The 121,896-nt window shown below is 42.6% G+C and overlaps 4 protein-coding genes across 11 annotated transcripts; 3 read left to right on the forward strand and 1 right to left on the reverse strand.

The window, feature by feature from the left end:
- Window positions 1–25,848: 25,848 nt before the first annotated feature.
- On the reverse strand, window positions 25,849–68,026 carry LOC116952868 (thialysine N-epsilon-acetyltransferase-like). 7 transcript variants are annotated; one of them, XM_076073437.1, is made up of 4 exons: window positions 55,432–55,601; window positions 29,130–29,274; window positions 27,261–28,288; window positions 25,849–26,096 (listed from the first exon to the last, which is right to left on the reverse strand). In XM_076073437.1, the coding sequence occupies exons 3-4, from the start codon at window positions 27,823–27,825 to the stop codon at window positions 26,071–26,073; spliced, it is 591 nt and encodes a 196-aa protein (XP_075929552.1). In that variant the 5' UTR covers window positions 27,826–28,288; window positions 29,130–29,274; window positions 55,432–55,601; the 3' UTR covers window positions 25,849–26,070. The 7 variants fall into 7 exon arrangements, with proteins under 7 accessions (XP_075929552.1, XP_032828448.1, XP_032828437.1 ...); XM_032972557.2 differs by having other exon boundaries at window positions 29,114–29,274; XM_032972546.2 differs by lacking the exons at window positions 29,130–29,274; window positions 55,432–55,601 and adding an exon at window positions 67,897–68,026.
- Window positions 31,669–86,920, forward strand: LOC116952842 (centrosomal protein of 112 kDa-like). Of its 2 annotated transcripts, XM_032972533.2 has the most exons (27): window positions 31,669–31,806; window positions 35,769–35,866; window positions 36,659–36,849; window positions 38,336–38,484; window positions 38,842–38,926; window positions 40,853–40,927; window positions 41,137–41,184; window positions 43,148–43,228; window positions 43,599–43,685; window positions 45,835–45,934; window positions 46,590–46,708; window positions 47,310–47,453; window positions 53,912–54,066; window positions 57,796–57,925; window positions 60,797–60,889; window positions 64,089–64,148; window positions 64,961–65,040; window positions 65,148–65,283; window positions 67,215–67,322; window positions 67,918–68,100; window positions 69,613–69,843; window positions 71,977–72,039; window positions 75,345–75,494; window positions 76,474–76,563; window positions 79,795–79,896; window positions 80,474–80,539; window positions 81,030–86,920. In XM_032972533.2, exons 2-26 carry the CDS (start codon window positions 35,770–35,772, stop codon window positions 80,537–80,539), a joined length of 2,823 nt encoding a protein of 940 aa, XP_032828424.2. In that variant the 5' UTR covers window positions 31,669–31,806; window position 35,769; the 3' UTR covers window positions 81,030–86,920. The 2 variants fall into 2 exon arrangements, with proteins under 2 accessions (XP_032828424.2, XP_075929543.1); XM_076073428.1 differs by lacking the exon at window positions 40,853–40,927.
- A 988-nt stretch (window positions 86,921–87,908) lies between these two features.
- Window positions 87,909–117,155, forward strand: LOC116952891 (axin-1-like). The gene is made up of 10 exons (XM_076073459.1): window positions 87,909–89,759; window positions 90,183–90,337; window positions 94,557–95,454; window positions 100,833–101,051; window positions 102,224–102,320; window positions 104,057–104,182; window positions 104,898–105,514; window positions 106,908–107,126; window positions 108,733–108,894; window positions 112,008–117,155. Exons 3-10 carry the CDS (start codon window positions 94,577–94,579, stop codon window positions 112,132–112,134), a joined length of 2,445 nt encoding a protein of 814 aa, XP_075929574.1. The 5' UTR covers window positions 87,909–89,759; window positions 90,183–90,337; window positions 94,557–94,576; the 3' UTR covers window positions 112,135–117,155.
- Window positions 117,156–117,979: 824 nt separating this feature from the next.
- On the forward strand, window positions 117,980–121,465 carry LOC116958575 (myeloid-associated differentiation marker homolog). Its single transcript, XM_032981290.2, has one exon. It carries the CDS (start codon window positions 119,837–119,839, stop codon window positions 120,710–120,712), a length of 876 nt encoding a protein of 291 aa, XP_032837181.1. The 5' UTR covers window positions 117,980–119,836; the 3' UTR covers window positions 120,713–121,465.
- The last annotated feature ends 431 nt before the right edge of the window (window positions 121,466–121,896 follow it).

Here is a 121,896-nt window from a genome sequence, read left to right on the forward strand (position 1 = left end):
GCATGGGGCGGCCTTCATCCAGCCAGTGAAATGCCAAGTGACTGATTATTATTCGTAATTATAATCAAGTAAAGTGAGACTTGATTTGGAGCTTTCGTGACTGCAGTAATTACTCTTTGGTTCTTGGTAAAGTTACGTGACTTTACTGAAAGAACCAAAGAGTAAAGTAAAGTTATTCATATTCTTGGTTCTTTCTTTAAATCGAAAAGTAAAGTGAGTTAGCGGGTTGTATTTGTCTGTCTGAGTGCGACGTGGTTCTCGCACCACCGTGTTGACGATCGTTGACGCGCTTTCGCTGTCGTAAGATTTATTGCAAAATCCTCGGTCGTAAACTTTGACGCGTCTCTGCGGCGGCCCTCAAACCCAGGTTCAGTGTCAACACATGGAGAGGGAGAGGTCAATCACTGGCCCCTGTCTGCTCCACACCTCCACTCTAATCCCACCCAAAGTCTCCGGCAACGGCGCTGGCGTAAGGGCCGCCGTGAATTGGTGACACGTGTGTGTGTGTGCACGTGTGTGTGTGTGAGTGCACGTGTGTGTGTGTGCACGTGTGTGTGTGTACGTGTGTGTGCACGTGTGTGTGCACGTGTGAGTGAGCGTGTGTGTGAGTGCACGTGTGAGTGAGCGTGTGTGCACGTGTGTGTTTGGGGAGCGGTTGTGGAGCGGTAGTGTAGTGGTTAGCGCGCTGCGCTACGGAGCCGAGTTCGATTCCCGCTCACGGCCAACACCAGTGACGATTATTTGAACCGTTCATTGGGCCTCCCCTAGGTAGACTCAGCCTCAAATGAGTACCTGGTGCGGTGTGTAAAAACATCGTCACTAGGGAGACAACGACGAACCGAGTTCGATTCCCGCTCACGGCCAACACCAGTTACGATTATTTGAACCTATCCTAGACCTCCCATAAGTTGACTCAGCCTCAAATGAGTATCTGGTGCGGTGTGTAGTAAACGTCGCCACTAGGGAGACAACGGTGGTCGGGCGTGGTGCTGGCTACCCACCCCCTTATGTGCCGTGCCAGCCTTCATAGGTGCTCGCTAACAGCAATTACCCCAACCGTCTGTTGAAGGCTATATGGGGGATCTTTGTGTTTAATTTTTGTGTAGCTACCATCATTAAGTAGGTCCTAAATGTTGTTATTGTACACTTTTTTGTCCATGATGACCGTGGCATTGCCCTTGTCAGCTGAGATGATATCATCAACCTTAGAGGGATGGTATTGTCATCCTCTCAGATCCCACCAACAGCCTCGTTACACAAACGAACAGCATCATCACTGATTCAACATCATGAATTGAACAGACCAAACCGTTTTCCTTAGTATCTTCTGCTGCTATACCATCCAGATTATATGGCTTCCCAAAAATCCACAAAGAAGGTACATCCCTTCGTCCCATCATCTCCACCATTGGCTCACCCACCTACAAACTGGCCTGATATCTGTCTGAGACCTTGCAGCCATTCACTGATAAGACCACCTCTTCTGGAATTAGCTCAGCTCACCTGGTATCGTCAATTAAAGACATCTCACTGTCCCCAGGTGATTTTCTCGTTAGTTTCGATGTAGTTTCTTTGTTCACCAAAGTTCCTGCGCCCGATACCATTGAAATCATTGACGATATGGTCCAACAAGGATTGAATGCTGATGTACCAGCCCTGGCGAGACACTGCCTCACCAATACATACTTCACCTGGAATGGAATATTCTACAAACTGAAGGCCCCCAATGGGTTCTCCCTTATCTCCGGTTGTAGCCAATATTTTCATGGAAAATTTTGAGATGGATGCCATCCAGGCATCCACTCTATGCCCGTCCTTGTGGAAGAGGTTACGTGGATGACACGTTTGTCATCTGGCCACATGGCCGACCGGCTCTGAACCAATTCCTCAACCACATCAATTCCATACACCCAGCCATCAAATGCACCATGGAGGTAGAAAAGGATGGCATGCTACCTTTCTTGGATGTCCTAATCAAAAAGAGACCAGATGGCTCAATGAACCATTCTGTCTACAGGAAAGTAACCCATACTGACGCCTACCTAAAACCTGATTCCCACCACCATCAATCCCAGAAGAATTCTCTCATCAAAAGGCTACACCATAGAGCTCAATAATTTGAACACCTAACCAGTGAACTTAAACACGAACACCAAGCTCTCAAGGCGAATGGATATTCTGACTCCACAATCCGCAAAGCCATCACCCCAACCGTGAGGAGGGAGGCATCTGAGGATCCAATAAAAAACATCACCTTGCCATATATAGCAGGGGTAACCAAAAATATTTCCCAAATCATGAACAAACACAAGATCCATGTCCGATTTAACACAGTACATAAAATGTGTGATCTGATCCCATCTGTGATGGACAAGATTCCTGGCATGCAATATCATGGCGTCTACAAACTAAGCTGTGTCTGCGGCAGTAGTTACATTGGGGAAACTAAGTGACATGTCTCGGACCGTGTTCGTGAGCATAAGGCAGATCTGAAACACGGTAGGACCAATACTTCTGCCGTAGCTGATCGTTATTTTAATGCGGCTGGTTCAGACGAAATGTATTTCTCTAAGACGATGGTACTTTGCAAGCCTACTGGCTATCAACAAAGATTCGTTCATGAAGCCATCCATATATACAGACACAGCCACAATTTCAACCGAGAGGATGGTTATAAACTCAGCAATCATTGGAAAGATGTCATCAACCACTTTGGGTCATGACTTCATTTGTGTCAGCCTCCACCGTCAGCAGTGTGGGTGTGTGGAGCGAGGTGCAAATGACTGCTTGGCGGCCCTTTGATTGGTGTAGACTCACTGCGTTGGCATTGCTTTCTCCTACATTAACATTAGCTGCCCTGCCGATGCTGCGGACACACTTGGGCTACGCCCATCTCTAAACCTTTATAAACAGTTTGCCTTTAGAGGCTAACCCCCCCTTTTCCTGATGACAACAGCTTGTGTTGCGATCGGAAGGTCGTGGGCTTTTTATTTATATTTTTATTAAATTGTTCTTATATTTAAATTACTAAAAGCACCAACAATAAGTCTACATTATAGACTGCCAGAACATTCACTCAGGTTAAGAACCAGGCTACAGTCTACATTATAGACTGCCAGTACGCTCAGTCATTTTAATAACCATTGCTACGGTCTACATCAAAGACTGCCAATACGCTCACCAGCTTCAAAACCAGGCTACAGTCTACATTATAGACTGCCAGTACGCTCACCAAACTTAATAACCAGGCTACAGTCTACATTATAGACTGCCAGTACGCTCACCGAGGTTAAGAACCAGGCTACAGTCTACATTATAGACTGCCAGTACACTCACTCAGCTTAAGAACCAGGCTACAGTCTACATTATAGACTGCCAGTACACTCACTCTGATTAAGAACCAGGCTACAGTCTACATTAGTGTTTTTGGTTTTTATATTTTATTTGTATTCACTTTATTTTATTTTATTTATTTTTCTATCCACGTGACTTTCCCGAAAGAACCAAAGAGTATTAATTCCTGTAGTCACAAAAGTTTAAAGTCAAAATTGTGTATGCTCTTCATGTGTCGTAACATTGTGGAGTAGTCGAGGAAAAATATAATTATTTTCTAAATATTTTCTTATTATTTAAATAACTGAGCAAAATGTTCAAGCACAATAATCATGAGAAGTAACATTCAATGCTGGACCCACAAAGTGTGTCATGTTATTTTGCAGGAATTTTATTTAGGCCTCATAATAGAAATATGTCGACTCTGTTTAAAGTAAGTTCTCTTGTACGTGATTAATATCCACTATTAATTTTGTTTCAACCTCCTCAGCGGTAATATGCGGGCATGTAAAAAATACGTCTCAGAATGAGTCAACAAACAAAGGAGAGCAATTCGTTTTGATATGTCAACGTCCAATTTGTCACCGTTACACCTATAGATAGGTGGTGCAAGTGTACACGGTGTCCATAAAGCTATTATCCATTCTTAAATAATTCAAATGAGACAGCAGTTTTGAAGGGCGTGATTGCAATATTTGCGACGTTGTTCCCTGCACGTTTAATCGCTTGTAAACTAAAAAGCCTGAGTGATCTTCAACACCGCATGCGTAAGATTATGATTCTACACGATCACAGCCTAAGATGCTGATGAACACCAACACAGCCGCCAGTCGCCACTAAGTGGCGGTGACGTCTCCACGGCATCTGTGCCAGGCCAGGTGCACTTTGAGGCCACGCGAAGTGTCTCGGGACAGAACCCAGCAGGTGCCATGGGTTGGCTGACTTGAGATGACCTGGTAGATAGATGCACCACCAGCTGTACCCCAATTACTCTGCCAACTTGCTGCATTTTAGCCTCCCGGCGCTCCGCTCGTTGCTGTCGAACACCCTGGGACTCCTTGACGTCCCGATGCGCCGACGCCTTGGCGGTGCGACTTGGAGGATTAAGACGGTTGAGTCTCGTGCGATTAAATGTTCCCGCTGACGTGCGCATCGCTTCGTTTATGCAGTATTACAAGGAAATGTAGGAGGCGCCATGGATGTCTTGGCCAGACTTTTTGATGTTTTAATAATGTGTTTGTTAAATGTCGTTGAATATGATAAGCCGCCGTTATCATAATTGAGATTTGGGCGGCACTTGGTGCCTGAGAAATTGAGGCTGAGGGTGTTTCTGATCGCTATTGCAGATACGCAATTACCCCTTCTGAGGAGGACTTTCGATATACAGTTTTGCCGTCTCGCAAAGACCCTGCGGTGCTCAGCTCCTGTGGAGTCGCCCACTTCTCGGGAGAACAGAACGCAGAGTCTCTTATTCATTGTCTCCGAACGTTCTTATTGTTGTTGTTATTCTTTCTGTTGCCAGCTATTGCAGCCGACCGCTCCCCCTCGCAAAACATTCACGACGGGAGGAGAAGGGCAGGGCGGACCGTCTTATGGTTTTATCAACCCATCTCAAAACTGACGTATTTCTAATAAATAATCTCTTTATTAATTAACAATACTCTTTATTTATTTTTTAAAGACAACCCTACAGTATTTCAAGCCATGCCGGTTTAATATTATAGCAGGAGAAACAAACATTCTTGAAAGTCTAACTCGACGAATCAAATGTGCACATATTTGCCAAGCAGGTTGAAGAGTAAAGGGACAATGGGCCTGCAGTGAGCGAGTGTTTGTGCATAACCACAAAGTGTGCGCTGATGGATTTCCCTTGAGACACTCTGTGGACCTTCCTTTAGCCTCTTACCGGCAAATCGTTCATCTTTTAAGAGAACTACTCAACATCACAAAGCTAAAAGCCTCGGGCTACGCCACCGGGCTGTGTTTTCTAATTCATAACTAAATGGCATTCGTATTTCCACGCCTAACGCCGTAAGAACCGTGGCACGTTGTCGCCGATTCAATGGGAATCGCAGACTCTGCGCGCTCAAGCTAAGTCCGTCTGTCTCCACTCAGTGTGTGATACGAACCCGCTGAGTGATCCGCCGTCGTGGCTGGGTGTAGAAAAGCTTGTTTCGAGTGCCCGTCTTAACTTCAGCCAATAACCTATTTTTGAAAAAATGCACACGTGCTTAGCAAATACTCTTTCCCTTTATTTACCCAGAAAAAATAAGCCTCAGTCTGATGATGCTTTTTTTTAAAGGAGGGTTGTACATTGGAATGTCTGGTTAATTCCGTTAATGAGACACCCTCCCCCTCTCTAACTTATTTAACTACCCTAACCCTGGCTTCTCTCCCACTTCAGTAAAAAAAATGTCATTGCTGTGGTTGTCACACCTGATGATGATTGCTTGTGTTGCAATCGAAACGTGATTTTTTTCCACCTACGTTACTTTACCGAATGAACCAAATAATATGGATCCTTGCAGTCACGAAAACTTAAAATCCGTTAAAGAGCGTTTGGCGTGTGGGCACAATTTTGTCAGCTGGTGAATTCTATCTCCAATTACCTCCATGCCTTCATTTCTCCAATCAAATGTTCGGAAGATATGTTCTGATGTCGCTGCGAAGAGCATTGGTGAGAGCGTATCTCCTTGCCTGACTGCTCTTCTCATTTCGATTGCGTTCTTTATTCAACCTCAGTGTAGCTGTTCCGTCTTGATGACTTGCTTTGATAATTGCTTAATTGTGTCTTTGTCAAGTCATTGGTTTGTGTGTCAGTGTTTGGTTGAGTCAAATGCCCTTTCGCCGTCTAAAAAAACATGCTTAGTGCAAATTTAATTCAACGCATTTTTCGAGAATCTGAGTGGTAGTAATTAGAATAAAAAATATTTTATAAGTCCACTTGATTGCGTGGTTGGTTGCCCTCTAATTTGCCAGTTCTCTATAATGTTTGTGAAAAATTCATCAAGTGTGAGCCTAACAGATCAATTGTATCCCCGTATTTGAATAGAAGAATTGAGACATTGTTCCATGACTGAGGTATTTCATTTTTTTTTATAACCCTTGAGTATATAGGGCCGCAAAATATGATCCAACAGCTGGTCCCACTTCTTTGATGATGTCCACACTTATTACATCTGGTCTATGTGCGATTCCATTTTTCAGACAATTTACTTTCCGCAATCTGTTGGTTCACTTCAATTTTTTTTGCTCCACATGACCGTATTTTACTTAGTCAATTTCTAAGCGTGCACCTCCACTCATCTGTGCACACTTTTTAAATTGTGTTCTATTTTTGTTGTGAATGTATATGGTTATGATCCGAAGCTAGTTACATCTACAGATGAAATGCGCCTTACAAATGTAAATTCGTATTATTATTATTATTACTCGTGCCAATTTAAAAATGTCTTCTTTAGGCACATTGCTATTTACTTTTCCTCATGAAATATATCATCATCACCATCAGCCATGATCAAACCTCCGCTGGATGAAGGCCTCCCCAAGCCATCATCATCATCTCTCACACGAGCTGAATTCATCACTCCATCTCCCCAGTTTCCATCTTCTCAGGCACATTCCATCCCTTGGCAGCCACTCCATCATTTGTCTTCACAATTCGGCCATCATTCCTTCTTGTGACATGCACTCACCAATATACAAAAGTAACATTGTTCCTTCTTTCTGACAAAAGTACAACCCGATGCATTTATCGTGAGTTTAAAAAGCAATCATTACACGCCGAGTTAAAATTTTCAGAGTTTGTAAACGAGAACACATTTCCAATCCGAACGTTTCAATGGTGGAACTTGAAAACAATACTCTTTGGTTCTTTCGGTAAAGTAACGTAGGTATAAAATAAAATAAATCACGACGTTTCGGGCGCAACACAAGCGTCCGTCATCAGGTGGGAACGCATTGCTTTGCTTTTATTTTATACCCACGTGGCTTTACGGAAAGAACCAAAGAGTATGGATTCCTGCAGTCACGAACGCTTCAAATCAAGATTGAAAACAATATATTTTTTATTTTATTTTACCAGGTAAGGCCTACTGAGCTATGTAGCTATTTTTTGCAGAAGGAATCCGGCCACAAATTATAGCCCGACGAAGTGGCTTACCACGTTGAAATTTATAGCAGAAAACACTCTAAACACGTGTTGAGTATAAACTTGCGAATCGCTTGGCTTGTCCAGTTCTAAAAGTTTCTTCAATAAACAAACAACACCAATCAGTTTTTTTTTGTCCTTCACCCTCATCTCAGATCCTGAAAATCGGTGGAAGTGCCAACGGGCAGCTTGCCTCGCTACCTCCCATGAGCACGGGTGGCTGCGTACGGTGCGAAAGAAGTGCAACGTACGGTACAGCACACGTGGCCCGCAGCCCCGGTGTGACGGTGACTCTTGGTCCGATTACGGGCGCGGAACATCAAGCCCCCTCGCCTCGCCAGGTATCTCCCGGCCATTTACAACGCGGCCCACGACCTGGGAACGCTTTTTTTTTTTGTCAGAGAGATGCCAGGGGCCGTACACGATGTGTGTTTGTCGAAAGAATACCAGTAACTCCCCGCCCCCCCCCCCCCTCTCGATCCATTACCGAGGCATTCACACTCGCTGAATTTCGGATGCAGTGTAAACAGAACATCACAAGCTGCGGTGTTTGCCTGAGCGCTATCTGAATGTGAATTGGACACGAGGCGCGTTTAGCACACAGAGACACACACACACACACGTGTGTACACACGTGCAAACAAAGGTCCCGCGTATAGCCCTTGGCAGATTTTTGGTAGAATTGCTATTAGTGAGCACCTATGAAGTCCCGCACGGCATACGAGGGGGTGGGTGGCCAACTCCACGCCCGGCCGCCTTTGTCTCCTCAGTGGCGATGTTTACACACTGCACCGGGTACTCATTTGAGGTTGAGTCGACCTAGGGGAGTGCCCAGGTCCGGTTCAGATAATCGCCACCAATGATGGCCGTGAGCGGGAATCGAACTCGGGTCGCCGGGTTCGTATCACGGCGCGCTAAGCGATGCACTGCCGCTCCCCACAGTACGTGTACACACGGACACACACAGACACACATACACGCGCAAAGCACAAACACCAGGGCACATCTATGCGAAGAATGCCTCGCAATAGCGGCAGAGCGGAGGACTTCATGTACGCGCATTGAACTTGAGTGTTTGTTGCTCGTGAGACCGGGAGATCGATGATCGATGTTCGGTCGCCGCGTTGAACGGCATCCGTCCGTGGATTTCTCACTTGACAGAGTGTGGGGGGGGGGGCACGTGAAGGCTGCTGTCATCTTCCACTCCGTTGTATTTGAGCGGTGCATTACTAAGGCAGCTGACAAACACCGGGGTTTGTTTTAGTGTCCAGGTTAAAACTTGCGAATATATTTTTTTTCTCTCCCAGAACGGCTACCTCACAAAGATCATGGGAATACCAGGACAGGTAGCAGTCCTCAATTGATTTTAGCCACGGATGGGATTTGAACTCAAGTCATCGAGTTCATAGTGTCATTGCACGAACCACCGCACCACCAGTGCCCGTACGTATGTGTGAAAAGAGAAAGATCCCCCGTATAGCCTTCAACAGACTTTTGTGGTAAGTGCTGTTAGCGAGCACCTATGAAGGCTGGTACTGTCTTTGTCTCCACAGTGCTGATGTTAACACACCGCGCCAGATGCTCATTTGAGGATGAGTCGACCTAGGGGAGGCCCAGGACTGGTTCAGATATCCGACAACGATGTTGACCATGAGCGGGAGTCGAACTGGGGTCGCCAGGTTCGTAGCACAGTGTACTAACCACCACATTACCGCCTACACATACATACAGAACACAAAGACAGACAAATAAACACCCACGCATGCACGCGCACACCACTCCAGACACAACTAATGGCTCCATCAACAAACTGTAAAGTCATTCAAGTGGTGTTGTCTGTGTCCTGGAGTTCAACGGGCAAAGTACAATAGAGTGGTGTTTAAACAAAGCAAGATAAGCTTGAGCTCAGGAAGCCGATGTTTAAGGAGATATGTTACATATCAGTAAGGGAAAGGAGCAGGAATGAGTCTCAGCTGAAGTTACTAACATTATCGAGAAGGCAAGAGAGGCAACAGATCAGTTTGGGCTTGTGTTGAGAATAAAAGATGCAACTCGAAGGGCTATGCTACCGTTGTTTAGTTTGGTGTCATTCCCCCGCACCTCCGATCAGCACGGTTGGCTACGTACGGTGCGAATGATGTTCAACATACATACGTACAGGGAGTAGAGGGAGGCCGAGGGTGAGATGGAACGATACGGTGGAAGGATATGATGAGGTTAGTGGATGTGACTGGAGAAGAGGCACCCTAATAGATTCCACTGGGCATATGGAGAAAGAAAATGCGGTCCACACAACCGCCCCCGAGCAGTAATGGAACTTTTGGCGTTTGAGAAAGCAGTGTGCGTGAGACATCGTTATATGCGTAACGCGGTTGCTTTCGCGCCTTCTCTGTTGGAAAAGGCTCCTTGTCAAAGTGGATTCCGTGATGTTATAACCTTACACAGGGTTACATTTTCCTTCAACAACAAATGGCAACCGATATGTTTCAACTTTTGGCAATCGAGACAAAGCAAATAAGCAGTGTAACATTCAGATGAATAGCTTCTGATATTTTTTTTGGGGGGGGGGGTTTAAACAGTTGACCCATGTGAATGGTCCCCATTGCTGAATGTGGTTGTTTTTGTTGTCTGGCACGACAGTTTTGAGCCTTTGAAACCTCACATCCAAAGACTGCATCTGACTTGCGTTTTTTCTGTGATCCGCGTGTCTGCCCTGCTGCCTCTCAAATGTCTAAGATATCGAAACGTTGTGCTAAAAAGAGAATCATAAGTGTTCATCCATATTTGTTGTTCTTAGACCAAACACATTTGCCACCCTGAATTCGCTCCATCTCATCAGATCTCTGAAGATAAGCGGGGGTTGGGTTTTGCACGAGCTGCCATGAGAATATTGTACCGCAACCTAGCAGACTTCAGAACTATGAGGGTGCTGGTGAAAATGTGTAATCAGCAACAAAACTATTTTATGCAGGGGCGCATTCTTGAAGTAAAAAGGGTGTGAGAAGGCCGATGATGAGAGACATTGACATGACAACGCGAGTCCCGAGCGCTATGGCGAGCAGAGCCACGGGGAAATTTGCCCAGACGCAGCAGCACCAAACAAGGGCACGGGCGTCTGAAAATGAAGGGATGAAAGAGCTGGACGTTTTTTGCCGCCACAGGCGTTGAGCGTGAGCCGTAGAGAAGCTCCGTGCGAACTTACCACCGACTTCTCATCGGTTCCGGGAGCAGAGCTCGCTCGCCTCTGGGCCCTTGGCACGGCAGAATCCCTCACGCCAGTATTCCGTCGTTATTTGCGAGGGCTACGTTCTGGAGATGCCCGTGAAACAGGACATTTCACGGATACTGATATTGGCCTACGAAAACCGAGATTTAAAAAAAATGAATTACCTTGGATAAATACGTATAATAAGCTATACATGGAATTTATCATAACACAGAAAATTTGGTTATAATAATGAAAGTAAATCAAATAAAATCTAGAAGTATACAATAATTGTTTATGAACGAATTTCCCTTTATCTTATCGCATTCTCTCTCATCACTTTATTTCTCTCTCTCTCTCGCTGTCTGTCGATGCAGTCGTGTAGAGTTCCAGATGCGATTCGCGGATAGCCAAAATATCGCGGGTAGCAAGTTCGTGAATAACGAGTGAATGCTATACTTGACCACTGGCTCACCGGACAAATGTCATGGAAGAGTGCACGTTGGAAAATTTGCCCACGCACGAATCGGCTGATAGAATAAATGGCCAGTTCAAGTATTTGTTTAGCTTCGCCGGGTTATTCGAATAGTCGGTTTCGACTGTACTCTGAACATTCGCCTTCTTGTGTTTTATCCCGTGTCTGCGTCATCTGACTCGAAACGAATGCCGTCGACTGGTTAATCCAATATTTTCGACGTCGCTTGAGCCCCACGATTCCACGTGCTGGGATTACGACTCGCTTTTTTGTCTTCCAAAAATTGTCCGATGTTTTGGTAAAAACTAAAATTGTCCGATGTTTTGGTAAAAAGAAAAAATTGTCCGATGTTTTGGTAAAAACTAAAATTGTCCGATGTTTTGGTAAAAACTAAAATTGTCCGATGTTTTGGTAAAAACAAAAATTGTCCGATGTTTTGGTAAAAACTTAAATTGTCTGGAAATTTTACGGGATAGATAAAAATGTGAAGATGGATTTTTAGCCATGCCCCCCCCTCCCCTACTTTCACTCATCTGCATTGACCAGTATGGTGAAGTTTACTCTTTGGTTCTTTCGGTAAAGTCACGTATGTAGAAAAATTAAATAAAAAATAGTGATATATTATTTTTTTATTTTATTTTATTTTTCTACCGACGTGACTTTACTGAAAGAACCAAAGAGTATGGATTCCTGTAGCCACGAAAACTGCAAATCAATGGTGAAGTATGGTCAAACAGGCCCATTGACTGACATGGCATGGGGAGTCCTGCATCCAACAGTGGATTCACAAAGGGCTGTATATTATTATGATTATTAAATGCATTTAATATGTTTAGGTCGAAACAAACTACACGTAATGGATCCCATGGATTCGTAGACAGTCACAATCAGGACGCTACTGCAAAAACAACGCATAAATCATCGCACGCGGCACCATTAGTGGGACCATTCAAAGGAAACAATTGGGTTTTGCAAAATGCCAAAATTACTCAACTTATACAAATAAATGTTGTTTCAAGTATTGCTTAGGTATTCTTCCCTACTTCTCACTGGGAGCCCCGTGATAGATGTGTGTGCTCCAGGCTCAAGGAGGTATTTTAAATGTGTCCACTCATTGAATTATGCGCACAGCGCTTGCAGTCTTTCTGTTGCAATCTTTCCTTGTTAACATTATCTCAGTATCAATCTCCTTGTCAAAGCACCGCGACGCCTTAGCAGCGCGCTGAAACGCCTCGGGTACACGCAGCCTGTGTTCGTTGCTCAGCAGCGGCGATTACAAAAAAAAAAACCTCAACACGTAAAATGTTACATTTTTCTATCTGACACACTTTATTACCGATGCACTGGGGGTTTTTTTTCGTTATTTCTTTTTTCTCTCATGAGAGTGCACTTACTTACTTACTTAGCGGTTGTACCAAATTACAGCGCGAGTTGCAGAGGCCAGCCTGCGTGTAGCACAATCGTCACCGTGGCGCTGCGTGAGCCGCAGTTAATTGAGGAAACCGCTTTTTAAGTAATTTGTCACATTCTTCGACGTAGCTTTGCTTTAAAATTAGCGCACATTGGAGTGGAAAGAAATAACTTTTTTTTAATTCATTACACTTGGCATCTCGTGCCAAATTAAACGAGGGGCTATCGCATTAAAAAAAAAAAGTTACTTTTTTGTTCTTAGAAACCCAAATTAAACTTTATAGCACCCTTCACGGCCGGCAACGGAGCACAACAATGCTCTCTTCGTCGAGATGTTAACGTATTGCATTACTTTCGCGATCGTGGGGTTTTTATTTTTTTATTGAGCCTCGCGGATTCGTAAAAATTCTCTGTAGGTGAGATCGGCGTGGTGGCAAAAGAGGCAACGCTCGGCTATAGGAGGAGGATTTTAACACAGGAAACGGTGTTTTTGGGTGGTCTTGATTTTATAAATAACACGGCTGACCTCGGAGAACAGCGGTTGGTGGTCAGGAACATCTCGTCGTGTGGCCAAACAACCACCGTTGTTCCTTTTGATCAGCGTGGCCCGTGAGGGGTCAGGGTTTGGGGAAGGAGGAGGAAGAGGGGGGGGGGGTGGTGGATGCAAGGTTCGCTGGGGTTTTTAAGAGGCGGCTAAATGCCTTTTCCAGCTGCCGCCAGGCCCCCGTGCTCATATTTCCGCGGCAACACATTACTCAGGTCCCAGCGAGTGACATCGCCCCGCCGATCGCCCCATGAGAGTTGTGCTCCTCACGAGTTAGTCACAGATAGAGTAACCCTTTAACGACTCATTTCCAAAAAGCGCGCACACGCTCGCACACGCTCGCACACGCTCGCAACACGCGCACAGAAAAAAATAAATGTACTCGCCACGTCTGGAACAATAATACGGATCACCAAAGTAAATATGCGGCTAGTCAGTTTTTTATTATTATAAATTTTCACAAAGAGTTGGCATATTTAACAAAAACAAATTGCACTGGCCGAGTATTCTGGAAAAGTAAATTATGCACAACATGCATATTTTATAAATTACACATTTAAAAAAAGCCCACTGGATTACAACAAAATACTAGTCTGAGCTATGACATGATTAATGAATTGTGAAGTGTTTGAAAATATTTACCGTGCCCAATGCATGCACAGTATCTATGAAAATATATATTCTTTGATAGAATGTTTCAACGTTGACCCTTAACATAAATGCATTAATTCTGTTTTATGACTCAATGTGTTTAAGCTTTCAGTCGCGGGATATTGTCTCGATGAAAAATTTATTAAAGGTTGACTCTGGCGTATTCATGCACATAGAGTTAGTTCATCTGAAGGGAAAAACAATTAATCTTTTCACAGGCAACTTGGCAAACTTCATTTGGCTCCATGCACCCGTAGCACGTTTTGAGTAAGCTGTGGCCAGTTACACGTTTTCCAATGTTAACTCTTACGTTATGGCTAAAAGCATCCAAAAAACATCGAATAGTTCCACAAAATGTTGGCTTAATTATGAAAACATAAATACCAACACACCGATTGGTCTGAAGAACAACGTTTTTAATCGGTGCATATTACCTGCTCTCACATGTGAATGGCACAGATGGAAACTGACAAATTAATTAGGGAAAAAAGCTTAAAAGTACACAAAGAGGCACGGAGAGATGCATATTTAAAATTACACCGAGAGACGGAGATGTGGAACACATGGCAGGAGGGCAATAAACATAAATTAGATACATCATATCGACTTTGATTTAAAGCTTTCGTGACTGCAGGGATTAATATTCTTGGTTCTTTCGGTAAAGTCACGTAGAAGGGAAACAATAAAATAATAAAAATATAAAACAATAAAATTCTCACGACGTTTCGACATTCAACACAAGCAATCATCATCAGGTGTGATGATGATCATCAGGCGTGATGATTGCTTGTGTTGCAGTCGAAACGTCGTGAGAATTTTATTGTTTTATATTTTTATTATTTTATTGTTTCCCTTCTACGTGATATTACCGAAAGAACCAAGAATATCATATCGACTGTTCAATGAAATAAGTTAGCTTTGGCCCGGCACATTGCTAGAAGGGGTGAAGTTCGATGGGCGAGACTGGTGACAGAATGGCAGCCAAAGGAGTGAAAGATGCCCGCCACAGAGATGGAACAGTGAGCGCAGCTCTTATTCGGGAGGGAGACGTGGTGCGTGGCATCGCAAGAAGAATCGGCATCTTTATTCAACCTGGAAGAATCCGATGAGCTACGAAGCTCTTCTTCACAGATGTCTAGATGAGTGCACAATAGAGAAAAGGTAAGCAAGTCACTAAAAATAAATATAACGTATATAAGTGTAGTGACATAGAATGAGTCACTAGAGTACGTAGCATGGGATGCTCGGAGAGAGGAGAATTATGGGTACAGCAGCCCGGTCTGCCAGTGAGACTCGTGGGCAGAGTCTGGAACCTTCTGATGAGAGCGAGAAGGGGGCGTGGCCGAAGGCAGAGCCTGGCCACGCCGGGGAAGATAAAAGGGAGGCTCCGACACTCAGTCGGGGCTGTCGTCTGGCAAAGGAACTCGTCGTGCTGCCGCCGTCCTCGTCTTCACCTCCTCGGCGTCGTTGGTCGGGTAGTGTACGTACCTGTGTAGGTATCCCCTGTGGCTATATGGACCGGAATAAATAGATGTGCCTCCAACTCTTGGTGTCTCTAGATTGATACACTGCATAAGTACAAATTGCACCAGACTTTGAGGGATGGCAACATTGCGGGGAGGAGGCCTTCATCCAATAGTGGAGAGACAGTGGCTGATGGTAAGGTCATGGCAGGGTTGCATGCAACGGTTGATAACTTTCTTCTTTCGATAATTGTTACGTTCCTTTGTAGAATTTAGTTTTCCAAAATCACTCCAACTTGCTCTCGCTCGCCGCCTCATTTCAGAATCAGAAGCTTTATTTCTACTAGAGAAATCCAACGAGCTATAACACTTTTTTTCACATGTCCAGTTGGGGCAGGTCAGAAAGTTACGTTTTTTCTCATTTTGATCCCGGGTTTGCCATCAGTAATTGCCTTAGGTAATTGTACAGAAACAAGCCAAACACGTCCAGCATAATTTATGCAGAGATAAACCCTACTGAGGTCAGAATAATACTTTAATGCACACAAACAACAATACGAACTTACAAGGTGCCTAAATGCGAGACACCTCTCAAGGCGCTGTACAAATAGGGGGACACGTGACTATGCAGAGAGTTTGAAGATGGGTATTTCTTGTTGTTTGTATTTAAGATAGAAAATAACAGACCTGAGAGGGAAATGAGACGGATTTCGGGCACGAGTGCATGTGAAGATATTGCATAGAGAGAGAGAGAGTAGAGAGTAGAGGGAGTAGAGACGGTCAGCCAGTGGCAGAAGAGCAATAGGGACGTCTGTGAACCTGGGCTTGTGCAAGGGGAAGCGCCTCTAGCAGTGCGGACTGCCAGGGGAAGGTAATTCCATACAGCGGAAACACGCCGCAGTAGTTTCAATATGAAACTCTACGACCATTATCCGTGCTAATCTACCCTAATGCCAAAGTAATAAGACCCCTGTGGTTGGAGTCGCTGGAGTGGTCCCTGGGTCTAGACTGCCTCCATGTGGCAGACGGTAGAGTCCGAGGCAAACGTCACTCACGAGGGGGGAGATTCTCCCCGTCGCACGCCCGACCGTCGCACGTTCACCTGAAACGCGATGACGTTCGGCAGGCGCGCGCGCGCGCTTAACGGCGGCGAAAGTGCGCATGCATGCATGTCGAACTTCTTTAGCACCGTACGTAGCCAACCGTGCTAATCGGAGGTGCTGTCGATTTGTTGTCATGAGTCAGAGGTCAGGTCAAGGGGTCACATCATGGCCAATGCTTGTTGATGCCTTCACCATTTATTCGCGATATGGCGCTGGTCCCCGCGACAGTTTGTAAATATATAAATTGTATCGGTCGCATGCAAAAGGGGTAGCGGGCGAGACGGATTGACGCATCGCAAGACTGTGAGGGAATTTTGCGACGATGCGGGGAGGCCTTCGCCCAGCAGTGGATACATGATGACTGACGACGGCGGCGATGATGGATCAGAGTTGGAATGTGATTATACGAATCTGTTGACTTGAAATGCTTCATGAACTTAGGATGCCGCTCATTGATTGCGTGCTCCACTCGGGCACAGGTGTCGTAGGTGTCTGGACACCCCCAACATTTTTACACATGTCTGACAGACGCCCGTGTGTTGCACCCATGGTCAAAATGAAACATACGGTATGTTAGATACGGTTTTCCTATACTGCCGATGGTAATAAATGATGCCATGAATAAATATCAGGTCCCTCAGTTAAAGCGGCCTCCACTCACTCTGTTAGCATTCGCAAAGTCCGGGTCACTGTGCGTCTTTAATCTAACCATTCACTCAGAGGACAACTTTTTTAAGTTGTGGGTGTCCTACTAGTCTCTGATACTCGGCAGTTAGAGCGCTGATCAATCTGTAACTCTGTAAGGTTGTACCTTCTAACAAGGGCCGTTTCTCCCATCAGCGGAAACCTGGCCACTGCTGTTGCTGCTGATACTGGGGGTGTGCAGTGGACATAGGGGGCCTGTGAGTGATTCTCTGGGCCCCATTTGACACATTTCAAAGGTGGCCCTGAGGGGGTCCGTTTTAGTTACTCCCGATGGGGGCTCCAAGAGATCCTGAGAGCACTCCTTGTTTACCAAACCAGTGAGGGTAAGTGAGACGATGGGTAAAGCTGTGGGAACGTGGAAGCCAATTTGTGACCTACGGCTCATTTAAGGACATTGTCCTTCGGACACAATAATGATAAATGGATGAAATTTAATCACATCTGAAGAAGTGTCGCAGACTTTAGCCTGCTTACCTAATTCTCAAGTCTATAAGACTGTCCGGAAAGTAAGATGCATCACAAAATGTATACGAATGGTGTCAATAAAGTTATACAAATCTGGGCACACGCAAAAACACCTACAAGATGCACAAGACGCACGAGCAACTTTTTCATCCAAGTACAGGAGAGGAGCGGGGCGGGGGGGTTCTTATATAATCAGGAGAATACGATAGTACTGGGACGAGTGTGATTACCAGGGCTTGCCGGGTGCCATAGGTGTAGGGCTGCAGGGTGTGGTCAGGAGATGGCAGTGCTGAGTTTCACCCTCTTGCACGTGTGGTGAGTTCTCTCTGGGTTATTTTCCTCCCGCGTGCAGCAGGCAAAAACTCTCGTTAATAATACAAATAATGAGACGTTTGTGACTCAGTGAAATTAAAAGATTTAGGAGTAAAAATTTATGAAAATTGAAATGAATTCATGTTTTTTTGTAAGATGGCTTTTCATGCCTTGAATTGTGGCTTTAATGAGAAAAGGCTGTACTCAGCATGTTATGATTCATAGAATCATCTATTAAAGCCGATTCTTATGCTCACGACACGTGCATCGTATTGTGTGAAATGAATTAGTTATTCGTGAGCAATTCCACAATCCCATGGTGGAGGCCAATTCCCTCCATAGGATGACCACTGTTAACTTACTCCAATATTATGCTAACGTTATCAAGCCATCAGTATGATAGCCTGACCCTGACCAGGATTTGAACTCGAAACCTTCACGGTTGTGAGTTAAGTGTTCTAACAACAGCGCCGCCTGGTCAGATATATTGTTTATTCTCAAATCGTCCAATTGAACATGTTTAAATACATTCAAACATGCGCGGGTAATTATCGTAGACTTTCGCCTGTGATCCAGGCAAACAACCCATAAAGAGAGAGAGGTGAAAGTGAAATTCAAAATAAAAACCATGATGTAATTATAATAATTACCAGCTCAAAAGCAATACGCCGAGCAAAATGATTCAACCTGCCCAGTATATGCGTCGTGTACGAGTGCGTGCACAGCGTTTTAACTGGGTGATGCATGTCAGCGAGTGTCTGATGAGTGGGGAGCGGTCGTGTGGTGGTTAGCGCGCTGCGCTATGAACCCAGCGACCCGAGTTCGATTCCCGCTCACGGCCAACACCAGTGACGATTATTTGAACCTATCCTAGACCTCCAATAGGTTGACTCAGCCTCAAATGGACATCTAGTGCGGTGTGTAGTAAACATCGCCACTAGAGAGATAAAGGTGGTCGGGCGTGGTGCTGGCCATCCACCGGTCCGGCCCTCATATAGGTGCTCGCTAACAGCACTTGCCCCAACAGTCTGTTAATGCTATACGGGGGATCTTTGTATTTGATCTGGAACATTATTGAAAGAAAACAGCCCCTCTGAACTTTGAAGTATCTTTTTTTTACTTTTAAGTGTAATTGCTGTCGAGTGGTGGGGAATAATTGACCACGCGGACCCATTTCGTGACAGAAATAATAGTGACTTTAGTTTACCAACGATTTTCGGAAGTGGGAAACTTTACAGCAGGCACGAGAGCCCAATTCAAGCAAAGTGGGAGGTCAGCCCAAGGGTTCCCCTGAGCAAGGCCTTGAATGAGTATTGGATAATGAAGCTTTGGCTGACAAGAAGATGTACGTCTATAGGTCTCTAAAGAAGACTACGCAGGTCTACGAAAATGTATGTAAGTCTATACAGATATACACACAAGTATATGTGAGTTATTGGGTCTCTCTGGTCTCTATGTAAGTTTATGGGCCTTTATGTAAGGACAGCGGATGGTGACGCGAGAAGAGGTACAGAATAGAAGTACATTGAAACGTAAAAACCCGAGCAGCAAAAATGGGACTTTCTGGTTTCCAAGAAAACGTTTTTTTTTATTACGGTTGCTGAGCACAGCCCCAAAGACCCAACGCCAAGCGGCCAGCAACAAAGAGCACCATTGGAGGTGTCATAAATTAGAGTTAATATGAAAGCCGATTGATGTAACTCTTTAATACGAAAGCTAAAATGTGTCACTTTTCACAAACGCTGGCTGCATTGAAGCTCGGGTGTTGTTGGATGTCCCCCCATTGGCTGTGCGTTGTCACTCCACCGCTCACGCACACCCCGGCAGCCACTGACCCCGGGATCAGTTGCTCCCCGAGGTCAATCGGCTTGGGTCTCAAATAAACAGGACGGTAATTACGCTTCGTGCTGGCCGGGGTCTCGTGTCCCCCCCCACTCCTCCCCCCGGTCGCCCTTCATCCCACTGCCACCTGACGTCGCCGTGCACGCACGCATGCACGGCAGCAAGACATCCTCTTCACAGGATGCAGTGCTGTTTGTTGCTGGCCGCTTGGCATTTTAGGTCCTATGGGGGGGGTGGGGGTCTGTGGTTAGCGGCTGTGATTTAATATATATGAATCAGGATGAGGTTCAGAAGGATAGTATATCTATGGAACAGTAAATGAGGCAATTTGGCAAGCCGTCTTAAAACAGCAGTAGCAACAACCGGGCAGGTCAAAGACGGAGGTTGACGTTTGTTTGCAAAACAAGGATTACGTAAACAAACAACCACGCTTTTTTTTTACGTGAGCAACGTTTATTCTCGTGGTCGCCACCGAAAGTTTCCAACGTGGTAGGTATAGTGTGTCTAGAAGGAATATCAAGATAAATTGATTTTCATAATGAAAGTATGTTCTAAAATCTAAATGTAACTTTCATTATATTCTGGTTGAACACTATGTACTTCCCAGGAGTGTCTGTGTAATAGGGCACACACTCCTGAATAGACTCACAGAAGTGGAAACTATTCTTGGGTCTGCCATGGTCAAACAAATTCTACTGAACAATGTTGGACCAATCGGTCATTAATTTGGTGATTAATATGGATTTCAATATATTTTTGTAATAAACTAGACCATTTTATTACTCTTTAATGGATTGCGATAATAACTGTTGGTTCCTCTTGCTATGACAACCTTGATTTTTCACAATTGTATTTAAAAATGTTATTTTCTTAACATTGCTGCGAATGCTAGCGCCTCTCGTGGCTGTAGTGGTCACGTGGACGTATGATTATCAGGGTAGCCCAAAAGTCAGGACATAGGGTTATTGTACTTATTTTAACAAATCACATGAGGTTATTTAATATAATTTTGATAAATGTTCAAACTGACTTCCATTAACATGAATGCATGCACGTAAATAGAAAAAATGATGGTTGGTGGTCAAGGGCAAACGATCGAATGGCAGCCAAAGGAGGAAGCATACCCAAGAGAACTTCCTCTGTGGAGATGAATCAATTAAATCAGCTGGGATGCAGGAGCTGGATGGATTGCTGCATTAAGAGACAGTGAGAGATGATGGCGTATTGGGAACCCTTCATCCAGCAATGGATAGATCATGCTTGATGATGATACTGATGGTGAAGATGTGTCTGGGGTTGCCAGACTTAAACGTCTATCCTTACGCATGCGGAAAGTTCTAAGGTTATGTAGCAAATAGCCTAATAGCCCATTTGTCCCTTGGAGAGCCAGTGCCCAGAAAAGGTTCAATCTCTGTGCCTCGATGCTTTTTTTGTTGTTGCTCAAAACCGAAAGCAACAGATACTCGTTTTTTTAAATAATTATTTTGAACTCACAGTTGATTGAATCTCTCGTTGAAAGTGGATCCCCGCTGGATTAAAAAGTTCAAAATGCCGATCAGCTCAAAGTGCACAATCTGTCAGTGGTCCTAGGCACACGACGGAGCTGGATTAAACTACCTTTGAAATGTTAGGACAAATACGACGAGATGGAGCGTAGCAAAGGGGTCAGATCGAGATGGCTCCCTAGGGAGTGAGGGGCACTTTAAAGACGATCTGATAACGTGTCACCTCTCTGCACCATTCATTCTGGCTTTCAAAACATCTGCTGCTTCTTTCATCTTTCGGTCTCGATAAATAACTTCCAGACTATCCCACGCCCTGTATCACTAACCCATGCAAAATGTCATTATGCGCACGTGTCAGTAGGAATTTTTTGATATTTTTTTTGCCTCATCTGATTCTGATTTTCAACAAACGCACTTGTATGATGGTTCGTGTGAATTCCGCAGCCAGAATAATTCGCCTTGTGTGTTGAAGCTGTATTAAAATTCAGGAACTTCATGAGATTTCAGATGACAAATATTCCGACTTTTATGCGGAACACACTTTCAGGTTATTTTTATATATGTCTGTGCTGTGTAGTTTTATACATGAAATGGTCTACATCCACTCCACGATGAAATGCTAATTTTCACGATTTAGAATCACGACCTGGCAGTTGATGAATAATAATACATTTGTTTTTGTTCATACTGCATAATATATACAGGGTGCTTCAACAATACCACAAGACATGTGCTGTTGCCTCCGGGCTCTGGAGACCACCTGGAGAAGATTCCAGGCCACGTGTTGACAACGATGGCGAACAAGTGGAGACTCTTTGACTTTTTGAAACTACTAACATACATTTGTTATCACGTTACAGTGTATATCCGTTCTTTTTCCATTAAAAACGATATTATTGCTTTATATATATTTTTTATTATTTTGTTGTTTCCCTTCAACGTGACTTTACCGAAAGAGCTAAGAATATAACGAGTCACATTTTAGTGATAAAAAATGTTTGAAGCACCCTGTACCTTTCCTGACTGATGTTTTGATTAACGTTTTTCCGTATTGTTTATTCCACTATCCTAAAGGTAACATTTACATACGATCTGCATACCATTTATCACAAAACCGAAAAACATAACCAAATATTACACACACGCACAATTCGATGCAACTGTTGACATCATGGGATATAATATAATCGATGATTGGTTGCATGTTTGTAGTAATTTAAGTTCGTGTATATGTTGAAAATTGCTAATTGAACTTGGAAGACTGGTGCAGTAAAAGTGGGGGCCGCCCCCACCTCCCACCACCATTGTTGTATTGCTCACCCCCACCCCCCTCCTTCCATGCCCGTCATTAAAAAAGCGGTTAAAAATGAATAGGATGCTCGTGAATGTTATTCTACTTTGTAGATTATTTGTTTGGGTACATCCTTCCCCCCCCTCCTCCCTTGCCTTCCCTTCTCCCAAAGATACCATGCTCCCATACGTTAGTAGGGCAGTGAGCCCACCGTTCCCCCTTTCTCCCGCCCTGTGAGCACCTGGCCTCGGGATTTCATCCGCAGAATATATGCCACCCCTTTTTTATCGCTCGCACTCTATACCGGGCTCTTGTTCAATATATATTTTTTACAAATTATACATGACTAATATTAAAAATATATATATTTGTTTCCCACCCTATATCAACACACAATTGTAACTGCCAATTGTATAGAATGCATTTTAAGTTTTTTTTGTGGCGACCCAGGTCATTATTGCAAATGAGACTTCGTCCTGGTCTCTTTGATACAGTGCACCTGGCTTGGCACAGGCGACGTGGTGCCGTCACCGTCGCTTAGTGGCGAACGGCGGGTACTGATATTCATAATAAAAGTTTTTGGGTTAGATCGCGTTATTTATAAATGTGTCGTAACCCTCCACCACCCGACATGGCCAATCAGCAAAAAGTGTCACGTTGACAAAAGACAAATAGTTCACTACTTTAGCCCACCGGTGTGTTGAAGAGTGAATCCACAACGTTTACAGTTTGGATTCACTCTTCAACACACCGGTGGGCTAAAGTAGTGAACTATTTGTCTTTTGTCAACGTGACACTTTTTTGCTGATTGGTCGTGTCGGGTGGTGGAGGGTTACGACACATTTATAAATAACGCGATCTAACCCAAAAACCTTTATTATGAATAATATTGGTCGCGAAAGCCTACGGGTACTGATATATTATTGGTATTGGTCTCTTGGAGTTCTCACCACTGGTTAAGCAAAATAAGCTTGACTTCTTGACTTGTCTAGAAGTCCCTGCCACAAAAAATACTTTGGGGGAGCTGCACTGACTGCATTGTACAATTATTACATGTACCAACCGTGGGCGATTTACAAAGAATGAACGTTAAGGCTATTGGTACCAAGCGGACTCAATTATACAACACTCAAAAATACAAAGAAACATCATAAGCATTGTACAACTCCTCCGTCTCACAAAATGGGACTTTCTAATCGCCACTTCAGGCCAACCAACTGGCCACTCTAAAACGATATATATGTATGGGTAGTGGATGTGACCAGAGAAGAGGCACATATGACCCCACACTGCCCCCCTCCTACCCCCCGGTTCTGTGACAGCTCAGAGCTGGCTCCACTAAACCTGCAGGAGCAGCTTTTGCTATTTATACTGATGACAAGGGTCAAATCTCCGTGGCGACATCACCGTAGCACGGCAACTCGTGTGTAAGACAATCCTGGCAAGTTTCCATCGGCGCCAGTAAATCATCCCTCGCCGGGGTGCCGAAGCTGTCACCCCGAGTGAATTCTGCCGCCCAGCGAGAGTCTGCGGGAAAGGTGACCCCACCCTTGTGCCGAACGTTGCCTCCAGTCCTGGTGCCACCCAGGGCAGCTTTGCTGCCGTGCTGCTTCATCAGCAGCAGTTTTCGGTGGTGGTGGCAGAGTCAGCAAGCCAGCTATATAATCTCATCCTTTCTCAAGTGGCAGCCTGCCCATGGTGACCAGGAAACGCACGTGCCACCGCGACTATCGTGGTGACGCCAAACTATTTTAGAGTTTTGCTCTCAGGGCACAAGCAAGAAACAGGTTCTCGGGTTATTGCACTGATGAAATGCCGTGATCATTAGCTGCTTTTAATACATTGTGATAAGAGCTTTTGCATTATAGTGTAACGACCCTCCGCCAGGATTTTTTTTTCCATTAAACTTTAACTACTATACATGAATCCGTATAGGAATCTTTGTTAATTAGGATGTGGCTTTTCTTCAAACATTGTGAGTTGATCGTAGCTATGTTATAATGCAGTCGGCACATATTTCAAACGCAATAGACATGCGTCTTGTGAGCTATAGCAACCGTTGCAGTTGTGCCTTCGGGGTATGGCGAGCCAGCGTGATGCTAGCCGAATAATGCGGTCACATCATGGCCATGGTGTCACTGGGTGGCCATCGTCATTGCATGCTATTGCCCCTGAGCGGCGTCAAGCTTGCAGTCCGTGGTTATCTCGATGCGTCATTGTATTCCTGACACACACCTGTAAATGAGACCGCATTACAGCAGTACTAAAATTACTCCACTGCCTCCCAATCCAATGCCAGATCACTTTCAAAATCAAACTCACAATTTTCAAGCTCCTCCATGGACTTGTCTCTGTCTTTACCGAAAAAACTAAGAATATGAATTACTGCAGTCACGAAAGCTTTAAATCAAAATATAAAGGACAAGTTAGACATTTCTATATTGTGGCTCACCACCAAAGTGAGTCGGTGTGCATGTTTTAATTCATTTGGCAATTGCATCTTAAAGTTGATTTTGGATTGGCTTTCCCAGTGAGTGTTTTAAATCTGATTATACGTGTTTAATCTGTAAGAATAAAAGTACAATATTTCCAGTTATAACCTTTGCAAACCCTTTATTCCAGCATCTATGCAGTAGAAGTTGAATGAGCAATCATAAAACGATGAAAACATAGTAAGCAAAGACATTTTTGAAAGCGTTGATGTGTGTATAAGAGTGTAGTGACATCGGGGATGTCACTGTATGGCGCCGGCCCGGAAGGGTCGTGCTTTTCAATGTTCCTACATCGTGGACAGCACCGTGTGGGTGGCTGCGTGTAATACCAGCCCTAGCGGGGCTTGGCGAGCACTGGGATAGTGCGGGCACCACGCACAGCGTGTGTTGGGGGCTCCCCCGAGGGGGAGGGGGTGAGTGTCAGTCCAGGAACAGAGTTGCCCCGGGCCGTGGCACTCTGGTTGACTCCGTAGACACGTGATCCAGAATGTCCACACAGGGGCCCCAGGTGGGGGGACTAGTGGGTGATCACGTGTCCGGGGAGAGCTCTTGAGAAGGATCAAGGGGGAACGAGAATGTTCAAGAAGGCGGGCGGGGCCGAGGGCGCAGCGGCCCCGACCGAAGAGGGATATAAGGCGGGTCCCTGAGAGGGACCGAGGTCTCTTCGTTCGACAAGCTGGAAGCTCTGCGTCTCAAGCTGGAAGCGCTTCGTCCTACGAGGGACCACGTGGTCGGAGACCCGAGTGAGGGTCCGACCCTTTGGAGCAGTACCTCCCCTGTATGGTGTAGTTATCTGGGTGGTCACCACCCTAGGTTGTATCTGGTAAAGGGGCAGTTTACCCCTTTGTGTTACGGTGTTATAAATAAAGATGTTGCCTCTAAAAGGAACGTCTGCGACACAGTTGGACTAACTACACGAGCATTAACTTTTTTATCCAGGAAATAAATCCATAGTTTATTGGAGCAGAAAACAGATTGAAAAACGTAATCACAGACAGCATTAACTGGCAAAACAAGACTCATCGCGGTGGTGAGACGAGCTGATGGTGCCTTCTTCCGAGTAGGTGCACAGAAGCTCCTTCTCAGATAGCAGCAGCACATTCTCAACATGGGCTTGGTCCACATCACAGGATAGGGTGTTCATCAACTGCTGCAAAGACAAATACAAAGATCCCCCATATATCCTCGACAGACTGTTGGGGCAAGTGCTGTTAGCGAGCACCTACGATGGCCGGCACGGCACGCGAGGGAGTGGGTGGCCAACACCATGCCGGGCCGCCTTCGTCTCCCGCATGGCAATGTTTTTACACATCGCACTAGGTACTCAATTGAGGCTACGTTGACCTAGGGGAGGCCCAAGACCGGTTCAGACAATCGTCACTGGGAATTGAACTCGGGTCGCCGGGTTCGTAATGCAGCGCGCTAACCATTGGACTTCCGCTCCTCGACTGCTGCACAGACGCGTACAGACGTCCCACAACTCTCGCTAAACATTCATACACAAACATTGCATTGGAATTCAACCCAAATCTCGAGTTATATATTTGTCACTGTACAGCGAACAAGCTAATGTTGAGTGTTAGGCATGTGATGATGCATTCATTTATCAAATATTCTGCACTGCCCAGTAAACATGCAAACGGTCGAACCCAATCTCCTCCCTCATCTAAATTCAGGAGCAAAGCTTTCGAGACTTATGTCTGCAGAGTTTCTGTCATCCCCCCCCCCACCACCACCACTTATGTCGCGGTTCGTGGTCTGTACCGGGCTCCTACTGAAATATCATTAAAGAAAAACGTGCAAGACCAGCAGGGTGAAGTAAAGTCAAATAAAACCCCCTTGACTGACATGACGTGGCGAGGCCTTCATCCAGCAGTTGATTCAGAAAGTGATGTACACTGCTGGCCGTTTGACGTTTTGGGCCTATGCTCAGCAAGTGTGATACATGAAAAAACAATAATAGAGCCAACAATGTACTTCAAAGGGAGGCATAACCTAAAATATTCAATTTTAGATACTTAAGACTATTTGCTTAAGCTGTTTAACATGAGTTTGAAACTGTATGATAAAAAAAATACTTGAAAGTTATGACTATATATCACTCTGGTTACATTTTCATGATGAATATCAATGCAGTGATGTGACCAGATAGCAATTATGGAGTGCCTGACCATTGTTTTTGTCCTACAAATATTTTGTATAAGAAAGTCTAGCAAGCAAAATATTTTTTTACGTGTATCTACATTAAAACAACTTTCGATGTTTTGTGTTGCCTATTCCTTCAATGACGTATCGCAAGCATGACTGCAAATACCTGGAGTCATGAGCACAGGGCTTGCTTGTGAGCTTGAACCAGACGCACGTGGGCTCTTTATGAGCGCCTCCATCGCACCACCATTTAAAACGAAGCAATTCATCTTCTGGGAGATCGTTACATCCTGGGCGCCAATTCTCTGGTAAAACGCAATAGCAGGCTTGTTCCAGTTGTAAACGTAGAAACACACTGAGGAGCAGTTGTTCTGTGCCGCAGTCTCAGCCACCCTTTTAAGCAGCGCCTTGCCAATTCCATTGTTCCTAAACTCTGGCATAACGTAGATGCTGTCCATCGTGATCGATCGCCCATTGATGGTGTCATAGGAGTAGAAATACAGACTGTAGCCCACTGCCGCTGGTTTGCCACTAGACCCGTGCTTCGGAGGCACCTTCACCACCACACATTGAAATATGGGATTCTCTCCAAAGCCGTTCGTCCGTAGGTCTTCTTCAGAAATTATCTCGTATTGGCGACTCTCATGCGTAGCCAGCTCCATGCACATCCGCCAAATGTCCTCGACATCCTCAATCTCTGCACGTTTAATTTCAAAAACGGCAGAACTCATTCTGAATTGCTGTATTATTTTGTGAATTTCTATTTCGCTTAAGTATGTTTTTCCAGAACACTTCCTCAAAGCTCTGCAGTGAAGTTGTTTACACGACGTTACAAATTAAGCCCCTAATTAATTAATTGTGTAAAAACAGAAAATATTCCACGTGCAGTTTCTACAGCAGGTAATCTGGACTGTGACAGTCGTGATGAGGTGTGCAACCTGGAATGTTTTTGATACACTGTACAACAGTGTGCTGTGTTGTATTTGTGACCTGCGCTCACAGTGCCTCGGTCCTTTCTGGCCGTGATCGTCTTCTTGGGCACAGTTGGGGGTGGTCAACAATATTTAACAAACAAAAAAACGATAGTTCTCCGGTGTGATCTTATTGCTCTCCACGCGTGGACACAAGGAATCCAGGAGACTCCGTTGTTTGTGTTGAATCAGCCTCTCCAGCACACGAGCACGTGGGGACCATCTGAAATGACCAAATGCGCTGTCAAGTTCACGCACCACGCCTCACTGATCAAATCCATGCGCCACGCCGTTTCTAAAATCCACAAGTACATGCAAATCTGTGCGCGTTTTAACACAGAAGCCGCCGAGTGACTATTCCGAGCCCTCCGCTTTACCAATTAATAACATAATTAAACCATACGAACTTTAAGCAACTTATCACAAAATAAATTTGTTTTTATCGCCACTATTCCAGTCATCCGTTGGTTGTTACAACGGATGCCTCCCCTGTGCACTCAAACACGCCACAAATACTCGTAACAATAATTATGTTCCTCACACGAGTGACCTGTCAACTTTACACCCCACGCCTCGCCGATCAAATCCCCGCGCATATGGGATTAATTGCAGGTTTTGAAACAGGTCCCTGCAGGGTGGGCTGGTAGAAGTTCGCAAATGAGATAATGTGACTTCCAAATGTTGGGTGCAATAAGACGTATCAAGTCTCTGCGCTGTCTATTGCTGATTTTACACCCAACAGCACGAGATTTCACTTCGTTGAAGTATTGAAAGGGGACGGACGGACACATTAATCTATTGCAGGCTGGTACACTCAGTTTACAACTTCGTTCCTACCAGTATTATTTGTACTTATTTTTGTACTTACACCAAAATTAACCTTTTTTTTTTAAACTCTCACAACCAAATGTAATCTCCAAAACCTTAATTGTAGAGGTTTCTGGGTAGCAAGCACTTTAGTACTAATTATTACTTTATCCTCATTAATTAATTTAGATTCGAGTGTTACTTTTACGGTTACAAGTTACGTGTTGACGGAGGAGCTCACCCATTCAGCGTCTCACCTGTGCCACGCCGAGCTGATTCTAAAATCGGTGCCGTAACACGCCGACTCGATCACACGGAATCGATCACACCGAATCGAATCGATCAGTGATCGTGTTCACGTGAAGTCTCTCCTCCCATCAACACCGGGTCATCAAGTCAACACTGTCAAAAAAATATGTTCAATAGAAAAAAATAAAGAGGCTCTCCTTATAATACTGAAGCACTAAAATACGCACCATATGACAAGTACATAACCACACAGGTTACACATTTAACGGGTATTTTTTTTCACTTTGGAGAAATTAATTATGAATGCGAAAAAAAAATTCCCCTAGCTGCGAGACGCTGACTACTATCAGGGTACTGACAAGACGCTTGCAAATGTAAAGCATTGTCTTGGTTCTTTCGGTGAAGTCACGTAGAAGGGAAATACTACAATAAAAAATATAAAACGTAATACAATTAAATTCTCACGACGTTTCGGCCACAACGCAAGCAGCCGTCCTCAGGTGAAGAACAGAGCTGTCGGAAACACACCGTCCTAATGAACACTGCTAAGCTTGGCAGCGTATTTTAAGCTTGGTGGGAGGAGGAGAGCGCCTTGACAAAGGAGTTGACATATCAACAGAGGAATTAAGCATATTGATGATAAAATGCAGATACTGTATGGGGTTAGTCACTCCTTGTGGAATGTGTAGGCGGTGGGGGGGGGTCTCAAAGTCATATTATGCTCGTGTATTATGTAGGATTAGCAGTAATAAAGGGAGGGAAATTTTAATAATAAAGAACTGCATATCAAGCTAGTGCATTATGTGGAAAACAAAACAGGAGGAGTTTCTAAAGAACTGCAAATACCCTACTACCATACAATAAACCGATGTAAAAAAAACTAAATATAAACCACATCAATATAAACAATGTATTCAATATACTCTCCAATAAGCTGAGCTATTAACATTAAGTAACTGGGTATACACTACACTATATAATGACTACCATATAGTAAACTGATAACAAACTAAAATATAAACTACATAAATATAAATGTTGATTTAAAGCTTTCGTGACTGCAGTAATTCATATTCTTAGTTTTTTCGGTAAAGTCACGTTGAAGGGAAACAACAAAATAATAAAATATATAAAACAATAAAAAAATTCTCACGACGTTTCGACCATAACTCAAACGGTTTATTATTTTGTTGTTTCCCTTCAACGTGACTTTACCGAAAAAACTAAGAATATACATAAATATAATCAATAAACTCCAAAAAGCTGAACTACTAACAATAAGTCATTATAAATTACACTTCTACGTGACTTTACCGAAAGAACCAAGAATATGAATCCCTGTAGTCACGAAAGCTTTACATCGAAATGTAAAGCATTGTTTGCATTCATTAACTAGAGTATTGCGGGCCCTTAGGGCCTTCATGTCCTTGGTTTTTTTTTTTGGGGGGGGGGGCAGAGCTTTGTGACGTCATATTTGAGGGGGGGTCTGACTTTTTGTGACGCCGTGTGACGAGGTGGTGGGGGGGGTCAAAAATCGTCCAAAATCGAGTGACGTCATTTATGGACGGCCCCCTAGCCTCAAACGGTGTCTAACAAAAGGCGTCCTCTGTTGTGGACCAATCAGTTTCAAAGACAATGCATATATTATGGGAGTATATGCTTAGCTCTTTCGGTAAAGTTATGGTCGAAACGTCGTGAGAATTTTTATTGTTTTATATATATATTTTATTACTTTATTGTTTCCCTTCAACGTGACTTTACCGAAAGAGCTAAGAATATGAATTACTGCAGTCACGAAAGCTTTAAATAAAAATTTATGGGAGTATGTTTTTTATTTGCATTCTGACCACAAGTATTGTGGTTAATGCAGACGTGATTCCTTGTAAAAGGTTTCAGTTTGAGTGTTTTAACATCTTAACACCTGTTTTGTTGCCAGAAAAAACAGGGAAACCCTATTCTCATTTTGGTACTGGCAAAGGAGGCCCCATGATGAAATAACGTCAATAAACAACAACGTATTAACCAACTCAGCCTCAACCCCCCACCCACCGCCCCCCCCCCGACCCCACACCCTCGCCCCCGAAACCCCCCCCACCCTCACCCCGTACCCTCTCCCCCCGACCCCACACCCTTCCCCCCCCCCGCAACCCCCACCCTCCCCCCGACCCCCCCCCCCCGCAACCCCCCACCCTCCCCGACCCCACACACTCCCCCCCCGCAACACCCCTCCGACTCCTCCCCGACCCCCCCCCCGCAACACCCCTCCGACCCCTCCCCCACCCTCTCACCGCACCCCCCATCCACGCGACTTTGATCGATCGCGCGCGAAGCTTTGACGCCGCTACCATGGCGACGGCGCTCACGTCTCGCGAGAGTCTCGCGCGCGCAATCCGGAAGGGGCGGTTCAAACGGTCGTGCGCGCGACAGCGGCGGTGGTCACGTGAGCGACGCCGCTCGTTACTTTCTAAGTTACTCCGCCCGTTACAAGGGCGTTACGTCGCAGTTACTCAGTCGCTGTTTTTTTTTTTAAATCGTCGTTACTCGGCTGTGAATCTGTTATTATTCCGCCATTTACCTGTTCGTTATTTCACCGATACGAGGCTGTTGTGGTTTTTTTTCTTCCTTTAACCGTCTCTGACACTCGGAAGAGGCGTTACTTTCCAGCCTTCTGAGTTGTCGCTTGAGGTAAATCGAACAAGCAGGCTCGCTGCTCCCTCGCACGCACCGCACCGCACCATCCACAGTCGAATCGTCGCGACATTGCTCTGTCAAGCAGCGGGGAGTCGCAGTGCACACAAAACAAAATCGTTGTACTGTACGGTACTAAAAAAAATAATTGTGTGGTCCTCCGCGTCTTCTTCACCAAGCCGCCACTGCCCTGCGTGAATTGTGGCCAAATAACTCGTCCCTCTCCCTCCCTCCCCACCACGATTCCGCACGGGCTTTGCTAGCAGCCCCCCCCCCCACTATCATCCAGCAGTGGATTGACAGGGGATGTTAACGCGTGTACTGCACGCCGCCACTGGCCGTGCCTGCACGCTTCCCCTTGTCCTTACGCGAGTTTGAAGCTTCAGTGAGGGTAGGAGACAGACTTTCATGTTGCGGCGAAGGCGGTTTTACACCTGACATGTGAAGTCGCATGCAACTTGGGTTTCTTGTAACTTGGTGGCATGTTAACTAAAAAGCGTTGTTTCAAGCGGGTTCACACCTGAGGGATCAGTTGCGCGCAACTTGGTTGCATGCAACTGAATCGATTTGTTTTTGTGTACGTCTCTAGCAACGTCTCGAGCAAGCAGACATCCACACGTACAGGCAATTAAGTTGCGCAACTTGATCGCTCAGGTGTGGACCCAGCTTTCAGACGCGGCAGTTCAAGGCACATGAGACGTGGACTTGGTTAACGATGGTGACGTCTGCATTTGTTACTAAAGTCTTGTAATTATTGATTTGGTCGTTACTTTAAGGTATTATTTTCTTCTCAACCAATCGAGGAAATTTCCCATTCCCCCTGGAGATATTTTGTCCATAGGATGATATTGGTGGCTTATTACAAAATCACAATTATTTTAGCCAACCTGAAGCTTCGAATTGTTGGATGATTCTATTACTGACAATGATTATAATTTTGTCAAGTGTTCTCTACTGATTTAAAGCTTTCGCGACTGCAGGGATTCATATTATTGGTTCTTTCGGTAAAGTCACGTAGAAGGGAAACAATAAAATAATAAAAATATAAAACAATAAAATTCTCACGACGTTTCGACTGCAACACAAGCAATCATCATCAGGTGTGAAAACCACAACAAAAAAATTTGAAAAAAGTGGCGTTTTTTTAACGTTAGCACCACGGAGAGCGATTTGGCAGTTGTTCAGATGGACGAGTCCATTTATGTTCGGAAAAGAGGAGGGGGCAGACGGAAAATAATGGATGCGGTCTGAAAGCCACCTTAAGCGTGATCAATCAATTAAGACCCGAAATGGTTTATCAAATCCTTCAAATGATTGCTAAGCAAGAATCCATCTTCTCGGTTGAAATTGTCTCTGTGTTTGTATATGTGGATAGCCTCATGAACGAATCTCTCATGGTAGCCAGATGGCTTACAAAGAACCTCTGTCTTGGAGAAGTCAATGTCATGTGAACCTACTGAATTATAACAGTGATCTGCCACGGCCAAGGTGTTGGTCCTACCGTTTTTCAGGTCTGCTTTCACGAATGCGGTCCGAGACATGTCGTTTGGTTTCTCCAATGTAACTACTACCACAGAGGCAACTTAGTTTGTAGACGCCAGGGTACTGTTTGTCCGGAATCACATCTTTTACAGACAGAACCAGATCACGGATTTTATGTAATGTAAATCTTGAATAAACACAAGATCCAGGTCCGATTCAACACATTACATAAAATCCGTGATCTGGTTCCATCTGTAAAAGATGTGATTCCGGACATACAGTACCCTGGCGTCTACAAACTAAGTTGCCTCTGTACTGTGGTAGTAGTTACATTGGAGAAACCAAACGATATGTCTCGGACTGCATTCGTGAACACAAAGCAGACCTGAAACACGGTAGGACCAACACCTCGACCGTGGCAGATCACTGTTATAATTCAGGAGGTTCACATGACATTGACTTATCCAAGACAGGTTCTTTGTAAGCCATCTGGCTACCATGAGAGATTCGTTCATGAGGCTATCCACATATACAAACACAGAGACAATTTCAACCAAGAAGATGGATTCTGGCTCAGCATTCATTGGAATGATTTGATAAACCATTTCGGGTCTTAATTGATTGATCACGCTTAAGGTGTCTTTCAGACCGCATCCATTATTTTTCATCTCCCCCCTCCTCTTTTCTGAACATAGATGGACTCGTCCATCTGAACAAACTGTCAAATCTCTCTCCGTGGTGCTAATGTTAAAAATAACCGCCACTTTTATCAAATTTTCTTGTTGTGGTTTTCACATTTGATGATGATTGCTTGTGTTGCAATCGAAACGTCGTGAGAATGTTATTGTTCTATATTTTTATTATTTTATTGTTTCCCTTCTACGTGACTTTACCGAAAGAACCAAGAATATGTTCTCTCCTGCTTTGCTGCCATAATATGCACGGTAAATGTCAAATATAAGTAAAATGTTATTGTGTCCACAACTGGCAACATTGGAATCGTCCTTGCAAACTGAAAATTATTCACAAAGTCAAAAGTGTCTCCTTGTTTAGTTATCAAGGTGAGGGGCCTCCCATAAATGACGTCACGCGATTTTGGCCAATTTTTCACCCCCCCCCCCCTCGTCACACGGCGTCACAAAAAGTCAGACCACCCTCAAATATGACGTCACAAAGCTCTGCCCTCCCCCCACACCATATTCCCATTTTGAAAATTAAACATGCTTCAAATCACTTTAAACTATTATCATTGTAGTGCGTATTTAATGTGGTGCTGCACTCTGATGTTGTAGGAGAAAACACGTATTAAAAAGGAGGCGTTGGAAAGCTGAAATTTTGCATAAAATTCACTTGAAAATATTTAACGTCGAACTAAAACTGCAGATGTTCAGAATATCATATTGAAATTCTATAATTATAAAATATTAAAAGTAATTATAACCTAAAAAAATACTTGAAACTGTAGTAGAACGAAGCAAAATGGAGGGTACAATTATAACAATCACATTCATTCCACAGAATTAAGCGCCCAGGTAGAATCATTAAAATCAAAATGTTTAATAACAATCATTCAAAATGTATGCTTCTCTCCCATGGAGAAGCAAAATGCCCATTCATGCAATAAATAAAAGGTGACCTTAGTCAATAAAAATAAAATAGTTAATAATGAAAATTCATCAAAATTACTGTTATAACAATTCTAACCCTCCCCCCCTCGTCACGCATCGTCACAAATGTCTGACCCCCCCCCCCCCCTAGGTGTGTGACGTCATTTCTGGACTGCCCCTGAGCAATGCTCATCGACAACCCTGAGTTATTTACAACTTTTCACTTATTGGTATATAAACTAAACTTTTAAACTAAACTTTTGTTTATTTTACCAGGTAAGGCCCACTGAGCTATATATCTCTTTTTCAGAAGTTACCTGGCCACAAATGATAGCTCAACGAAGTGGCTTATCATGTGATCATTTATAGCAGCCAAATTCTCGAAATGCACGTTTCTAAATGTGGAAGGAAAAACTGGAGGACCTGGAGAAATATGTACGCGACCACGGGGAGAACATGCAAACTCCAAATATACAGGCATCAGCATCAGGATTGAACCCACGACCTCCTGTATACCAGGCAAAGTAGTTAACATCTCGCTACCACGGCACCCACAGTGGCGCTCCTTAATGTCACTCCTAAAAGCAGGCCCAATCTCCATAGGTTCGCCACTATGAATTTCCACAAAATGGTACAGTATTTATTTTATAGACTCTATAGGGATGATATGGGCTCAGTTGACCCCCAACCAAGTGTACTTTAGTTTTAATACCATAATACCGTTAGTATTGACTCTCACTTTGCTTGAGTATACAGCAGTAGGTGATATAAATGTAACGTTTTGAAATGACATCAGTTTTGCAAATTCAATACTTCTACCGACATATGTTTGTTGGAAAGTTACTTAATTTTTTTGGTTCATGTGCACAGAATGTCAAGCCACAGTTTGTGGGATCTACTTGATGCTGAATTTGATCACCTCCTGGTGGACATGAAACCCTTTGTTCTTAAGCTTTCAAATAAAACAGGTGAGACACTGATCACACATTGATGTAAATACCAAAGTTATACATACCGTGTGTGCTAGGTATGATATAAAGCTGCGGCCAGTACCTGTCACCTAAAACCATTAAGGAAGGCAAGGGGAAACCATGTTGACTATTCCCCAGTTATAGTTTAAGAACACTAGCGTGTATATTGAGGCGGGGGGGGGGTTCTAATGGAATACTGTAGAGGGAGAACTTGTGGAAAAAACATAACCTCCACTCGCGGGGAGGTCATCTTATTTTTCAGATCAACACTGCTGACACTCCCTGTGTTAATATAAACTTAACACATTTTTTGCCTGTCTTTTTTATTCTACCTCTCCAGTGCTACCTTTTCAGTAGTAGTCATCTTTGTTTCTGACCAGTAATTCAGACCCCGCTCCACCTCCCCTGAAAAAAAATACTTTCTGAATAAGAGCTTTTATGTTCCCAAATACAATCCCTTTCTTCCATGGCAGTACAAGGCCATTGAGGGTTACTCGTTTGTTGGGCTCCATTTTTGCATGTCCAAACTAAGGAAGTCAGCATCTTTGTATCTTTTTCACAAAATTCTCCTGCTAACATACCTTTTCATTTATTGTCTAATTTAATATTTTTACTTGTCTTGATACTCCCAGGATCATTTTCAGACAGTTCATTTCTGCTACCAGTATCTTTTTTTAATCCTAAGGGTGAGGATCCATAGAGTAAAACTGGAATCAACGATGCCTCGAAGTCTCCTTTTACATTGGATTCTCTGACTGCCCTCATTGCAAACTGTGCCGCGCGTTCCAGAGCGCCAGTGCTGCGCACTCTGGGTTAAGAAGCTGTGTGAGCCACCGGGCGGCATGCGCGCTGCCGTTTGGCGACCGGAGCGCAACGCTTACGCGAGGCTGCTGCTGGACATGCTGCGCTATGGACGGCTTGAGGGGCCCTTCTCCAGCAAGCCTCCTGCCGGCTCCCTGCAGCCTCTGCCTGCTGACCAGGCACGCCATACCTTAATAACACACCAAGTTTCCAAATTTTGAACCAAATCACCTGGAATGCACCCGATCTTGTCATATCTCGTAAGCTAAGTAGGGTTGAGCAAAGATAGTACTTGGGTGGGAGACCATCATGCATTAAACAGGGTATAAAGGCTGCAGGGCCACTTTGTTTGCAGCAGAGAGCAATGCAACAATATTGTATTATAATTCTATGTTCCCACCTTCAACCTGCTCTCACCAGTGTAGCGAAGTTTGGTCAAATAACCCCCATGACCCGCACGGCGTTGGGAGACCCTCATCGATTAGTAAAAAAAAGGCCTTTGGCTTTACGAGATTTCCTCTTCATTGAAATATATTTTATACAATTTAAAATTGTTTTCGATCAGAAATCATGCAGCAAGAGCTGTTCTGAATTTTGCAATGATTAATGCAAATGAATTGCTTCACAAATTTAATTATGTGAAAGGAAGTAGCTGTGTGGCTCCGCAAATACAATGGATATGACGTGAGCGAATGCCGCTAAGATCCTTAACATGAATCCCAGAAGCTATCAGTGATTAAACATGAATCTCAATTAGAGCAAGTTGATTTTTCACGCCACTCAGTTAATTGCACAATAATGGCTTTTGTAAGACTTTCCAGTTATAAACGATACAACAATATTGATAGTATTTGTATGGAACAAACATTTCACAGGATTTAAATATACATAAACTAGTGCTTACTGTGAGAAACTTGATTTGGAAATTTGTCGATTTACAAATACTAATTGAGCAATTGGAATGTAATTTGGGGTAAGTATGAAATATTGTGAGAAAAAGAAAAAAATTGGAATTTGATGCATAAGTTGTTGAAATGAGTGCATGATTGTTTACATTCAGCATTAGTTAGATATGGATAAGACACATGCAAGATTTGTAATGTGACCCAACTGATATTTGGTCACATTCTGATGGGTTTGTCAAAGACTTCATCTGGTTGTTATGCCCCAATTGCCTTAAATTTAACGGTAAAATATTTGCATTATACTTATTTATATTTTAATGTACTATACATTGTATCATTTTGTTAAAAACAGCTTGTCATTTCACAGAAACTAGCTGCGCTTCTTTGTATAACCCTCTGTAGCTGAGTGGATTGGACACTAGAGGGCCTCATATTACACACGAAGAGTACGATTAACTTAATTTCATGTGTTGCTAATTAAGGCGTACAGTATGACAGCATTAATCAATTGTTTTTGGATTTTGCTACAAAACAATCAGATCCAACACAATGCAAATTGAATCCGATTGGAGCCGAATGGGATTTAGACCTGCTAATACTGATGGGATATAGGTCCCAATTGTTTTAAATCAGTGAAGGTTATCATGAAGAAGAGTACAATTATGTCTTAGAGCTGAGCTAAAGCTGACTTATTTACTTGGTTTGTACTGCCCTTTGCTGCCTGATGACTCGGTTCATGTATGTGGATGACACGGGAAAGAAGAGAGATGGGCCTGCTTGGGATGAGGACCTGGACAGGCTGCCCAGCTGGGCAGCAGGGGAGCTTGAATCGCCGCAGCTGAGCCAAGGCTTGTCCAGGGACGCACGGAGTCACTTGGCATTCTCTGACTCATGCCAAGAGCACCGCAGGTTTGTTTTACTTCAGAAAGAAGCATATGCACCGAAACCATTTGTGATGTATTTAATGATGATTTATGGCTTGACTTAAAGCTTTCGTGACTGCAGGAATTCATATTTTTTGGGTCTTTCGGTAAAGTCATGCAGATAGGTTAAAAGAAAATAACAAAAAACAAAAACTACACCGTTTCGATCGCAACACATGTGGTCGTCTTCAGGAAATGGACGACCGCTTGTGTTGCGATCAAAACGTTGTAGTTTTTGTTTATTGTTATTTTCTTTGAACCTATCTAGGTGACTTTATCGAAAGACCCAAAGAATATGATGATTTATGGCTTAATTTGAATTTCTACGTTTTTTTTATTTCAGAAAATGGAAGATATCCCAAGATCGGAGTTCCCAGTCTACCAATGCTATGCATAGGTCTAGGGAAGATGACCCCACAACAATTAGTGTAAGGAAATAAGAAACCCCTGAATGTCAAATGACTCTAAAAAACACATCTAAGCTGACGTTTTTATAATTTAATTATTTTGTGTCGACTTGTTCCATGAAGAGATCTTTTCATTTTCACATGATGCTTAGTCTGAAAATTCCTGTGTTGCATAAAGGATGTTTAATTCCATTTGAAAATGCAGAAAATAAACAATAACATGTACTCTTTGGTTCTTTTGGTAAAGTCACATAGAAATAAATTAAATAATAGAATACGACATTTCGATTGCAACACAAGCAACCATCATCAGGTACAAATGAATGAGAAAGCATAGTAAACTTGGAAATATAATGCAATACAACACAGAGAGTCGGCCAACACCGCAGTCAACACCCCACCTGGTTGATTCCGTTTTTCCAAAGATTGCAAAATTTGAGAGAGAGGCAAAACATAGACATGGAGACACACAGATAGACACATAAGCAAAGAGAGAACTCACACAGAGACAAACAGAGAGAGACACATACATAGGCACACAGAAAGATAACGTCTCTGTCGAGGCCTTAAATAGAGAGAGTGGGGGGTTGGGGCAGAGGGGGAGTTGTGTGGAATTCCTGCCCATAGCGGCCGGAAGAGAGAATGGACTTAGAAACAAGCATGGAACAAGCACGGTAGAAAGCAAATTTAGTAAAATTAGGAAGTGCAATGCAATGCAACACAGAGAGTCGGTTAGCACACAGTTAACGCATAGCCTGGTTGATTACGTTCTTCCAAAGATTGCTAAATTAGAAGTTAAGTGTGAAAGAAAAAAGAACGGCAAGCCCTTCACGTAGAGGTGGTTCAAACTAGATTAGAACCTTTCGTGACTGCAGGAATTACTCTTTGGTTCTTTCGGTAAAGTTACGTAGAAATCAATTAAATTAAATAATAGAATACGCCGTTTCGATTGCAACACAAGCAACCATCATCAGGTACAAATGAATGAGAAAGCATAGTAAACTTGGAAATATAATGCAATACAACACAGAGAGCCGGCCAACACCGCAGTCAACACCCCACCTGGTTGATTCCGTTCTTCCAAAGATTGCAAAATTTGAGAGAGAGGCAAAACATAGACATGGAGACACACAGATAGACACATAAGCAGAGAGAGAACTCACACAGAGACAAACAGAGAGAGACACACACATAGGCACACAGAAAGATAACATCTCTGTCGAGGCCTTAAATAGAGAGAGTGGGGAGTTGGGGCAGAGGGGGAGTTGTGTGGAATTCCTGCCCATAGCGGCCGGAAGAGAGAATGGACTTAGAAACAAGCATGGAACACGCACGGTAGAAAGCAAATTTAGTAAAATTAGGAAGTGCAATGCAATGCAACACAGAGAGTCGGTTAGCACACAGTTAACGCATAGCCTGGTTGATTACGTTCTTCCAAAGATTGCTAAATCAGAAGTTAAGTGTGAAACAAACAAGCACGGCAAACCTCCCCGTAGAGGTGGTTCAAACTAGATTAGAACCTTTCGTGACTGTAGGAATTACTCTTTGGTTCTTTCGGTAAAATTACGTAGAAATCAATTAAATTAAATAATAATAGAATACGCCGTTTCGATTGCAACACAAGCAACTATCATCAGATACAAATGAATGAGAAAAAAACATAGTAAACTTGGAAATATAATGCAATACAACACAGAGTGTTAGCCAACACCACAGTCAACACCCCACCTGGTTGATTATTCCCATTCATTTGTACCTGATGATGGTCGCTTGTGTTGCAATCAAAACGTTCTATTCTATTATTTTTAAATTTATTTTTACGTGACTTCGCCGAAAGAACAAAAGAGTAATTCCTACAGTCACGAAAGCTTCGAATCTAGTTTAATAACATGTATTTAAGTTATGCAAAGTACAGTATGCAAATATAGAAATTTTGAATTGCTTCAGGACCTATCTGGGAGGAAACCAGTAAATATGGATGAAAGTGACTTTGAAAACCGATTGAACAGCTGGAATTTGGGGGTGAGTCATTTTGCATGTTCTGCTTGAATAACATTTACACTTGTAGCTGCAGCTAATAATGTGTATCCGTGCAGTTTTTCAACCAATTCAGTAACATGCCACAAAGACATTCCAAATATATGTCCGCATTATTTGACTTTGTTAAAGACTTTCTGTACTACCCGATATCTGATATGTGAAGTTTTGAAATAAATGTTTTGTGTTTTTAGATTGAAAACCCAAGGTATTTACGTGAAAAGCCAATACCTTTATCACCGGTGAGTCACAGTTGCAGAATATTATATGTGTTGATTTCTTTTCATATATGCTTTGTTCATGTTACGTAATTATAGTCTGCATTTTACTGTTAGGTTAGATCTAAGGTTTGGAGAGTATCTGAAAACTAAAGGTTCTGTCAGTCACTTTCAGCATCAGCTAATAACAGTAGGGAAATTGGAGGCAGTATACTACACCTTATTCATATTCTTAGTTTTTTCGGTAAAGTCACGTTGAAGAGAAACAACAAAATAACAAAATATATATAAAACAATAAAAAATTCTCACGACGTTTCGACCATAACTCAAACGGTCATCATCAGGTGTGTTGGTTTGCATAAATGTATTTTTAAAACGGCACATTTATTTATATATATAAAAAACCCGTTGGCGTCACGCGCAGCGATTGGCAGTTTGCCCAGGACTAGTCCATCTATTTTTTTTAAAAGAGGAGGGGGGAGACGAAATTTTTTATAATGTATGCTGTCTGAAAGCCACTGTAAGCGTGAACAATCAATCAAGAACTGAAATGATTTATCAAATCTTTCCAATGATTGCTAAGATAGAATCCATCTTCTCGGTTGAAATTGTCTCTGTGCTTGTATATGTGGATAGCCTCATGAACGAATCTCTCATGGAAGCCAGATGGCTTACAAAGAACCTCCGTCTTGGAAAAGTCAATGGCATGTGAGCCTACTGAATTAGAACAATGATCTGCTACGGCCGAGGTGTTGGTCCTACCGTGTTTAAGGTCTGCTTTATGTTCAGACCTTAAACACGGTAGGACCAACACCTCGGCCGTAGCAGATCATTGTTCTAATTCAGTAGGCTCACATGCCATTGACTTTTCCAAGACGGAGGTTCTTTGTAAGCCATCTGGCTTCCATGAGAGATTCGTTCATGAGGCTATCCACATATACAAGCACAGAGACAATTTCAACCGAGAAGATGGATTCTATCTTAGCAATCATTGGAAAGATTTGATAAATCATTTCAGTTCTTGATTGATTGTTCACGCCTATAGTGGCTTTCAGACAGCATACATTATAAAAAATTTCGTCTCCCCCCTCCTCTTTTAAAAAAAAATAGATGGACTAGTCCTGGGCAAACTGCCAATCGCTGCGCGTGACGCCAACGGTTTTTTTTATAAATAAATAAATGTGCCGTTTTAAAAATAAATTTATGCAAACCAACACACCTGATGATGACCGTTTGAGTTATGGTCGAAACGTCGTGAGAATTTTTTATTGTTTTATATATATTTTGTTGTTTCTCTTCAACGTGACTTTACCGAAAAAACTAAGAATATGAATTACTGCAGTCACGAAAGCTTTAAATCAAAAAAAATACTACACCTTGTCACGTGTTTAATTGTAAATGCAGCACAGGGCTGTTCCTGTGTAAATGCAAAGCATATGGAATGAGTTATAAAGCAACACAGACCTATGAACCTCATAGTTGGGAACCTGGTAGTAAGTGTATTTGATTTGTGTATTAATCAGTACTGGTTCAGTGTACAAGAGTGCATCAAATAACTGATTCATTCAAGTAATTTTTTTGTCTGTGAGAAGTTTAAAATAATGGTGACATTTTTCTAAAGTATATCAGCTGTATGCTTGGTTCTTTCGGTAAAGTCACGTAGAAGGGAAATAATAAAATAATAAAAATGTAACAATAAAATTATCACGACGTTTCGATTGCAACACAAGCAATCGAAACGTGCAATTGAAACGTGATAATGTTATTGTTTTATTTATTTTATTATTTCCCTTCTACGTGACTTTACCGATAGAACCAATAATATGAATCCCTGCAGTCACGAACGCTTTAAATCGAAATTTATCTCAGCTGTATTTGGTTAAAATGACAGCAGAAACTAAGGTATGAATTCTTCGGTGTTTTTGGTGGGAGGGAAATCCAAAACAGCTTTTCATTTGTATTGTTACTGTGTCTCTACGTGTCCAGATTGTACCCAGGAAAGGCTCTCGGAAAATGGACCCATTATTACTTGATGCTGAAGCTTTTAATACAAAGTATCAAAAAGAGGTAAACAAATAACAATGCAATTAAGATTAAATGTATTACTTTTAATATAGACATTTTTGTGACATTATTTACATTTTCTGTAAATTATTGAAATAATTATCAGCATTGCTGAATATTGATACAGTAGAGTACTGTCTTGTTAAAGTTAGACTAAAATTACACCTATTTATAACAATTGTATATCTTTTATCTAGTACGTTCGTATACTTACCATTATTATAAAACAGACCCATTTTCTAAATTGTTCAACTGATTTTCATTATGCAGCCAAGAGGAAGCTCCATGCAAGTGGTATGGCTGTAGTCGTGTCACTACACACCAACCACCACAACCACCACAGTGAGACTACTATATTGCTTGTCTGATATAGATGGGGCTCAAGATGAAGGCCATGAAGGAGCAGTTCCAGAAGGAGCAAGTTGCGATGCAACTGAAGCATGAAACTCACGTACAAGAGGTGGAGCGCCATGTCTCTCCGTGATTCCTACTTTCAGGCGCATTTCAGAATGCTCCAAGAGGGAATATCATAAATCTACCTTGCCTTCAGCGGTGCACATTGGTGGAGCTTTGGGCATTTATGCAAGATTAGTTAATTATGACTTTAAACAGACAATGGCCTGTGTCACCAACAAAATAATAAAATGACATTTTGGTCTATCGGCCTATGAGCCTTGTGAACTAATTATTTTCAGCAGCATTTGTATTAGCAGGCAATCTAATACAAATCATTAGCAGAGTGTGTCCTCTTAATGAAATGCTGAGGTTGTCTGGTGTTAGAGGCAGGAGCTCTCTGCAAACATTGTAGGGCCTGCTAAACTGACCTAGGGCAATTTATCATTACAATTACATTTATATTTGTTTAATTATATTATTACAGTTACAATAACACTAATTACTATAATTGCAACTATACACAAAGGAAACTCGTTTATTATGAAGGAGGGATGATGCCCGCTGGTAAGAATATTGATGGAGTGGCAGCCAATGAACAGAACACATCCGAGAGGATGTCCACCAAAGCGATGGAGCCATGAATTAAGCTCGTGTACAGGTGTTGGGTAGATTATGACATCGCAGCATCATGAGAGATGTCGACGGCTTGGGAAGGCCCTTATTTACCAGGAGATTGACCAAAGCTGTTGGTTCCAATTCACAAATATACTTTAGCACAGCAAAACAAATGAAAATTAACCATTTTGGTAGCATATCCACCTGCCCACCCGTGGTTGTTGGTCTTTGTTTAAAGTTGGAAGGATTTAACACCCTGTGTAGTGCACGTAAGGCATGCCAGTGTGATACTGGGTCCATGCCAGATGCCCGGGGTAGAGGATACCACCACCTGGGTAGCTTTAATTAGTGCGGTCGTTTTGAAGGTATTGTCAGCTTTTGTTCTCGTGCTAATTGCAAGCACATTAATTTTGTAATTTATAAAAAAAACGTATAAGCCTTAGATCCATAAACAAAGAAACACATGTAATTGAATTATACTTTAAACAAATTGGTACAGAATGCTGACATTTTTTTTATACAGCAGGCCTGATAATGTCATGAGGGCTTGGTAATGAACTTAAGATTTTAATTGTAAAACGATAATGTTATGTGAATCATTGGAGCCTAAAAATAATGTCCTATTGGTACATGACATTAAAAAGGGTCATGATATTTGAATTTTCAGTACAGTGTTTTCAGTACTTTCACCATTTCTATGACCCTACATTTTTCAGTCTGATCTGTACCTATCTGCTTGGGTGTATCTTTTGTTTGGAGGTACAAATTATTAACTTCTGGGAAATACCAGCAGGGTCCCGATGTGCCTCTGATTATCCAGCTAGCTGCCCTGGATTCCATTTAGACGTCCTCATGGGGGTTCAGAGATGACATTCTGGGTCACCTTTTTAATTGTTAACCTTCGTGTTGCATGGGAGGCGACCCGCGGGAGACCAAACGACAGGCTTATTAAGGCGAGCTGAGATGGTGCGGATGCTGGGCCACACTTGTGTAATTATAGCAGATGACCTTTCTCCCACCCTTCACTAATCCGAGGTCTGATGCAAGTGTGTGCCGTCTGCAGCGGTTTATTAAGAATGCTGCCGCTTAATCGGTCTCTCTGGGAGTAGAGACTTGCTTGTAGCGCTACATTTGCAATGAATGCACCATGGCAAACTGTGAAACTGGAACGAACCCTTAAGTATATGTGTGTGTTATGATGTTTTTGAGCACCATTGTTTAGCATTTCTTTCCAGATTGCAGCAATTTTTATGGCTGTTTTGTCCTTGTATATAGGTATATCTGCATTTTGGGTCCAAATATTAGAATATGCCATTTTGGATGTATATTTTAATTAAAGTATTTATCATAATTTATCATTATAATTAAAGTATTTATCATTAAACTCAAAACTGTGTCCATTCTCAAATAAGCAACAGGTATTGCTCATATCTCTTCGCGATCTTGAGCAAGTAACTTAAATTACACATTCCCATGGTCATGGCCAGATGTTTCCAACTGACAGTGTTATCATGAACTTATATTGTTACAATAATGCTACATTTGTATGGTTATAGAAGTGTAATTCATGAATTTAAACATTGATGTTGTTGTGGCAGATTTTGGATGGAAAAAAATGTGAACTGGAAGAACTGAATGCAGTGCATCAGAATAAACAGAAGGAGGCTGCAGATGCAGTCAGAAAACTGGAAAAGAAAGGTGAAAGGTCAAGTTTCACAGTACAGTATTCCCTCGTTATTTGCGAGGGATAGGTTCCAGAGATGCTCGTGTAAAGCTAATTTCGAGGATAATGATATTGGCCTACGAAAACCATTACCGTAAATAAATAGGTAAATCTATGATATACATGAAAATTATAATACAACAAAATTAAAATTGGTTAGAATAAACAAAGTCACTAAAAATAAATCTTAAAGTATTAAAATAGTTTTATAATGAACTTACCTTAAGTTATGATGATGCTGTGCAGCCAAATCACTGTATCTCATAGCTTTGTCTCACTTTATCGCATCACATTCTCTCTCATCACTTTATCTAATCACTTTATTACTCTCTCATTCTGGATGCAGTCATGTAGAGTTCCAGATACGATTCGCGGATAGCCAAAATCACGGATAGCAATTTCGTGAATAACGAGCGAATACTATATGATACATTTTCCTGTTTGTCTGCATTTTGTACAATGAGCTAATGTATATTTTATAATGACCTGTATACTCTGATTCTCAATTGATGAGATATTGCATGGAAAATTTCATTTTAAGAAATAGGCTAATTTCCAAGTTCAATGTGACAAATTTCGTGATGCTTTAACAGCCAATGAAATCTCTGCAAACTCATCGGTTTGTTGCAGTTGATGTTTTAGTACAAGAATCACAAGTTGTCCGAGAGACCAAGGACAAACAGATTGAAGAGCTAATGAAGATGATGGGTCAGAGTGGGAAGAACCTGAAAAATGAGTATGAGAAAAAGGTGGGTCGAGGCTAAAAAAAAAAAAGCCATCCCTTGGTGTGGACCAATCAGTTTCAAGGAAAATGCATATATTATCATAGTATGTTTTTTGTTTGCATTTTGACTGCAGGTATTGTGGTTAATGCAGACATGAATCCTTGTAAAAGGTTTCAGTTTTGTGTTTTAACATCTAAACACCTGTTTTGTTGCAGAGAAAAAAGGGGAAACCCTATTCTCATATTGATGTTATTGTCCATTTATTACTTAAATGTTTCAGTTTTGTTGCCAGAAAAAAAAGGGGAAAAACCCTGTTATTACATTTTGGTACTGGCAAAGGAGGTCTAATGATGAAATATTTTATCTGATTAATATATATAGTATCTGCATGTGTAAACATATATTTTTATGTTAATAGGAGATTGAATGATAGAAAAATTACATGTATTTATCTCTTCGGAATCATATTATTTTATGAGGATGCAAGGAGTTATCCAACTTAAAATATGATACCAGAGCCCTTTGCACAACCTAGTATCACAATCTCAAGTGTTATCCTCTCATACGTGTGAGAAGCCTTAGGGCGGCAGCCAGAAACTGTATGATGCAACCCCTTTTATATCAGCTGAATGAAGCCATAGCCAGCCTGGAGCAGGAGCGCCTGGAGCTGCAGAAACATCACACGGAAAGCATCCAAGCACTGCTGGATGAGACTAACATGCGGTTGGCGCACATGGAGGCCGAGCACAAGGCACACGCCCTCCTAACTGTGAGTTGACGTGCGCTGTGAGCTGGGTACAATGCTTCTACCTTTTGTAATTTGTTTCTCTGGCCGAGTGGCACTGTAGTTGGAGCTGATTCACGGTTAAAAATGTTTGTGGCGTTCATATGATCAGAGGTCGATTCAGCTCATCATTCCCCCGCGCTCAACAAAGTAACTTTATATTGACATAGAAAAGTTAACAGTGGTTGTCCTACGGGCACAATAGAAAATGTGGAATTTAGATCACTGGCTGAGCGACTTGAAGATTAGTACTGACTCGTGCTCATTTGAGAAGGAATAATTTTGTTTTAATAGTTATAATTTTGACCAAAATATCAACATGCATCTTTAAGAGAGCCTTCATATGTAGTATATTTTGAAGAAGTTAAGTAAATTTTAATTTAAAGCTTTCGTGACTGCAGGGATACATATTCTGGTTCTTTCGGTAAAGTCACGTAGAAGGGAAACAATAAAATAATAAAAATATAAAACAATAAAATTCTCACGACGTTTCGACTGCAACACAAGCAATCATCATCAGGTGTGAAAACCACAGCAAGAAAATTTGAAAAAAGTGGCGTTTTTTTTAATTTTAGCACCACGGAGAGCGATTTGCCAGTTATTCAGATGGACGAGTCCATCTATGTTCGGAAAAGAGGAGGGGGGAGACGAAAATAATGGATGAGGTCTGAAAGCTACTGTAAGCGTGAACAATCAATTAAGACCCGAAATGGTTTATCAAATCCTTCCAATGACTGCGAAGCCAGAATCCATCTTCTCGGTGGAAATTGTCTCTATGTTTGTATATGTGGATAGCCTCATGAACGAATCTCTCATGGTAGCGAGATGGCTTGCAAAGAACCTCTGTCTTGGAGAAGTCAATGTCATGTGAGCCTACTGAATTATAACAGTGATCTGCCACGGCCGAGGTGTTGGTCCTACCGTGTTTTAGGTCTGCTTTGTGTTCACGAATGCGGTCCGAGATGTTCGTTTGGTTTCTCCAATGTAACTGCTACCACAGAGGCAACTTAGTTTGTAAACGCCAGGGTACTGTATGTCCGGAATCACATCTTTTACAGATGGAACCAGATCACGGATTTTATGTAATGTGTTGAATCGGACCTAGATCTTGTGTTTACTCAAGATTTTGGAGATCTTTTTTTGTGATCCCCGCAATGTAGGGTAAAGTGATGGTTTTGAAAGGCTCCTCAAGAGGGTCCTTCTTCATGTTTGGAGTGAGATATTTCGAAACTTGCTGACCATTGTTTAAATAACACTTACTTCTTATGGAGAGGGGATTTCTTTAAACAAAAGGAAGGAGCAGCAATGGGCTCTCCTTTATCCCCTGCTATAGCAAATTTGTACATGGAAAACTCTGAAATAAGAGCACTTGCCTCGAGCACATTAAAACCATCTTTTTGGTTTAGATATGTGGATGAGACTTTGGTTGTCTGGCCACATGGTAAAGATACACTTAATGATTTTCTAAATCATCTCAATGCACAAAACCCGGCCATCCAGTTCACCATGGAAATGGAGGTGAATAACACACTCCCGTTCCTAGATATTTTGCTTGGACTGGCCTAAACGGTAAAATAACACAGCGTTTACAGAAAGCAAACACACACTGATGCCTATCTGAATGCAGATTCGCATCATCATCCAGCTCAGAAATCCTCTCTTATCAAGACGCTCATACATCGGGCTAAAACAGTGTCAGATGGTGAAAGTCTAGTGAGAGAGATCAAACACGTTAAAGAAGCACTACGACAGAATGGCTACAATAATGCTCAAATTAACAGAGCGCTGACTGCCAAATCACGATCGCAAAGCAATACTGCTGAAAGCGATCAGATTGTTAAAACAATAAAAATTCCATATATCTCAGGAGTAACTGAAAAATTAGCCCATGTTTTGCAAAAGCAAAACATTACAGTGAGATTTGGTACAGTACACAAAATTCAAAAACTAGTATCTTGCACTAAAGACGCATTACCTAAATTATCAACAGAAGGTGTGTATCGGATTAATTGTTTATGTGGCAGATGCTATATTGGACAGACGGGATGTAACATCAGCATAAGACTAAAAGAACATCAAAGAAATATTAAATTATCTCAAACACAACTGTCGGCAGTGGCAGAACATGCTTGTCAACAAGGACACTCAATTGATTTTGATAATGTTGAAGTGTTGTGTAAAACTAATTATTACTGGCAAAGACTAATTAGAGAATCCATTGAAATTGAGAGGAATAGAAATAACTTTAATCGCTCTGACAGCTACAGGCTTAGTGCGGCTTGGAAGCGTATTATTAAATAATACATATTACAATTCCTTATAGGGGAAACACATACTAATTAACGGATTACTAACATAGCATATAATCACAATAACACACATTACAACTAATTACTAATCTACAACTCATTACTAATCATAACCATTGACTGATTACCAATTGATTATATAATTACAATACCCCCCCTCCGCCTCAAATCACTGCACCTGAAATGAGTTAAATAATGACGTCACCCTGCTGCTCTATTTAAGACCGGGAGCAAGCGAGGGCTTTACCATTCTGGCGAATTGCCCGATGATGCTGGATGTAATTACCAGCGAAACGTCGTACTCAAACTGTAAATGTTGTGGATTCACTCTTCAACACACCGGTGGGCTAAAGTAGTGAATTTTTGGTCTTTTGTCAACGTGACACTTTTTTGCTGATTGGCCGTGTCGGGTGGTGGAGGGTTACGACACATTTATAAATAACGCGATCTAACCCAAAAACCTTTATTATGAGTGATAGCTTTGCAGATTGTGTAGTCGGAGTAACCATTTGCCTTAAGAGCTTGGTGTACGTGCTTGAGTTCACTGGCTATGTGTTCCTGGTCAGATATGCACCATAGAGCCCAATGCATACGTGACTTTACCGAAAGGACCAAGAATATAAATTAAGTAAATGTTTTTACGTTGATAGGGTATATTGTACTGTCTTGACTTAAAGCTTTCGTGACTGCAGGAATTCATATTTTTGGGTCTTTCGGTAAAGTCACATAGATAGGTTCAAAGAAAATAACAAATCAACTAAAAATAACAATATTTTTTGTTATAGGTTCAAAGAAAATAACAAATCAACTAAAAAAAACAATATTTTTTGTTATAGGTTCAAAGAAAATAACAAATTAACTAAAAATAACAATATTTTTTGTTATTTTCTTTGAACCTATCTACGTGACTTTACCGAAAGACCCAATAATATATTGTACTGTCCTTGAACATATATTAAATTTGTCTCAATAATACTTTACTTTGGATTGTAATTGTAAAGATGATTAAATAAAAATGACGTTACTAAAACATCAAAAGGGTGCAAATCAAATATGCATAAATTCAATACCACATTGCTTTCACGTACCACTCATCCTCATTATGCTGTCCAACATTTTATTGAGTGGCACGGGATCACTTGATAAATAAAACATTGCCACCGCACTGTTGCTTCAGCATGCGAGGCATGCCAGAGGGGCACCGTGGGACACACCACAGCGCATTATCCATCCAGACAATTATCTCCCAACATGCAATTGAAGGCAATATTGAATTTATGAATTTCAGAACACAGCACTTTAGTGTATATTACATTCTGTCCTCTATATTTATGGCCATGCAATTTGATATTTGGAATAGGAGTTGTAAAAATATTCGAAATACTTTTAAAATGTTTTACATGTTGTACCAACCTAATATAAGGCTTATTTTGAAGAACCACATAATCTTTTACACAAATTGTTACTTTGTTACTAATTTACATAAATGATGGGGTGTTATATATATTGAATGCTAATTTAGAGATCAAGATTGTAAAAACAAGATAGAACAAATTAGAAAATACAGGAGAAAAAATAATTCCTCATTCAAACACCCATTTGTCATAATTATTGAATTACTGAGCATGTTAATTGCTACTTGCCTACTGACTTGGGTACTTCCATTAAAAAATAATGTGCTGCAATAAGCATGGGGCTGTTTGTAATTGTAATATCCAGTTTTGAGAACAAACAGTATTACATATTAGAAAGTGACATTTTAATTTGAACCTCGTCATCACGTTCAGTCAATTTAACACATAGGCTTTCGCGACCAGCAATGGTGGAGCCAGGATTTTCAGGTAGGGGGGGCAACCCCTCCAGCAATGAAAAATGATAGGAGTTGTTAGTAAGTAAGGACTTGTCCCTTGCTTTTTGTGTGCGGCGATGGCGCAGCCATCGATGGAGGGTCGAATTCGAACCGCGTTGTGTGATCGGCATCGTGCTCGTTGAAGGTGTTGATGCCTTCAGGGAAGTCGTCTACTGTATACGAAACTGCGCACAATTCTGTAAGTCACTTATAACTGCTTTGCCGTTACTTATTGGCAATTCTGGACTCAGACTATTGTCTTATCATCTCATAGAGTCCCTGGCACGTAATAATATGCTAAACAGTGGCAGTTGGTTTCACAAAATGCCGATTTATTACTAATAAACCCAAATGATCCGATCGAAATAAGGGATTTCGATCGGATTATCAGATCATTGGGGGGGAACGTGCCACCCCCACGTTATTTATAAATGTGTCGCAACCCTCCACCACCCGACACGGCCAATCAGTAAGAAAAGTGTCACGTTGACAAAAGACAAATAGTTTACTACTTTAGCCCACCGGTGTGTTGACGAGTGGATCCACAAAATGTACAATTTGAGTACGACGTTTTGCTGGAAATTACATCCAGCATCTTCAGGCGATTTGCCAGAATAGTGAAGCCATTCACCTGCTTCCGGTCTTAAATAGTGCAGGATGACGTCATCATTGTTGAACCCCATCACGTTTCGAGATCACAGGCGGAGGTGGGGGTGGGGTGTATGCATTTATGTAATAGATCAGTAATCAGCCACTTAGCATGTGACTCACCTGTAATCAATTGCAATATGTGTTGCATATTACTTAATAATACGCTTCCAGGCTGCGCTGAGTCTGTCACTATCATAGTGGTTAAAATTATTTGAATTCTCAATTTCGATTGCTTCTCTAACTAGTCTTGGCCAGTAATAATTAGTCCTGCATAACACTTCAACGTTATCAAAATCAATTGAATGTACTTGTTGGCAAGTATGCTCTGCCACTACTGATAGCTGTGTTTGGGAGAATTTAATGTTCCTTTGGTGTTCTTTCAGTCTTACACTAATGTTACGTACCGTCTGTCCAATATAACACTTACCGCATAAGCAATTGATCCGGTATACACCTTCTGTTGATAACTTCGGTAATTCATCTTTAGTGCTTTTGCAAAACACGAGCTAATTTTTCAGTAACTCCCGAGATATATGGTATTTTAATTGTTTTGATAATCTTATCACTTTCAGCGGTATTGTTGTTCGGTCTTGGTTTGGTATTATGAACATTAATTTAAGAAGGGCCCTCAAGAAGGGAGGGCCCATGATCTCTCCCATCTTGAGGCATTGCCATCGAAGCATGTGGTCAATACCTATGAAATATGTTTATACCATCCAGCTGGAATCGCTGCCATACGTATTACATAGACAGGAAACATGAATATTCTTTGGGTCTTTTGGTAAAGTCACATAGATAGGTTGAAAGAAAATAACAAAAAACTACGACGTTTCGATCACAACACAAGCGATCGTCACCGAAAGACCCAACGAATATGAATTCCTGCAGTCACGAAAGCTTTAAGTCAAGAGGAAACATTAACATTAAATTGGCATTGGCTATACAGCATATGTTTCAATGGCAACTCCAGCGACACCAGCCAGATGGTATTGGGGCCAATCACCCATGGAAAAATCACGATTCCTGCAGAAATTATCCAGGGTGGAGTCAAAGGCCTTTGACATTTATTACTGCTTGAATTGCCCAATTGTAATTTAAATGCAGCACTACAGCACTGAATAAACCTGCACACAATACTGCTGTATTCCCCACTTAATATGATTAAGGTGGAACATTGCAACCTGTTTGTTAGTAGTTAAACATTTTTTTACTGTTTCTTTTAGGTCAAGTTTGAAATAATAGCTTTTTCTTCTTAAATATACATATGCAAGTCAAAGACAATTAGTCTCCCTCTCCAAATGAGCATGGGACAGTGGTCTTGTCTATTTGTGGTATTGATTTTTTAAAGGAAATTCCGCATTTCTATGGTGGGGGCCAGGTTATCTTTTTAATAGCCTCTATTGACAAATACTGTTAAACTTCAGTATAAAGTCTCAGGCACCTTCAAGACAATTCATGTTAATTGATGGTGCTTGTATTTCATTATTTATTTTGCTATCCACCATAAATACTACATTTTCTCATAAAATGTAAGGTAAATATTTTGACTTCTATAGCTTGCAACAGTGTCATCGTAATGTTGACCTCTGTGTCTGGTGGACCCAAAATTATCACCGTTCCACCACCACCGCCAGGGCAACGTTAAAAAGGAGCTGGAGGCCCGTGTGGAGCAGCTGAAGGCAGACGGAGAGGCACAAGTTAAACAGAAGAGCCGTCTGGAACAGGAGAATGCAGAACTAACTCACAGGAACCAGGCCCTCTCCCGGGAACTACAGGACGTGAAGGGTTGGTGAGCTCTTTGCACGAACAATCAGGTCATGATTCAGGATCACCACTCGATTCATTAATGAAATCTCTGTCTCATTTTCACCATCTCATTTTTATTTGTCTCGTTATTTTCTATATTATTTGGACAGTTTTGGTACTCCAATAATATGCCAATGTAGCGTTACCATGTCAGTTGCATATAGTTGGCATAAGCAGTAAATAATACATTCTTGCACGTAATTCTTTGATGCTTGTATTGTGAGTCTAAGCCTCGATTTAAATTGATCGATCAATGTATCGTTATAAGTCCATTGGCAAATAATGCATTTCACATTAGGGGCCGTCCATAAATGACGTCACGCGATTTTGGCCGATTTTTTACCCCCCCTAGTCACACGGTGTCACAAAAAGTCAGACCCCCCCTCCTCAAATATGACGTCACAAAGCTCTGCCCCCCCCCAAAAATAAAACATGCTTCAAATCGCTTGAAACTATTGCCATTGTAGTGCGTATTTAATGTGGCGCTGCACTCTGATGTTGTAGGAGAAAACATTTATTTAAAAAGTCTATTTAATTAAGTAGAACGTGTTGTCTATATTTATTTAAAGTTGTGTATTTTGATGTGACGTCACATTTCTCAAACACTCCCCTCGTCACACATCGTCACAAATGTCTGACCCCCCCCCAGGTGCGTGACGTCATTTATGGACGGCTCCTTATTATAAAATATTACACGTAAAATAATATAACTACAGGACATTACTTAACACGTCTTCTGCACTGTAATTGTAATGTACAATGCCTATCATTGGTGATCATAAACAATACATCAAAATAAACAATACGAAATACATCTATATACATAATGACAAACATATATAATTAGCATTTGTGTAAAGTATATTGAATTCCTTCTTAACTGATTAGAAGGTCATAGAGCTGTCAATATAGTAGTCGCCTTACCATGGATGAGGAGAGCTAATTAATGTGTAGCTAGCAACAGTGGCTGTGGCCCAATCATCAGGAGGGGCTGCATTTGTGAGTGCGTCAATGAATGAGTCGCAAGATTACTCCAAACCTGTCCTCTAATGTTGGCTAATATTGGTCTTTCAATGCATCTCAGTCTTGAATACACAGTGAATTCACATAGGGATTACATACAACACATATCATTCACAACAGAGGAGGTGAGTCTTGTACATGGTTATGTGTTGCACTGTGATTGCGTTTGCAGTTACTATAGGTTGCTGTATTGGTAAACGATAATTATCTAGACTTAAAACTTTCGTGACTGCAGGGATTCATATTCTTGGTTCATTCGGTAAAGTCACGTAAATAGAAAATAAACTCCTTAAAAAGTTTTTTTAAAACAACGGTTTTAACTCACCCTCGAGAAGTACGTCAATGATGCGGGGCCTGCTACCACATCAACGCTTACTTGAATTAATTGATTACTTGATAAATTAATCTTGAATGGACAACTTTTTTGTGTGTGCAGTGAGGGTGCCCGTAACTCGTTAACACAGAGCAGGCGCGCCTGAGACACGTGGCGCCTGCTTCTTGGGCGAGGTGATTCGAGAGTTTAGGGACCGTGGCGTTTTTGACCGACTCAAATATATATTTAATTAATAAGCCGTCCATACAGAATGTTAATTGCTTTTAAAGAGCCAATTAATTTATTAATTTTGATACAGGCATTGTCACCAGATCTGAGTACGTGTACACAATTTGGAATTCATTGGACAACAGGAAGTAGACTAAATTTTGATTACAAGATTTGACCACGACAAACATAGGAGTCAAGTTAAGTAAAACCGTTGAACAAAATAAAAAAATGAAAATAAAAATAATAAGATAAAATACAAATAATAAAATTCGATTTATTATTTTACATTGATTTTATCTTTTTTGATTTAAAGCTTTCGTGACTGCAGTAATTCATATTCTTAGTTTTTTCGGTAAAGTCACGTTGTTGTTTCCCTTCAACGTGACTTTACCGAAAAAACTAAGAATATGATTTTATCTTATTTTATTTTTTTATTTTCTATTTACGTGACTTTACCGAAAGAACCAAGCATATAAATTATTGGTTCTTTCGGTAAAGTCACGTAGAAGGGAAACAATAAAATAATAAAAATATAAAACAATAAAATTCTCACGACGTTTCTACGTGACTTTACTGAAAGAACCAATAATATGAATCCCTGCAATCACGAAAGCTTTAAATCAAAACCAAGCATATGATAATTATCTAATTACAAATTTAGTGAAATTCATATTCTTGGTTCTTTCGGTAAAGTCACGTAGAAGGGAAACAATAAAATAATAAAACAATAAAATTCTCACGACGTTTCGACTGCAACACAAGTAATCATCATCGGGTGTGAAAACCACAACAAGAAAATTTTAAAAAAGTGGCGTTTTTTTAACGTTAGCACCACGGATAGCCATTTGACAGTTTGTTCAGATGGACGAGTCCATCTATGTTCGGAAAAGAGGAGGGGGGAGACGAAAAATAATGGATGCGGTCTGAAAGCCACCTTAAGCGTGATCAATCAATTACGACCCGAAATGGTTTATCAAATTCTTCCAATGATTGCTAAGCCAGAATCTATCTTCTCGGTTGAAATTGTCTCTGTGTTTATATATGTGGATAGCCTCATGAACGAATCTCTCATGGTAGCCAGATGGCTTGCAAAGAACCTCTGTCTTGCAAGCCATCTGGCTACCATGAGAGATTCGTTCATGAGGATATCCACATATACAAACACAGAGACAATTTCAACCGAGAAGATGGATTCTAGCTTAGCAATCATTGGAAGGATTTGATAAACCATTTCGGGTCTTAATTGATTGATCACGCTTAAGGTGACTTTCAGACCACATCCATTATTTTTCGTCTCCCCCCTCCTCTTTTCCGAACATAGATGGACTCGTCCATCTGAATAACTGCCAAATCGCTCTCCGTGGTGCTAACGTTAAAAAAACGCCACTTTTTAAAAAAATATATTGTTGTGGTTTTCACACCTGATGATGATTGCTTGTGTTGCAGTCGAAACGTCGTGAGAATTTTATTGTTTTATATTTTATTGTTTCCTTTCTACGCGACTTTACCGAAAGAACCAGGAATATGAATCCCTGCAGTCACGAAAGCTTTAAATCAAAATTTAGTGAAATTCGTTTATAATTATTGCTACTTGTAAAATGTATTATTTTAATCCAATATATATGGATATTGCACAACTGCTATAGCCTTTATTTTACTATTATAGAACCAGTCAAGACAATAGACCTGTTGGTGGGTACAAATGTTTTTGATCATTTATAATGAAAGACAAACACATCAGCAGAAAATAATGGTGATTTGGGGTTTTTTTGCCAATAATTAGTGATAACTACTTTAATCAACAAACGAAAATGAATTAGGCCAAACAAGTTTGTATGTGTTTTTTTTTACAATAATTTGCACAGAGACCATGTAATAGAGTTGCAGAAACCCATTACAAAACAAGAAAACTGTAAAACCAAAATAATAAAAAATATGTCTTATCTTAACTATACATTGGATTGAAACTGGTATGCTATAAAAAGCATAACCAGAAATGTCACATAGAAGAACTTGTGTATGCGATCAGGACGCTACGTGATTGTGCTGTGGCATAGCGCGTTGTGTGGCACAAGATGATTTCATGATTGGACACTCTACGTTGAAGCACTGGCGGTCAGTCAAGACAGGTCTCCTTGCCTGTAGGTTCTCTGCAGCACAGCGTGACACAGAGCAGCTCTCTCAGGAGCACGAGCACAGCGTGAAGCAGCTGCAGGCCCGCCTGGAGGGCAACATTCACTTCCTGAAGCAGGAGCATGCAGTGGCAGCCGCCAAGGTAAGGACGTCACGCTCAGCTGTGCCTTTAAAGCCCCTCGCCACCCGTTCTTACCAATTATCAAGTAAAAGTGTCTCCCTGCTCAAGTGAGCCTGGGGTGGTGCTCATCTCTGTTGGTGGCCCTAAGCCAGCAGTGTCATTTTCACATGCCTAAAGTGAAAGCCAACGTACACCGTGGAGATGAGGTGACGAAATCAGCATATGTGCAGGTGCTAGATGCTTTGTTGCATCGTGGGACTGAGATATGGAGATGGCTTGGCTAGGCCTTCGTCCAGCAGTGGATTAAGCATGGTTGATGATTGTGAAAGCTAGACTTGATTTGAAGCTTTCGTGACTGCAGGAATTACTCTTTAGTTTTTTCCGGTAAAGTCATGTATAAATAAGAAATAATAAAATAACATAATAGCGTACGACGTTTCGGTTGCAACACAAGCAGCCATCATCAGGTACGAAAAAACCAAAGAGTAATTCCTGCAGTCACGAAAGCTTCAAATCAAGTCTGAACCACCTCTACGGGGAGGTATGAGGTCTGTGTCTTTGTGTTGTCTCTGCTTGTGTATCTGCCTTTGTGTCTTGGCTTGGATTTGTGTCTCTGTGCTGTCTCTGCCTGTGTGTGGGCCTTGGTGTTTCCGAGTGGGTGCTGCCGCGCCCCACTTTGCTCCATGCATACCTCATGCTAATTTTGTCCCATTGTCTCTCAGCCTTACCTTCTCTGCGACTTCACTGTGTGCTTGTCTCTGTGCTGGTTCACTCTACTTGGATGTCTGTGTGTGTGTGTGCGGTCTGTATTTTGAGTTTCATACTTAACTTGCAATTTAGCAATCTTTGAAATAGCGTGATCAACCGGACTATGCGTTAATTGTGTTTTGACCGACCGTCTGTGTTGCTTTATATGGTTTCCACATTTTGCTAAACCCTGTTTGTTTGGTATGCTTCTCTCTCTGTGTCCCCTGTTGTATCTGTGTTAGTTCCCCCTACTTGGGTGTCAGTATATACATTTGAGGTTATGTGTTTACCCTCTCTCGTAAACTTAGCTCTTCTGTACCTGATGATGGCTGCTTGTGTTGCAACCGAAACGTTGTATGCTATTACGTTATTTTATTATTTCTTATTTATACGTGACTTTACCGAAAAAACCAAAGAGTAATTGTGAAAGCTAGTTTAACCAAAGGCCAACCTGTTGGCTTACTACGAAGTAATCCATATTTTATCGGTCTGTGTTGACTTTCGACTGGAGTTTGAAAAGGCAGCTTTCTGGTAATGAGTCGAGTGCTCAGCCACAGTGACACCTGGCGATTGCTAATAACTACAAGCATATTTAATTATGTAAAAAAAACTCGGAATAGTCTTGAAGTAAGCGGAGATTTGAAAGGTTAAAGGGGATTTTTTGTTAATATCGAGAAGCAAATTTCAACGACCGCATTGCTATTGATCAATACATATTTTGATAGATTAATAAGCTGCATTTCCTTTCATTAGTGTACACACAGTGCTGATTGCTTCTGATGCCACCGTTCGTGATATGAACTATTTACAATCAGTACTGTACAGTGTTTCCTTTGTTTAAAAAAAAAATCCGAGCCACTGAATGACATCACATTCTATTGTATGGGGTTCAAAAAATACACCACAGCACATTTTGAAGCAAAACAACCAAATGTATTTTAATGCTGCTGATTTTTTTAAGTGCATAATAAGCTTTATGTTTAGCTTATTTGCTGAAAATAAACAAGTAATATATTTTGATGTGGGTCATTGTGGGGATGTGTATTTAACAACACTTGATAAAAAGCCATTGTTTTCTGAGAATATTTATTTCAAATGGCAGTGCTTTTGCACACATGTAATCTGCTCAAAAGTACAACACATATCCATTGTTGTGGACAACTGTTATTATAGGGGTCGCAGAGTCAAAAGCATAAGTGTTTTCCATAGAGTAGTTCGTGATGAGGGTTGGCCACACAATGGCTTGTGACTACTCCTGGAAGAGCATTCTGAGCAGTTTATTAATCGTGCAGGAAATGCCCCTGTTTGAATCCAACCATCGTGTGAAGTTATCTGTGTGGACACATTGCACTGCTTGCTGTTCGTTACCCTGGACATAGGGCACTGCAATAATTTTACATAAAACCACTGAACCCCCGATTCGCACAATTAGCTATGTACGATGTGAAATAAGTGCAACAGACATACATACTGCATGGATTTTGTGTTATTATTAGGTTGGTTATGTTAAACATATTTTTTCTGTTCATCATTTTCATTCACAACAGCTTAAATGTTAGGTTTGTAATAAGGGCGTAATTCAATCCTTCATATTGCGTTCATGTAAAATCAAACTATATTACAAAAAAATTAAACCCACTTAACGCTCATTGAGTTGTTTTATGTATAATTATATATATACTGTACCTGTTTCATCTTGCTCATTTTGTTGTCATTTTTGAGAATTAACTTTGTTGAATAAATATAAGAGGGTTTTTTTTCATAAGGAGGCTCATTGTGAAATGTTTGTTCACTATGTAACACGTGTACTTATTTGTGAAGGCTGTAGTTAACCAATTTATTAATGATTGGAGCTACATGTGTCCTGTTATGGCAGGGATTGGTACCCTTTTGGAGGCGGAGTAAGTAGTTCAATTATCTTGAACACAAAACTCCATTCTGCAGAGCAGTGGACTTGGCATTTCAGGGGCAGTCCAACATTGTGTTTTACTACAAGTAATGGTACTTGGTAAAGAATAAACAAAAAGAAAGTTTTCATACTCATTTGATGCTCTCCAGCTCAATCAAAAGGCAGCTATTTTGTTCAGTGATTTACTTCTGCTTTTGAATAGGATTTGCTTGTACTTTCTCCTTGGTAATTTCCAGGCAGCAGCAGTCAGAGAAGATCTGGAGATGAAAGTGAACATCCTAAAGCAACAGCTTGAGGAGGTAGAGCATCAGGGGCAACTGCAATTGAAGGTAAAGAAACATCCTCACTCAGGCTTTCCCGGGTATTCAATAAGATGCATGTAATAATTCATTGATAAAAGTTGATTCTTGCATCTATTTGTGCATGTGAGAATCAATTATTTAGAATATATACAAAATACAACCATATTATATGCAAATGTTACTACCTTTCATGCTGATGGCACAAATGAGTCAACAAATTATACAAAAAAGAAACATCTTCTTTGGTTCTTTCGGTAAAGTCACGTAGAATGAGAATAAAATAATAAATTGATAAAATAAAATAACACAATAATATTCTCACGACGTTTCGGCCACAACACAAGTGGCCTTCATCAGGTGAAGGGGCAAGACTGTCTGGTAGGACAGCGCTGGAATGAGGTCCTACCAGACAGTCTCGCCCCTTCACCTGATGAAGGCCGCTTGTGTTGTGGCCGAAACGTCGTGAGAATATTATTGTGTTATTTTATTTTATCAATTTATTATTTTATTCTCATTCTACGTGACTTTACCGAAAGAACCAAAGAAGATGAATCATTGCAGTCACGAAAGCTTTAAATCGAAAAAAAAGAAACAATTCACGAACCAATACGGAAGTTCATGGAATCTCAGGAGAAGAGCTTAATAAATGCATTACTCTAATCTAAGTAATTTTTCATTGTGCCATGAGGTACTTGTAACTCTTTTTAATGTTCCAACTAAGATTGGAAGTTTTTATGCCTCATCTTTGTTTTGTATTTCACCTTTCTGTCTCTAAAACGGGTGGTGGGCGGATGGTCACTCTGAACGAAATTTAGTGTAAAGTTGTGTTCAAATTAGGGACTTATTCGATTGAAAACTGGCCAATTTGATCCAAGGGTTACTAAAAGAACACACAAACCAGCACGAAAGGGACCTTCAGCATCCTGGCCCCCTACCCTCCCTAACAGAGCCGTTATCTGAACCCTTTGGTCTCATTGCGACCCAAGGACATACTGCTTTTTACACGCCGAGCACAAGTGCTGAAAAATCAGCAGTAAATAGGTGACAGGAGTGCACAAAGTGTAAGCTTAAAGCACCTATAGATTCGTAGGGTTATTGCTTATTAAATCATACAAATGTATCTTTAGAAATCCTAGGGTAAATCATACATACTCAATACTTAGAAATCCAGTATTATCAGTGGCATAACCCCAGGGATATACTGTTTTTTTATAATGCTTTTAGAAATGCATAAATCATTTCACTTTGTTTTGCGTGAAAGGGTTATTTTAAATGGTCACACTGTACTCGTTTATTGTAAAATGGCTACTGTACCACAATTCAGGAGAATAACATGCATATAACACTTGACTAACAATCAAACAGACTATTTTCAGCTGCATAATCATATTGTTATTTCGGCATATCAGGCCTTTTTTCAAACCGCGCTACTTGATTATGCCTATAATGCATTTCCTACGAGTTGTATGAGGAGATGTTTTAAAAGTTTGTCTATTGTAATATTTTGTAAAACAACCAATACCTCCCATCTACATGAAAACGTTGCAAATGTTTGCTTAACAGTATTTTAATGACAGTGTATTGTCACAAGAATCGCATTGTACATAGCTCACAAAATTATTCACTTGTATTATTTTTCCATTTCAATATCTAAATTTCATGCCTTTAAAATGTTTATTCTTATATTTTTGCATTCGGTAGTTTTTTTATTGATAATATATCAAGAAATGGATGCATTGCAGTATATAGTTCAGTATAATATTGGTACAATTTACTTTTTAAAAAGTCTTATCAAATAGCCATTCTCCATAAAAGATAAACTGGCAAGTGAATTCTGTAGATTCCCATAAAAAATAGTGCTCCTCTGTGTAAGGATCAGTCTCTTTAAATCGCACATCAGAGGTTAAATAACAAAGGCTTGACACTGAGCTGAGAGATTACCTCAAATAGGCGTCGTGCAGCACATCGCATGTTTTCATTAGAATTTTAACGAGCATTCTCATTAGACTTCAGTGTGTCCAAATGGGATTATAGCTGGCGGTAATGAATTCTATTTGACTAAGGGGGTAGAGTATTCATTAAGAGAAGCTTTAAAGTTTAATTGCTTATATAAAAAAAATGTAAATGTTGTTTTACAAATGAAATGTTACTTGGCCACAATGTATCTTCACGTAATGGTTTTTAAAGTACAATATGATCACGGAGTGTTGTGCTTCTTTCTGAGCCGCTCATAAATTATGAATGCCACGATGCCTGACTCATAATCTGGGATTAGGCCAGATGGATTTTCTTTTTCCACCCAAACCACCTCCCAACTTTTAGTCACACCACATCAACCCATGAAAATGACAGTGCAGTGCTGACAAGTGAGCTTCTGCAGACCCATTTTAAAGTGAGATAATGTATTCAGCGTGTCTCTGGGAAGCACAGTGTTTTGGCAACTCCCAAGTTATAATTGACCTGCTGGGGAGCTGGAACCTTTCTTGGGCCTCGTGGGATCGCTGGCCTGGTGTCAGGCCTCCTATCCTGGCTGTCTGTCGGCCAGGCTACTGCTCAGATTGTGCCTGGCCACTTGGGAAGAGCAAAACAATGTCCACATCTGCTGTCTTTCTGGATTTATGAATGCTCTAATTTTCGTGTATTCATATTTGTGTGTGTTATATGCTGCATACGTTTTATTTGTTCTTACAGCAATAATGAGCACAATGGCCAATACATATTCTCTCTTTCATTGCTCTGATTTAGCACTGCAGTACTTACTAGTAGTGAGTGAAATTTGTTTTTTGTTTGCCTTGAGTCCATATTTATATTTGATGTATTCCTATATTTATTGTGTTTTGTGCATTTGTTATTAAGCTGATCCAATCTGTGTGTTAACAATATAAAGGTTCAAACATCCATAATAGAGGTTTTTGGGTTAGATCGTGTGAATCTATTAGTGTGTCGTTAAAACCCGCCACCACCCGACACAGCTAACTAGTAAGGGTTGTCACGTAAACAGAACATGCCAATTCGTCACTTGTACAGTTTACGTGACAACCCTTACTAGTTGGCTGTGTCGGGTGGTGGCAGGTTTTAATGACACATTTATATATGTACACGATCTAACCCAAAAACCTCTTATGGATGATATTGGTCACGAAAGCCTGCATGTTGAAAAGGTTAAAGCATGTATTTGTTGGTTTTATATATATGTAATTTCTTAGCCACACCATGTTTTTTTCAGGAATCGGAAGCAATATTTCGGGAGGAAAAATTTCAGTTAGAACATCTTCATGAAACAAAGGTATGGTGCATGCGCCACTTATAGAGGAATTTGCTTGTCTATTAACAAAAAACATTTCACTGTCAGAATTTAACCTGGCAATTAAAATAAAATAATGTATTCAAGTCATTCATATTTACCACTGTATGGGATTCTTAAGGGGTGGTTATGCTATGGATCTATGTGCTCATACATTTGTAGACTTTACACTGCTGGCTCAGAAATACTGACTAATGAGCATTGCCTCTCTCTTTTGAGCATGGAGACAATGGAAATTATTATATGATCATATTTATAATTCTGTTATCTTTCAGTGTTCTACTATAGCTGTGAGCCCAGCTCATCTTTAACTGAAGTGAATTGTAGATTTACTGATGCATTGGCGGTGATATCTGTATGGAGAATCCCTAATCCAGCTTTACTTTACTCTTTTCTTCCGAGTGTATCTGAAGGATTGGAAGCTGGTAGCCTTCAGTCAGATAAAAATTGGCTGCTGCTTAGATCCCTATAGCATTCCTGCAGTCCCAACCCTGGCAATATTACAGCTGTCTCAACATATATGGCAAACCCTTTGATGAACCGAACTGCATAAAATAGGATGCATAATTTAAACACAGGAGGGGAGACTGTAAGTGACTAGCAGAGGGTGAAAATGGCTCCTAGAAGGCAGCAGGTCCCAAGAGATATGTGCATGTTGTGTGAGTTGGAGTCGAAGTTACTTACGTGAGTTGTAAATTATTTGTGGGAGCATGAACAGAATGATTTTTTTTGGAAGCATTTGTTAAATTATACAATTGGAATGTGCGCATTTAACCTTAATTATATTTTAACAGCTGAAATCTGCACATGACAAATTGGAGCAGGAAAAGGAACAATGCCAAAAATCCATCACCGCATTAGAAACTGCATTGAGGTTGGTTATTCATCTTTTTTATTGTATATAAATGGCATTCGTACCACCTGTGCAGATGTGCCGCTCTTTTCACGCATGTGGATTTAAGCAAAGGGCTTTCTGTGTAGGGACAAGGAGGAAAAGCTGAGAAAGGTGGGAGAAATGCAGCGCGTACAGGCCCGGCAGGCCGACGCAACACTGGAGCAGCTCAGAAAGGAAGTGGAGCTTAACACGGAGAAAGTGTTGATGGAGATGAAACAGCAGGTTCACAATTGTCTTTTTATTTTGCAGTGGGCACGCACTTGACGCACACAATAAACATGTATGTTTGTTTGTTGAACTTCTTTCGCACCGCACGTAGCCAACCGTGATTGGATAAACCTTGTATGCAGCACTGGGTGTACAATTTGTACTCTTTCAGGATTGACCTGAACGTTTGGTAAATTGGCCATTACTATCTGGGTTACAGAACTGAAGCAACCTTGACATAACAATGTCGGTTATTTTTTCCCCAGCCAATGACATTTCTTGGGTTTTTGTCATTTTTACATTTTAATGAGTCATCCCAATGGAGTAGAGTAATGTATGGTCAAATAACCCCATGGACCACATGGCGTGGGGTGGTCTTCGTCCAGCAGTGGATTAACAAAAGGGCTGTACGTGAACATAGTCATCCCAATGCAGGAGGGGACTGCATTAGGATGATTGACGAGTGGTTGTCCTGTGGGAGAAAACTGGAGGACACTCGTACAAGTGGATGTAACTATACACACAGGTCAATGACCCACTTTTTGTACTGCCACCATCTAGTCACCTAAACCAGCAGATTTAGAAGTCTCAACACATTTGTGCAGTCTACCATCCCCTAGCCAAAGTTTGGATGACAGATGTGTGGTACCACACCCAGCAATGCCACCTTTGTCTAGGACCCTAACCAGGTCTGACAAATAAAAGGCGAATAAAATAGCTGTGCACGATTGTCTGAAGTGTTTTAGCCTGCGTTGAAAACAGTACCCCTTCATATATTGTATTACTTTGCTTGTTTACCCAGGAAAGCGTCACTGAGTGTCATGACAATTTCTTTGGTACGGTCCTACCAAATTTCCACAATGGACGGCAGTGATTCCTATGTATATTCCAATTAAGCAATTTGCGAGAAATGTTATCAAATTTGGACCATGATGCCTGTACACACTGGTCTGCTCTTGCAAAAACGTCACGGGATCTTTAACGTCCACTGTGAAGCAGACGGCATCTATATTGACGGTTAGCACACCAGCAGTATGAACGAGGGCAGCCACTGGATTCGAACTGTGAATTTCTGCAACAAGCGGCAAATGCGGTACCGATCGGCCATTTGACCACCCATCTGTAGTTCAGCTTTTTTGGCATGTCGCTAAAAACAAAATCACAGATCAATATTTGTTATACTGTCTTGACAGATGGTACATCGTTTGGCATTCGGAAGTATAAACAAGTTTGCAAGTTGAGAAAAAGATGTACAGTATTGTAAAATTGTGTCTTGTTAGTTTTGTCGGCATTCATCTTAAGATATCGACTAAGTAGTGTTTTTCGTTAGTGAAGGATGCAACTCATTGGTTGTATTTAGGCTTTTCTGTATATAATTTAAAGATGTTACTTAAAAAAAACTTATAAAATGAACCACCTCCGTTTATTGGTCAGGAAGTTTACCCATTATTTCAGCTAAGCATCATGATCATAATCGTCAGCCATGGTAAATCCACTTCTGAATCAAGGCCTTTCCAAGTTTCCACTGTGCCTAAAAATAAAATGATTTTATATTTGCATATATATCTAAATAACTCTTGAATATTTTTTTCAGTTTATTATATTTTTTCGACCTAAATCTTAATATATTGTTTGATACCATATTTTTATCTAAACACATTTCTTATTTACATTTTAAGCTATTTAATGTGCATACTACATATATGTATACATATATGTAGTATGCACATTACATTATATTTGCTAATCCTGAAATATTTTTTTTATTTCTATAGACTTTTAAGTAACCAGGGGTGTATTCCACACTTACTAATTGATGTTGACAGAGACGATTCTTTGATGCACGCTATGCATTTACTGTGGTGCCAAAACATCCTTTCATTGCTTCCAGCTGCCATGCTGGCCCCTGTAAATCCAATTTTTCGCTCATGTAATGTATTCTGTAGATGCAGAGGGTGGAGGAGGACCTCAGAAGAGCCAAGGCCGTGCGTGAGCGGCAGGCCGAGGAGTTTTCCCATCAGCAGCAAGCACTACAGCAGCAGCATGAGCAGCAGGTGATGGCGCTTCCACTTGGCTGTCTCCCGGCACCGGTGGTGTTTGACATTTACCTGTGCCCACTGACTCCGTGAATGCCCGGTATAGCCACTTATATTGCAGTGAAGACTTCAGCGCTTATCCCTGCAGTTGTTTTTATTCGTTACATGACTGACGCACCACCCGCGAACTGTTTTATAACTACATGTAGAAATGCAATTGAAAGACAAGGGAGTGTATTAACTCTTATCTTTTTCTCAAATTGTTGTGCTTAGGTTTAAATTAACGTATGTAATTTAAATAATTAAAAAGACACCCACCAATTTATAACGATTCAATCATACCTACGTTGTGAATGTTAATAAAATAATAATGTTACGATAAACATTTATTAACGGACACTGCGCATGTGATGTCAATCTTAAGTTACTCGTACATTACCAAAATTTTGCACAGCTCTTCTGGTTTTCGGCTAGCATTTCCACTTAAGGTACGCTGTACAGGACGATAACAACCACACCCAGCCTTCAAAGTAATCGCGCGCACGCACCCTCACGTCGTTCCACGCCGTCGCGTCGATGCGACGCAGCTCACCTATATCGGCCGTCCAATCAGCTGCGGGACGTGCGGCTCCATTGCGAAGAGGAGAAGTCTCGACTGCTGGAGCAGCACGCCACTCACATGGAGAGTGTTGCCCGCACACACGCCGCCACCCTCGAACAGCGCCAGCGCGATCTGCAAGCCACCGCGGCCGAGCGTGAAAATCAGGCCAGAGAATGGAGGCACAAGGATGCAGAGGTAAGCAATGTGCGACGCCCTGTAACACGTGCGCCACCACAGCGGCAAAATGGCAGCGTCATTGTTGTCATCGTCGTGATCGTTGTAAATGGGATTTGTTTGAGATTTTTTTTTTCTTTCGCCCGTACGGCAGAAGGGCCCAGCCATTTTTGTGCATTCGTTGCGCATTTGTCGTGTGTGCGACATTTCAGGCGAAGGGGCCAACATGAATCCTTTCCAGATGCCTTTCTTTACTTATAGCCAATTTTGAGCACGCAACATTGTGCCGGTCCATAAAAAGATGTCTGCATTGCTATAACAGCGCAATTCATGTTACATGGAACTAAAAGATACCGTAGGTGTATTAAGGTTTTCTTTCATGGCCGCTTAAATAAAATGTCCTCATGGTCATCAAACATTCTCCGTGAAGGAGTATATATTTTTTTTGCATTTGCTCTGAATCCGGAGATGCTATGCTTCCAATTAGATGTGACACGGAAAGCAGCGGCACCGTGTTGCAGCCCTCAAAGTGGCTTTTCTGCCGGGCTGGAGCTTGCCCCCCTGTTGTGCAACCATGAAACGTATCAATAATCCCTTCTGGCATGGAAAAAGCAAGCAGAAAATGGACAATAATGCTGCTGCTGAATTATAAATCATTTGGATATATTTCAAATAACACTTTCTTTAAAGTGCCTTATATATCAAGTATTTTCTTGGTGGGAAATGTCGAATTTAACTTCACACCCTTTGTGTTGAGGAATGTATCTTCTTTGGTTCTTTCGGTAAAGTCACTTTACCGAATGAACCAAAGAAGATGAATCCTTGCAGTCACGAAAGCTTTAAATCGAAAAATTTGAGGAATGTAGTTTGGGGTTTAAACAAGTGCTATTTCCCTTCTACATTCGTTGAGAATATAATCGATACAAACTATACACCTACACAAACGTGGTCAAAGGAATATAGTGTTTCCTTTTAAATGCACATATGCATTTTATGAAATTAAACTTTACAAATGTGATACATAGATTTGATGTACAGGTAGTCGTTTATTTATAGCATTGTCCTTGGCAACAGGAAAAGGACTCCTGGCCTGTGTTTTCCCAGAGATTAACTTAAAGAAAGATATATTGTCATAATAATCCTATATCTGTGCAAGAAATGCTGACTGTCTCAAGACTCTTTCGATAAGATCCTACTTAAGATGTTTCGCTAATTGCTTATTGAATACTTGTTGCAACCGGAGTACCATTTGAGAAAACTCACACATATGAGTGAATAACATCAACAAATATCCATGTAGATTGCTTCGCAACCTATTTGCCTTCAAAGTGGATGTCTCATGCACAAGATGAAATCTGTGCGATCCACCAACCCCGCCTCCAGGGAGAGCTCCACCATTCCTGGGCCATTTACAAGAGCGTTCATTCACTGGCAGGGCACCAGTGTTTGTGCATGAAATTGGCGACAATGAGTGGCTCACGGGTGTTGCAACCAAGGCCCTGCCACACAGCAATATGTTCCGTGCGTACACAGATTATAGCGCAGTTGGAGGAGACGGTGCTGAAGCTGCAGGAGGAGGTGGAGCAGGCAAATTGCCTGCGCAAGCAGCAGCTAGTGGAGCTGGGGCTTCTGCGCGAGGAGGAAAAGCAGGCCACCCTGCTGCAACACGAGACCATCTGCGCCCAGATCCGAGCCGAGGCCGAGAGGACCACGCTGGACGCGCATAAGCAGCACGCTGTTGAGATAGAGCAGTCTTCCGCCAAGGTGAGCTGCTCTTGTTCTCGGTTGTGAGAGTTGACCCCAAGCATGTGTCACATCTATGGATCGGCATAAAACTCAGTTTATTATTACTATTTGTATGAGACAGCGGAATTTAAATGGAGAAATGTATCCTTTCGTGATGACATGCCTCCTTACGTTGTGTTGAGAACATGTGTGGACGATCATAATGCTATTCTTCAAACACTGTTCTTTGAGGACATTGCCGCATTTTGCCGCATTTATTATCCTCGTGTATGTTTCGTGTATATTTGTATGCACTTTTTTTGTTTGCATATTTTTCATTTGTCTACACAGGAATAGGAGAGACCAGTGTAATTTTAAACTTTTCATAAGAAAGCATGGAACTTTATGTCATATTTTGTGTAAATCGCATTTTGCAGTTCTGTAGTTCTTATACCCAGCTATATTATTCTCGATGGGTGGTAGGAATTCTGAGATCCTAACTTTTTTTAACGTGTAGTTGTAGCAGCAAATCTATTTACATCATGTCGTTATATTTGTAACAGTTATGCAATACTGTCCAGATAGGTGTTTGTGTCCCAATTTTGGTCTAAATGAAAATTATAACAATATCCTTAAAACAATTTGATGTATTTGAAGTATCTTAATGAGCTCGCTTGACCTTCTTGTTTGATGCATTGTAAGTTATGTAAATGCTATTCTAATTTGCATCAGAGAGTTATATTCGTAATTGAATTACAATTGCAACACACTTCAATGCCACCCAGAAATGCGACTTATTGCTAAAGTAAATTGCACAAACACATTTGGCAATGTAACAGGCAGCACTAGCAGTGATTTAATAAAACCCATACTTTAATGTCACCCTGGCTAATTTCATCTCTACATATGAAGTGCGCTGGCCTTTACAATCTCATTAAACAGCATGTGCATGGTCTAGCCAGTTTACACACCTGTGGCGACAGGCTTTTAAATGGCCGATTACCTGGCGCGTTCATCCCCACCATTAGGTAAATGAACAACGCTATTTGGGAAAGGTCACCTTTCTTGCGTGCTGGGTGTGCCAGCAGGGTATGGCCAGCTTGTGTCCTTGATGTCAGGAAGCTTATTTGCTTCTGCCTGAGATTAAGGTGTCTTCACAAGAAATGTATTTCCTCTGAAGTGTTCTTTTTAATTCTTTTGGAGTCCACTGTGGCTTTAAAACGGTCGTTTGAATGTTTCTGTTAAAGCCATGATCACAGGCGTTTACTTTCAATGCCGCTAAATTCTTTAGGATCATGAAAAAAGCAGTTTTAATGTGTGACGATGTCACCATGCTGCTGGTAGCTCCTTTCATCAACCGAGTCCAAGAATATAAGCACCGCCTAGCCAGGGCTGCTGCAGAAGGAGGAGAAATAGAACATGGCACAGATTTCAAAAGTAATTCTCGTTACATGTGAAACTAATGAACGGTAAGTGTTGCAATTGTATATGTGTAACGTTACTTATATCTTGTTGATATTATTTTTTTTGTTATCTATTTTCAGTTTGGACCTGATGAATTTCAAACATTATTTGAAACTTTACTTGATTTCGCTTCATTAGCGAAATACTGTGTTATTTTTATATGCATATTGGCGATAATATGAAATGTAAATGTAAGCGCTGTCGTCCCGACAGTTCTGTTCCTTCACCTGAAGAAGGCTACTTGTGTTGTGGCCGAAACGTCGTGAGAATTGTATTTTATTATGTTATATTTTTATTATTTTATTTCCATTACCGAAAGAACCAAGAAGATGAATCCCTGCAATTACGAAAGCTTTAAATCGAAATTTAACCATTCTACTGTTTAATTGATGTTTGCCAATTAGAAATGAATTATAGTTCATACCCTGCCAAGTATTTGGATGACAATTTAGAAATATTTTAACATTTAAATCTCAGTTTAATTAAAAACATGCTTCAGATTATAGCAATTAGTGCCTCCAAAATTACAACTGCTAAAGTCACTGAAGTTGATTTGTATCGTCATTATTTGCTTCATTGGCATTGCTAATTGATGAAATTAATGTGTTCCTTAAAATTCTATTTAATGCGCTTCATATTTTTTAGGTGGCATTCTTTACATGCACCGAGTGGATTATGCTAAATGTTTTCTTACGATTCATATTACAGAGCGCTGAAGAGCTAAAAAAAATGGAAGTGGATTACTCCGTGAAACTCTCTCAGGCTGCAAAGGTGAGGCTTTAATTTTGTCGTATTAGTTGCTGGCCATTATTGGTGTCTTTTAATCCAGAATAATGTATTTTCAAGCAATAAGGTGATTCCACCTTCATTTAATTATTGTCAAATTATCAAAGATTAAAAAAAAACTGAACTAGAACCTTCATAGAATCCTTCTTGTGTAAAGCACGAACACAGTAAAAAAAAATACTGTTACGTTTTTGTTCTATCTTCAAACAAAAATGTAATCTTTACATTAACTGGAGGTTCTTGCCACATGTGAGGCGATGTAATCAACTGCTTATACAGCTAACAGTGGTGAGTTGTATCTGAATTGATCATCGGCTTTCCCCCTCACCAACCTAAACTGACCATACATGGTGAAGTATGGTCAAACAATCCCCACAACTGACAGTATGGGGAGGCCTTCATCCAGATGAGCATTGACGAAAGGGCTGTAAATTATTACTATATCATTTTGTACAAAGTTGATGTGTTGTCAAATGCAGCCCATGGTGATCTGGTGTACCCGCACACAAATCTTGTGCAATACAGTCAGCGCAGTTTTAGGGTCTCCGACATGAAGACCTGGAATCAGTTACCGGGGCAGATGTTCTGGATCCATCCTTGAGTCGGAGGAGCCAGTTTTGCAACAGACTGAAGCACTTCGAGGCTTTGTACGAATTGCGCTTTCGAAAACCCAAGTTTATTTATATTACTATGTAAAAGTATGATCAATGCGCATTCGTAATTGACTGGACTCGAGTGTGTGACAACAAGTGTTCAGACTTAGAAATGAACTTGATATGATACTGAAGCAAAGCAAAGCTAGCAATGAAAGCATCTGTTTTACCTGAAGTTCGCTGTTGTTTTGACTGTTGTCCATATCCAGTCCATCAAGACCAACTGGTGCAGAATGTGGATTGATTCTAGAAATACAGTTTTAAATCTTGGCATGCCTTGCCACTGTTGGACATTTCCACAGCTATTTCTCAAATCAAGGCAATGTGTGGTAAAAGAGCAAATATTAATCATCATCATCATGATCCGTTTGCAGATAGCCGTAGGTGTCCACTGCACATTTTGTCATTTGTTTCCACTTTCCTCTATCTTGTGCCAATATGCTCAAGTAGTGCACATGTTTTTGGCACCAATCTTTTATGTCGTCAAACCATTCTCTGTAAGGTCTTCCTTCTCCTTCCAGTTCCTTCCATTTTTCCCAATAACACACTTTTAATTTTCCTGTTGTAGCCCATCCTACATATTTGTACAAATAATGCAAGTTTCCTTCTCATCACTGACTGCATCAGGTCTTCCATTCGCAACCTTTTTCTACTACTTTGGTCACTTTGGGTCTAGTTTAGATGCAGTATACTTCTATAGCAATACATTTCGAATGCTGATAACTTATCTCTGTCAGTCTTTTTCAAAGTCGAAGTCTCGCAGGCATACAAAGCTGTACTGAACACACATTTTCTTGGTCTTGTAGCCGATTTGCTTGCTTTTCCAGATGTTATTGAATCCTACCGTTACTCCTTTTGCCTTTGCGATCCTCGCTCTTATGTCTTATGTGCAAATGTCGTCTCATGTCAATAGAGTTCTCAAGTATACACATTCCTTTACATTTAAAATCTTTCTCCTTTCTAGTATTACTTATTTCTAGATGTCCTTCCTTCTGAACACCTTCCCCATGCTAATTCTCAGTTCTGCATCCTTTCCTGACTTCTTCTATGTGGTAAAAGAGAAATGATTACAAGTACTCACGTGCGTATTTATACACTTGAATGAACACTGAAACAGATTTGTAAAAAAAAACGTAATGTTGTACAGCATTTGCACCTCTGTACGTTTGCTGTTTTTATATTTATAAATTAAAGCTTGGTTACTTATGTATTTCCCATTGCGACTATAGAATGCATGTATTCGATGTGAAACTTACAACCAAATCTTGATTTGAAGCTTTCGTGACTGCAAGAATCCATACTCTTTGGTTCTTTCGGTAAAGTCACGTAGGTATAAAATAAAATAAATCACGACGTTTCGGGCGCAACACAAGCGTCCTGTCATCAACCAAAGTCGAAACAACAGTCAGTATACTTTTGATTTAAAGCTTTCGTGACTGCAGGGATTCATATTCTTGGTTCTTTCTGTAAAGTCACATAGAAGGGAAACAATAAAATAATGAAAATATAAAACAATTAAATTCTCACGACGTTTCGACTGCAACACAAGCAATCATCAGGTGTGAAAAACCACTGCAAGAAAATTTGAAAAAAGTGGCGTTTTTTAAAATTATTATATTGTTTCCCTTCTACGTGACTTTACCGAAAGAACCAACAATATAGTCAGTATACTGTTAAATAAACTTCTAATACATAGAATATAACTGCATTTTTGTACACATGATGTCTCGGGGTATTAAAGTTTTGCATGTTAATGTTTCTCCATGCAGCTTGTTTGCTGAAAGGGCATGTTCAACTAATGCATTTGTTTTACATAAGCTGCTATGTCAATAGTCTGAGCCTTCAGGTGTAACTTGCTTGCATGGGGGAGCAGTGGAATAGTGGCTACTGCACTGTACTTAAATTCCAGTTAGATTCCTGGTCATGCACATTAGTGGACATCGGTATATGAACCTAACCAGAGCCTCTGCTTGGTTCAACTCTTCCTTAAATGAGTACCAGGTGTGATCAGCAATGAGGAGACATGCGGCCAGGCATGTTGCTCGCGAGCCACGCTCCCTCGGGTGGCTTCCATCCTTTGTAGGCATTTGCTCATGGCACTTACCACTACAGTTTGCATAATAAAACTACACATGCTTTAAAGTTTGTATTCAAAAATTGGAAGAGTAAAAACAATTACCCTTGTTGCACATATAATCTGGCCAAATGGCACTGTGGCCGAACACTCAGCTCATATTTGCATTTTTTTAAGTTAAAATGTTGTTTGGTGGTTGATTAAATGAGAGCCACTTTGTGGGGAATCAACGTTGGTTACCCTGTGCTTCCCGTAATATAAATGTCGAATTTACTGTCATTGTAGTTTTTTATCATTCTGTAACATAAGGGTGTGTATTTTTTCATGTAGGTTTGTGATTTATGGTATTATCACACTGCACTTTGGGACACTTTTTAACTTGTCATGCGAGTATAATAAAATAATGATAAAATGATGATGATGATGATGATGATGATTTCTTCTACTCGCTCAGGACCACCAATGGAAATGAGCACCGGCCCACTTGAGTTTGAGCATGAAGATGCATTCACGTTTATATCCCTGTGGCAAAAGCAAAATAAATCGGTGCAAACTGTGCGTAGGCGATCATGGACCTGCAGGCACAAGTGGCATCTATCCACGAGGAGGCTTCCCAAAAGAGTTTGGATGCCGAGAAGAGGCTGCACGACGCCGTCACCAAAATGCAGGGTGACCTGGAGGCGCTTCGCCAAGAGCACCGCAGCACGCTGCAGGCACGTCCGCATGCCTGCTCGCCTGTCGTTTGCCTTAATTGATTAGCTAAATCATTCAGTTGCTCATGGAAGAGATGGCTGCGTGGCTCAAGGGTCAGAACGCTATAGTGGTCTCAGCCGAGTGATTGGGTAAAAAAAAAATCGTAAAATTTGGGTCTGTATTTAATTTAGCTAAATTCCACCACTGAGAATCAAACATTTTGGTTTTACTGTCACACAATGAACATTACTATCAGAGGCAGAGCGATTGAGAAAGTGCTGCCCCTACTCTGTAGAGCAGGGGTGGGGAACCTTTTTTCTGCCAAGGGCCATTTGGATATTTATAACATCATTCGCGGGCCATACAAAATTAAATTTATTTTGCTATGAAAAAAGCGCATAGATTTATTGAATTTCGAGTCGTGCGGTTGCCTTGGCAGGGCCAGATTAAATGATTTTGCGGGCCGGACGTTCCCCATCCCTGCTGTAGAGCATAGGTAATTTTAACGGGTTTAAGAGGCAGCTGAATGAAATCCACTTCTGTGGGTCATTCTCTGACACAATGGATTGCACTGATCTGCGAGAGATCTGCATGAATATTCACCTCATGATGCCACACCAATAGCACAATCGGGCTAAAATCGAAAAATTATGTTTTTACCTCCAGATACTCCTTTAACATACAAAACTAGAATTATTCAGATTGCACGCACATCGTGTAACCCTTTTAACAATTCGAGTTCAGAGTGAGGTTCTTCTGTGTGAAAGATTGTGATTAAATTTGTGGCTCTTTGAAGCAGTATTTAATGTGGTCACTCAACAATAAGAGTGTTTGTTTCTATGCTTGAGTGACAAAAATGTTGAAACCTCGTGCATGTCTACACATCACTTCGTATGATTTTGTGTGTGTTTTTTGCGTGCATGTAGTTTATTATAATTGTAACACGAGCCTGCGCTGCTTGAACATGATATGCTTTATGGTCTTGACGGGCCCTGACAGGAACTGCATGGCCAGAAGGATACCCACTTGCGGCTGTCTGCCTCCTGGGAGAAACAACTACAAGAAATTGGGCTCAAGCACCAGGAACAGGTGAACATGCCAGTTTGGTTGTGTGCGAGGCTTAATTCCATATGGTGGACAATCATAGTTATAAAAAGAGTAGTCACATTTACCATGTCTCTCTAGATCATGAAAACCATCTCATGTCGGGTTTGCAGGAGCACAGGTGTACTCGGTGATCCTTACGCATGGGTGTCTGTAGCTTTTCCATTCCAGTTAGTGCGCACGGAACAAAGGAAGTAATGTTTAAGGCAATGTAAACTGCATGATCACAAATTTCATTGTTTTACATATCTGGAAGCTTCAAGTAAAATGCATTAGTATTCGAATATAATAAATGGGAAGATTCATTATTTTTTTATTATTTACCATTTATAAGGAAAATTGGAAATTATATGCGAATGGTACCTTTAGGATATGATTTGCTTTGAGACTACAAAACTTAAACAAGGCAGGAAAAACAAGAAACAATCGAAACAGAAAGAAAATAATTTGCTTATTAAATAGAATTGTAAAAATCCATTGAATCCCTTGAAGTTGAATTGTTAGATGCCTAATTATGACGTTAACTGCTATTGCTATTTGAAACGGTTTGCACAATATGACACTTATTTCCTTTTTCATTGTGCACCATGCGGACAAATATATTGGTGCACAATAGTTGCACCGAGTGAATGTGTTTGCGAGTCTGCTCTTCTGACTTGGCCTCTGAGCGATGACTTTTAGCGAACACAATGCAGCACACTTGACTGAAGAGTCAAACAGAAATAATGTGTTCCTCTACGAATTTCTGAATTTGGCTGGAACCTATGTTGGATTTTGCTGATCTCAGTGTACGCATGAAATTCCACTTGCTATTATTTTTTACTTCTCTGAATTGCAAACTTAACATTGTAATTAGTTATATTTAAGGTGCAATGATCCAACGTGTTTATACTACTGCAAAAATCCATGGTTTTTGAGCCAAGAAGAAATTCAAATTGTCCACCTTCATGCTGCATTGGTTTAATTCAAGTATTTAGTTTGGATAGTGTGTATAGTGTTATATTGGCTTGTTATACATGTCTTGTAAATTAGTTTGTTCGTACATTATATGGCCTGAGATACATGTGTACAGTTAGAGTAAATGATCATTGTAAAAGTAATGATCTTTAATCGTGGGCCAATACTTTGGTAAATCAGGCATGGCATTCATTTTTGGTTTTATATTTAGTCTTGTTGCATGATATACAAATAACATATTCTTGGGTCTTTCGGTAAAGTCATGTAGATAGGTTCAAAGAAAATAACAAAAAATAACAAAAAACTACGACGTTTCGATCGCAACGCAAGCGGTCGTCTTCAGGAAAAGAAGGGTTAGCTTCCAAGTGAAACTGTTTATTAGGGTTTGAAATGGGCGTAGCCCATATGTCAGCAGCCAATGATAATGTAAGTGTTTGTCAGCGAGCCCGGCGGTGGTTCGTTTTCCACCAATCAAAGGGCTGCCAGGTGAAAATTAGCATGTTAAAGAGAGATTAGCATGTTAATGGTAGAACGCAGAGCCGCAACCAAGGGGTCAGCGCGCGAAGTGACTGTGAAGAAAGCGCAAGTTTGAAATGGGCGTAAAGCACAACTAACATCGGAAGGTGGCAGGATGGGAACATCATTGCCAATTATGACTTAAACTGGTTCATAACGTCCTTCCAATGATTGCTCAGTTTGTACCCATCTTCTCGGTTGAAACTGTGTCTTTGTATATATGGATGGCTTCATGAACGAATCTTTGTTGATAGCCAGTGGGCTTGCAAAGTACCTTTGTCTTAGAGAAATCAATTTCGTGTGAGCCCACCGCATTGAAACAATGATCAGCCATGGCCGAGGTATTGGTCTTACCGTGTTTCAGATCTGCCTTATGTTCACGAACACGGTTCGAGACATGTCTCTTAGTTTCACCAATGTAACTACTGCTGCAGACACAGCTTAGTTTGTAGACGCCGGGGTATTGCATATCAGGTACTTTGCAAGCCATCCATATATATAGACACAGACACAGTTTCAACCGAGAAGATGGGTACAAACTGAGCAAACATTGAAGGACGTTATCAACCAGTTTAAGTCATAATTGGCTATGATGTTCCCATCCTGCCACCTTCCGATGTTAGTTGTGCTTTACGCCCATTTCAAACTTGCACTTTCTTCACAGTCACTTCACGCGCTGACCCCTTGGTTGCGGCTCTGCGTTCTACCATTAACATGCTAATCTCTCTTTAACATGCTAATTTTCACCTGGCAGCCCTTTGATTGGTGGAAAACGAACCACTGCCGGGCTCGCTGCCGAACACTTACATTATCATTGGCTGCTGACATTTGGGCTACGCCCATTTCAAACCCTTATAAACAGTTTCCCTTGGAAGCTAACCCTCCTTTTCCTGAAGACGACCGCTTGTGTTGCGATCGAAACGTCGTAGTTTTTTTATATTTTTTTGTTATACTGGTAGGAACGAAGTTGTAAACTGAGTGTACCAGCCTGCAATAGATTAATGCGTCCGTCCGTCCGTTGAACCTATCTACGTGACTTAACCGAAAGATCCAAGAATATGGATTTCTGCAGTCACGAAAGCTTTAAGTCAATAAAAATAACATGTATTGTTAAATTTCGATTGAAAGCTTTCGTGACTACAGGGATTCATCTTTTTGGTTCTTTTGGTAAAGTCACGTAGAATGGAAATAAAATAATATTTTATTTTATTATGTTTTATTTTTATTATTTTATTTCCATTCTACGTGACTTTACCGAAAGAACCAAGAAGATGTATTGTTAAATTTGTGATCTGAATTGGAGAAAAATAGATGTTAAATATTCTATATATATTTAAACAAAATTTGACCATTAAGAATGCTAGGGTAACATTAATAGCTGATTTGTACTTATAATTCTGAGTATTTAACAAGTAATATTATAAATATAATATAAATATAATATTACTTGCCTGTTCTTTAAGCATGTTATTCATTATTCAAACTACATCTGTTTAGCATCAGCTCCGCATGCTCCTCTTACTTTGTAGCTCGAAAATATCTGCCAATGGGGCACAGGGCCCTGAGCTCCCCCCAATGTTAGACGGTGCAAATCGAGTTGGCAAGTGAGGCTTTCAAATTTTTTCCTTGTGAATTAGCATTGACCTTTCTTAAATAGTTCCAAGTACTTTAGATATCTTGCTTTGAACCATGACGTTTTTGGGTGAGATATCCCAGCTTCGCCTGGTATTAATTGCCTTGCAGGTGACAGCGCTGCGGCAGGAACATGAGAAAAAGCTGAAGGGCCTCATGCCGGCGGACGTCCGCAAGCAGCTGGAGGAGACCATTGCGTCCCTCCAGTCACAGGTACCAGGCAGAAAGATGCATGGGTGGGTGATATAAACTCAGCCACTGGCTGCAAATTGGACTTCAGGGTTAGGCCGTATGTCGAGCGTATCTTCGGTCAAGATTTTGCCACCACGCAATTGAACCAAAGTGAGGAAACTTACCTCGTCACGATCTTTTTATATTGCCCAGTTCATCCTAATTGGAGACCAGGCGAGATTCCTCATGTCGTCATCCGAAGATACCAGTCGTAGTGCGTGGCACAAGTTTGAGAGAAGATATGCTCAACACGCAGCCTAGCCCAGAAGACTACGCTAGGATTACGAGTGGCTGGGAAAACCTACGTACGTGCTAATTCCATCACTGGCTGTGGGATGAAATCCTCAAAAGCAGACATGCTCCATTCTAAAGTTTTACTCCTCTCTCCTCTCCGAATGCATTCTGTTTCAAATTGAATTTTATGAAAGCCATGGCAGCTTCTCTTGTGACACCACCGCTCTGTGTGCATCACGAGCGGGCAATTAAAGGCCGCCAAAGATGCTCTGCTTCTTTAGAGAATTCCCTGAATGACCAATTATGATTCATTCTGCCGTTCCAGGTGAACTGCCTGCAGAAGCGTGCCTCCCTTTTGCAAGAGCAGTTGGATAATCAAAAGACCCTGTAGGTAAGGCACAGAGCCCTGATCCATTGTGCATCAGATGGGCTTTGACATTTCCCTGGAGGAAATGTATAACTAGAAAATTGTAATAACTATCGACATATAATGATTGCTGAAACCCAGTCATGGTTTATTGTGAATCTCTGTTGTGTTTGCACGAAGTTTTTTTTTTTAATAAGGACAGTTACAGTTTCCAATAATGATATGATTTAAATGCCCATCGTGCTTATCAATAAATGCATGATATCGATCCATGGTCTCAGAAATGTCGAAATTCCCATAAAACTCAAAGCAATGAATTTACAATCACAACAATGACATTTGTCCAACACTAGGCAATTATAATTTTATAGAAATATATGGTGAACAGACATGTTAAAATTTTACATGCTATTGCTAAGCTGCACGTCGCACATATAATGCCCCCTCTAAGGGTGCGTGGGGCAGTTGTATATGTTTACATATTGATTTGTGTTGCATGTTGTATGGACTGCAGATGACTGCATTCGGCTGCCGACATAGGGCTGCGATCAGTCAAAGATGCCTCCAGGGTCACCCTGCAGGTGTTTGCAATTCCCAGCCCATCTGTCTGTACATACACACTAACCACAGGGCTGTGACTGGCCTTGTCAGCTCACCCCTGACTGTAGCCCTCAGCACTTAAAAAAGCCAACCATATGGTTGCTTTGCAGCCAGTTACATAAGCATTGTAATTGCGCTTGTGGATACATTCAGTGTATTGCAATAGCAAACTACAAAATGCAGTTTGTTACAGTTCACTAGTATTTTCAATAGCTACCTGCATTGATGCCTGTCTCGTGTGATTACAATCTAAATTATATTGCGAGAATACAGTATGCTGTATGTGCAGCGGAGTTTGTGTCGGCTACGGATGGGGAAAGGTGTCAAAATAATGGAACATACCGTGATGACGTTTAATTGAAGGTGTGAAGGATTTTTTGAGAAACAGACAAGTGTTGTATTAGCATACCCCGACTAAAAGCTACTCGAATTGGTGGCACTGTCGTTTCAAATGTTCAAACGACTAATAGGTCAACGAGTTAAAACCCTGGTCGGATCACCAACTCAACTGTCCTCCCTTTGTGTTTGATACATTTAAAGTGGCTTGTTTTCAGTCAACAGTGTTTTTTTTCTATGGACATTCTGAGCCCTGTCATATGATTGTGGAATTCCCACCACTGGCTTAGAGCCATTTATGGACATGAGAACCACCCCCACATTAATTTGAACAGGGTGACACCGACTTGATTGCTTTCTGATCATGCACTTTTTGAGAGGTGACATTCATTGACTACCTATTGTGACAGCTATGCAGATTTAACAGGAAAAAACATTCTGCAGTGACTAATATGCTGTCTCCTTTTACAAATTAGTGGCCTATTGAAAGAACCATTTATTTTTTTCATATAGCATTTTTCACGTCGGATAATTTATCTGCATGTAAGTTAAATTGTATGCCATTTATTAAGGTATAACAACAAATGTGTATTTATAATTTTAATATGGGAGTGTATTTTTACATAGTCTCTGTACACCAATGGACACATACATACTTCACATGTATATAAATGGACCAACACAACATCATATTCTTGGTTCTTTCGGTAAAGTCACGTAGAAGGGAAACAATAAAATAATAAAAATATAAAACAATAAAATTTTCACGACGTTTCGACTGCAACATAAGCAGTCGAAACGTCGTGAGAATTTTTTTTACGTGACTTTACCGAAAGAACCAAGAATATGAATCCCTGCAGTCACGAAAGCTTTAAATCAAAATTCAACACAACATCGTAACACATTATTGGTATTCTGAAAAAGTTGTGCCTGACAATAATAATGAATGTGAAGTGTAAAATCAAGCAGAAATGTATTGGTTAACATGTTATGTTTGTGCTCTTCTGCGATGTTTACATTGAGTGGGTGTGTTCGTTCATAACAAGGGCCCACCTATCGTCTCAGGAACTGATGAGGTCACTATTCCTGCATAAGCTCATGCTCATTGTAAAGTAATTTATGTTTTACAAACTATATTTATTTATATATGAAACACTCATTGATTTACGTGCATAAACAAACACACACTTAAGACTATTTATCACTGAAATACAAAGGCTGATCGCAAAGTCCATCCCTGGTTTTAAAGTAATGTATCGTGATGACAATGTTTCAAAATATTACTTGAATTGTAAAATAACACAACACGTGTTTACACTTGTGCATTTCTTCATCTACATTTTAGCTACATAGCCTTTATTTTGTTCACACGTTTGAGTGGTATCTTTAAAAAATACTAAACGATTTGCAAATATTTCACATCAACTTTTCCAGCTGCATTTTTATCACCGTTAATGTCATCCTGTAACCTTGAAGGTTGACGGAAGGATTATCCATCACAAACACTACCGGTTCTTTAGATGCAATCGTCTATTATCACTGTCTTCTCAAATTGTTATAATTGACCAAATGTGCCAAATTAGAAAAATTGCGTGCAAATTACTGGAATATATATAGCGATCATTGCCGCTATTGCAAAAACTGGGTAAGACCGTCCTGAAAAAGGGTCTCGAGACTCAGTGAGACTTTCCTAATATGAACTAGCTTGTTTGCCCATCAAAGGACCGGTGTGTATTGCAGTAAATATGAAACATTAAATAGAAAAAGTGTTCAGCTCATGATTATTGAGGAGGGGGGTTGCCCCATGTGGAGTGACGTCACCCGCTAATGGTTATTGGGGAGGGGTGCGGCATGTGGAGTGACGTCACCCCCTCATGGTTATTGGGGACAGGTGCGGCATGTCTAGTGACATCACCTGCTCATGATTATTAATGAGAGGGGGGCCTCATGTGGAGTGACGTCATGTGCGGGACACACACATTCTTGGCTTATTATATTAGATGGGAAAATAGTGCATTCCCTCCCAACAGAAAAATACATTTCCAGATGTGTTGTCCATTGGTATTGAAAGAACATGAAATTCTGCATGTTTTTATACTATGACACCAAAACTAGGGAAGGACGTTATGATCACCCTGTTCTACTGCATACCAAAGCCATTAAGCTGAAATAAATGACAATTATTTGTATTATGTTGTTTCAGTGATTATATGTTATTGTTGAAAACATTTCCAATTTGTTAATTCCTATGATGAATTACATGTGTGTCATGTAATTAACATTTAAAAAGTTGTCAAAAAAGGAAGCAATGAAACTCTACAAGATAATGTCATTGATAATCATTTGTTCTAATTTATAATTATGGCTCGGAAAAGATGGATTGTGCGCTGACCTGTGACAGCCACGCACGCATTGAGTTTATTTTTGTTAACCATGTTTATAGACATTTACGTGTACTATTGTTGTATTTTACTTTCATATTTTCGTGAAGTGTGTTCTTTGTAGTTATATTTTTATGCATACAGTATTTAAATTAAGTTGCTATGGCTATAAGTATGACGATTTCACGCGTGTCAAGTGTTATTTTTATTAAAAAGAAACATTGTTTTTTTTACTTGGTGTATATTTACAATAAGCACGATGGTGTGTCAGTAATTTAACTAGACTGATAATCAAAAAGTTATGATTTAAAATATAACTCAGCCCACCATCCCTCTCGGGTTATTAAATGAGTGCTACTTTGTTGCAAATCAATAGTCCATGGTCATCCTATATAAGTCTAGTCCCATACCATGGCAATATAGGATTTCCACTGGCATTGGGCCACTATTCCACAATTCCAGATATCGTTACATGTATCATGGCAAATATCATTCACGAGTAAGACTCACTGTCCAATGGTGAGAACACAGGTTTATAATGAGCATCAACAAAACCTTTTTTTTGAGTGGATCACATTGCAAGGCATTACTCTCTTGCTTCATCAGTAATTGTTATTAAACATGTAAAGTGTCCAATGGTCACCATAATTGTCACTAAAGCTGCAGATTGCGAGCTGTGTAAGGTTCAAGTATCATATCCCAACAACATTGATATCTCAAAATCCGCTGACAACCAGACGATACAATCCTGACATGAATTACCCACTGTGTGTTGTATACAGGATGAATTGGAGAAGTGCTGGTACATTACCCACAACGTGGTAGCTCATTTACACCTAATTGTTTTCGTCTTGGGAGACTGAACTGCACAGTAAATGAGATGTGTGCATTTCAATTGATCTAATTAAGTGCACACATCTGATTTTAGACTGCCATCATGTCCACTGACCAACCCCACTATCACATCTCACACTCTCATTTAGTGAATGAGAATAACATGCTAATAAACTAAATAAATAATGGTGTGGGTGGATTTGGAGGATTTTGACGTTTCAACTGACAGGCTTGAATGGGAATTATGGGACGGCACTGATGTAGTGTAGCATAAACATTATTAGGCTATAGTAATGTCTAAACCACGATATTTTATGAAAAAGGCTTATCTGAAACATAGGAATATGAATGCCCTTTTAGTAAAAAAAAGCACTCGATGTTATAATTATTTAATACATCATTATGTAAACACATTAACATTCCATTCTAGATTTGAAGCTTTCGTGACTGCAAGGATCCATACTCTTTGGTTCTATTCGGTAAAGTCACGTAGGTAAAAAATAAAACAACAAATATCACGACGTTTCGACCACTTGTGTTGTGGCCGAAACGTGATTTTTGTTTTATTTTTTACCTACGTGACTTTACCGAATAGAACCAAAGAGTACATTAACATTCTACGCAGAAAATATACTTAATTGCAAGATTTACTTCAAGTGTATTAAAAAAATCAGATGTAATAACTGAGCATGTAACAATTCATCCACATTGACTCTATTTTAACAGTTTGGGGTCATAATTACATTTGATTATGTAAATCTTCGTGTCATTCCTAATCTTATTTGTATTTCTTGTTCACTTTCTCCCGTTTACAATTGTGTTTTCTCCATTATAAATATAACATGAGAATATAATTAGCATACAATCTAAATAATCAATTCTCACACCATTCAATGCATGAATTGTGATCCTAAAAAATCCATTTCAATTGATGAAATTAATATTACAAATTGGAAAACGTACATCTTTGAGATTCTTCCACATCAAAGCAAATGTTGTCTGTTATTGATTATTTGAGCACTGTAAAGTGAGCTGTTTTCGTATTTGTATACCTATTTCACAAATAATATTCTTGTCAATGGAGAAACAAAACATTTGTCAAACTGATTTGAATTTGCACTCAGTGAAATGTGCTCATTTTATTTTACACAACTATTTGTTAAAGTGCAACATGTCATTTAATTTATAATTGCTAAGTAAGTATAGAAAACAACCGAAAAGCTAATGCTATATTTACAATCTGTTATGGGACAAGTAATGCTCATCATGCTGTCTAGAGGCAAACTACTTTATTGCATTCATTGCTATTTTTTGCAGATTGTCATACATTAATAATACTTGAGTTTGACATGTTTCTGTTGCAGAGTCGCCTTGCCAAATGATAGAGCATGCTATAAATTGGGAGGAAGCCATATTCCGTTTTGGTCGTGCCATCTGAAATGGCAGCAGATGTGTGGCAATTAACATTACATCGTGGATGGAATAAATCATTGAGTAATGCGGTCCAAGTTAATCACTTTGAGGCAGTCATATAAGTTGCCGTTTTTTTTACCTCAATGTAAAGTGTGGAATTTTATATATATTTGTTTTATCTTTGATGATGGTCCTGTGAGTGGAAAATTTGTGCCAGAAAGGCGGAAATAAAAATGTACTTCACTTGTGTTCTCCAATGCCTTATCCAGTGTCACGCCTACGGTGGTGCACTATGAAAGATGAACCCACGAATACATTTAACTCAATGTCCGTGTGAATACTGTGCAAGTTGGAGAAATCCCATTGGAGGGGGCTGTGTTCAGAACAACACAGTCTGCGAGCGTAGCACTACGAGGGCAAGTACATTCAAAAATATAGCATGAAGGGGATCAGCCATCCAAATATCAGCAAAGGGGTTTTTTAATCCAATGCTTAAAAACACGAAAGGTATACAGGAACAGGGTTGTACTGTATTGCATTGTCATACAATTGCATTGACCCGTTTGTGTATTTACAAGATATATCCAAAGATTGCAATGCAAATGTAAATAAAGTACAGGATTTGTCATTGTCTGCAATGTTTGTAGTGCAAATAAATAATAACCTGAATTTCAAGAATGTGGTTTAATCCCCTGTTAGAAAATAAGTAAACAATCAAGTAAGCTTGTTGTGTTTCCACAAAAAACATGTAATAGTGATTTGTCTTTACTATCAGGTGCTCAAAAACATGCTGTGAAAGTGCAAACATATAGTGATATAAACGTGCATTTTTACAACTTGATTTTATTTCTTGCTTCGCTTTGTAATTATTGTTGTCCTAGTCACAATTTTGAAACATTTTCTTATCGTCACTGAAAACATTTATTGAAATAGTATGAAAGTTAAAATGCTGGTCGCAGGTTAATCCATACGAATCCTCGTGGTAGGTCAGCTCAGTATCACCAATTTAGAGGCTGGACGCAAAATAGCAATGTGCAATTGCCATCACTGGCTCTGTATTCGCAAAGATTCCCAAAGATGAGCACGGTCGTTTCACACTCACTCGAAAGGGGAGATGCTTTGACTTGTGAAGTTGGTACTGAACTATAAATTGTAGTCAAATTGTATCAGGAATGTAAATCATAAGTAGTGTCACCTCATAAATGTCTCATTTCTTGTGGTTTATTCAAGTAACTTACCCAGTTCATTAGATGGTTAAAAAGGAGGCACTGGCCTTTGCCACCAGTGGGGAATGTGACCAATGTGAGTTTTTATTTTTAAAAATGTACCATTGATAATGGCTTAATCTTGTACTGCAGTTAGGTCACCATTGCATTAGTATACCGACCATGTATCCATTGTATAACATTATGAATACCTTCCAAATTCAATTAGATATTTCTTAAGTTATTGTTATGGCGACATCGTAATGCACTCCTTTATTTACAGTGTTATGTAATTAGGGGCCGTCCATAAATGACGTCACGCGATTTTGAACCCCCCCTCGTCACACGGCATCACAAAAAGTCAGACCCCCCTCAAATATGACGTCATGAAGCTCTGCCCCCTCCCCCCCAAAAAATATAAAACTTGCTTAAAATCGCTTTAAACTATTGTCATTGTAGTGCGTATTTAATGTGCCGCTGCACTCTGATATTGTAGGAGAAAATATGTATCAAAAAGTATATTTAATTAAGTAGCACGTGTTTATATTTAAAGTTGCACATTTTGATGTGAAGTCACATTTCTCAAACCCCCCCCCCCCCTCGTCACATATCGTCACAAATGTCTGACCCCCCCCCCCCCCTTAGTCATCAATCAACAGTGATTCTTTCACTCAATTACGTGCACTGAATCATGTGTAAGAATCGATGACCTCCGATGTATACCAATTATATACATTTCAGCTCATAAAGCAAGAGAGACAGAAGGAGACTTTATAATTAATACTAGAATTAAACAGCAACCCAAAAATCGTGACAAGTTATCAAATCACAAAGCCTCCAGTCGGGGTGAATCATTAACGGTTAAAACTCATACATGAGCATTGGGGATATTTTTGCTTAAAGAGGTGGTGTGCTATACTGTACATTAGTACAGTCATAATACGTACTGTAGCAATTGCAAGTGTGGGGTTTTTTTTTAAATGATAAATTAATGGTATTGTTACATACCGTGCCTACTTTATTACGGACCAATGCAGACCTTATTGGTCACCCCGTGCCCTTATACATCTCAACGTTCATCCTACAAAGTCTCATCACAAGGGAGAAACAAAAAAACATTTGCCCATATTAAAACGGCTATACGCCGTATGGACCTGAAAACTAAATTTTCCTGTACAAGAATACGCGCAAACCGTATGGGTTGACCCAGTACGTTGTTAGCTGTGTAATGATATTTATTCGGTCATATTTTTTAAAAGCCAAAGTGGCTCTACGCTTAAACGAGTGTGGGAAGGTGTTTGCCCCAAACCAGTGGTGTTTTATCAAACCTTCGTGCAAAGGGGGGCTGTATCTCAATAACAAGACCACAGTTGACTGTGGTCTTGTTCAGGAGATTAATTCCAATATTGAGGTCTGCTGGCCACGAGAGGGCTTCAGGAGAAAGTGTGTGCAGTTTTGCTATTTCTCCGTTGAAGGAGGGCGGATTACGGTGGTTTACTATATGGTCCATAGTTTGGATTGCATTTTGACAGTTGCATTGTTGCTTCTTTCATTGTCCATTCATGAAGGCGATGGGCGCAGCGGCCTGTTCATTTTCTGATGCGTTTTATGGTACACCGGTGTCTTCGAGGAATGTAAAAGCCATAAGGTGCGATGTTTGGGTATCGAATTAGGTGTTTATTGTGGACGTCTGCGTTGTGCCATTCTGTTCGCCAGCGTTCTTCCGAATGTGTGAGATTCTAGGATAATGGTACGAATTTGGCTGCATCATAACTTGTAAAAAAAACACTTTCAAATGGATAATTGCAACCAATAATGAGTGTTTAGTATGTTGGTAGAAACTGGAGTACCCAGAGGAACCCCCACGGATACAATTGAATAACATGCAAAGTTGCACAGATCGATACAATAATCCACTCACTGTAATTCTATATCCGTGCCAACTCGTAACCCAGCAGGATTTGAAGTTTCACAAATATGCATGATCCACCGATCCTTGCCTCCAAAGCTCCATGAACCACGGGTGTGTGCCACCACGCCCGATTAAAGAGAGAGAGACAAGCCAGAATGTTGTGGCTACCCTCTCACCTCAGAGTCAATGGACTCACCAACTTTTCATTGCCCCAATACTCACAACACCCAGTCAACCTGTCGAGTCTTCTCGGCTACCCTCCTCCTCTCCCCTCCCCTCCCAGTGCAAGCCACCCTTCTTTTCGCCCTCCCACTCTCTTGCCACGGCCACGCCCGCCAGCCAGCCCGCCGCTCGGGGGAAATGCGCCTCTTTCCAACGCCGGACACATTTGTATGGTCGAGACTTGCACAGGCGAGCCACTTGGTGAGCGCCGGGGAAACGTGTACACAAGAGTAACACCGTAGCCGGGATCTTCTCTGTCTCAGCGTGAACTCGGCAACAACAACACCACCATCATCATCGTCGTGGTCATCGTCATCAGCAGCAAACAACAACAACTAGATGTGCGCCTGAGATTTTGTTGATTTTTTTTTTAGAATGTATCACGCCACGACTCCACCCCTATCTCCCCGTTAACTACCTTAATAACGATCTATCGGCCTGCCTATGTATCTTCTTCATACCTACATATCCACTCAGCTACCTGTTCACCTTCAAACCCAACTTATTACGCACCTATCGTCACACGTATCTACCTATTCCTTGCTTATCTGCATCTCTTATCTGCATATCTACTTACCTGCTTATCTGCTTACCTTCTTGTATCACAACCAACCTCCTTATCTCATAACGATCACTTCTTCCCTATCAATTTATCTACCTACCTTCATGAATACATACGTACCTACCTTCCTAGCTGCTTACAGATCTTCCTGCCTACCCACCCCAGACGACCACCTCACCCTCCCAAGCTTGCTTGCCTCCAGAGACCGGGGCGGTTGGACCCTGGTCGCGCGGCGTGGGTGAATGTCCACCTCCAAGCCTGGGTGAGAAGAAGGCGAGGAAGAGGGGGGAAGAGGTGGAGTGAGAAGGGGCGGAGAGCGCGGAGCGACGTGGAAACGAACTCCGGCGGAGGCACCAGGTGGGCAACCCAATTGTACCCCCCGTCGTGTGCGGGTGGCGTTTGCTCGGGCCGCTCCGCCACCGGGCATCGATGGCACTTGCATGGGGGGGGGTAGGTTTGTGTGTGTGTGTGCGTGTTGGTGGTCGCGCGTGGTGCCGGCCACCCGCACCCTCGGTGTGCCACGGTGGCGGCCTTCACAGGTGCTCGATAACAGCACCAGCCCCAACAGTCTTGTAAAGGCTATACGGGCGGTGGGGGATCTTTGATTTAGGAGGTTGTGTGTGGGGAGAGAGGTGGTGGTAGCGGTTAGCGCCACCAACACCGGCGCGCCAGGGTTCGATTCCCGCTCACGGTCAACGCCAGTGACGATTATCTGAACGGGTCCTGGGCTTCCCCTCGGTCGACTCGGCCTCAAATGAGTACCTGGTGCGGTGGGTAAAATATCAGCACTGGGGCGACAAAGGCGGTCGGGTGTGGTGCTGGCCACCCACACCCTCGTGTTTTCACGGTGCCGGCCTTCATAGGTGCTCGCTAACAGCACTTGCCCCAACAGTTTGTGCAGGCTGTATACGGGGGGATCTTTTGTCTTTGTGTGTGTGTTGAACTTCTTTCGCACAGTGCTAATCGGAGGTGCGGGTGAAGGACAATAAACTAAACAGATAAAGCAGTTCTTAAAGCAATTAGTTTTCAATCTGGATTTAAAAGTGCTTTCTAATACATTTGAACCATGATTGGCAGTTAAGCCCCCCCCTCCCCGGGAAAACCAAAAAAATCGTCTTGCTGGGTCGGTCGTGATGATTTTTCTAGATCAAGGGCCCTCCACTTGGCTTACAATTGTATTTTGTACATTGGTGAACTCAAATACAATAGCCCTTTAGTGTGTTGCCTTATTGGCTCTAATAAGTGTGATTAAATGTAAATCAATGGAAGAATAACAATTGCTGCATTGGGGAGTAATACGGTTCTGCAAAAAATAGGTTGGACGGACAACTTACATACAGTACTTGCTTTCAAATGTATTTCAAGACGAGTTTTGAGTGCCTTGTATTTGTGACACTGATGACCCCGTTTAGGCAATTACCCGGATATCTTTTTGCACTGCAGATCCGCGATGCTGCGTAAGCACCGACTCGACAATTTAAACAAAGAAAGAAACCAACATAAAAAAACCCCCATCGAAAATTGCAGAAAACACCTGCAGAGGATCCATGGTAGACAAATTCACGTTCTTCAATCCCCCCCTTCCCCCATCATCGCCGCCGCCACCACCACCGCTCTCCCGCCGTCTTAATTAATTTGCTGGCTGTGCCTCATCACCCCTAATTACATTCGTCTACATCATCGTCATCATTCGTCGTCGTCTTACATAATACAGGTTTTTTTTGGGGGGGGGGGGTAAGATCTCGTAAATATATAAATGTGTCGTTAAAGCCGACACCACCCGACACAGCCAATTAGTAATGTTTGTCACGTAAACAGAACGTGGTCAATTCGTCACACTAGTACAACAACACCGGCGTTTTGGAGAGCCAAGCCACGACATTTACAATCCGAGTACGACGTTTCGCCAGTAATTACAACTAGCTTCATCAGGCGACAGCCACATTCATCGTCGTCGTCGTCACAGTCTTGAGCTGGTACCACAAGCTGCAAGGGGCGGCTGTGTGCGTTGCTCATGCAGCAGCAGCAGCAGCAGGCGATGCTGCCCGTGACTATGCCGCACGCTGTGTACAACAACGAGACCAGTAGGGTGACGACGTCCGTCTGACACTAGCGTGGTGAAGTATGGTCAAGCAAGCAAGCCAGCCAGCCCCCCCCACCTCAATATAGTTGATGGTCGACGATGCGGCAATCGACTCATCTCGACGAGCTGTACACGATGGCACTCTTCAAAGTTTAATTTTTCGACAACGGATTTTGTTATGCTGACGTTTGGCGTTTCGAGATCGCGGAGTGTGGCACTGATTTCGGATCGATTGGTACCCCAGTAGCGGATTGAAGTACACCCCTGGGAGAAAAAAAAATCAGTGTCCCCAGAAATAACATATTTAGTTGCCTCGGCAATTTTGTCTTATTTGGTTACCCCGTGGTACCGCCATCAGGACCACAGGTTGCTCACTCACGGGGCACTTGTCCCAAACAGTCTGTTGAGGCTACATGGCTGCGTGGATCTTTTGTCTTTGTTTGCCGTGTGCGCCGCTGGGGGAGCGGTGTGGCGCAGTGGACAACACCGGTGGCGATTTATCTGAACCGGTCCTAAGGCCCTCACCCTAGGTCGACTCAGCCTGAAATGAGCACCTGGCGCGGTGTGTAAACATCGCCACTGGGAGGGAGACAAAGGCGGCCGGGCGTGGTGCTGTCACTCCCCCCCCCCGTTGTGTACTGCGAACAATGCAGCAGTGCACCTTGATATATGATGCAGTTGTCGTGCTGTGTATTGTCTCATGTGTGTGTGTGTACACGTGGTACTGTTGTTGGGACTGTGGGGCCGTCTATACATTACGTCACGTACCTGGGGGGGGGCGGTAGTGAGAAATATGACGTCACATCAAATTGCGCAACTTTAAATAAATATAGACAACACGTTCTACTTAATTAAATAGACTTTTTAATAAATGTTTTCTCCTAAAACATCAGTGCAGCGCCACATCAGATACGCACTACAATGACAATAGTTTAAAGCAATTTGAAGCATGTTTTTGGGGGGGGGCAGAGCTTTGTGACGTCATATTTGAGGGGGGGGTCTGACTTTTTGTGACGCCATGTGACGATTGGGGGGGGGGGTCAAAAATCGTCCAAAATCGCGTGACGTCATTTATGGGCGGCCCCTGTAGACGATGCCGTTAAAGTGCCGCGGCGCTGCGTCCTCGACTGCATATTGTACAACATCATCTGTTCACCACTAAGTGGCCGTGACGCCACCAGGGCGCTTGTGCCAGGCTAGGTGCACTTCATAGTATTGCTGCAACATGTATCTACAGTATGTTTACTGTATGTGCACAACGTACAGTGCTCAATAGACTGTATCAAGTCCATGTGTATGTGCTTAAACTGTGTACTGTACGTGTGAATTATTGCTAAAGTGTGTTTATACAGTACTTAAGTCATGTGCATGTACAGCATATGAAGGACTGCACATACAGCATGCGTCCTATACATCCGAGTACACGTGGACGGTAATGCCATCAACGTCGCTGAATGCGCCCGGTCTCTCGTCCGATGTCCGAAGCTAAGCAGGCTGGAAACTGGTTGGTACTTGAACGGGGGCAGGAGTTGACAGATCAGCAATGGATTCTTGATTCTATCTGTGCGGAAGCTTTGAGCGTCGCCCCTCTCATCTGTAGGGTTTTTTTCCTTCTCTCAGGGTACTCGGCAGTTCCTTCCACGCGATCCCACACGAAGCCACATCCGCTCATGTATGGAATTGGCCAAATATCCCAATGCAGGACCCGCGTGAAAAGAGAGTCTCTCTTTAGACTGAGACTTTCCCGGGCAAAGAGCAGCATCACTTATTTTCATGTTTATGGCCGTAACTCATCTTCCATCGCAAGTCCGTATAACGAAGGTGATTGTTTATATATTTGACCATGTATCCTTATGCGAGTGAAGTTTCTGAACTTTTAGTTGTTTTCTTCCAATATATGCACATGTTACGTGCTATACCGTCCACTGTAGTATTGTTTGTGCATGTGTAATGTGTGTAGACAACCAGGATGTAGCACAGTTGGTAGAATGGCAGGGGTCCCAAAGTACATTGAAGTCCCAGCCACAGTTGACTCAGCATCATCCTCCCCTTCATCACCACCACATAAACACCCTCAACATCATGATCCCCAGCATCAGTGTCCCTACCATCAGGATCATCTGCTCGACTATCAGCGTCATAATCACCACCACTGCCAGTAGTATCATTACCGAAACCACTATCGTCATCGCCCTTCTGCGATGAATGGTGGTGATGGTTGGTAAAATCGCCCATTTGAGTGAGCATGAAGACACCGACATGAATGCATTGACAATGCTGTTGTTTATTCTTTCTTTGATGGTAAAGGTACGGCCTTGCAATTGTGCTTGCTTCCACCACTGCTGGGGGGAAATGGAGCTCCAGAGAGCACCTCTATATGGTTTTGTCGACGACGTTTCCACATTGTCTTGGGAATGGATGTTACTGTTTTTCATTTAAGCTCTATTCCATTTTAATTCAAGTTATTATTCTTGTTGCCGTTGACCACGTTAGAGCTTCGAGCGCGTGCACGCATGCTCGCTGCTTGCGACGCGATGCTCCACGCGGACGCCAGCTCATTCTTCACGGAGGATACGCTCAGACCGCCGGTGCCAGGGGAAGAAGGGAAAGGAGCCAAATATCGATGCGCAGCAAGAACGGCAGCGGCAGTGCAGCAAAGTGTCCATAAGCCAATTCAGACGGTGCTGCTGGTGCAATCGTCACCATCTCCGGGGAGCCCCACATCGGCACGCCGGTCGAACGAGCCAGAGGGCAGCGCGTCGCCGCCGGTGCCGTGCCCGCTGTGGGGAGAGTCTCTGCAGACACTGCTGGAGGACTGCGACGGCGCCAGCCTCTTCCGCGCCTTCCTGGCAAGCGACAGCTCCGAGGACATGCTCGACTTCTGGTTCGCCTGCGCCGGCTACCGCAGGCTAGGCCACGCCGACGGCGGCCGGCGGCTCGGGCTGGCGCGTGCCATTCACCGAAGGTACCTGGCCGAGGGCGGCGACGGGCGCGGCTCCGTGTCCCAGCTCCTATCGCCGGGTACGCGGGCCCGCGTGCGCCGGGGCGTGGAGAGCGGCCGGGCAGAGCTGTCGCTGCTTGACGAGGCGCAGGGGGAGGTGCACGCGGCGCTGGAGGCCGGAGCCTACGTGGCCTTTCTCAAGTCCGACGTCCTGGCGGAGTACGCGCGCTCAGGCGGGAACAGCCCAGGGCCCGGGGCCGAGGCGCTGGTCCTGGGGCCTCGAGGGGGCTGCTACGGCGGGGAGGAGAGACGGGAGCGCGGGGTCTGCGCATCCTTCCAAGCGTCCGGCAGAGCCGTGACGTTCGTGCAACGGCTTGCGGCGGCAGCAGTGGTGGAAGCGGAGCAGAGGAGAGACGGGGAGAAGTCGGCACATGACGAGGCTGGGAGAAGGTAAGAGCTCGCCACGCGCAGAATCTTTTTCACCGAGTGGCAGTGACGTCACCGTGGTGTCGCTGCCAAGCCAAGGGCACGGAGTGACGAAGATTCGCTGACAAGCTGTCAGGTTCAGGTGAACAGAAATAGTCAAACATTTTCTGAGTAGACCCATCTGATGTATGCACCGCCCGTGTTAATAATGCATGCGTGGATGACAACCATCGACCTAGGTATTAGGGGGTAACCGACCAAAATGGCAGACGGATGCATTGACCGCGTTTCGCTAATTTAATGCAGTGCCGTCACTAGAGTCCACCTGCCCAAACACCGACATTGGTGCAGCATGCGCCTTGGCTTAATTAGAAAGCATAATCCTCAACTGCCAAATAAAATGTCAATTATGTAATTCAAATAGCCATTAAACGTTTATACAAAACAACATAAACCAATGGTATGGTCGGTAAGTCCATTACGTGCTGCCCATAGTAAAACGTGCATGGGTAGCAAGGGATGATGGGTTACACGGACCCTTGACAGATTTTTCAATGCTTAAGTGCTTGGGCCAAAAGCATATATTGACGTTGCCTGTATTAACATTGTAAAATCTTTGCCTTCAAAGGCATATAACTAAAATATTTAATTCCTCTATGTGGTACGAAAGTGCAGCCCCTGCAACTGCTCGCTCACCACTGCTGGCAGAAGGACCCCCAATAGAAGGAGCTCTCGGGAGCTCCCTCTAGAGGAATTTGTATGTAGTGCATAAAAAAACACCGCACACAAAACTGAAGGCCTATTTTAAACCCTTACACGTGTCCCTGAATCTTGTAATTTCATCAATAAATTATCCTGTAATCCCCCCCCACGACCCCCTCCCCCACCACCTCTCTTTAAATTGAAGATTCAAACTGTTACATATCTAAAACTGTATGGAAATATAAGTTGCAGCACATGGCTTGAAGGCTACTGATTCCCGGAGCGAGATAACCCCCCCCCCCCACCGTGGCCCTTGTAGTCTGTAGGAAATAACACAGCGCAGGCAAGGAACAAACAAATAGTGATATAGAATCGTTGTATTCCTGTTTTGGCTGCTGAACCCAAGAACTTGTGCCCCAAGTCTTTGAACTCGGGAGCCGTACACCGGAGGAGCGAACTTTCTGAAGTCTTGCCAAAAGCAACTTTATTACGAGAGGCGCATATGTCGCATGGCCGCTGTTAACGCCGTTGTAAAGATCAAACCCCTTTTGTTCTTTATTGCTGCGGCACGATGAACTGCGCCACATCGGCGTGCCACAATGAAAGTGTCGGGGCGTGGTGGCGCTCCGGGTGGAGAGTGGGTGGATCGCGCAGCCAGAGAGAGAGGGACATCCTAGTGTGCTGATGGGCTGTGTGAGGTGGCTCGGAGGTAGTAGCAGTACAGAAAGTGGGTTCCTGACCACAACTGTGCCGATCGCCGTCGGTCTTCTCGCAAAATACTCGGAGGGAAAAAAATAGTTCGGCGAGCATCCCAATGCGGGTGCCCTCCGAGAAAATAATCTTGAGAATCGGTGAGGCAAGATTTGCCTGCCTAAGTGAATTTGGGGCAGGTGCCAAGCACCATTGACAGCCCTGGAACCAGAAGTGGATGTCTATCATTGCTATCGCGGGTCCCAGCCTATCCGTGGAGCAGCCACCGTTTCAATTTCGAGTTAAGCCCCTCCAGGCACAGCAACACTCGGCTCCGTTCTGCTTGGATACTTAAATTGCAGCATCAAAAGGAGGAAAGTTGAGTTCCCACGCAAATTGAGAAAATGCACTCACCTCCTCGATACAGCCCTGAGCCAGTGGTGGAAATTCCACATTGTTATGGATGGGATAGTTCTTGTGTTCTTGGCCTCGAAGGGTTGAAGGGCTGAGCCAAACCCCAGCTGGGATTTGAACTCTCGAACTTCCGCGTGCAAGCCGTGCACCTGACTGCTGAGTCACCCAGCCGGTTAATAAATTACAGTTATCATTGAAGTGCTGTGGTGGAGGGGGTGACACAGTGGTTGGTGCTCTGTGCTGTGAACACCTCGCTTGCGAGTGTGATTCCCAGCCCTAGCTAACATCAATGCCGTGTGATGTCTTCACCGATCTGTGGTCCCCCTCTTCACCAAGCTGCACTTACCAACGTGGTGAAATATGGTCTACAACCTCCATGACTGAAAAGCACGGGGAAGCCTTTATCCAGCCGTCGATTGACAAAAGGTTGCAAATTAATAAACGTCATTGTAGTATGTATCTATTTCTCTCCAAATGATAACGTCAGTTATTTCAATATTTTTATTTAAAAAAAAACTCTTGAGAAGCTACATTGTCCACAGCCCTCTAGCACGCACCATTGTGTTCGCCAGCACAGGCATGTGATAATGATGTTAGTAAGAATTATAACACTTCATAACCTTCGGGAGAACCCGCTGAGACACAGACGGCGCATTGTGGGAGAGACCTGGGATACATAGAATGCATAGAACGGCTTAACAGTGGCATGATTGATAGATCAAATTGTCAGGCACGTCTGTTGTTGACATCGGCACAGTACAATTTGGATACAGAAAGTTGCTAAGGGGTATAATAATTATAAAGTTCCCATGGTGGTGTGTGCCAGTCTTTCACATAGGATGACCGCTGTTCACATCACACTGAGTGGTACAGGAGTTCAACACCATGCATTAAAAACATTTTGGTGCTCACGATAACCGAACAGTCATCACATACAAAATATTTGTTTGTGTTGTTTTAAATCGGGCCACATTACCTGGAATGAATCTGATAAGGAACAGAACAACAACTAAACAAGTGCCAATAAAAGGATGAACATATGCATGCTCAGAGTTACACCAAGAGATGGAAGGACGAACGCATGGCTCAGAGAATATAAACGCACATTGTAGACGTAATGTTTACTGTTAAGAAATGGCGAGCAGGCTTCGGCAAGGAGACGTCGTTGGGATTGGACAATGGCAGATGGATGAGACTGGTGATGGAAGTGGCAACCCCAGGAGAGAACGCACACGACGCCAACCAACCATGATGGAGGTGCAACATTGGGATCGGTTAATGCGCAGGGAGTGAAATATATTGTGGCATCGTAGGGCCGTGAGGGTTGGCAACAACATGGGGGGAGGGGCCTTCGTCCGGCATGGCTGATTAAGACATTGGTATTGTTGTATTAAATTAGGTCACGTGATCCCTGCAGCCACGAGAGAGGGAACTACAGTGTCCCACAAGTAGAAGGAAACATCGATCTGTGAATCAAGTCATGGTCCAGAATTGTAATCATTCAATCACCAATTATTTTATTGATGCCGAAGATATGACAGGCAAAGTTGACCTCCAGCCAGGATTTTAATTCACGACCATCTGAATGTGAGTCAAACACTCTCACCACGATGGTGTGAAATTTCATAGAAGAATGGGAGATTGATCACGAATGCGGAAGAGTTTTGGACATGAGAGGTAATGGTTCAGGAGATGAGGGCATAGTGAGAACTTTATATAATGCGGTAAGATTAAGTTCACACGACAGAACAATCAGGACGCGAGCAGATATAGGAAACGGTGACAACGAACTGGCTTGACAAACAGGCCCATGCCTCCTTAATCTCCGTTTCAAGCCACCGAGTATGAAAAGGGGGGGGGGGGTGTGGGGGGGTTGGGCGGGGTGTGGGGGGTTGGGAGGGGGTGCTTTTTGATCCTGCAGCTTTAGACCACCGAGCCACTTCAAAGGATGCCACATTTTACCCATTATCTACATTTATGCTACAGTCGAGTGTTTTCCCAGCTGCTGTTAATGTTTGAAGCACTCGAGTGCTACGTTGGCCATGCCGGTGCTATTGAGCAAATTGAGATGTCGTGTTGAGCTCCCTCTGGCCTGGGTTTGCTAAGACCTGGGGCAGTTCTGAGAATTCCACACAAGGGATTCCTGGCCGGTGTGCACAGCTGGCCACTCAAAAAAAAGTCAGTCAAAAGTGATTTCCTGCTGAATTGAGCATCGAGGTAGTGTTCATCCTCTTATTTACAGCCCTGATCCAGTGGCAGAAAGTCCACATTCCTATGGCGGGGTTGAGCCTAACCATGAGATAATCACTGTTTACTTTTTTCCACAAAGCGGTACCTATTTAATCATCCCTGGGAGGATGATGACCCGAGTTAACCCCCCAACCAGGATTTGGACTCAAAACTTTCCAATTGCAAGACGCTGACTCTTCCGCTGAGCTATCTCTTCAGCTGGCCACTTGCATCTGTAATTGAGAGAAATACGCTGAAAGTGCATTTCAAAAGTGATTTTTTTTATTTTACTTTATATTTGCAATGTAGTGGTTGACTCACTGTGCCACAAACCCAGCTTCCCGGGTTAAATTCGCGGTCATGGCAAACATCAATGGCAAAGTATGGTCAAACAAAACCCATGATCAACACGGTGTGGGGAGGCATCCATGACAATTCGATGAATTGTCATAATTTAGGGTTGAGAATCGTTAAAATTACCGATTCATTTTTGTCTTGTTTTCACCATGTCCATTGTGTTAGGTAATAATATTTTCCGTATAGTTTTGTTAGCCTAATTATCACATTTGCACATTGCATCCTTTTATCAATTAACTGCTGGATGAGGGCCCTCCCACGCCGTGCGGGTCGTGGGGGTTGTTTTACCGTACTTCACCACGCCGGTCTGCGCGGATTGGTCAAGGAGGGGAGCATGGACGTGAGAGCGTAAGTGCATTGCAAAAATTGACTGTGCCACATTCACCTCTGCTACCCATAACAGCCTGTGACGACAAGCTGTGCAAGGTGGTTCCCTATTTAAGCACTATCCCGGCTCAAGCCTGGTTATCTTCCAAGATGTTTGTTTGTATGTTGACCTTTCGCACCGTACATAGACAACCATGCTGATCGGACGTGCGGGGGAAGGACCACAAACTAAATACAAAAAGCAGTTCTAAAGAAATGGGTTTTCAATCTAGATTTAAAAGTGCATGGCTCAAGTGGCTTCCTAATATCGGAAGGAAGAGCGTTCCAGATGGGCGCAGAGGCGCATCTGGAAGCACACCGTGTAGTGACCGTCTATGTTCGATGGTTAGCCAAAAGCCACTACGGGGATGACCAGATTTGTGTGATGGTTTTTTGCTCCTTGACGAGATCAGCAAGGTATTTTGGTTATAAGATCCGATGAGATGGGGCACAGTCTGTTGGGTAATTTGTTCGGACTCATTTTCCATATACCGCGATGCATGCCTCTCTGAGCGTGAGAATATATATTCGTCGGGCACGAGAATACATTTCAAACAACAATTCCACGGCCCTTGGCGTCTTCTCGGTTACGTGGCGCGGTGGGTTCGTAATGGAAGCGCTGTGCTGTGACCGCGGGCCCGCAGTGCCTGGGTGCGCCCGCGGGACCCGCCAAGCCTGGCGGAGTGGCGGGAGGGAGTCGATCCCGCGGCGCTGGGAGCGAGCAGCGGGAGCGACGCGGCCGGACCGAGCGACGACGCGAACGAGAGCAGTGAAGTCGGCAGGACGAGCGAGGCGAGCAGTGGGACGCGCTGGCCGAGTTGCACGAGTGGGCGTCCAAGGGATTCGGACCCCAAAAGCCTCGCGTGCGTGTTCTGCCACTGCTTTTGCTTCTGTGTTGCGTCGCCGGTTCGCGGCCATCCGCCGTCGTCGTTCACGTCGCCGTTCAACGCTGCAAATTTTGCCGTCTTCGCTTTAGCGTTATTTAATTACGGGCACCATTTGACGTGAACGTTTACCTTGGCACCGGGTTTCCCAGACTCCATTCCTCATGAGCCACCATGGTAGATCCATCTGGTAGGTCTACCTGAGTTTACCTGTTTTTCTCGGTTCAAGTACAAATTTAGTTATTCCATGCTGCACGTGCCTGATGAATGCTAACTTATACCATGGCAGCATCCCCCACAATTACCCTTACCTATGCTGCATAATGATTACTGCACACCAACGACAAATATCCGCCATATAGCCTTCATAGACCGTTGGGGCAAGTGCTCTTAGCGAGCACCTATGAAGGCTGACACGGTACACGAGTGGGTGGGTGGCCAGCACCAGGCCCGGCCGCCTTTGTCTCCATAGTGGTGATGTTTACACACCGTACTAAGTATTGATTTGAGGCTGAGTCGACCTAGGGGAGGCCCAGGACCGATTTAGATCATTGTCACTGGTGTTGGCCGTGAGTGGGAATTGAACTCGGGTCGACGGGTTCGTAGCACAGTGCGCTAACCGCTACACTGCTGCTCCCCACACAACGCCTTTCACTCACGTACACACTCACGAACCAGTCTCGACAGCACGCGGGACGATGTTTAGCAATCATGGGGCACATTCGGCATGTTATAAGTTGATTTGTATTTCAATAGCGGTAAATAGGTAAACTCGAAAAGGTGTACCGTGGTGGGTCCTGAGGAGTGGAGTTTTGGAAAACCCCGTCAAAATAATTTACTTATATATAACATCAAAATTTAACATCCTATTTTACTTCATGTTTCATTATTACCCGACCCAAGAGGCAATTCATTTTGTTATTTAGTCATTCACACTGAATTGCAATCACAATATATTCGCAATTGTAATTTCAGATAATGATGCTCCAGTAATTGCAACTGTAATTCACCACAGCTCTGATCATAACTGTTTACCGAATCAATTTACCGCCACCAATAACCTTCACCATTTATGAACACAAATTACCACAACGTTGGCTTTTGTAATAGAGAAATTAAAACGTTAACTTTCTTTTTCCAAATAATCGCAGAAAAATGTTCGATCCAGACCAATTAAAGTGTGGACAGAAGCAGGCTTGGTGCAGCAGCAGTAGCAGCAGCAGCAGCCACATGGAGGAAAGAATGAAAGTGAGTCACATCCTAAAATCAAATTTCAAAGCAGGGCCGCTTGAAGTGGGCTTCAGAGGATCTGCACCGCTGAGATTCTAGGTTAAAATCCAGGCAGCCACCTGTGATTAAACATGGGTTCTCACGTGTAGTGAGCTGATTGGCTCAGCCTGGTTACTTTGACACTAAGTTTGGTTTTGTACTTGATTTTTCTAAGTTCCTGCTCCGATAATTAAAAATTTTGGTTTGAATTTCATGTAACGAACATTACCCACTGTAGCACAGTGGGTAGCAGTGTGCTGCCATCTACTCTGTGGACCATAGGTCACTTCAAGGCATTTCAGAGGCAGCTCTATAAAATCCACTTCTGTGGGGCATTGTCTTACACAATGGGTTGCACTGATTTGCGACAGATCCGAATGAATTATTTGCCTCATGATATTCTGTTCATAGCACAATCGGGATAACATTTGGTGGGAAAAAAATACACGATTAAACCAATAAAACAAAAATGTACAAAAATAACTTCACATTAAAATGCACTTGAGAAACCCAGTTTCATCACGAGCAGCACAAACCCCAAATTTAAACTAAGGATCTCAGCAGTATCACCTCACGGCTCTGACACATTATACTTGTAGCATTCCTCATGTCCATGTCCATTACAAGCTTCAAAGGTGGTTAATTTTAATGTTCAACTCCTCACCCAATAATTCCTCTGAAAAGGTTTTAAATCATTGCCTTTGTACATAACACGTCCTCCAACAAAGGTACACCTTCTTACGCGTGAACAAAAGACTCCAGCACATTCCTAAAGTAAAATTGCAATATTCAGTTTTCCCACTTTGAAGTGAGCGAAGAGCCGAGTAAAATGCCAAACGTGGCCGCCTGAACAATGCGACGTTTGCGCCATGACACACGACAGACTTGCCATAGATCCCCCCCCCCCGTCTGAATCTGCACCTTTTAAGTTTGTCTCTGCTTGCCGCTAAAGCGTTTTGCGATCCCAGCCGTGTGTGATAAAGCAGTCCCTAAAGCGGCCTCTACTGTGCAGTCGAGCAGTGTTGTAAACGACAGAGCACCTTTCCAACAGCCTGAGAAGGCCTGCAGAGTTATGGCAGGCACTTTGACGGCCTTTTAAGTGACTATTGCAGGTTAGAGGCCACCCTTTGATCTCTTAACCAGAGACGATCGTAACGGGTCACGGTGTTGCAACATTGGGAGTAGAATGTTTTTGTGCACGACATACACGTGCACTAAACAGTGTGTGCATGCTTGTGTGGGGGTGTGAGGTTTGTGAGTGGCGAGTGGTTGTTCAGTGGTTAGCGCACTGCACTATGAACCTGGCAGACCCAAGTTCGATTCCCACTCGCGATCAATAACAGCGGAGAATATTTGAACTGATCCAGAGCCTCCTCGAGGTCTACTCGGCCTTAAATGTGTACTTGGTGCAGTGTGTAAACATCAGCACTGGGGAGCCAAAGGTGGCCAGGCGTGGTGTTTGCTATCCACTCAGGTGCCGTGGTGGCCTACATAGGTGCTGGCTTAGAGAACTTGCCCCAACAGTCTGTTAAAGGCTACATGGGGGATCGTTGTCTTTGTGGGACAGCTGCTAGAAGGAGTCCACTGCTTCAGGGTATCTCGGGATGTGCTGCATGGGTGGTGTGGTGTGGATATAAAATGGTAATGATGTCATATCTGGGACCCATTATAAACACGAACTGCTGTAACCGAGGTGATGACACCACTTTGCCCAGAGGGCCCGGCAGGTGATGAAGGACGCCGTGATGAACCCGGCGAGGTTTGCCGCGGAGCTGACCGCTCGGCTGGAGCGCCTACAGAGGGATCGGAGGCTCCAGTGGGGCCTGGAGGAGCAGCAGGCAGTGAGTATCCACGTGCCACCCAGCAATCAATGCGACCCAGTGTCTAGCTTCACTCAGCACCAGCCATCGCCAGCCAGCACCACCATCATTCAGTACCACCACCCAGTAGCACCCAGCGTCACCGTTAGCCGCGTAGCATGGCTGGCATGGGCCCCAGTCAGTCCAAGGAATGAAAGTGGGGCCCGCTGTCCATTTTTACCTCTCCAACCCGTGGGCTCGAATGCAGTTGGAACCAGATGCACGCTCTATAGCTGCAGCATTGGTCATTAAATTGCACTCAAATTAACTCCTACTTCTTTTCCACTGCACAGTCGCGTAACAATGTGGCCGCAGCTCAGGAGGTCCAAGTTTGTTTTTCCTTTGCAGATACCCGAGCCGTGCCGCTAATTGTTTTTCGAAGGGCGAAAATAATTAACTCAGCCTCGTGGCCCTGTTTGGCACAGAGAGCCAGATTCGGATATAAAGTGAGGCCAGATTTTCACGTTTTGCTTCAGCCTCAGCTTGGCAAATAGCCAGTGGAACATCACCCGTATGATGACGACCCCACGCTGGCATAACTTGGACATGCTCGTACCACGCACACCCAGTGCTATCAAGTTCAGGTTCCACTCCCATTCACTATGCGCCACCGAGTGCCGTGTGCCTTGCTCGTTGATGATATTAGTGGGTTGAGAATTTTCAGCTTAAGCCCATCACCTGTTCTGTGCTGCTGCAGGAAGGCGAGTGGGCGGATGGAACAGGAAGCCCCATGGACATGGCCCGCCACCCTGTAAGCTCTTCCCAGCCCACGCATTCCTCCCGAGGAACCTCCGCCCATTCCGATGGCAGGGCGACGCTTCCGCAAAACGTTCCGCAAGACGACGACGGCGACGACGAGTGCACCGAGAGCATTCTCGACGGGCACGTGACACGAACGATGGTGTGCCAACTGCCTCACGCCGGCGGTGGCCCTGAGCGGCCCCGGGGGGCTCGTAATAACGTGGCTCAAGCAGGGGCCCCCACAAACCAGACCCTCCCTGAGTCCCCCACTGCACGCTCCCCTCCCCGCATACAGTCGTCTCTTAGCGTCAGCACAGTGCACTCGTTCCACTACAGGCAGGTCTCGCAGCACATGCACCACCACCACCACCACCATCATCACCACCACCACCACCACCAGGGTGGCGGCGGAGGAGGCCACAGCGGGCGGTCCCTGCAGCAGATGGAGATGGAGGCCACGAGGCGAGTGCGGTACAAGGCCGGGGCTGACGCCTGCCGGGTCGCGAGCGATCCTCGCACGGGCATCGACAGCGTGGGCCTGCCGGACGAGCTGGCTGAGCGCCTGCGGTGCAGGTGCGCTAGCTGTGTCACAGCAGCAGTCCCAACAGGCTGGGCCGACGTACGGTCTACGTTTTCGCTTTCTCATGTGCATTTGTCTTCGGAAGTATTTCATTCGCACCACAGAAGCCGACGGGTAGCTGTCAGGGTAAAATACGTTCTTTGCAAATAGCACTTTTTTTTTACTCTAGCTTGGTCATCCCGAATTTTAGGTGACCCTTAGATCTACTTGGCCTGTTTTCAAGAGAGTTGGTCCTTAATGGCGACGTAACTTTATACTGCAGGTTGACTCCAAATTGGATCATCGAGGTGATAGTTTTAGTACCTCCATGTTACAGACAGAAAAACAGATATATCAACCGTGTTTAGAAAGAGATGAGTCTCTTCCATATGGCAATTTATTCAGTAGCTAAATGCCATTGTTGAGGATTGCTAGCCATTAGAGGGCTTCAGGGGAGAGTTTGTGTAGTTTTGCTATTCCTTCATTGAAGGAGCGCAGTCTACAATGGTTCACTCTTTGAAAGCGATTATATTATTTGGGGGAAATGCTAAGTTATTACAGTAGTGCTACCAGTGTCATATGATGAAACGGTGTCTATCCAGAGCTCTAAGATGCTGTGTGTTGCTCCGGTCAAGGCATGGAGATATGAGTGGGTGTATGTGCTGTAGAAATCTGCTCTGCTGCTGTTTCTAATAATTTTGATTACTACTCATTTCACATCTCGAGACAAAGTGTCTCTTTAGAATTCTCACAGAACTGTTGCTTCAACTCGTGATTAGTGTTCGACCCATGGAAAGGAATAGCTCAGAACTACTTCGGAGATCTCTTCAAGCAACCTTTTTTAATCCACACTGGAGGCGTTACAATTTCCCATGTGTCCTGCTATAGTCAGTCTCAAGAGTTGGATTATTTTTTGCCAATTTCAGAGAGGAACCAAATGTATACTTTTTTTGCGTAAAGTCATCAGTTACCAGGCTGAGATCATAAACTCGCTACACTTGAGAACCCAATTTAATCATGGGTGAGTGACTAAAACCTAGATTCAGAGTGTTGGCTCATTGTGTTTGACACTTGCACCAGCCAGTCACCTCAGGATGGTAATTTTGAATGTATAGGTTGTGTCTGGGATTCTGCCACAGTGTTGTAATGGTCAGCACACCGGACTTGCAATCCAGAGGTTGCCGGTTCGATGTAACCACCAAGTGGCATAAATATATGCACCAAGTTAGTCCATTGGCAAGCACACAGAGAGAGAGAGAGAAGGGTGGAGTTTGAGTCTCTCCCACCTCTTCTAAGACTGAATTTACCTCTTAAAATGGGCTCTCTAGAGCATTCTCTCGTGGAGGCTCTTCCACCAGCAGTGGAATGGGAAAGTCATTGTTGGGCTGCACCCTTTAAACTTTGCAGAGACGCGCCGCAGGGCTGGTTCCCCAGGACGCCCCTGGAGAACACGTCTCGCGAGGACGAGGAAAGCGGCGGGGCCTTCACAGAGACGACGGCGGCGGCAGCGGCGGCAGCGGCATCCTGCCTGCCCCCCCTGGAGTCCGACCTGGATGGCGCACATGTTTGGCTCCCACAGCTCGGCGGAAAGAGGGAATCTGGCGGGAACCCCAAAGCCTCACACGCGTGAGTAGGATGTAGTGCTCGAAGAGCCACGTGCCCGTTGAAACCGAGAGCTGCTGTTATTCTAAATGATGTGGGTCCGTCTGTATGGCAAAAACAACATAATTTTCAGATAAAACGAGTGACCATACTTCACCGCGCTGGCCAGTGTGGGTTGGTGAGGGACCGGTTCAGATTCGACTCGCCACCAATGTTAGCCTTGTCCGAGAATCGATCTCAGTTCACGCGGGGTTCGTAGCGCTGTGCGACATGGGTCCCATTAGTCATGTAAAGATTCATCCATTCATGTGAATTTTTATGCCCGGATTACATGCAATGGAATTGTATACAGGAGAATTATACAAAATTCGTAAGTCATACAGTTACCTCTCGTGACCCATGTAGCCACTGGAGGTGCTACGTTTCCGATAATAAAACAAAAAAAACCCAGCACAGAACTCCTTGTTGTCCGCGGTAATTTTGGTGTCCCATTTCATGGATCCTATTATCTGTGGAATCATCTGCCGATTATAGGATCCATGAACTTTAGAACTGTTTTTTGTGTTCATTTTGTTTGTGCTTCCCCCGCCCCTCCAATTGGCACGGTTGGCTACATACGTTGCGAAAGAAGTTCAACATAATACAATAACCCTGATTGAACAGGATATACATGGATTGAACAGGATGGTTTTTTTTTTGCTACACAGCTCCTCTTATCCACGAAAAAAAAAATCACAGATAATATAGGATGCTGTTCCGCAAAGACTTGTGTGAAAAATGTTAAAATAATCGCGAATAATGGGAGGAACAGGGCTGTGAATAATAGGTTGTTCGTCAGACCCGGAAGCTGCTGCGACTATTAGGACGCCGGATGGAGGGGTGTTCTGTGTTGAATATCAGTGTGGCCCCGAATTATGACAATCGAATCTTTGAAGCTCTGTCGTCCCGACAGGTCTGTTCCTTTCACCTGAAGAAGGCCACTTGTGTTGTGGTCGAAACGCCGTGAGAATTTTATTGTGTTATTTTATTTTATTAATTTATTATTTGATTCTCATTCTACGTGATTTTTACTGAAAGAACCAAAGATGATGAATCCTTGCAGTCACGAAAGCTTTAAATCGAAAAATGAAATCGAATCTACCTACACTAAACTAAACTTTTTAGTTCACCGGATAAGGCCCACTGAGCTATATAGCTAATTTCAAAAGCAACCACAAATTATATCTCAACGAAGTGGCTGATCATGTGGAAATTTATAGTATCCCAAATACTTTTGATTTAAAGCTTTCGTGACCACAGGGATTCATATTCTTGGTTCTTTCGGTAAAGTCACGTAAAAGGGAAACAATAAAATGATGTTTTATATTTTTATTATTTTATTGTTTCCCTTTTACGTGACTTTACCGAAAGAAACAAGAATATGAATATCCATGCAAACTCCAGATATAAAGGGTTAAGGGTCAGGATCGAACCCACGACCTCTTGCATACCAGGCGAAGGAGTTCACATCTCGCCACCGTGGGTGGGAGGTGAATCATTGCATGCCTAGTGCCCGTGGCTTACTGCTCCTCCTGTTTTCGAAATCGCTCTGAAAGGCCCGATGGCACTGTGTCGTTTGCGATCGTTTCAGGTGCAAAGCAAAAAGGCCGCTGTCCAGCCGGTTGCCTTCACAGGGCACCGCGGTGGCTTACTATTTCTGCGGCGAGCCCATCCCGTATCGTACAACGGTGACGGAGAGAGCTCTAACGCTGGCCCACTTCAAGGAGATGCTCGGCAAAAAGGGCACCTACAGGTACCGTCCACGCAGACGCATCCGCAATTAAACGAGAGATGAGTGTTTGATGAACTCGCAAACTTAAACGGTTCAGGGGGAAGGTGTTTGTGTCTGACGTTTGATAACATTTCACAGGTTAATTCAACGTAACAACAAAAGGAAAATTTTGATTTAAAGCTTTCGTGACTGCAGGGATTCATATTCTTGGTTCTTTCGGCAAAGTCACGTAGAAGGGAAACAATAAAATAATAAAAATATAAAACAATAAAAGTCTCACTACGTTTCGACTGCAACACAAGCAATCATCATCAGGTGTGAAAACCACAACAAGAAAATTTGAAAAATGTGGCGATTAATTTTTAACGTTTGCACCACGGAGAGCGATTTGACAGTTTGTTCAGATGGTCGAGTCCATCTATGTTCGGAAAAGAGGAGAGGGAAGACGAAAAATAATGGATGCGGTCTGAAAGCCACCTTAAGCGTGATCAATTAATTAAGACCCGAAATGGTTTATCAAATCCTTCCAATGATTGCTAAGCCAGAATCCATCTTCTCGGTTGAAATTGTCTCTGTGTTTGTATATGTGGATAGCCTCATGAACGAATCTCTCATGGTAGCCAGATGGCTTGCAAAGAACCTCTGTCTTGGAGAAGTCAATGTCATGTGAACCTACTGAATTATAACAGTGATCTGCCACGGCCGAGGTGTTGGTCCTACCGTGTTTCAGGTCTGCTTTGTGTTCACGAATGAGGGTCCGAAACATGTCGTTTGGTTTCTCCAATGTAACTACTACCACAGAGGCAACTTAGTTTGTAAACGCCAGGGTACTGTATGTCCGGAATCACATATTTTACAGATGGAACCAGATCACGGATTTTATTAAATGTGTTGAATCGGACCTGGATCTTGTGTTTATTCAAGATTTTTGAGATCTTTTTTGTGATCCCCGCAATGTAGGGTAAAGTGATGGTTTTGAAAGGCTCCTCAAGAGGGTCCTTCTTCATGGTTGGAGTGATAGCTTTGCGGATTGTGTAGTCGGAATAACCATTAGCCTTAAGAGCTTGGTGTACGTGCTTGAGTTCACTGGCTATGTGTTCCTGGTCAGATATGCATTGGGCTCTATGGTGCAGAGTCTTGATGAGGGAATTCTTCTGGGATGGATGGTGGTGGTGCATATCCGACTAGGAACACATAGCCAGTGAACTCAAGCACGTACACCAAGCTCGTAAGGCTAATGGTTATTCCGACTACACAATCCGCAAAGCTATCACTCCAACCATGAAGAAGGACCCTCTTGAGGAGCCTTTCAAAACCATCACTTTACCCTACATTGCGGGGATCACAAAAAAGATCTCCAAAATCTTGAATAAACACAAGATCCAGGTCCGATTCAACACATTACATAAAATCCGTGATCTGGTTCCGTCTGTAAAAGATGTGATTCTGGACATACAGTACCCTGGCATCTACAAACTAAGTTGCCTCTGTGGTAGTAGTTACATTGGAGAAACCAAATGACATGTTTCGGACCCTCATTCGTGAACACAAAGCAGACCTGAAACACGGTAGGACCAACACCTCGGCCGTGGCAGATCACTGTTATAATTCAGTAGGTTCACATGACATTGACTTCTCCAAGACAGAGGTTCTTTGCAAGCCATCTGGCTACCATGAGAGATTCGTTCATGAGGCTATCCACATATACAAACACAGAGACAATTTCAACCGAGAAGATGGATTCTGGCTTAGCAATCATTGGAAGGATTTGATAAATCATTTCGGGTCTTAATTTATTGATCACGCTTAAGGTGGCTTTCAGACCGCATCCATTATTTTTCGTCTCCCCCCTCCTCTTTTCCTAACATAGATGGACTCGTCCATCTGAACAAACTTTCAAATCTCTCTCCGTGGTGCTAACGTTAAAAAAACGCCACTTTTTTCAAATTTTCTTATTGTGGTTTTCACACCTGATGATGATTGCTTGTGTTGAAGTCGAAACGTCGTGAGAATTTTATTGTTTTATATTTTTATTATTTTATTGTTTCCCTTCTACGTGACTTTACCGAAAGAACCAAGAATAACAAAAGGAAAGTCTGCCTCTGCGTAGGTTTCGAAGCTGTGGTGTGCAGCTCTCCCCATGTGTTTGCGGCCTGTACTGCAGGTTGTTCGGTACGATGTCCAACGTTTCGCTTTGGAAAAGGGACTGCAGGGCATAGTGGAAAATGATAAAGGTGTGAATAAAAGCAACCCAGGGAGAGAAAAGAGACTTTGTGATTGGTCCTGTACTTGAAAAAGGAAATGGTCTCAGCAGCGCAGGTGGCCGGAGGTAGGAAATTCCAGAAAACAAGGAGAGCAGTGAAGGAGCAACCGGACACTGAACGGAGGTTGTCCGGTGGGTATAACAGAAGGCTTTGGTAGTTAAAATAAAAGTAAACTGTATAGCCCACTGAGCTATAAAGCTCTTTTTCAGAAGTGACCTGGCCACACATGATTGCCCAATGAAGTGGCTTATCGCGTGGAAATTTATAGTCGCTGCCAAATACTCCTCATGCGTGTGGATTCTAAATGTGGAGGGAAAACCCGGAGGACCCTGAGAAAAATCCACGCGACCATGGGGAGAGAGAGAGAGAACGTGCAAACTCCAAATATAGAGGCAACAGGGTTGTGATCGAACCCACGACCTGTATACTATTCGAGATGTTAACATCTTGCCACCGAGGCGCCTCAGTGGAGAGCACATGAAGGGAGAGTAGAGCAGGGTGAGAGGCAAAATGTCCAAGATGGTGAAGGTTACCTTGTATTTGATGTGGGGCATGATTGGTAGCCATTTGAGGGATCCAAATACTCGGCCAATGTGTTTTATGATTCACGGTGAACCTGTCCTCTGCTGATATTCCTTGTGTTGTTCTCATCAAGGTTAATCTCCAATAGATACAAAAATTCCTGGTACAAGAAATGTAAATTCTCCGTAATTAATTGTTTGGCCTAGGTTATAGTAATGATCGGATAAGTGTTAAGTTAACAAATCTCAAATCTGCTGAGCAGCAGTTTGAATGCTGAAACTAATCCCGGAGGCAGTGCCGAATGAACAGGTTGCTGTTGGTTCAAGTGCCCTCTTGTGTTGCGTGCAGGTATTATTTCAGGAGAGCCAGCGGCGAGTTCGACTGTGGGCTTGTGTTCGAGGAAGTAAGAGACGACAACGCCGTTTTGCCAAATTACGAAGGCAAAGTCATTGGGAAAGTTGAGAGGGTAGAGTGACAGCAGCCAAAATAAAACGTCTGGTTTTATTTGGAGAGCTGTGCCCACGTGTGTGTGTGTGTGCATTACAAAACCAAGCAGCCCGAATTCAATTCCTGCTCACGGCCACAAACACCAGTAACGATTATCTGAACCAGTCATGGGCCTCCCCTAGGTCGACTCGGCCTCAAATGAGTACCTGGTGTGGTGCGTAAACATTACCACTAGGGAGACAAAGGCGGCAAGGCGTGATGTTGGCCACCCACCCCTTCGTGCGCTGTGTCGGCCTTCATAGGTGCTCACTAACAGCACTTTCCCCAACAGTATGTGCAGGCTATATGGGGGATCTTTATATTTTGTTTGCCATCCGTATAGTCAAATGAGCAATTCACGGTTTTATCTCCATCGATGTCCCTGAGGCAGTGGCGTAAATTCCTCATTCCTATGGCAGGGACCAGTATAACCACTGTCGACTTCCGTCAAAGTTGTACTCGTTTGATTGACCACGTCGACATTATGTTTAAAATATTTTGTTTTTATACACGTAGAATTGTGTTGTTTGTGTAATTTAATTTATTGTGGTTGACATATGCACATGGTCACATCCTGGGAGTGTTTTTTTGGACAGATCTAGCATGTGGGTGTGCGGTGGGTGGCACTGCTCTTTTATAATCTGGGGGGGGAAACTGTGGGGCATGAAAGGAGTTGGGGGGGGGGGGGGCAGCGATTGGGGGTGGGGATGTTCTGTGTGGAGCAGCTGCAGCTGTCGAGATAGAACGTGCTGCAGCCTCGTTGAGGGACGGACATAGCTTCATAATTCCGCCTCTGTTTACAATGCAATGTCCTCGACCCACCCCCTCGGCTACAGCGTCTGTCCGCCGAGCGGTGCCATATTTCGCATGCGCAGTCTTTCGCGCGTTACATTGTACGTGTGCTACGCGGTGAAATGTAATACGAAGCACATTCAATTGGGATCTTGGCTTTGGTGGCCGTAAAGTCTGCAAACTCTTTTGACTGGGCCTCGTACACACGTAGATGCACCGTCGGGGGTGGAGTAAGTGGCACAGCGGTCAGCCGCGCGCTGCGCTGTCGACCCGGCGGCGGACCCGCGTGCGATTTCCAATCGCGACCATCATCAGGGGGAGAGTGATATCTTGAACCGGTCCTGGGCGTCCCTCTTCACCAGTCCACTCCAGCCAGCGTGCTGCAGCGCGTGGTCCAATGATCCCCAAGACCGACATGGCATGGTGAGGCCGTCACATAGCAGTGGTCTGGCAGAGGCGCTGTAAAAAAAAGTATGCTGTGTATACTGTACCTGTGCATATATACAAACGCCGTGCAACGTACACTATTGGGGGCAAACGTCAGCTGTTTGAAAACAGGTTATCAAAAGAGCACGTGATTTGTTTATTTATTTTGTATATATCGACCCCTTGCGGTTAATATTTTCGACGTTTTACATAAATATACCCATTTAATCCCAGTAACCAATTATATACTCTTTAATAGGTGATTAGGTGGGAAGATTTGATTTAAATCCATTTTTGTTTTACAATCCATCTTATTTGTGTTCTAGTTGTATGTGTTTCTATTTAACGGTCTAGGCAAGGAAGTCCATGCAAGGAAGTCCATGCAAGGATCAATGAGTTATCAGAGATATTTTTTTCTTGTTTTAAGGCGTGCCATCTCCCTTCGAATTCAACTTTTCATTGAACGAGAGTCGGGGCGGCGTTAGTCCTCACACTGTTGGTTGGGTCGGTGGCCACACGTGAAGCAATTCCGCACAGTGAGACATTTATTTTAGTGCAAGACACGCGGGATGGATTGATAACGGACCACCCCCCCCCCCCCCCCCCATTGCAAATCAGTGTGTTGAGCCTTTTTTTACCGCGTTGCACAGCTTAGCGCGAGCCGAGCGCCTGCCTTATCTTATTTTTACCTGTCGGGTCCAATCGCATCTCGACTCAAATGAACTTGGTGGGGCAGTGCTCAACTTTGGTGTTGGCCCCGAGACGGTGGTTCAAATTCCACATTCCTTCAATGACTACTGTTACTGCATAGGTTTTTATGGTTTGTGCTGTGTGGCTCTGCGACGTGTTTTCGGGGTCATACCGCATGTTCGGAACGACGTCCGACGTTTCGCTCCACGTGCTGAGAGCTTCTTCAGGAAGCGTTACTGAGCAGCCTACGATCTCTCAAACGTCGGATATATTATGCCAAACGCGCGTACAACCTGAAAATCAATCTGAGAACCATGACGAATGTTGACGCTGTACAAATTGGCACATGTTATCCATTCTGAGAATTGAGCTCGCCACCCTTTTTATTGTGTCGAGCACTCTGCCGAGGGTGAGTTCCATGATTTTGGACGTAACATTGCAGACACTTTAAAGACGTGGGTAATGATAATAAGATTTGTTTTTTTGAATTCATATGACGTTGCATAAATGCTTCGGCAACTCAAAGCGCCTTGTATCTCATCTCAAACATTCTAATTGCGCCCCCAGTGGCAGCTGCCCTTGTGGCGGCAAAAGGAGACCCTGCGTCTACGTGCACAAGGGGACCCTGCGTCTACGTGCGCAAGCGGGCCTCAGTCTGCCAGTAGGGGGCGAAGATTACGATGTGTACAGTGAGGGAAAAAAGTATTTGATCCCCTGCTGATTTTGTACGTTTGACCACTGACAAAGAAATGATCAATCTATAATTTTAATGGTAGGTTTATTTGAACAGTGAGAGACAGAATAACAACAAAAATCCAGAAAAACGCATGTCAAAAATGTTATAAATTGATTGCATTTTAATGAGGGAAATAAGTATTTGACCCCTCTGCAAAACATGACTTAATACTTGGTGGCAAAACCCTTGTTGGCAATCACAGAGGTCAGACGTTTCTTGTAGTTGGCCACCAGGTTTTCACACATCTCAGGAGGGATTTTGTCCCACTCCTCTTTGCAGATCTTCTCCAAGTCATTAAGGTTTCGAGGCTGACGTTTGGCAACTTGAACCTTCAGCTCCCTCCACAGATTTTCTATGGGATTAAGGTCTGGAGACTGGCTAGGCCACTCCAGGACCTTCATGTGCGTCTTCTTGAGCCACTCCTTTGTTGCCTTGGCCGTGTATTTTGGGTCATTGTCATGCTGGAATACCCATACACGACCCATTTTCAATGCCCTGGCTGAGGGAAGGAGGTTCTCACCCAAGATTTGACGGTACATGGCCCCGTCCATCGTCCCTTTGATGCGGTGAAGTTGTCCTGTCCCCTTAGCAGAAAAACACCCTCAAAGCATAATGTTTCCACCTCCATGTTTGACGGTGGGGATGGTGTTCTTGGGGTCATAGGCAGCATTCCTCCTCCAAACACGGCGAGTTGACTTGATGCCAAAGAGCTCCATTTTGGTCTCATCTGACCACAACACTTTCACCCAGTTGTCCTCTGAACCATTCAGATGTCCATTGGCAAACTTCAGACGGGCATGCTTTCTTGAGCAGGGGGACCTTGCGGGCGCTGCAGGATTTCAGTCCTTCACGGCGTAGTGTGTTACCAATTGTTTTCTTGGTGACTATGGTCCCAGCTGCCTTGAGATCATTGACAAGATCCTCCCGTGTAGTTCTGGGCTGATTCCTCACCGTTCTCATGATCATTGCAACTCCACGAGGTGAGATATTGCATGGAGCCCCAGGCCGAGGGAGATTGACAGTTCTTTTGTGTTTCTTCCATTTGCGAATAATCGCACCAATTGTTGTCACCTTCTCACCAAGCTGCTTGGCAATGGTCTTGTAGCCCATTCCAGCCTTGTAGCCCATTCCAGCCTTGTGTAGGTCTACAATCTTGTCCCTGACATCCTTGGAGAGCTCTTTGGTCTTGGCCATGGTGGAGAGTTTGGAATACAGGTAACAAGCTGAGATTAGGAGCACTCCCTTTAAGAGTGTACTCCTAATCTCAGCTCGTTACCTGTATAAAAGAGACCTGGGAGCCATAAATCTTTCTGATTGAGAGGGGGTCAAATACTAATTTCCCACATTAAAATGCAAATCAATTTATAACATTTTTGACATGCGTTTTTATGGATTTTTTTGTTGTTATTCTGTCACTCACTGTTCAAATAAACCTACCATTAAAATGATAGTAGACTGATCATTTATTTGTCAGTGGGCAAACGCACAAAAGCAGCAAGGGATCAAATACTTTTTTCCCTCACTGTAATCCCGATTCAGTCATTTGCAGGTAATTATTTGCAGGTAATCACAAAGGGGCGTTTTATTTAAATTTAACCAATTTTGTTTTGTAATCTCCCCCTTAATAGTAAGGGAGAAATTCTCGTAACGGACGTGTACTGTTATATAACCTGCCTGTTAGCTTCCCCGCTGAGATGGTTAATTCCATTTTGCATACGTGTAGAGCCATCGACTTGTTCCATAAATAAAAACCATGTTTTCTTAAACTAGATAATTACCGTCAAAATGACAGACACCCAGTGTGTGTTAGTTCTGAGGGTGATAGGGTGATATTAAAATGTTGACCGAGGAAGTTACCCAATACAGTAATAAAACAAACTGTTCATGCCCAAACATCTCCTGTCACTGTTACACCTGCTCTCGTCAAATGTGAAAACGTCGGCAATAATTACCTCTCGGTGTCTGATGTTCACATATTGCACATGTATTATTATCCTTACCCGGAGATTAATGAGGTATTATTGATGCGTGATAAGTTGAGTGTCTTCTGTGGTTTGAGATGCTGTACCGTGAGTGTTGTTCCACTTACACCCTTTTAAGAGTTAATGTTTTCTCAGGGTTATACACTGGTTGGCATTGCTGCAGAGAATTAATATTTGTGGGGAGCATTATTTTCCAACGGTGATAATTGGTGCACGTTGATTGAATGAATTCTTTATATTTGCAGCACTTACAATCTTAATATTTGTAAATAATACAGCGTTTCTTCTATTTCATGTAGATATTGTAATTACAGTATTTCATGTCACTATACCAATGTACTGTTCGTGTTTATGAGCACTTTTAAATAAAGGTTTATTTCATAATCGTGTAGTATTGAAATTTTTCGGGTTGTCTTTTTCTCAAGTTTATTCCAGCTGTGCCACTTTTGCAAATGTATGGACATCTCACCTCCAACTGTGGTGCCACTGGCGATGTTAACCGTACTACATATTCTTAGTTCTTTCGGTAAAGTCACGTTGAAGGGAAACAACAAAATAATAAAAAATATATAAAACAGAATATGAATTACTGCAGTCACGAAAGCTTTAAATCAAAATTTGACCTACTACATTTAACCACCACGACTACAACAGTAACGACCACATTTACGTGTGTTTACTCAGGAAAACGTTGTCTGTGGCGATGGAGTGTGCCTAGCCAGTAATCATGCACGTGGATGGAATCGTTGGGGCAACATTAGTCCCAACGACCCAAGTTAACTGGACATGGGTGTGTTGTGTTTATTGGAAATGTTGGGGGTTGTGGTGGGGGGGAGTTGAAAAAAATGTTTGAAAATGGATGATGGCAGGTGGGTCGAGACTAACAACAGAGTGGGAGCCAAATCAGAGATCACACCCGAGAGGACGTCCGCCGTGAATATGGAACTCCGATTGGCGCGGTTCGCTACGTACTGTGCGAAAGAAGTTCAACGCACGTACATGGCACGGAGCGATGAAATCGGCTCATGTGCCGGTGCTGGGTGTATTGATTGCCTCGTAGGACCACGAGGCATGGTGTGATGGGTTGGGAAGGCATTCATCCAGCAGTGGATTGCCCATGGCTGATGATGGTAAGGGGCCGTCTATAAACGACGTCACGCACCTGGGGGGGGGGGGGGGGGTTGAGAAATGTGGCGTCACATAAAAATGCGCAACTTTAAATATAAACAACACGTTCTACTTAATTAAATAGAATTGTTATAAACAATTTTGATACATTTTCATTATTAACTATTTGATTATTTAAATTTACTAAGGTCACCTTTTATTCCATGGAGGAGCATTTTGCTTCTCCATCGGAGAATGGAGAAACTTAAATTTAGTTATTAAACATTTTGATTTTGATTCTACCAGGGCTTTTCATTCTGTGGAATGAATGTGATTGTTATAATTGTAGTCTCCATTTTGCTTCATTCTACTACAACGTTTCAAGTATTTTTTTATAGTTATAATTATTTTAATATATGATAATTATAAGAGAATTTCAATATCATATTCCGAACATCTGCAGTTTTAGTTAGACGATTAATATTTTCAAGTGAATTTTATGCAAAATTTCAGCTTTCCAACGCCTCCCTTTTTAATACATGTTTTCGCCTACAACATCAGTGCAGGGCCACATTAAATACGCACTACAATGACAATAGTTTAAAGCGATTTGAAGCATTTTTTTTTAATGGAAATATGTTTTGGGGGGGTGGGTGCAGACCTTTGTGACGTCATTTATGGACGGCCCATAAATGACACTGGGTGTGGCTGGGAAGGAGGTGAATGATTCGGTTAGTGGGCTGGAAAGGTTACATTTTGTGGAGGGGAGGACATTCTGGCTTTCAGGAGTGAATTAATGAATAGGTGGGTTGAGTGAACGTAATAAAATCGCATTAAACCATTGTAATTGTAGTGCGTATTTAATGTGGCGCTGCACTCTGATGTTGTAGGAGAAAACATTTATTAAAAAGTACAATATATTTAATTACGTAGAACGTGTTTATATTTAAAGTTGCACATTTTGATGTGACGTCACATTTCTCAAACACCCCCCCCCCCAGGTACGTGACGTCATTTATGGACGGCCCCAAGGCTGCAGTAAAGGTCAATAACCACTGCTGTAAAGGATGATATCCGGCGAGTTTGCATTGCAAGATGTTCTCTACATTGGACTGTTCCATGAAGGCAGCAAGCTTTAATGGTGCAGAGCAACGCACCATTTCAAGCTCGGTCAATCTCCGCGCAACACGGAGCCAAACATATCCCAACTGAGCATGTGGGACCGAGGGAGCTGAGGGGGCCCGGGGGTGGAGACTCACGGTTGCTGCTGCCGTACCGCGCCACCACCAATTGAGAGGAAGAGGGTGGGCAGGTGACAGGGTGGCAGGCCTGGATCGGCCACTGAACGGCACGGAGGAGGGTCCGTCCGTCTGTCCCTAGTTTGCGAACGGTGAAGTTATTTTCTAGCATTCCGAAAAAGCCACATCTACGCGCCTGCTACATACAGTTGAGAAGCACTGGTTTAGATAACACCGTCTGGTGGCCTAATGCGGTGGTTCCCAACGTTCCTGGACCCGCGCGACCACTGTCAACCCTCAAAATACTTTCACGGACCAATGTATGGTGTTTGGTGAAAGTAATAATCTGCAACAGTTCCACTGACCACTTACCAGGCAGGGTTTTACTGACCCACAAGTGTTCCACGGATCACAGGCTTGGGGGAACCTGCATCTGCCAAATCAACGTTTGTCAAACAATGAATGCTAACTTACCACCGAGACGAAAATAACACGTTGCTTATATTGCAGCGCACACGGTGCAAGGTCCACCACTGATTGCTTGTCTACCAATCCCGCTGTCACACGTTATCAGTGCATAGCAATATACCGCATTCAAGGCACACAAAACCCCATTTCTCCACCTCCCATATTTAATCACGCAAACGTCAACGACGCCTGAAACGAAGCGGAGCACCTGTTACCTCATCTCGTGGCGTTGGAAATTATTTACGTTCAAAAATGTCGCAAGTAGCCTTGTGGGTGCTGAGGATTCTGGAGATGGCTGGAACGTGCACAGCCTTCAGCCTGCTGGTCCACAAGGGCGGCTGGGGCGAGCACAACTACGGACACTTCTGCATGGCCGTGTGGTGCATCTGCTTCATCCTGAGCACGATCGTGATGATCGTCGAGATATCGAGACTCTACAAGAAACTGCCCTTCTCCTGGAGCGACCTCACCATCACCATCTCGACGTGCTGCTGCATAATGCTACTCCTCGTCTCCATCTTGTACCCGGTGTTCTCCCTCAATGGAACTCAAGTCACCGGCGAAGTCAAGGGTTTCAGGATCGGGACCACGGTGGCCTCCTGCCTGACGACCCTTGTGTACGCCGCGGAGGTGGGAGTCGCACGTCACACTGCCGACGAGATGAACGGCTTCATGTCCACCATCCCGGGCATCCTCAAGATCGTGGAAGCCTTCATTGCTATCCTCATCTTCTTGGTGGTCGATGATAAAGACGTGTACAACACGACGCCCGCAAAGGAGTGGTCCATGGCTGTCTACTGCCTCTGCTTCATCGGGTCTTTTTTGGCAATAGTTGTGGCCATAGTCAAATGGCCAATTCACAGATTTGACCCTCCCGTGGACAAAATCATGTTGGGATTTGCGGCATTTGCTGTCGTCGCATATGCTTCTGCTGTCTTCCTCTGGCCCATTTATTCTTTCGATGGTGCCTTTCAAATCGCTCAGAACTCAAGACCAACCAATTGCCCGACTGAGTGGGGTGAATGTGAATATGACGACAATGTATCAGTGACTGTAGCTACTTGTTTCAATTTCATTGTTTATTTAATAGATCTTATCTTGATAACCAAAAAGGTACTTAAGCGATAACCTAATTATCGCATACATTTTCGAACTGGAATTATATACCAAGTTTTTCCCTCTGCATATATGTACAGGACCTTGATTGCGTGAAATTAGCATGCTCATATTTGGATGAAATGTTTGTACAATAATATAAAATGATTGAATTTTGATTTAAAGCTTTCGTGACTGCAGCAATTCATATTCTTAGCTCTTTCGGTAAAGTCACGTTGAAGGGAAACAATAAAATAATAAAATATATATAAAACAATAAAAATTCTCACGACGTTATTGTTTCCCTTCAACGTGACTTTACCGAAAGAGCTAAGAATATAAAATGCTTGGTTAAGTGTATGTATGTGCGGTCCCTGCTTGCTACATACATTGTGGTTTTAAATACGGAAGTATCTCGTAAAATTATAGTTTTGATAAGAACTTATTACAATGTGGACATTGCAATGTGTTTATTTTATAGGCGAAATGATGCCTCCTCCGACGTGTTCAGGCAGACGCATTAATCACGTATCGTCCTGGTGTTGGCGTGCGATAATTATTTGCATGTTTTGCTTAGTACAGTTGGTCTTCTAAATACTGGGCTAATGTAGGGGTGAGATTCCCCCGTATACAGTATTGTATTTTTTTATTCTTAACAAAACCCCATTATTTCTATGAATACCAGCTTGCAATGCTATTTATGTTTTAAACATAACAAGGAATAAATATACATATGCATCTTTGGTTCTTTCGGTAAAGTCACGTAGAATGAGAATAAAATAATAAATTGATAAAATAAAATAACACAATAATATTCTCACGACGTTTCGGCCACAACACAAGCGGCCTTCATCAGGTGAAGGGACGAGACTGTCTGGAGGACAGCGCTGGAGTGAAAAAGCCACGCTCAGATCGCGACCTTTAAGCTGTGTGAGAAGAAGCAAAGCGCCTTAACAAAGCAATTCGCATTGAATTTAGCATTGAAATGGCTGAGTGATTAGCTTGTGACTGATCACAGAAATGGCTATGTTAAAGTTAAAGCATACACATCCGCAGAGGAACCCCTTGACAAAGGAATTAGCATAGAATTTAGCATTGAAATAGCTAAGTTAAAGCCATTTCAATGCTAAATTCAATGCTAATTTCTTTGTCAAGGCGCTTTGTTTCTTCTCACACAGCTTAAAGGTCGTGATCTGAGCGTGTCTTTTTCACTCCAG

Source organism: Petromyzon marinus, chromosome 3 (assembly GCF_048934315.1).
Source record: "Petromyzon marinus isolate PM22_M1 ecotype Great Lakes invasive population chromosome 3, UKy_Petmar_22M1.pri1.0, whole genome shotgun sequence".
NCBI lineage: Eukaryota > Metazoa > Chordata > Hyperoartia > Petromyzontiformes > Petromyzontidae > Petromyzon > Petromyzon marinus.

Coding starts and splice junctions, on each gene's coding strand:
- LOC116952868 (XM_032972546.2), bottom strand. CDS start 27,825: ATGAGTTCTGCCGTTTTTGAAATTAAACGTGCAGAGATTGAGGATGTC. Junction 26,097..27,260: donor CCCTGTGCTCATGACTCCAG/GTATTTGCAGTC, acceptor TTGTCTTTGCAG/CAGTTGATGAACACCCTATC.
- LOC116952842 (XM_032972533.2), top strand. CDS start 35,770: ATGTCAAGCCACAGTTTGTGGGATCTACTTGATGCTGAATTTGATCAC. Junction 35,867..36,658: donor TAAGCTTTCAAATAAAACAG/GTGAGACACTGA, acceptor CGCGCGTTCCAG/AGCGCCAGTGCTGCGCACTC. Junction 38,927..40,852: donor ATGACCCCACAACAATTAGT/GTAAGGAAATAA, acceptor GAATTGCTTCAG/GACCTATCTGGGAGGAAACC.
- LOC116952891 (XM_076073459.1), top strand. CDS start 94,577: ATGCTCGCTGCTTGCGACGCGATGCTCCACGCGGACGCCAGCTCATTC. Junction 101,052..102,223: donor TCGGACCCCAAAAGCCTCGC/GTGCGTGTTCTG, acceptor AAATAATCGCAG/AAAAATGTTCGATCCAGACC. Junction 108,895..112,007: donor GGCAAAAAGGGCACCTACAG/GTACCGTCCACG, acceptor TGTTGCGTGCAG/GTATTATTTCAGGAGAGCCA.
- LOC116958575 (XM_032981290.2), top strand. CDS start 119,837: ATGTCGCAAGTAGCCTTGTGGGTGCTGAGGATTCTGGAGATGGCTGGA.